The 144,179-nt window shown below is 36.1% G+C and overlaps 2 protein-coding genes, 2 long non-coding RNA genes and 1 pseudogene across 10 annotated transcripts; all 5 read left to right on the forward strand.

Moving 5' to 3' along the window:
- Positions 1-2,226: 2,226 nt before the first annotated feature.
- LOC148779490 (protein MEI2-like 3) lies at positions 2,227-16,141 on the forward strand. 6 transcript variants are annotated; one of them, XM_088853589.1, is made up of 6 exons: positions 2,228-2,462; positions 2,563-2,671; positions 13,771-13,853; positions 13,989-14,096; positions 14,201-14,670; positions 15,923-16,141. In XM_088853589.1, the coding sequence occupies exons 3-6, from the start codon at positions 13,802-13,804 to the stop codon at positions 15,935-15,937; spliced, it is 645 nt and encodes a 214-aa protein (XP_088709715.1). In that variant the 5' UTR covers positions 2,228-2,462; positions 2,563-2,671; positions 13,771-13,801; the 3' UTR covers positions 15,938-16,141. The 6 variants fall into 6 exon arrangements, with proteins under 6 accessions (XP_088709714.1, XP_088709720.1, XP_088709715.1 ...); XM_088853592.1 differs by having other exon boundaries at positions 2,603-2,671; XM_088853588.1 differs by having other exon boundaries at positions 2,227-2,671.
- Positions 16,142-34,966: 18,825 nt separating this feature from the next.
- Positions 34,967-72,466, forward strand: ML5 (MEI2-like protein 5). Its single transcript, XM_011622332.3, has 10 exons — positions 34,967-35,199; positions 43,097-43,255; positions 61,400-61,516; positions 61,598-61,749; positions 64,815-64,906; positions 65,037-66,063; positions 66,176-66,260; positions 66,379-66,447; positions 71,346-71,525; positions 71,650-72,466. Exons 2-10 carry the CDS (start codon positions 43,151-43,153, stop codon positions 71,755-71,757), a joined length of 1,935 nt encoding a protein of 644 aa, XP_011620634.2. The 5' UTR covers positions 34,967-35,199; positions 43,097-43,150; the 3' UTR covers positions 71,758-72,466.
- A 30,769-nt stretch (positions 72,467-103,235) lies between these two features.
- LOC18426823 (S-adenosyl-L-methionine-dependent uroporphyrinogen III methyltransferase, chloroplastic-like) lies at positions 103,236-109,607 on the forward strand (annotated as a pseudogene). The gene is made up of 6 exons (XR_016045737.1): positions 103,236-103,900; positions 104,492-104,569; positions 105,074-105,143; positions 105,280-105,349; positions 107,931-108,141; positions 108,663-109,607. The product of XR_016045737.1 is annotated as an S-adenosyl-L-methionine-dependent uroporphyrinogen III methyltransferase, chloroplastic-like (transcript).
- A 1,354-nt stretch (positions 109,608-110,961) lies between these two features.
- LOC148779491 (uncharacterized) lies at positions 110,962-115,399 on the forward strand. Its single transcript, XR_016045739.1, has 2 exons — positions 110,962-114,093; positions 114,978-115,399. It is a non-coding gene; the product is annotated as an uncharacterized LOC148779491 (long non-coding RNA).
- A 17,210-nt stretch (positions 115,400-132,609) lies between these two features.
- Positions 132,610-133,333, forward strand: LOC148779492 (uncharacterized). The gene is made up of 2 exons (XR_016046408.1): positions 132,610-132,765; positions 132,943-133,333. It is a non-coding gene; the product is annotated as an uncharacterized LOC148779492 (long non-coding RNA).
- The last annotated feature ends 10,846 nt before the right edge of the window (positions 133,334-144,179 follow it).

Here is a 144,179-nt window from a genome sequence, read left to right on the forward strand (position 1 = left end):
TGTAAAAGGAGCCCAAGACCCGAGACCAGGTCTGGATTTAAGGGGATATGAGCATAGACATCCCCTCTCTCTCTAAAACCGGTTTACAAGGGTCGCTAGCGAATGAGAAGTGAGAGAAGCGCAGGGTTAGAGAGAGAAAGATGGAGAGAGAGGTGAATGGTAAGAGAGAGAAAGACAGATACAGTCAATCATTCACGGAGCCCAATAATTTCGCCTTCAAACTGATGATTTTATCCATTCTTATTTAATGGGTGCCCCTTTTCCCAATTGACCCCACTTTTTCCCTGAATTTTGTGGATTATCCTTGCGCTAAACGCAATTCGACTTTCCTTGTGTCAATGTGACGAAAAGTAAATTTTTTTTTTTTTTTTATAACTATCGAAAAGTAAAATGTTTTTATTACAACTCTATCAAAATAATTAAACTCGGACTTCAAAACTCACTCAGTGAAAAACCTTCAAAAGGATTTCTCCGCCTTTACCATGCAGTTATATATAAAAAAAAAAGATTCCAAACCCTAACAAAATTTTATATTGCATCATTGCAACTTTAAAATGGAGAATTAAATATGCACTTGAAAATTTTATCATAAAAATTTGTTTTAATGTTGAAAACCCCTCTAATTGATCATCTTGATTTATGAATATGAAAAAAAAATTATTTGAGTCCTAAAAATAGTGCAACATATTATCTAGACCACCCATTTTCAAGATTTTCATATGTTCATAGATCTACTTGATTTTAACCATTTTTGAAGTTTAAAATTTTATAATTAGAGATGAAAATAGATTTTCAGATAATCCTAAAAATATTTTATACCAAAATTATAGATAAAATTTGGATATGCACCTTAATTGGATTATTTAACGTTGCAACCTTAGACAAACCACCCCCCTTTCTGAAGGGAAAAGTTTATATAGAGCCGAGGCTCTAAACAATCAAATTAGAGCCTATATCAAAAATTTCACTAAAAGAGGTTGTTTTGATGCTCGAATATCCTCAAATTGGTCATCTCGATATCAAGATGCATGGACATGAGAAAAAAAATGGATTTCAAGTTTTGGAATAGGGTATTTTACAACGTATTTTTGGACGGTCAATTTTCAAGATTTTTAAGTTTTTAAAGATATGTCAATCTATACTATTTTTGAAGCTTTAAACTTTATAAATAAAGATGAAATATATTTTAAGACTATCATAAAGATTTTCAACATTGAAACCACATTTCTCGACACTATTTGAAGGTAGGCTCTAATTTGATTGTTTAGAGCTAGGCTCTATACAAACCACATCCTTTTCTAAATCATCTATTTTCCTTTAAAAATAAATGTTCACGGATCTGCATACCATTTTTTGAGCTTCAAATTTCATAATCAGTATGCGAAGTTGATTTTAGATGTATTATGAAGATTTTCAATGCCCAAAGTGCTTCTTAGACAAGAATTTAAGGCCAGGATTGACTTTATTCTTATAAAGCCTAGGCCTTGTAGAATTGTATCCTAACGAAAATTTATGGATCCATTCCTTTCATGCTCCCACCACAAAAACATGCAATCAATGTATTTTTTGGTTATTATGGGAGTTAAGGTAAATGACAGGAAAAAAAGTTTATATAAGGTACCAATCTTTGTTATATTGAAGTAAGGCGCACATCAAAATCTTGGATATGAAGAAAAAAATAATTTGTCTTAAAAATAGCCTATCTTATAACTTATATGCACCAATGTTGTTAGATTCGCTTCAGAGTATTTGATTTAGTGAGAAAAATGAAGTAATGTTGGTGCTTCGACTGATTCGGAAAAAGATTTCATATTTTTTAAAAAAAATTTAATATAAAAAAATTAGATATTTATATTTAATATATTTAAAAAAATTTAAAATAAATTCTTTTAAAAATACTTTATATAGATATTTATTTGTTTAGATCGAAGAGGCCGAAGCTTCAAATGAATTGGCACGAAAGAAACCCGAATCCAACCAAAGTTACATCGTCAGGCTATGCTTCGCTTCAGCCTAAGCCTAAAATCCATCCAAAAGTAGTGAAGCAAATTCGAGACCTTTCTATTTTTAAGATTATAAAGTATTTATAGATTTACCATTTTAAACAAAACTAAGGAATGCATCTTACTAGAAGGAAACCTCTCCCAACGATAAACACGAAAAGGGTGTTTCGGATATCACGGAAGGATAGGTGGTATATTTAGGGAATTGACGCGTCTATTTAAATGGGATGGGGTTGTGTCAACGGACGCCAAAATAGATTCCAATTCGGCTCTCTGGATTGTCTCTCTCTCTGACACTCGTCTTCTCCTTCAGGGCTACTTTGAGAAGACTGCAGATACGAGTTTAAGGCCCTTGGACTTGAGGGCCTGCTTCTGCTTCTCTCACAAACCTTCATGATCACTTCTTATCTGAAGAAACCCTAGACCATGGATTGATCCTGCAGCTTCATCTTCTGCAATGTTAGGATTTTCCTTTTCTTCATCATCTGCAATTTTAGGATTTTCCTTTTCTCAGTCTCATCCATTGAGCTTGTGTCCTGTTTTGGGCTTCCAAAATTAGGTTTTGATCAGCTTGAGTGCGGCTCGTTATTTGTTTTCAGTCATGAAGTAATGCGAGTCTTGGGCTTCCAAAATTAGGGTTTTGATCAGCTTCAGTGCGGCTTTTAAAGGTAATGGAATTTTGCAATCGATTTAGGCATTGGAACTCTCTATTGCATATAAGGAACAGGTCTGATCCTTGAACGTGAATATCCAAATCAAAATTAGTGAACTGAGATCCTTACATGCCTTCTGTTTTATGTTTCTCTCCCATCTTCTTTTTCTAGGTAATTCTCTCAATTAATTACTGCAGTTCCCCCTTTTAGTTATTCTTCTCCTTTATGCTTGAATTTTGGGTTTCGAGTTTGGGTATGACTGGGTTGAGATTATACTTCAAAGCAAACTCATAGGGTTCATGGATTTCTCCTGTGAACGTTGCTTTTTCATCACGTTTTCCACCTCTTTTTGTTACATCATGGATTTTATGTGGGTTTGAACTGAATGGAATTGGTATTTGAGTTGTATTTTAAATTATCTTAATTCTAGCTATTATTAACTGTGGTGCTTTGTGTGCCGAATTACCTGCACTAATCAAGTTAATAGGGGGATATCTTATGTTGGAATGGATTGAAGTCATTGGGAGCATTTCTTTCAAAAAAAAAAAAAAAGCAAAAAAGAAAACAGCGGAAGCAGATATATGCTTATAAACAACAAGAAACTCCGTAAGTGAAGATCTACAAGGAAATTCTTGCTTATTACAGCTCTTAGCTTAGCTTTTTAAATGGAAGAAATTAAATAAATTTTTGAATGGAAAATTAAATGACATTGAATCCTTACAATATCAAGAGGAAATGTAGTAAATTGGCAGATCAACATGTCATTTTCAGCTGCATCTTTGTTATTTGAGATTTTGCATGTGGTTATGAGTAATTCAATTTTATCTCCATGATTTCAAGCAGAGTTCTAAAATACAATCCTGATTGAGTTCACCCATAGAGTCAACTCGATTTGTACACGAATCGGTTTATTACAAAAACCTCAGTGTTAGGTTGACATTTCTGTTTTGAAACTAAATGTATTTTTGTGGTGGATTGTGTTTCCTTTTTTATATGCGTGGGCTCAAGTGTGAATCTTATTGTTGGCTCAGAACCTTTTTCTTCTAAAAACTAATTCACCTAGTTTTACTCCAAAATTGAGAAACTCTGTTTAGTTGGCTCAGTTGGGAATCTATTTCGATTTTTTAACCACCGGGTCCAGTATGAACGAGGCATGAGGTTTACTGTAGAGGAGGTTTACTTGCGTGGCTAAAACTTTGAAAATTAACTTCCATAGGAACCGAGTTCTACACTGAAAGGGATGATTTTAGGCACTGTTGGTTTCTTTCTCTTTCCATTATTTACTTTCATTTCTGAATAAAGAAGTAGTCAAATGGTTTATAAAGTGGGCTATGTTAAGTGCATTCAGTTGTGTCCTTAACTAAGTTTCCAACAGGATATGATGATGCATTTGGTTTACACATTTTGCCCATTGGATTCTCTCTCTGTGTCTCTCCATATATAATATATATATATATGTATACTGTATATTCTAGACCTAGGGGCTTGAGGTTGAGTTCACATTTATCCTTTTCACGTTTTTTGAAAAGATGAAACATGCTTATCCCTTTTCGAGGGCAATGATGATCCGTCCTTGAGAACTGTATCATGTATCTTCTTCAGGTGTGATTTAGAGGTAGCTCCCTAGTATTCGAGTTTCTATGGGCATTCCGATTGGAAACATGCTTTTGAGTTTATTTATATCTTTTGGCATGCTATTGATTTATCGTTTTACTTGATTAGTGATTGTCATAATCTTAGGGATTGGAACTTAAGACATAAGCTGACTGGGCTCTGCATATGGTCTATAGACATTCAAGTTGGCAGGCCATTGACATATAATTGTTAAACATGCTGGTCATTCTTTGTTGGCACATCAATTTCATACATATATGCTCCGCCCATACATAATTTCATATGTTTTCAGTCTAATACTGATGAATGTTCAAAAAGGCGGAATTTTCCTCTTAGGCGGGTTGTTGTCCTGGCCACTTAGGCAGGTTCTAGATATCTAGTGGCCTAGACAGTAAAGGGGGGGGGGGTTTCCATGCACCATAGAATGATACTTACAGGGTTGGTTGGATACCAATAAATGAAGTAATAAAACATTTGTTTTACACAAACTATCTTATTACAATTTTTGTATTTGTTATTTAGACCCTTGTACTATTTCAAACTCATATATGTATGAGTTTGAAACTTGAAATTGAAGTACCAAAACTAATAGTGAAAGCTGCCCAAAATTCATCCATTATGCCACAACAAAGAGTCACAAAAACGATTACATAATGGCAATGATGTTATCCCAACACATAAAAGTCATAAGATTCCTAACTTAGAACTTGTAGAAAGTCCTAACTCTAAAGGACTTATAATAGCATGACTTGAAACTAGTGTCTCGGAAAACACTAGGCGGCCGGGGGGTTTCAGACCACACAGCGCCTAGGCCGGCGCCCAAAACTTGGGCAGCCCAGTAGAAAAAAAATGTCTCTAGTCTAACAATATAAGTATAACTGTATAATATATAAGAGTTAGGGACTTAGGCACATCAAATGTATAGTACACAAGTCCACATAGCACACACTCCTTCACACTCCATAAGTCCACATCCAATTATCCATAGTCTGATAGTCCACACTCCAGACATAGTTAAAACTAGTTTGTTTTTTGGGTTTTTCTCTCTCTAAAATAGTCTCTAATGGGGATTAGGTTTCAAATGAACCTAAAACCCATGATTTTAACCCTCTTATATTAGAGAAAGACCAAAAAATGTCCTCAACAAGGGGCATTTGCGCCCCTATGCGGGGCACAAGCCTTGGGCAGCCTCCCAGGGACAGCCCGCTGAATTTAGCTTTTGGACCGCTTAGGCGCTTGGTAGTCCACTTTTTAAAACAATGCTTGAAACAAGAGAGAACAAAATTTGATGAACTCCCATTCAAAAAGAAAATCTAATGACTTTAAATTTCAGCTTGAGTTTCATATCATTATTAGCAACAATGTGTCTATCTTTGCAACCACCAAATGGACCTGAATCTAATGATGATATTGAGCCATCATCATCCGGGTCATTCCCCGCTGCATATTGAGTTTGCATCTCATTAATAATCCTCTTTTCTTACTCTGTTTAGCCTTTTGGCCCTCTTCCGTTTCCTCGGTCTTTCGTCAATGGTCACCTTTGAGTTTGCGTCTCCACATAATCCTTTTCTATTACTCTTTATTGCTTCTTGACCCTCTTCCCTTTCCATTTAGCTTGACATCAAGTGCCCTACATATGGCTCGAAGTTGTTCTAGGTGCCTCACAAATTTGACTCATGTCAAGATCTCCCTTGCAAAAACTGGTTCATCCCCAACATCATCCTTGACCAACCATTCACATGCCTCATCCAAATCTTTTTTGAGAAATGGTTAGCTATACCGCATCCAAATCTTTCACAACAATTGGGTCATTTTCATTGCGGGTTGGATAATGGTTCATCTTTTGATTATACTGAACAATCACAAGGTTTTTTAGTCTGTTTTGCTCAAGCCTATTTCTCTTCCCTGTATGTTACTGTTGCATGGTATGTATAGACCTATCCTTCCATTTTAAGAGTTAAATTTGTTGTAGAAGGGGATTTTCTCATTGTCATAAGATAGGCCCATAAGAATCCTCTATTTGATACTAACAATGTGAGTTTTGTGCACATTCCTAGGCACCCTTGTCCATGAAAGGGTTCTTCGAGAATCATTCTATATCAACACAAATTCAGTGTTGTAATTCCAAAATGTTGTCTCAACATCTCCCGGTCTTTGTTTCTTGTTTTTGTACTTATAATTTAGCAATGAAATTTGTTGTTAATGATTAAAAAACTGTTGGATAATGCATGAATGCAATGTTAGATATTTATAACTTGACAAATATAATGGAAGTTAGGGGTAGTGGTCAGTAGCATAGTCAGTTGGAGACGATGACAAATGGTGAATGGATAATGAGTCTGTTAAGAGATTACCATATCAAATGTGCTAAAGTTGCTCTCACAACGAGATGAGTTACAAGTTCAAAGTTCGTTGGGCCATCCTTTGTAAGTGATTGGTGCTCCCTCAATGATTGGCCCACCATGAAGCTACATTACATAAAATAAAAGGGAGTCTACTCTTTATGAGTATATTTAGAAGTCAAATTGAAAATTACAAATACACCATTAAAGGAAAATTTAAACTTAGATGAGAAGATTTTTGTCCTGTGCTGTATTGCTATCTTTTGTCGTAGTGTTGTCATTGAGTACTTACATTTTTTATATTCATTGACACTTGGTCTTGGTTTTTAAGATTGGGATTCACTTCACTTTCACATTCCACCCATTAATTGCTTTTATGAAACAATTCATAGATTTTATATCAGGTTCAATATGGAAATTAAGCAAGATTGAGAAAATACCCAACTAGGTGTAGCGGCGTCTCCAATTTCTGAATCCCACTTCTCTTCCACAATTTTTAGATTAGGAGCTTGTCCTTTTTTTTTTTTCATTCTTAAAGTTAGTCTTGTTCTTTTCCTTTCTGACCTCAATGTTTCAAAAAGTGCTAGGCGGGTCTTAGGTGGATTGGGGGGTCCAGGCCGCTCAGCGCCTAGGCGGGCCCCCAGAACCTGGGCGGCCTAGTTGAGGATTCCGCAGTCCAGTTGAATCCAAATAAGGATTCTGCAGTTATTTGAGTATCAGACTATCTGTTATATTCAAATTATACTACATATTAGCATTTAGCACACATTTCATAAGCATAACCATAATCCATAAGTCGGTTCATACTCCATAATCCATATCTAATTAAAACTTAAAATATGCCAACCAACCAAATTATAAAACTATGAAAGTGATACTGGAAGACTCAAAAGAATCTTCCATAGTTCAAATGTTCAATACACAATACTGCAATCAAAGTTCAAACTTCAAAGTAACAAAGTTTAATACGTATTCAATAATCAACATTCATTCATCATAAAAAGATCTCGGGTCAGCTGCATTGGCATTATATTCATCGAAATCGATGAAGTCGTCACCCTCCTCGACATATTGCGATTCGTCTTCCTCCGTCTCTTGTGAATCTGCCTCTTCTTCCTCCTCTTCCTCCACCCTTGTTCTCTGTGCAGAAGCTCTAGTGGCCCTAGGAGGGTCAGCTAATGTCCCTGAAGCATCCATGACCATGTCTCATGTCGATCCTTCATGCCCCTCGACCTCATCATCATCAACTAACCACTTTATAACATTGTACATATTTTTTGATCTGATGGGGTTTCTATTATCTTTCTTCGCAAATCTGTCCTTCAAGAATCGATTGTACTTGACATAGACAAGGTCATTGAGCTTCTTTGATTCAAGCCTGTTCCTTTACTTTGTATGAACCTAACAAAATAAAATGAACGCGAACTAATTAAAATCTAATATCTATGGTTCATGTATTATTTATAAAATTATACAAATTACCCTTATGGCCTTACCCCTTCAAAAGTACTCCAATTATGCTCAAACCGGATGAAGAAGTGGTTAGCTTTAAGATCTGAATGGCCAACTTTTGTAAATTTGGAGAACTACGCCCATGTTGGCTCCACCAATGGGCTACAAAGAAATAAAAAAAATCATAAATAAATAATAGAAATACTTGATTACTTGAACAGTTGAACTTGATGAAGATGAACTTAAGAATATTATTAATATAATAATATTTAATACTTAGATTAATTTTGGTCCTTTGCCTCATTGCCATTGGACTCCCAAAAGACTTTAATGAGCACTTGTAATTTATTAGCTCATCAGTGCATATAATATTCTGCATTTCAAGATCAGGGACTAGCACCTCTATGCACTTATTAAATCCATCCATAATTGTGTCATTTGTTTGTATATCGTTGTCAATATAAACAAAGCTGGGTTCAAAAAATAACCAGCTGCATGCAATGACCGATGTAGCTGCTTATCCCACTTCTCATCAATAATCTCTCAAACAGGCTTGTAGCGGGTTTCTTCATTATTGAAATTTTGAGCTATCTCTCTTTTGCATTTCTCCATAGCATCATATATATAACCCATAAAAGGCTTGGCACTATCAACCATGCGAAGGACTTTGATAAGAGGGAAAAATACCTTAAGAGCGTCCTTCACTCCTCGTCAAAAAGCCTTAGAAAGTATAATATCTCTTACCTTCTTCCCAACCTGAGCCTTAGACCACTTGCATGCTCTCCCACTCATCCGAGGTAAACATTTGCTTCAACTGCACTCTCCTCGAATGTATGCTATCTAGGCATGAGTACCAGGTCGCAAATCTCGTGACCCCAGGCCTCACAATCTCTTTCTTCTTTGTAAAGGTACGCATCATGCTGAGGGTGATATGGTGGCTATAAATGAAATTCGTAACATAGTTGGCCTTCTTCACTACACCTGATATCTTGGTTAAACCGCCAAGAGCCTCAAGCATGAGGTCTATATAATGTGCTGCACATGGTGTCCAAACGATTCTAGGATAAGCTATGCGTAACAAATTAGATGCAGCAACATTAGGAGCAGCATTGTCTGTGACAACCTATACAACAGGATGCTCCTCAACCTCTTTGATTCCCTTCTCTATCGCTTGAAATATTTAATGGGCATCGTGGATATGATTAGAGGCATCAATCAATAGACCTCAAAAAAACAGCCCCTACTGGACAATTCACAAGCAAATTCATTTGACTTCTTCTCTTCCTATCACTCCAAGCATCAGTCATAAGAGAAACCCCATACTGAGCCCATGCATCTTTCTTAAGTTCTATAGCTTCCTTCGTGGCATTCAATGCCTTTTTAAATTGGCCAGGGCCAAATTGGCCAATTGCCTCTACTGCAGCATAAAAGCTGCTCAAGCGAGCAATATTGAAAGGAATGCTCGCCTCATAAAACCATGCAGCCAAATAATACGTAGCTCTATCTCTCTCTTCTTTCGTGATAACCATACTTCCAACCCGGATCACCACTTATAGAGGAGGCAGAAGAAACCTTATCCAAATGATAAGGCTCCTTTTGTTCCTTTTTATGTTTTACTGAACTCACGTATTACTTAATTTCCTCCCTGATAGCTTCATGAGCATTTTTATAAGGGGCAACATCCCCCTAATACCGACAAGGTTTTTTTGAACCGGTTGTACCCTTATTAGTATCGTTTTTGCAATAATTACATCTTATACAAATTTCTTTGGCAATAATTACATCTTATACAATTTTTGTTATTTGGATTTGTGTTATAACCATACTTTCAACCCGGATCACCAAAGAAGACATTGTAAAAATAAAATAAAATCTCATATATGAAGATTCTTAACTAACCTTTTTGCTCAATCTTCAATATTTACTGTTTGAGACGTTTCCCAATTTCAAATACTTCCTAAAAACCTTCTAATAAGCTTAAAAAATCAAAATCAAATCCAAACGAAAAGGATGATGTTTGGAACGATTTTTTAAAATTTTGAAATACTCGATCGATCTCACCAAAATGTAAAAAAAATGTTTTGTTTCAATTTTTTTTTTTCACTTCAAAAGGTACTCGAAAATGCCAATTCACAAGGGCCATTTTCGCCCTTGCGCGGGCCTAGTCTTTGGGTGCCTACCTAGGGCTAAGCGCCTAGGTGCTTGCCAAGGCAGGCGGCCGCCTAGGTCCAGGCTCCCCCGGCCCGCCTGGGCGTCAGGCGGACCACTCTTTAAATTGCTAGTATTATTAATAAGTAATAGGCCAGGCTGGAAAACTTCTAATAACCATAATGAAAGGGGTACAAAAAGTTTGCGATGAAAACCCAAATACCCAAATTTTGAAAAAAAGACTCTAAACACAAATAAATATAGTAGTCTATCAGGGCCTACTTATTTGTTTATAAATATCAAGTATTGATGCAACAACTCAAGCTTTTACTATTTAGTTATTTAGTGATTTGCAAAAATCAAGTTTGTGCTGCAAGATGCAACAAATCAAAATCAAGTATGAAAACAATAAGGTAAGAAATTAAATTCAATTGTCAAATTTGTAGTGTCAGATGCATCTAATCCACCTGAAGTCTTAAAACAACAAAATAACAATTCAAACTCAACGCTCAAGTATGTAGTTACTAGTGTAAGATGGAACAAATCTACCTGAGTCTCGAAACAATAAAGTGAATTGAAAATATTAATAACCTACAAAAAAAAAAGAAAAAAAATTACCCAAAGCTGTAAAAAGTTTGTAATAAAGTAAAATAAATTGCTATTAACCAAATCTTTATAAATTGTCAATAGACTCATACTAGAATCACATAACCCAATTGAAACCAAACTCCTCCCCCCCTTATAAAAAAAAAGAAAACCACCCCAGATAAAAACATAAAAAAAATCCACAAAAATATTATCCAAAATCCAAAAAGATCACTTACCAACATTCACAAATATCAATAAACTTTAACACAAGAAATGAAATACGATAACCTTTTACACACCATCAAACATGACACAAATCAGTGATCATTAGTTGTTGAAAGTCCTCTTTTGCAGCCTCTTCGATTGTCAAAAACTATCGGATTTATTGCTTTTGAATTTCGCAAGAAATCGAAAAGTTGGAAGAGTCTTTCAGTATTCAAAAATATTTCAAAATCTTGCTTTTTATGGTGTCAAATTCTCTAACAATGAACTTGGAATTGTTTTGGAGGGTGAAAATGCCCACCTAAAATTCTTTTTTTGCTTTTTTTTTTTGTTTGGGTTGGGTGGTTGGGGGGGGGGGTGGAGGCTTTTTTACCCTTGGCTGAGGGCCTTTCTCTGCCCTTGGCCAAGGGTAATTCAAGGTCTGTGTTGGTGTGGTCCAAGTGCCTAGGCAGGCACCTAGAAGCAAGCTGCCTAGGACCTCGCCCAGTGCCCATTCGACGTGCCAGGCTGCCTAGTTTGCCTAGTCATCTGGGCGGCCGAATTTGTTTTTTTTTTTCTTGAAGTTGTCGACTATATTGTTAATATGAATAATTTGTAGATTCCTCATGAGAAGTATCCCGCAGTCCATAATCGTTTGCACTGTATAAAAGTCACTGGTATTAACAGAAAATTTTTTACCAAAAAAATGAGTAGATGGCAGCCTGCATGTTGGGTTCTCAACAACTCATGCGAGTGAGAGAAAGATGGGAGATGATGAAAAAATAAGTAGATGCCGGCCCTCACATCGGGTGCTCAAGTACTCGTATAAGTGATAAAAGGTGGAGAGAGATAATTGTTATTACTTTTTTTTTGGGGGAGGGGATGTAAGAGGAGAAAGGAGATGAGGTTAAAGAAAAAGGCTAAAATAGTGTGAAACTGAAGGGGAGAGAAGGTTGAGAAGAAAGAGAAGAGGGTTGAGTTGAAATAGCGAGAGGAAGGGAGGAGAAATCTGGTGCTTGTAGGAAAAAAATCCTGGTAACATATGTGGAACAACCGGGTTATGGCTGAGTTATAGGAAAAAAACAGCAAGTTATAGGAAAAAACAGATTGTGCTAAACAAAAAAAAACTTGTGTAGATAAGATAGCAGAGTGAGAAGTAGGAGCTAGGAGAGAAGAGGGGAGGAAAGAGATGTCGGGAGAATGTATATAGAAAGGTGAAGGGTAGACTTTTGGGAGATTTGGACTTACGGCCAGTCATATCTAAGAGGAGAGCCCTGCTCCTTCCCCCTGGAGAAAGGAGGAAGAGGAGGAGGGGGAGAGGTTTGAGGCACCCAGAAAAGTGAGGAGAGAGATTATACATTTGAACTAGGTTACACAGATTACAGAGAGTTTAGAGTGGAAGATTCAGGTTGTTGGTTAGGCTTGCAATTCAGCATTCTTAGGAGCATTCCATACCGAAAATTTATTCTTTTACGGTATTTCTAACTTCACTTTTTTTTTTTTTAAGAAATATGTGTCTTATGATATGACGTTAAATTGTTGCAATCCTCAAATGTCTTGGGTGGCCGAATTTGCTTTCAATGAATATAGATGAGAATGATTCCGAACAAGTTTAGTAGCAATGGTCAATGGAGTTGTTGGTTAGATTGGATTGATGATGCTGTTCTTTCACAATGAGCTCTGATTCGAGAATGAAAATAGATAGTAACGATGCCTTTATATTACCTTTATTTTGAGTCATTGTTCCTTTGTTGGGTTTTATAACCCAATAGGCACATGGGTTCTTTGTGTTAATGTTACCTATCATTCTAGGCCTTCTCAAGTTTGAGATATCTTAGGCACTGTTTGATGGCAAAATTTTGTCAATATATACATATTAATTTTCAATTGACCAAATGGCAATTTGATCAATTGTCATTTGCGCTCTATGTGTGATTGGTTGTGACAAATTTTATAGATTATGTGGTGTGATGGTCCCAAATAGTTGGGATAAGACTTGGATGATGATAATGATGATGTGACGATGATGATGTGGTCTGATGGCATCATGGCGGTGGTGACGAAATGTGGGTAGGCTGTGGTTTAGTGGTAATGGTGGTTTTGTGGCGGTGGCAGCAGGTAGGCAGTGGTGGTGGTGTTAGCTAGGTGGTGGCCGTGTAATGTTGGTCCGATGGTGGTAGTGGTGGTGACTAGTGGCAATGATGTGGTGCTTGTGCAGTCCACGGTAGTGGTGAACTGGGTTGTGGAATAGTGGTGGCCAGGTGGTGGTGAAGGTAGTGGTGTTGGTGGTGTGGTTGTGGCAATGGAGGTCATGGTGGTTTTGTTGTTGGTGGGGGGTGGGGAGGGGAGGGAGAGAAAGAGAGAGAGAGAGTTTTGCAAAACATCTTGGAATAGTTTTGCAAAGAATTAAATTTGAGAGTTTAACTGCAGTTGGAAATGAAATTCAATTTTTTGAATCAAACATCTCTTTGGAGAGAAATTTTCATTGTTGGCCCAAATTGCAATTTGGCTTGGAAGTCAAACGGTGCCTTGGTTTTCTGTTGGAATAACGTGTTTTCAGAACTAATCATTGATGAGGTAAGCAGTAAAACTTGTATAAAGAAGTAATGTAACAAGTGGTTAACAAGGCTCTTCTAAATGTTGTGGTTAACATTGTTCTCCTTTACTGGGACCCTTAAAACTCTTGCATTTTAACTTATTATGATCTCTATTTTACGGGCTTACATTTTTTATCAAATGCTGATCTATGTGTTTTGGTTCCACGCACAGAGAAGCTTTGAAGTTTCTTCTTGTTTCCAATATGAAGGGCAACGAAATGGAGCAATCTATAGTTTCTTCTCCACCCTCTCAAGGTAAAGATATTACTCATTTTTATATTTAATGAAAATGCTTGCTTGAATGTTTCATGTGTTAGTTATCTTGGAATATTGTCCTATTCTCTCTCTCTCTCTCTCTCTCTCTATCGCTATCTTGTATCTGTGGTACAGATTCCAGGCCTATGCATTCAATAGAAATTACACATAAAGTAGGTGTTGCGAGTGGGATGCAACCAAGATCAGGTCCCACCATCTTTTCGAGTTCGTTACCAGTGAAGTGTATGTTATTGTCCATCTTCTCATTTTTTTGGAAAGAATGTTCATGATAAGAAATCACAAGAATGCTTTTTGTAACTTACCTACATTTGGTTTGTACTTTGTAGTGAATTTTACCAACTCAGAACCTGGTATTTCATCCACGGGTACTACATCTTCAAGTTCAAATCAAATGCATCAAGATGGGGACATGAAAGACTCCCTTGAAGATGTAGATTCTCATGCAATTGATAACCTTCTTCCCGATGATGAGTATGAGCTTTTGGCTGGAATTATAGATGATTTTGATTTGAGTGATCTGCCTAATGAAGTTGAGGATCTTGAAGAGTATGACCTTTTTGGTAGTGGAGGGGGTCTGGAATTGGATTTTGAGTCTCCAGACAGTCTCAGTGTTGGTTTAGCCAAGGCTAGTATTCTTGACAATTATTCTGGAAATGGGAATTCTCAATTTGGCCTTCAAAATGGCCTGGGTGCTGTTGCGGGAGAACATCCATTCGGTGAACATCCTTCTAGGACACTATTTGTTCGAAATATCAACAGTAATGTTGAGGATTCAGAGTTGCGAAACCTATTTGAGGTGAAGTTCACCATTTTGGTTCATCTCCTCTGTAGTCTTTTGTTTTTGGTTGCTACTTTCTAATCCTGGTAGGAAAATGTGCTACTGTGATACTGAAAATATGATATCGTGATACTGAAAAATATGATATCGTGATACTAGAAATATGATATTGTGATACGGTGTCACTAATTAATATTATGATTTTGTTATATTGAAATTGTTATAAATGTCATGACCGTTATGCAATGGGTCGTCCGTTGGTAGTGGATACTGTGATTCTGTTATATTGAAACTGTTATATAATGACTGCTAAGTAATGGGTCGTCCATTAGTAGTGGATACTGTGATTCTATTATATTGAAACTATTATATATGTCATGACCGTTATGCAATGGGTCCTCCATTGGTAGTGGATACTGTGATTTTGTTATATTGAAACTGTTATATATGTCATGATCGCTACGCAATGGGTCCTTCATTGGTAGTGGATACTGTAATTCTGTTATATTGAAACTGTTATATGTGCCATGACAGCTACGCAATGGGTCCTCCATTGGTAGTGGATACTGTGATTATGTTATATTGAAACTGTTATATGTACTATGACCACTACGCAATGGGTCTTTCATTGGTAGTTGGGTATATTGTACCTCGACTTCAATGATAGGAGTGGAGTCGAGAAGTGACTATGAATGATAAGGAGAGTCGTGCCCCCAAATTGTTATGACCACTACGCATTGATGCCTCCCATGGTAGTGTAACACGCCCTCTCGCCTGAAGGCATAAGGAGAGAGTCGTGTCTTGCAAGGCCACAGCCTATCGAAAACTCCAAAACGAGTTGGAGATTGTGTACGTGAGTGAGGACATTACAAAATGAGACATCCATGTTTTATTGTCCTCCTTCTTGAATGAGGCTAGAAGTTCCAAGTTATAGAATTGACTTAGCCTGATCGATGTGGCTTCTACTTCGAGAATAAATGGATCTATTCTGCCTATCTGAATTAGGTATTCTGTGTGAACATCTGACTGTAACTGTGATAAGAATAGATGTATTTATCATCTCAAGAGAAATTGATACTCTGATATCTGAATGTTACTCTCTTTATAGGGCAAATATATATTCTGATGCACGATCCTACTCTGTGATGCTAATATGATTTCTGATGAACCGTAGACCATGTTATTATGTATATGTATGTAGGTGGGAATACAAGGGTAGTGATCTACTTACTGGGCTTATAGCTCACTCCGCTTATTTTCATATGTGTAGAGTGATAGTACCTAACTGTGGGAATCGAGCAACAATGTGGTAGTGGCAGACATTTGAAGCTTCAGTCCTGTCAGGGATTCCTTTTGCATAATAGGTGTCTGGTGGCGATGCCACCGTGTTGTTTTGATTGATGTATTGTAAAGTCAGGCTTGTAAGCCTTGAACAATATTGTAAAGATCTTGGAATATGAATGAATACTTAATGGTTTTAATTTATTCAGTTTCTGGTGCATGATATATAAGTTTTATTTAATTTTCGTGGTTTGCTTTGATTCCGCACTTCTAACACACGTTGAGCCACTCCCACCTGAGTGACGTTCGCGATATCCGGTCGCGATCCTGCACCCTGTCACCCTCCGATAAGGTATGGTAAGCGTCAGGGGTTGGGGTCGTGACAATCTCCCTCTTAAAGTCATTCCATATTTTAACGGTACAACTCCCTCGCTTGATGTTGGCATGCCTTTTTCGTCACCAGAGTTTAGTTGTATGTGAGGTATGTATGCACCTTGTTTTTCTCATCTCTGATAGAGATAGCCTTGAAATACCTCTTCATTTGCCACAAAAAGTTGTCTAGTTCTTTAGCGTATCTTGACCCATTGAAGGTTTTGGAGTCAGGAGTACATGCCTTAGGCGTCTCTTGGGGGCCACCAAGCACCCATTGCTCACAACCCTTTTGCACAATGGCTAGTCAATTCTTAATAAGAGTGCCATCAACTTTCTCTTAAAGGATTCCCTCTCCTTTTGTTGAGTCTCAATCATCTCATTCAAGGCATATGACATGTCATTTTTTAGGTTCTTGACCCCAGCCTCGAGGCCTTCTATGCTTTGACCTATTCTCTAAATCGGTCTTACACATCACCCACAGCTAGCTCCAATCACACGACCTGTTTCTCCGTGGCAACCAAGGGTTCTTGAGACTTGTCCCTTTTCCCCTCCTCCATGCTCCCATGAGCTTGATCATTGGTCACCCCAAAATATATGTTCGCTCCCTTAACCCACAACGTGCTAGCTATAACAAACCAAATCTAGTGGCTCCCTCGAAACTTTGCTTTGATACCGTTTGATACGGCCCTAGTGAAAACCCATGCTTCGACCATGCAACACTTGTACATCAGTCCATAGAGGACAAGTCAACCTTCTTAACCACAAACATAAAATACACCAACTAAGATTAGGTAGCCAACATTAGTGTGCACCATCCACAGACTAGCGCAACCAACACGGACACACAATTGGCATAGCACAAGAGAGAGGGCCACACACGAATTAAATAGGAAGCTCTTGTATTCCACTAGAACTCAATAGCTTATTGGTTTCTGAAATATTTATGAGGTGCTTTACAAATGAGGGCTCCTCCCTCATACATAAGCACCATGTCTTAAAACCAACAGTCCAGATTAATACAAACGACATACATCCAACGACTAGGAACCTTTTAGCCCTTATAACATTCTAGAATTCCTTCCAGCCATGCCCTTAAGATAGATATATAAACCCTCTAGACCCTTCATGAACCTATTAAAGTTCTCTACAACCTTCTGGGCCAAGTGATAAAGAAAATGATGTGTTTTGTATAGAGTCGAGGCTCTAAACAATCAAAGTAAAGTGCACTTTCAAGTAGTGTCGAGAAATGTGGTTTCAATACTAAAAATCTTTGTGAGAGCGTTAAAATATATTTTCATATTTAATTATAAAATTTAAATATTCAAAAATAGTGTAGATCGAGCAGATCTATGAAGCTTGAAAATCTTGAAAATTGACAGTCCAAAAATGTGTTACAAGATGCAATATTTCCAAAACTTGAAATCCATTTTTCTCATGTCCATGCATCTTAGGTCGAGATGATCAATTTGAGGCTAAAACAACGTCTTGTAGTAAAATTTTTGAAGTGGGCTTTACTTTTAATTATTTAGAACCTTGACTCTGTTTTCCTAAAAAAAATGAACTACTGAAGATTTAAAGCAAGGCATCATAAGGATAATCCATATGAACATTTGGAGCATGACAACATGCTTCACATGAATCCACCACTTTTTTTCCCATCCAAGATTAAGCCATCTAAATAGTGATCGAAAGTAGAATCCAAACATATGCCCTAGATTCGTGATATTTCAATTCCTTAAGACTTGCAATTCCTTGCTCAGGTTCCAAAGGGATGTAAAATGAAGTCCTAACGCAGGTTGACGTCAGTCATATTGAAGTAAGTTGGTTTAACTAACTTCAAGGATGAAATACACCACGTACTAAAGACCCAATATCACTTGGTGGTGTATACCCTTAAAATCCTCAGCATTTTTGGACCCTTTAACTTTTTGTCTAGAGGCAAGAGTAAAGTAGAAATTTCTAATAGAAACAAAAACATTTATTAACAATAGTTGACAATGATATCACTTACAAGATGCAGTAATTATTTTTTAACTACCAATAGAATGCCAATATTTTTTTATCGAAATATCCAGTCTACCGTTTTAAATGACCAAAAATGCCCCTACATGAAAAATTTTGTTTATAATTCAAGGGTATTTAAATGTCCAAAAATGTTGAGGACTTTAAGGGCATACACCACAAGTAGTGTAGCCTAACAAAACCCATATCATTTATTAGAAATTTGATAAGCCCCCTACTCTTTTTAAATATTTTTTTTCAAGGACGTAATCATGTCGTTTTTAATTATAAAATATTATAGACAAATAGAGACAAAGAAACAATCAAGATCCTAAACACAAACAAGTAATCCATAATTAAGAGAGCACGCATGCAATGTTCAAAAACAAAATGAGGGCAAGTACACTAGGCTCCCCAAGACCATACAACGTTCAAAAACAAAATGAGGGCAAGTATACAAGGCTCCCTGAGACCATACTGTAATCACCTCCCTAGATCAAGAGACCTCCTAAGTATTTTATTTTCTAGTATGAAATTTTGAAAACCAAAGAATCACAACAATACCTATTTAAAATCAAAATTTGAATGTTGAGTTTTCTAACACTTAGATCTCATCCTCAAAGAATTGGAGGGTCTATGTTCAATTTCAGATACTTCATTTCTTTCAAGTGCATAGAGAATGAAATTGGTTTTTTTTTTTTTTTTAAGACTAGTTTATGAATTAAAGATATTAAATTTTTAAAATTTAATGTTCTAAGGTTACTCCTATATTGGGTTTTATCCAAAAGAGTAAGCAGACAATATATCCTGTGCAAGAGTTTTTTTAAAAACGGAAGGAAAATGTTTATATAAAGTTGCATCTCAAAAATCCATCAAAGAATGCTATTTTGATGTTGGAAAGCTATCTAATTAATCATTCTCAACATCAACATGTAAAGATATAAAATAAAAGATTTCAAGTCCTAAAAATAGTACATTTCAAAAAATATTATCTGGATTGTCAATTTTCAAGTTTTTCATACTTTTATAGATCTACTTGAGTTGAGCCATTTTTAGAGCTTAGACTTTTATAATTAGAGAGATTTTTAGTATTCCATCTTATAATAAAATTTAGAAACACATTTTATTTGAGGGTGAGGTTTGTATAGGGTGTCAACCTTATACTATTGAAGTAAGGAGTACCTCAAAACTAAGTTGAAAATGGAGTTTTGGTGCCGCAAAACCTTACAATGATATGAAAAACTATTGTTTTTCCCAATTATGAAATTTAAAATTCCATAAATAGTGACAATCAAGCAGACCTATAAACACTTGAAAATGGTAAGTCCATATAATATGTTAGAAGACGAGTTATTTTTATGATTATAAATCCCATTTTTTTCAAGTCTATAAAACTTGAGGTCGAGATGACCGATTTGAGAGTTTTCCAGTATAAGAACAACCTTTTCTAGTGGATTTTTTAGGTATACTTTATTTGTACAATATAAGTACAAGGTTGACACTTTATATACACTTTTGCCTTTATTTTAACTCTATAAAGTTAAAGGTAAACCTCACCCTTGTCTAAACAAAAATAAAAAAAAGCTATTCGCAGGTTTGTATAAAGACGAGGCTCTAAACAATCAAAATAAAGCGCACCTCCAAATAGTGTCAAGAAATGTAGTTTCAATACTGGAAATCTTTGTGATAGCCTTAAAATATATTTTCATATTTAATTATAAAATTTAGAGCTTAAAAAATAGAGTAGATTGAGCAGATTTAGAACTTAAAAATCTTGAATATTGACAGTCCAAAATTGCATTAAAAGATGCACTATTTCCAAAATTTGAAATCTATTTTTTTTTCTCATGTCCATACATCTTGATGTCTAGATGATAAATTTGAGGATATTTGAACATCAAAACAACTTCTTCTACTAAAAATTTTGATATAAGCTCTAATTTGATAGTTCAGATCCTTGGTTTTATATATATTTTTTCTCAAAAAAAAAAAAAAAGCAAAAAAAAAAAACTTATGGCTAGATAAAAAACTAATGTATGCAGTCAAAAAGCAAGGGGAGGTAAAGCCAACCATCGGAGGGAGTGCAATGAAGTGACGAAACCAAACACCGTGCAACCCTCTGTACGCGTGACGACGCTTTTCACAAGGAATTCGCATACGCCACGCGTGGGCCCTCGTATAGAGACACTGTATCGTATCGCACTATACGAAAGGGCATTACTGTAAAAGGAGCCCAAGACCCGAGACCAGGTCTGGATTTAAGGGGATATGAGCATAGACATCCCCTCTCTCTCTAAAACCGGTTTACAAGGGTCGCTAGCGAATGAGAAGTGAGAGAAGCGCAGGGTTAGAGAGAGAAAGATGGAGAGAGAGGTGAATGGTAAGAGAGAGAAAGACAGATACAGTCAATCATTCACGGAGCCCAATAATTTCGCCTTCAAACTGATGATTTTATCCATTCTTATTTAATGGGTGCCCCTTTTCCCAATTGACCCCACTTTTTCCCTGAATTTTGTGGATTATCCTTGCGCTAAACGCAATTCGACTTTCCTTGTGTCAATGTGACGAAAAGTAAATTTTTTTTTTTTTTTATAACTATCGAAAAGTAAAATGCTTTTATTACAACTCTATCAAAATAATTAAACTCGGACTTCAAAACTCACTCAGTGAAAAACCTTCAAAAGGATTTCTCCGCCTTTACCATGTAGTTATATATAAAAAAAAAAGATTCCAAACCCTAACAAAATTTTATATTGCATCATTGCAACTTTAAAATGGAGAATTAAATATGCACTTGAAAATTTTATCATAAAAATTTGTTTTAATGTTGAAAACCCCTCTAATTGATCTTCTTGATTTATGAATATGAAAAAAAAATTATTTGAGTCCTAAAAATAGTGCAACATATTATCTAGACCATCCATTTTCAAGATTTTCATATGTTCATAGATCTACTTGATTTTAACCATTTTTGAAGTTTAAAATTTTATAATTAGAGATGAAAATAGATTTTCAGATAATCCTAAAAATATTTTATACCAAAATTATAGATAAAATTTGGATATGCACCTTAATTGGATTATTTAACGTTGCAACCTTAGACAAACCACCCCCCTTTCTGAAGGGAAAAGTTTATATAGAGCCGAGGCTCTAAACAATCAAATTAGAGCCTATATCAAAAATTTCACTAAAAGAGGTTGTTTTGATGCCCGAATATCCTCAAATTGGTCATCTCGATATCAAGATGCATGGACATGAGAAAAAAAATGGATTTCAAGTTTTGGAATAGGGTATTTTACAACGTATTTTTGGACGGTCAATTTTCAAGATTTTTAAGTTTTTAAAGATATGTCAATCTATACTATTTTTGAAGCTTTAAACTTTATAAATAAAGATGAAATATATTTTAAGACTATCATAAAGATTTTCAACATTGAAACCACATTTCTCGACACTATTTGAAGGTAGGCTCTAATTTGATTGTTTAGAGCTAGGCTCTATACAAACCACATCCTTTTCTAAATCATCTATTTTCCTTTAAAAATAAATGTTCACGGATCTGCATACCATTTTTTGAGCTTCAAATTTCATAATCAGTATGCGAAGTTGATTTTAGATGTATTATGAAGATTTTCAATGCCCAAAGTGCTTCTTAGACAAGAATTTAAGGCCAGGATTGACTTTATTCTTATAAAGCCTAGGCCTTGTAGAATTGTATCCTAACGAAAATTTATGGATCCATTCCTTTCATGCTCCCACCACAAAAACATGCAATCAATGTATTTTTTGGTTATTATGGGAGTTAAGGTAAATGACAGGAAAAAAAGTTTATATAAGGTACCAATCTTTGTTATATTGAAGTAAGGCGCACATCAAAATCTTGGATATGAAGAAAAAAATAATTTGTCTTAAAAATAGCCTATCTTATAACTTATATGCACCAATGTTGTTAGATTCGCTTCAGAGTATTTGATTTAGTGAGAAAAATGAAGTAATGTTGGTGCTTCGACTGATTCGGAAAAAGATTTCATATTTTTTTAAAAAAATTTAATATAAAAAAATTAGATATTTATATTTAATATATTTAAAAAAATTTAAAATAAATTCTTTTAAAAATACTTTATATAGATATTTATTTGTTTAGATCGAAGAGGCCGAAGCTTCAAATGAATTGGCACGAAAGAAACCCGAATCCAACCAAAGTTACATCGTCAGGCTATGCTTCGCTTCAGCCTAAGCCTAAAATCCATCCAAAAGTAGTGAAGCAAATTCGAGACCTTTCTATTTTTAAGATTATAAAGTATTTATAGATTTACCATTTTAAACAAAACTAAGGAATGCATCTTACTAGAAGGAAACCTCTCCCAACGATAAACACGAAAAGGGTGTTTCGGATATCACGGAAGGATAGGTGGTATATTTAGGGAATTGACGCGTCTATTTAAATGGGATGGGGTTGTGTCAACGGACGCCAAAATAGATTCCAATTCGGCTCTCTGGATTGTCTTCTCTCTCTGACACTCGTCTTCTCCTTCAGGGCTACTTTGAGAAGACTGCAGATACGAGTTTAAGGCCCTTGGACTTGAGGGCCTGCTTCTGCTTCTCTCACAAACCTTCATGATCACTTCTTATCTGAAGAAACCCTAGACCATGGATTGATCCTGCAGCTTCATCTTCTGCAATGTTAGGATTTTCCTTTTCTTCATCATCTGCAATGTTAGGATTTTCCTTTTCTCAGTCTCATCCATTGAGCTTGTGTCCTGTTTTGGGCTTCCAAAATTAGGTTTTGATCAGCTTGAGTGCGGCTCGTTATTTGTTTTCAGTCATGAAGTAATGCGAGTCTTGGGCTTCCAAAATTAGGGTTTTGATCAGCTTCAGTGCGGCTTTTAAAGGTAATGGAATTTTGCAATCGATTTAGGCATTGGAACTCTCTATTGCATATAAGGAACAGGTCTGATCCTTGAACGTGAATATCCAAATCAAAATTAGTGAACTGAGATCCTTACATGCCTTCTGTTTTATGTTTCTCTCCCATCTTCTTTTTCTAGGTAATTCTCTCAATTAATTACTGCAGTTCCCCCTTTTAGTTATTCTTCTCCTTTATGCTTGAATTTTGGGTTTCGAGTTTGCGTATGACTGGGTTGAGATTATACTTCAAAGCAAACTCATAGGGTTCATGGATTTCTCCTGTGAACGTTGCTTTTTCATCACGTTTTCCACCTCTTTTTGTTACATCATGGATTTTATGTGGGTTTGAACTGAATGGAATTGGTATTTGAGTTGTATTTTAAATTATCTTAATTCTAGCTATTATTAACTGTGGTGCTTTGTGTGCCGAATTACCTGCACTAATCAAGTTAATAGGGGGATATCTTATGTTGGAATGGATTGAAGTCATTGGGAGCATTTCTTTCAAAAAAAAAAGAAAGCAAAAAAGAAAACAGCGGAAGCAGATATATGCTTATAAACAACAAGAAACTCCGTAAGTGAAGATCTACAAGGAAATTCTTGCTTATTACAGCTCTTAGCTTAGCTTTTTAAATGGAAGAAATTAAATAAATTTTTGAATGGAAAATTAAATGACATTGAATCCTTACAATATCAAGAGGAAATGTAGTAAATTGGCAGATCAACATGTCATTTTCAGCTGCATCTTTGTTATTTGAGATTTTGCATGTGGTTATGAGTAATTCAATTTTATCTCCATGATTTCAAGCAGAGTTCTAAAATACAATCCTGATTGAGTTCACCCATAGAGTCAACTCGATTTGTACACGAATCGGTTTATTACAAAAACCTCAGTGTTAGGTTGACATTTCTGTTTTGAAACTAAATGTATTTTTGTGGTGGATTGTGTTTCCTTTTTTATATGCGTGGGCTCAAGTGTGAATCTTATTGTTGGCTCAGAACCTTTTTCTTCTAAAAACTAATTCACCTAGTTTTACTCCAAAATTGAGAAACTCTGTTTAGTTGGCTCAGTTGGGAATCTATTTCGATTTTTTAACCACCGGGTCCAGTATGAACGAGGCATGAGGTTTACTGTAGAGGAGGTTTACTTGCGTGGCTAAAACTTTGAAAATTAACTTCCATAGGAACCGAGTTCTACACTGAAAGGGATGATTTTAGGCACTGTTGGTTTCTTTCTCTTTCCATTATTTACTTTCATTTCTGAATAAAGAAGTAGTCAAATGGTTTATAAAGTGGGCTATGTTAAGTGCATTCAGTTGTGTCCTTAACTAAGTTTCCAACAGGATATGATGATGCATTTGGTTTACACATTTTGCCCATTGGATTCTCTCTCTGTGTCTCTCCATATATAATATATATATATATGTATACTGTATATTCTAGACCTAGGGGCTTGAGGTTGAGTTCACATTTATCCTTTTCACGTTTTTTGAAAAGATGAAACATGCTTATCCCTTTTCGAGGGCAATGATGATCCGTCCTTGAGAACTGTATCATGTATCTTCTTCAGGTGTGATTTAGAGGTAGCTCCCTAGTATTCGAGTTTCTATGGGCATTCCGATTGGAAACATGCTTTTGAGTTTATTTATATCTTTTGGCATGCTATTGATTTATCGTTTTACTTGATTAGTGATTGTCATAATCTTAGGGATTGGAACTTAAGACATAAGCTGACTGGGCTCTGCATATGGTCTATAGACATTCAAGTTGGCAGGCCATTGACATATAATTGTTAAACATGCTGGTCATTCTTTGTTGGCACATCAATTTCATACATATATGCTCCGCCCATACATAATTTCATATGTTTTCAGTCTAATACTGATGAATGTTCAAAAAGGCGGAATTTTCCTCTTAGGCGGGTTGTTGTCCTGGCCACTTAGGCAGGTTCTAGATATCTAGTGGCCTAGACAGTAAAGGGGGGGGGGGGTTTCCATGCACCATAGAATGATACTTACAGGGTTGGTTGGATACCAATAAATGAAGTAATAAAACATTTGTTTTACACAAACTATCTTATTACAATTTTTGTATTTGTTATTTAGACCCTTGTACTATTTCAAACTCATATATGTATGAGTTTGAAACTTGAAATTGAAGTACCAAAACTAATAGTGAAAGCTGCCCAAAATTCATCCATTATGCCACAACAAAGAGTCACAAAAACGATTACATAATGGCAATGATGTTATCCCAACACATAAAAGTCATAAGATTCCTAACTTAGAACTTGTAGAAAGTCCTAACTCTAAAGGACTTATAATAGCATGACTTGAAACTAGTGTCTCGGAAAACACTAGGCGGCCGGGGGGTTTCAGACCACACAGCGCCTAGGCCGGCGCCCAAAACTTGGGCAGCCCAGTAGAAAAAAAATGTCTCTAGTCTAACAATATAAGTATAACTGTATAATATATAAGAGTTAGGGACTTAGGCACATCAAATGTATAGTACACAAGTCCACATAGCACACACTCCTTCACACTCCATAAGTCCACATCCAATTATCCATAGTCTGATAGTCCACACTCCAGACATAGTTAAAACTAGTTTGTTTTTTGGGTTTTTCTCTCTCTAAAATAGTCTCTAATGGGGATTAGGTTTCAAATGAACCTAAAACCCATGATTTTAACCCTCTTATATTAGAGAAAGACCAAAAAATGTCCTCAACAAGGGGCATTTGCGCCCCTATGCGGGGCACAAGCCTTGGGCAGCCTCCCAGGGACAGCCCGCTGAATTTAGCTTTTGGACCGCTTAGGCGCTTGGTAGTCCACTTTTTAAAACAATGCTTGAAACAAGAGAGAACAAAATTTGATGAACTCCCATTCAAAAAGAAAATCTAATGACTTTAAATTTCAGCTTGAGTTTCATATCATTATTAGCAACAATGTGTCTATCTTTGCAACCACCAAATGGACCTGAATCTAATGATGATATTGAGCCATCATCATCCGGGTCATTCCCCGCTGCATATTGAGTTTGCATCTCATTAATAATCCTCTTTTCTTACTCTGTTTAGCCTTTTGGCCCTCTTCCGTTTCCTCGGTCTTTCGTCAATGGTCACCTTTGAGTTTGCGTCTCCACATAATCCTTTTCTATTACTCTTTATTGCTTCTTGACCCTCTTCCCTTTCCATTTAGCTTGACATCAAGTGCCCTACATATGGCTCGAAGTTGTTCTAGGTGCCTCACAAATTTGACTCATGTCAAGATCTCCCTTGCAAAAACTGGTTCATCCCCAACATCATCCTTGACCAACCATTCACATGCCTCATCCAAATCTTTTTTGAGAAATGGTTAGCTATACCGCATCCAAATCTTTCACAACAATTGGGTCATTTTCATTGCGGGTTGGATAATGGTTCATCTTTTGATTATACTGAACAATCACAAGGTTTTTTAGTCTGTTTTGCTCAAGCCTATTTCTCTTCCCTGTATGTTACTGTTGCATGGTATGTATAGACCTATCCTTCCATTTTAAGAGTTAAATTTGTTGTAGAAGGGGATTTTCTCATTGTCATAAGATAGGCCCATAAGAATCCTCTATTTGATACTAACAATGTGAGTTTTGTGCACATTCCTAGGCACCCTTGTCCATGAAAGGGTTCTTCGAGAATCATTCTATATCAACACAAATTCAGTGTCGTAATTCCAAAATGTTGTCTCAACATCTCCCGGTCTTTGTTTCTTGTTTTTGTACTTATAATTTAGCAATGAAATTTGTTGTTAATGATTAAAAAACTGTTGGATAATGCATGAATGCAATGTTAGATATTTATAACTTGACAAATATAATGGAAGTTAGGGGTAGTGGTCAGTAGCATAGTCAGTTGGAGACGATGACAAATGGTGAATGGATAATGAGTCTGTTAAGAGATTACCATATCAAATGTGCTAAAGTTGCTCTCACAACGAGATGAGTTACAAGTTCAAAGTTCATTGGGCCATCCTTTGTAAGTGATTGGTGCTCCCTCAATGATTGGCCCACCATGAAGCTACATTACATAAAATAAAAGGGAGTCTACTCTTTATGAGTATATTTAGAAGTCAAATTGAAAATTACAAATACACCATTAAAGGAAAATTTAAACTTAGATGAGAAGATTTTTGTCCTGTGCTGTATTGCTATCTTTTGTCGTAGTGTTGTCATTGAGTACTTACATTTTTTATATTCATTGACACTTGGTCTTGGTTTTTAAGATTGGGATTCACTTCACTTTCACATTCCACCCATTAATTGCTTTTATGAAACAATTCATAGATTTTATATCAGGTTCAATATGGAAATTAAGCAAGATTGAGAAAATACCCAACTAGGTGTAGCGGCGTCTCCAATTTCTGAATCCCACTTCTCTTCCACAATTTTTAGATTAGGAGCTTGTCCTTTTTTTTTTTTCATTCTTAAAGTTAGTCTTGTTCTTTTCCTTTCTGACCTCAATGTTTCAAAAAGTGCTAGGCGGGTCTTAGGTGGATTGGGGGGTCCAGGCCGCTCAGCGCCTAGGCGGGCCCCCAGAACCTGGGCGGCCTAGTTGAGGATTCCGCAGTCCAGTTGAATCCAAATAAGGATTCTGCAGTTATTTGAGTATCAGACTATCTGTTATATTCAAATTATACTACATATTAGCATTTAGCACACATTTCATAAGCATAACCATAATCCATAAGTCGGTTCATACTCCATAATCCATATCTAATTAAAACTTAAAATATGCCAACCAACCAAATTATAAAACTATGAAAGTGATACTGGAAGACTCAAAAGAATCTTCCATAGTTCAAATGTTCAATACACAATACTGCAATCAAAGTTCAAACTTCAAAGTAACAAAGTTTAATACGTATTCAATAATCAACATTCATTCATCATAAAAAGATCTCGGGTCAGCTGCATTGGCATTATATTCATCGAAATCGATGAAGTCGTCACCCTCCTCGACATATTGCGATTCGTCTTCCTCCGTCTCTTGTGAATCTGCCTCTTCTTCCTCCTCTTCCTCCACCCTTGTTCTCTGTGCAGAAGCTCTAGTGGCCCTAGGAGGGTCAGCTAATGTCCCTGAAGCATCCATGACCATGTCTCATGTCGATCCTTCATGCCCCTCGACCTCATCATCATCAACTAACCACTTTATAACATTGTACATATTTTTTGATCTGATGGGGTTTCTATTATCTTTCTTCGCAAATCTGTCCTTCAAGAATCGATTGTACTTGACATAGACAAGGTCATTGAGCTTCTTTGATTCAAGCCTGTTCCTTTACTTTGTATGAACCTAACAAAATAAAATGAACGCGAACTAATTAAAATCTAATATCTATGGTTCATGTATTATTTATAAAATTATACAAATTACCCTTATGGCCTTACCCCTTCAAAAGTACTCCAATTATGCTCAAACCGGATGAAGAAGTGGTTAGCTTTAAGATCTGAATGGCCAACTTTTGTAAATTTGGAGAACTACGCCCATGTTGGCTCCACCAATGGGCTACAAAGAAATAAAAAAAATCATAAATAAATAATAGAAATACTTGATTACTTGAACAGTTGAACTTGATGAAGATGAACTTAAGAATATTATTAATATAATAATATTTAATACTTAGATTAATTTTGGTCCTTTGCCTCATTGCCATTGGACTCCCAAAAGACTTTAATGAGCACTTGTAATTTATTAGCTCATCAGTGCATATAATATTCTGCATTTCAAGATCAGGGACTAGCACCTCTATGCACTTATTAAATCCATCCATAATTGTGTCATTTGTTTGTATATCGTTGTCAATATAAACAAAGCTGGGTTCAAAAAATAACCAGCTGCATGCAATGACCGATGTAGCTGCTTATCCCACTTCTCATCAATAATCTCTCAAACAGGCTTGTAGCGGGTTTCTTCATTATTGAAATTTTGAGCTATCTCTCTTTTGCATTTCTCCATAGCATCATATATATAACCCATAAAAGGCTTGGCACTATCAACCATGCGAAGGACTTTGATAAGAGGGAAAAATACCTTAAGAGCGTCCTTCACTCCTCGTCAAAAAGCCTTAGAAAGTATAATATCTCTTACCTTCTTCCCAACCTGAGCCTTAGACCACTTGCATGCTCTCCCACTCATCCGAGGTAAACATTTGCCTCAACTGCACTCTCCTCGAATGTATGCTATCTAGGCATGAGTACCAGGTCGCAAATCTCGTGACCCCAGGCCTCACAATCTCTTTCTTCTTTGTAAAGGTACGCATCATGCTGAGGGTGATATGGTGGCTATAAATGAAATTCGTAACATAGTTGGCCTTCTTCACTACACCTGATATCTTGGTTAAACCGCCAAGAGCCTCAAGCATGAGGTCTATATAATGTGCTGCACATGGTGTCCAAACGATTCTAGGATAAGCTATGCGTAACAAATTAGATGCAGCAACATTAGGAGCAGCATTGTCTGTGACAACCTATACAACAAGATGCTCCTCAACCTCTTTGATTCCCTTCTCTATCGCTTGAAATATTTAATGGGCATCGTGGATATGATTAGAGGCATCAATCAATAGACCTCAAAAAAACAGCCCCTACTGGACAATTCACAAGCAAATTCATTTGACTTCTTCTCTTCCTATCACTCCAAGCATCAGTCATAAGAGAAACCCCATACTGAGCCCATGCATCTTTCTTAAGTTCTATAGCTTCCTTCGTGGCATTCAATGCCTTTTTAAATTGGCCAGGGCCAAATTGGCCAATTGCCTCTACTGCAGCATAAAAGCTGCTCAAGCGAGCAATATTGAAAGGAATGCTCGCCTCATAAAACCATGCAGCCAAATAATACATAGCTCTATCTCTCTCTTCTTTCGTGATAACCATACTTCCAACCCGGATCACCACTTATAGAGGAGGCAGAAGAAACCTTATCCAAATGATAAGGCTCCTTTTGTTCCTTTTTATGTTTTACTGAACTCACGTATTACTTAATTTCCTCCCTGATAGCTTCATGAGCATTTTTATAAGGGGCAACATCCCCCTAATACCGACAAGGTTTTTTTGAACCGGTTGTACCCTTATTAGTATCGTTTTTGCAATAATTACATCTTATACAAATTTCTTTGGCAATAATTACATCTTATACAATTTTTGTTATTTGGATTTGTGTTATAACCATACTTTCAACCCGGATCACCAAAGAAGACATTGTAAAAATAAAATAAAATCTCATATATGAAGATTCTTAACTAACCTTTTTGCTCAATCTTCAATATTTACTGTTTGAGACGTTTCCCAATTTCAAATACTTCCTAAAAACCTTCTAATAAGCTTAAAAAATCAAAATCAAATCCAAACGAAAAGGATGATGTTTGGAACGATTTTTTAAAATTTTGAAATACTCGATCGATCTCACCAAAATGTAAAAAAAATGTTTTGTTTCAATTTTTTTTTTTCACTTCAAAAGGTACTCGAAAATGCCAATTCACAAGGGCCATTTTCGCCCTTGCGCGGGCCTAGTCTTTGGGTGCCTACCTAGGGCTAAGCGCCTAGGTGCTTGCCAAGGCAGGCGGCCGCCTAGGTCCAGGCTCCCCCGGCCCGCCTGGGCGTCAGGCGGACCACTCTTTAAATTGCTAGTATTATTAATAAGTAATAGGCCAGGCTGGAAAACTTCTAATAACCATAATGAAAGGGGTACAAAAAGTTTGCGATGAAAACCCAAATACCCAAATTTTGAAAAAAAGACTCTAAACACAAATAAATATAGTAGTCTATCAGGGCCTACTTATTTGTTTATAAATATCAAGTATTGATGCAACAACTCAAGCTTTTACTATTTAGTTATTTAGTGATTTGCAAAAATCAAGTTTGTGCTGCAAGATGCAACAAATCAAAATCAAGTATGAAAACAATAAGGTAAGAAATTAAATTCAATTGTCAAATTTGTAGTGTCAGATGCATCTAATCCACCTGAAGTCTTAAAACAACAAAATAACAATTCAAACTCAACGCTCAAGTATGTAGTTACTAGTGTAAGATGGAACAAATCTACCTGAGTCTCGAAACAATAAAGTGAATTGAAAATATTAATAACCTACAAAAAAAAAAAGAAAAAAAATTACCCAAAGCTGTAAAAAGTTTGTAATAAAGTAAAATAAATTGCTATTAACCAAATCTTTATAAATTGTCAATAGACTCATACTAGAATCACATAACCCAATTGAAACCAAACTCCTCCCCCCCTTATAAAAAAAAAGAAAACCACCCCAGATAAAAACATAAAAAAAATCCACAAAAATATTATCCAAAATCCAAAAAGATCACTTACCAACATTCACAAATATCAATAAACTTTAACACAAGAAATGAAATACGATAACCTTTTACACACCATCAAACATGACACAAATCAGTGATCATTAGTTGTTGAAAGTCCTCTTTTGCAGCCTCTTCGATTGTCAAAAACTATCGGATTTATTGCTTTTGAATTTCGCAAGAAATCGAAAAGTTGGAAGAGTCTTTCAGTATTCAAAAATATTTCAAAATCTTGCTTTTTATGGTGTCAAATTCTCTAACAATGAACTTGGAATTGTTTTGGAGGGTGAAAATGCCCACCTAAAATTCTTTTTTTGCTTTTTTTTTTTGTTTGGGTTGGGTGGTTGGGGGGGGGGGGTGGAGGCTTTTTTACCCTTGGCTGAGGGCCTTTCTCTGCCCTTGGCCAAGGGTAATTCAAGGTCTGTGTTGGTGTGGTCCAAGTGCCTAGGCAGGCACCTAGAAGCAAGCTGCCTAGGACCTCGCCCAGTGCCCATTCGACGTGCCAGGCTGCCTAGTTTGCCTAGTCATCTGGGCGGCCGAATTTGTTTTTTTTTTTCTTGAAGTTGTCGACTATATTGTTAATATGAATAATTTGTAGATTCCTCATGAGAAGTATCCCGCAGTCCATAATCGTTTGCACTGTATAAAAGTCACTGGTATTAACAGAAAATTTTTTACCAAAAAAATGAGTAGATGGCAGCCTGCATGTTGGGTTCTCAACAACTCATGCGAGTGAGAGAAAGATGGGAGATGATGAAAAAATAAGTAGATGCCGGCCCTCACATCGGGTGCTCAAGTACTCGTATAAGTGATAAAAGGTGGAGAGAGATAATTGTTATTACTTTTTTTTTGGGGGAGGGGATGTAAGAGGAGAAAGGAGATGAGGTTAAAGAAAAAGGCTAAAATAGTGTGAAACTGAAGGGGAGAGAAGGTTGAGAAGAAAGAGAAGAGGGTTGAGTTGAAATAGCGAGAGGAAGGGAGGAGAAATCTGGTGCTTGTAGGAAAAAAATCCTGGTAACATATGTGGAACAACCGGGTTATGGCTGAGTTATAGGAAAAAAACAGCAAGTTATAGGAAAAAACAGATTGTGCTAAACAAAAAAAAACTTGTGTAGATAAGATAGCAGAGTGAGAAGTAGGAGCTAGGAGAGAAGAGGGGAGGAAAGAGATGTCGGGAGAATGTATATAGAAAGGTGAAGGGTAGACTTTTGGGAGATTTGGACTTACGGCCAGTCATATCTAAGAGGAGAGCCCTGCTCCTTCCCCCTGGAGAAAGGAGGAAGAGGAGGAGGGGGAGAGGTTTGAGGCACCCAGAAAAGTGAGGAGAGAGATTATACATTTGAACTAGGTTACACAGATTACAGAGAGTTTAGAGTGGAAGATTCAGGTTGTTGGTTAGGCTTGCAATTCAGCATTCTTAGGAGCATTCCATACCGAAAATTTATTCTTTTACGGTATTTCTAACTTCACTTTTTTTTTTTTTAAGAAATATGTGTCTTATGATATGACGTTAAATTGTTGCAATCCTCAAATGTCTTGGGTGGCCGAATTTGCTTTCAATGAATATAGATGAGAATGATTCCGAACAAGTTTAGTAGCAATGGTCAATGGAGTTGTTGGTTAGATTGGATTGATGATGCTGTTCTTTCACAATGAGCTCTGATTCGAGAATGAAAATAGATAGTAACGATGCCTTTATATTACCTTTATTTTGAGTCATTGTTCCTTTGTTGGGTTTTATAACCCAATAGGCACATGGGTTCTTTGTGTTAATGTTACCTATCATTCTAGGCCTTCTCAAGTTTGAGATATCTTAGGCACTGTTTGATGGCAAAATTTTGTCAATATATACATATTAATTTTCAATTGACCAAATGGCAATTTGATCAATTGTCATTTGCGCTCTATGTGTGATTGGTTGTGACAAATTTTATAGATTATGTGGTGTGATGGTCCCAAATAGTTGGGATAAGACTTGGATGATGATAATGATGATGTGACGATGATGATGTGGTCTGATGGCATCATGGCGGTGGTGACGAAATGTGGGTAGGCTGTGGTTTAGTGGTAATGGTGGTTTTGTGGCGGTGGCAGCAGGTAGGCAGTGGTGGTGGTGTTAGCTAGGTGGTGGCCGTGTAATGTTGGTCCGATGGTGGTAGTGGTGGTGACTAGTGGCAATGATGTGGTGCTTGTGCAGTCCACGGTAGTGGTGAACTGGGTTGTGGAATAGTGGTGGCCAGGTGGTGGTGAAGGTAGTGGTGTTGGTGGTGTGGTTGTGGCAATGGAGGTCATGGTGGTTTTGTTGTTGGTGGGGGGTGGGGAGGGGAGGGAGAGAAAGAGAGAGAGAGAGTTTTGCAAAACATCTTGGAATAGTTTTGCAAAGAATTAAATTTGAGAGTTTAACTGCAGTTGGAAATGAAATTCAATTTTTTGAATCAAACATCTCTTTGGAGAGAAATTTTCATTGTTGGCCCAAATTGCAATTTGGCTTGGAAGTCAAACGGTGCCTTGGTTTTCTGTTGGAATAACGTGTTTTCAGAACTAATCATTGATGAGGTAAGCAGTAAAACTTGTATAAAGAAGTAATGTAACAAGTGGTTAACAAGGCTCTTCTAAATGTTGTGGTTAACATTGTTCTCCTTTACTGGGACCCTTAAAACTCTTGCATTTTAACTTATTATGATCTCTATTTTACGGGCTTACATTTTTTATCAAATGCTGATCTATGTGTTTTGGTTCCACGCACAGAGAAGCTTTGAAGTTTCTTCTTGTTTCCAATATGAAGGGCAACGAAATGGAGCAATCTATAGTTTCTTCTCCACCCTCTCAAGGTAAAGATATTACTCATTTTTATATTTAATGAAAATGCTTGCTTGAATGTTTCATGTGTTAGTTATCTTGGAATATTGTCCTATTCTCTCTCTCTCTCTCTCTCTCTCTATCGCTATCTTGTATCTGTGGTACAGATTCCAGGCCTATGCATTCGATAGAAATTACACATAAAGTAGGTGTTGCGAGTGGGATGCAACCAAGATCAGGTCCCACCATCTTTTCGAGTTCGTTACCAGTGAAGTGTATGTTATTGTCCATCTTCTCATTTTTTTGGAAAGAATGTTCATGATAAGAAATCACAAGAATGCTTTTTGTAACTTACCTACATTTGGTTTGTACTTTGTAGTGAATTTTACCAACTCAGAACCTGGTATTTCATCCACGGGTACTACATCTTCAAGTTCAAATCAAATGCATCAAGATGGGGACATGAAAGACTCCCTTGAAGATGTAGATTCTCATGCAATTGATAACCTTCTTCCCGATGATGAGGATGAGCTTTTGGCTGGAATTATAGATGATTTTGATTTGAGTGGTCTGCCTAATCAAGTTGAGGATCTTGAAGAGTATGACCTTTTTGGTAGTGGAGGGGGTCTGGAATTGGATTTTGAGTCTCCAGACAGTCTCAGTGTTGGTTTAGCCAAGGCTAGTATTCTTGACAATTATTCTGGAAATGGGAATTCTCAATTTGGCCTTCAAAATGGCCTGGGTGCTGTTGCGGGAGAACATCCATTCGGTGAACATCCTTCTAGGACACTATTTGTTCGAAATATCAACAGTAATGTTGAGGATTCAGAGTTGCGAAACCTATTTGAGGTGAAGTTCACCATTTTGGTTCATCTCCTCTGTAGTCTTTTGTTTTTGGTTGCTACTTTCTAATCCTGGTAGTGACGTGTGTCCTCGTGTCGCACATAGCTTCTCCTACTGTTGTTTAGATATCACTTCATATGAGCCATTGAATCTCTCTCTCTCTTTTTCTCTCTCTCTTTCTCAGCATAAATATTCTCCTCTCTATAATTTACCTTATTTTTCTTTCTCCAAATTAGAAAGATTTAGTAACGATAACCTCTGAATTTAATCAGAAAAATAAATTTAAAGGCTTGGTCTCCTAGATTCTCTTGTTCCTATCTTTATATTCTACTACTTTGATGCAATCTTGTATGAGGCGACAAAACTCTCTCTCTCTTTCTGGACTTACTCAAACCTGTGCAGTGCATGGGCTGTGGACTGGCATTTCTTATAGAGGATTTGTGACTTAACCACTCGGGTGTTAAATATTTGAGAAGACTTGACATCTCAATTCCCTTCCAATTTTTGATACTAAATGTTTTTGTGTTCATTATAGATATGACTGACAGGAAGTTCTTTTGATAATTACATATCCGAAGTTAGATAACAAATTTTGTAGGTACTCATTCATCCATCATGTCTACCATTTGAATAATAGGCTAGTGAACACAGTTCTTGATATAATTCACTTGTGCCCACACGAAAGGTTGTATTGCTGACATGACTTGATTGGCTGGAAAACTAGAGAGGTCTGAGACATTGTGTATGTCTATATTTGCGTTATTCATGGTTTCCTACATGCATAGGCACAACTTCATGAACAGACTTCTATCACATGTATACAGGATATGCCCACCTGTTAATTCACATGTACTTATATATATATATATATATATATATATATATATATATATATATATATATATATATATATATATAATATGCAACTTCGAATTCAGACAAGCAAGTTCCTGCGCTTAACTTTAGCAATATATTCTTCAGGTGGAAAAAGTGGTTCCAAAATCAATTAGGAAAGTACCTAGAGATGCTTCTTATAGCCTACGGAGTGGATATTTGTAATTCATGAAGCGTAAAACTAAGAGAAACTGCGGGGACAAAGGATCTTGATTAACCCATTGGTTGGTTCCTTTCTTGTCTCCCCTCGTGTACTGGGGATCATTTCCTGTTTCTAAACTTAGTGGATGCTTTTTTGAAGCAAGTAGTCTGTTGTCAACTTAATACATTTCAAGGTGCGAGGTTATGATTTTCTTTGGCTATTATCTAAGCTGATGTGGGAAGGTGTATAGAATGCCTCCATTAAGTAGAGTGGGTGGTGTGGGTTATGTATTTAGTGCTATGTTGGTTGTGGTGGTTGATCTGGAGGGGTATATGAGTGATGAGAGTCGTGAGTAAGACTGAATCAAAGTTTGTACAGAATGGGAGAAATGCTCAGTATGTGACCGGGAGGTGTTCAGCGACACATCTCTTTCATGATTTGTCAGAGGCTCATGGTCTTGAATGGGTGTGTTAGGTCAATGGAAGTTACACGGATCTCTTAACGTGAGTGATGATCTTGCTCAGGGAATGCAACTCCATCCTCTTATCATGGTGTTGCCTCCATCTAATACTGGAGGGAGTGTGATGCCAATCCAACAAGGGTCAGTCAACAAGCAAACACGCCCATATTCTTTATATTTTATAGGAAAAGAAGCAATAAATGAATGTCAATTGTAAAAAAAGAGAGCAATAAATGCATAGTTGTCAAATAGAGGAACTCAATAAATGCATCCCTCAAATAATTAATAAAAGTCATGTTCTTCTTAACTTTGCATCAATTAAAGAGGGAGTTCTAAATTCAATGCTCCTAATGCTCTATATAGTGAATAATGGGCCTAACTCTTGTCACAAATGGTATGAAATTTTGACCTATCATATTTTAAAAAAATAAAAAACATTGTGAGAGAGAGAGAGAGAGAGAGAGAGATTCTATCCGTCTCTCACTCAATATTTCTAAATTTATGTATTTGTACTTCATTGTTTTTTTGTTACATTGAAATGAAGGGTGATATGTGAAGAAAATGGCTGGACATATATATGGTTTGCCACTTTGCCCGATATAATATTCTTTATTATCATTTGCAATATAATTAAATAAAAGTGTTTTTTTATTCAATGTTAGTTGGCCAAGGGGTCTCATAGTCTATGCATGATGCGAGCGCCTAAATGGATACCTTGGTTTTGAGGCAACCAAAACACATAGATGTGCACATTTATGCGCTTCAAAAGCACATATATGCATACATATGTATAATCATGCATATGTGTATTTCATACATGTTTGCTATTAATGTATTGGGCAGCCAGGGAGCTCTCATAGCCTAGGCTTGATGTGGGCGCCTAAGTGGGCACCTAAGTGGGCACCTTGGTTTTGAGGCACCCCAAACACATATCTTTGGACATATATGCGCTCCAAATGCACATATATGAATACGTGTGTAATATATGCGTATATATGTATCCGAAACATGTGTGTGTGTGTGGGCTTGTGTTTGTGTGTGCATGTATGTGCATGCCTGTGTGTGTTATTAAGACCAGACTGGAGGTTAAACTGGTGGGTCACTTGGTTTAGTCGAACCGGATTTGTCCGCCAGACAAACTGGTCAAAATTAAAAAAACTAGAAAATTCTCAGGAAAAATTGAAACATGTTGAAAAATAAACAGAAACAAGGAACAGCCTGAAAATCTAGGAAACTTAGAAATAAGTCAGACAATGATTAGGAACAATAAGAAAATTACACATTCATAAAGCCATGAGATTAGAGGCAAATATGTAAATATCACACTAAGTCGCAAGATGCACACTCCAATATATTACTAATTCATCAAACAATAACAATGAAAATAGGATTGATGATGAGCAACAAATGCGAATCATGTGTGATTATAATCATACTCACATTTATTATCCATTTTCCATAGTGCCATTCATGGCTCCATAGTCCTAGTTGGTAGTTGGCATGCTCCCATTGACTCACTGTCATGAAGTTATATAGTAATAGAATTATAAAGTAAAAGACAACAAAGTCATAAAGTGATAATCCATGCATAACTGCACAAGTCCACATTCCATTGTTAGGTTGTTGCATAACACAAATGATAACCTAGTATATACGCACAAATGCCAAAGCTAAAAATAAACAATCTTTGTTATCTTCATCTTCATTTTCATCTCCTTCATCATATCCACCTTCCTTGTCATCATTGAAAGCCTCTTTTTGTTTTGTTTTGTTTTGTTTTTGTTTTTGTGGTAGAGGACTGTAATAAAAGCAACAAAGGTTGAGTCTATTAAAAGCCTATAATCATCATCTCCACCAGCTATGGGGAAGATCATATATTACTTAGTTATAATATGCAATGTCATAAGCTAATTATTTTCTGACAAATCATATATCATAGGAGCCTATGAGTCTTACTTTGTAAGCCATCAACATTTGCTAACAGCCCAAATAAAGTGCTTAAAGTTAGGGCATCATATTAGTCTTAAATTTACCACCTTGTGGTGCTTCCATCTCCATGAAGTTATCCATTTTCTTTTCAATGCCCTCTAGAGCTGAGAACTCACAAAATTTATCTCCTTGTGGATAGAGACAATGAACTCCTGAAGTTTGGGAGCATCTCACGAAATTGCTCCCATCATTCAACGGACATTGAGTAATAGAGAAAATTAGAATGCAACATGATGAGATGAAAAATGTTTGTTGGACTTTAAGATGAGAAAATTAGAATGCAACATGATGAGATATTATAATGTTTGTTAGAATGCAACATGATGAGATATTATAATTTGTGATCACATTTCATTATTGAATCACATCAGGATTGTAAATCAGTAAATTTAAGATTAAGCTAGCAAGAAGTAATAGTAAAAGATTGTAGCAGTAACATAGCCAAAATCTATATATCACTACCATACAGCTGAATATGTTAGCCCATGGCTCTGTGCCCAATACCATGAAGTCTTAAAAGTACTCAAATATTGAAATACATTAGCAGTTAAGGACAAGACCATAGGTCCATGCACATTCCAATCTACAATATTGAGAAAAATAAAATAATACAAAAGAGGCAATTTGGTCTTCAATCTTCATCGTCTTTGTCATCATTTGCTTCAACCTTGACACCTCCATCTTATGCCAGGCCATCATCATTAGAAATTTCAGTCACTTCAACATAAGAACCCTCCTCAATGTCTTTTGAATCGACATCCTCCTCTATATCCGTCCTCCTATATGAACTAGGAGTATCTGTCAATCTAGATGTTCAAGGGTTGGAAAATTGCCCGAAGCGTCCTCAACCATATCCTAGGTCAAACCCTCTCCAGGGAAGATCTCTCTTGGGAAGATCTCCTTTGATCCAGGATTAACCAACAACTCCCATCATCCATGTCTTTTGTTGCAATTAGATCCCTCTCGTCATAATTATTAAGACACTCTTTTAGGAGAGTTTAAAAACATTAAATGCATGGAGCCAGCTTTTTAACGGGAGAATTTTGTTACATCAAAAAAGGAGAAAAAAAAAGAGAAGAACGTAACAAGAAAACCAGGTCTAGTCTGCCTGCCAAATTGTTTCCACCGTTGATCTTGCCGTATGTTTGGCAAGTGTATTGGCCACTTGATTTACCTCTCGGTAAACATGTCTGATAGACCACTGTATGCCATAAAGCTTCCATCGACAATTTAGGAGAGTTTCTAAACACCGAGGAGAAAACCTAGTTGCCATAAATTCTACCAAAAGCATATAACCCCTTTCTATGACTTAGTTGGTACAATTGAGTTGCATAGCCAAATCTGCAACTTTCTTCAAAGCATTGAATTTGGCTGCATTGTTTGAATCATAACTACCGGAATCTCTCACCTAAGGTGGCGATTCCCGTTTGGAATCCGGATTTGGCTAGTCCTTCCCAGGAATCTTTATGGAACCCATTTCCATGAAGTTAGGAATCTTGGTTCCACATTTATTGATGCTCGATTTAATTTTTTTGGAATCCAAATTCCCCAACGTCAAATACCGCGGTTCATAGGTGCATGCATGAAAGCGCGATTCGATCAGCATGGGATCTCGCTTCCACCTTTATAGAATCTTGATCCATTTTTGTTTTTTGGTCTTTTTTTGGAAATCCAGATTTGGCAGCATCAAATACTACAGTTTACTAGTCGTAGAACTTGGTTGTTACTAGTTAAAGATAATTGGGAAATAGAGGGTTCGATTTGGATTACAACATAGAGCGTCACAAAGACAAAAATTAAGTCTTATTTTCAACTATATACATCAAAACCAAAATCTCATTTCAAAGATATACATAAGATAATATTTGTTATGCCCAGATTCCTTAGTGGACTAGTAAAACATTGTGTTATTTCAAATTTATTATTATTTAATGTACAATCGTTGTCTAAGAACTCTGAATGTCTGCTAACAGTACTTCCATTCCTAATTTCTGATAACCGAAAACAAATATCTTTTTTTTCTAAATTTTATTACTAACAAATCAAGTATTTTTAATTTCTTTATTCTATACAGAACCACAGTGACCCTCAAATCTAGTATTAAGGCCACTCAACCTTGATTCCAGTACATGTGGATGTGTAATTAATGCCATTCAATACATCGATTTCAATACTAGGTTAGGTCTTTAGGACCGTTGAGAACATCGATCCTATTACTAGGGGAACCATGGGTAAGCTTATTCAATATACCAACTCCAATACCAAGAGATTCTCTCTTAAGTTTCGTCTAGAAACTTGAACCTTTTGCCCTATGAAACGTGTTCCTGTTAATTTCTGTTGCTGTCGTAAGTTTTTGGGTGTGTGGTCTCGATTCGGATTGGGTGAAGCTAGGTTCCAAAAAGGTATGAATTTCGATTCCAAATGGGTTGCGATTCTGAAGAGGTAGGAATCTTGTTTCCATTTAGGTTGGAACATGATTCTGATAGATTGGGAATCTCAATGCTTCCAATTCGCATTGTATGGGCAATGATTCCAACAATTGGAATCTTCTACCCGCCCGCGATTCCATCCTTCCATTTTCTAAATTGTTTCTGAATCTCAGGCATTTCCAACAACTATGGTTTGAATCTAAAATCAGTTGGCACTGTAAAGCCAATCAAATACTGGCTGGTGTGCTCATGAATGAGGACACCACTATCGACAGTTCCTGGATTTCCAAAAGAAGCACCATCGATTTTCAATTTGAGAAAAACCTAGAAGTGGACCGGCCATTGCATTAGGTGGAGTGGATTGCAGCCGATTGTAATTGATATTGCTGATGATAACTCTTCTACATGATGAAACCTCTATTTTCTGATGAAAGGAACAGGTGCCTTCTAAAATGCGCCTGTTTCTTTTGTTTCAATGGCACCAAATGGTAGCCAGGAAGATATAGATCTTCAAATATACAGTGTTCTTTTTTATCTGAATTATACTTCCTCTATTCTAAGAATGTCTGAAGAAGGTCATGTTCCCACACATGGTTATGAAGTATCACAATAATAACTTGGTCACTTACCGTCAAGCACAAGCACTAAGTGATTGGCTGATTGCTCATAGTAGCGGCATCAAGAGGCTAGATTAAGCATGAGAGATCGTAATCATTTAGTGGTGATTAGTCTACCATGTAGAGCAGGTCAAGTGAACTGTTTGGCCCTCGGATGAGTGGTTGTCTTTCTAACATCCTTTAAGTCAAGTCATGTAGGACCTCTTCGCTGAATCTGGACCCAAACTAATTTAATTGAGAACCGCCCTCAGGAGCATGAAACCTTTTGAGTGAATTGAAGCGAAATTAATGCCTGGACTGTTTTTTTCCATGGGAAGAAATTATTAGGGACTAATGGAAATTGGTCATCAGGTCATGTCTCATGAAGGTTGTTAGGCTGTAATTGTCATTTATGGATTTCAAGAGAAAGGATGCCTAGCATCTAAACAGTCCTTTGGGTTGTGTTGCTTGTAGTGTGGACTGAAACTTAAAAGGGTGATACATTCTAGAGTTATGGGAAGGAGCTGAGTGTGACTTAGGTATGTTGTTCTCCTTTCCTTTGGGTGAAAATGGGAAACATGTCTTGATTAATACTGCTTTGGGTACGTTATCTTGGTGCGCTATCCTCAGTATGTATAATTTAATGTTTGCAAGATTTATACTTTCGTTATCTTCATTTGCAACATTAGGAAGTTTGGTCCATCCTTAAGCAATGAGGCTGTTTTTTTAACCAGTGAGATCAGGATGTCTTGCTTAATCAGTGTGCAAAGTTGGGTATCTGAGTTTGAGTTCAGGTAAGTCGGCATGTTAAGGTTCCTAGTTGTTTGATGTGGCAACTTGTGTTAGGGAGGAATTTATGGACTTAGATGAGCAGTTTTTACTGATGCAAACTGTGGCATTGTGCCAGCTCTGACTGGTGTGGTTGCAAGGGTTTCTGGTGAGTATGTGAACAGAAATTGTTGTACCGAATTCTGCGCCCTTGCATTTTGCTTAAGTTATATGCTACTAACCTAGTATAAAAATTTAACTTCATTATTTTGACAGTTATTCTTTTGTACATGAATCCTCTTACAAGAGTCCAAACTAGATGTTTGGGGACTATGGATGTTGTAATTCTTATATTTTTCAGAAATTGTAATTGGTCCTTCTTATAATGAAGAGATTTGTGCTTCCTTCTTTGCTTCACAGTGTCTTTGTTACCTGAAGAATACATGTTCAGGCTAATGCTCTCTTTTGTCTGCAACTTTCTCTTATATGCAACTTAATTTTTAGGAGCTACAATATTCCTGATAAGCTTACAACATTTGTTGTTTTTGTATGTTTCTTACACATGCTTTCTTTCCTTTACTTTTTGCATCCAGTCATTATTGATAGAGTTTTATCCTTTTTGTAGGCATATGGTGCCATCAGGACCCTTTATACTGCATGCAAACATAGGGGATTTGTGATGATTTCCTACTATGACATCCGCTCTGCTCGGACGGCTATGCGTGCACTCCAAAATAAGCCATTACGGAGGAGGAAACTTGACATTCATTTCTCGATTCCAAAGGTTTGGACTATGTATTTGTTCCTTGTGCTTGTAATTTTTGTTGTTTTTTATTCGAGCATTGCATTTTCTATTTCATGCCTTGGTCATAATTATTTATTTAGAAAATTATATCGCAGATTAGGAATGCCGATAAAGAAATTATTCTAATGAGTACGTCTTATTTGCTTAAAAAAAGGTTGAATTAGAGTTTAACAAGATTTTAGAACTACAAATATTTTTGAACATCATACAACTAAGTCAAACTTGTTATAGAAAAGCATTATGGAATGTGAAATACTCATGTGTTATGGCCCTTGGATATATGTCTCAATTTGTCCGTTCTCCTTGGTTTGCATCTTGAAGTGTAGTCCATTTGAATTTATGTTTTTGGGTAATATGAGAGTTACTTTAAAGTAGAAAGATCACTTGTTTACAGTTTTTAAATAAAAGTTAGATTTTCCTTCTATTTTTTGAATTATAAATTTTTTAAATATAATAATTTGAAATGAAATTGAAGCTTGAAAAACTCTATAGCGAGTTTTTTTCTGGTAGTAACTTGGTAAACTCTTAAAATAAATTTTTAATCAATTTGAACGTGGTTTCGTCCATGAATTCCACAAAACTATTATTGGCATTCATATAATCATAGTAAAAGTCAGCAAGCCTAAAATAACCCTATATCATTCAGTTCTGAGAATTTTTATCAAGACCAGAACAACCATCGAATTGGTGGAGGCACTAGTTCAGATGGGCTAGTCGAACCATACTGGTTCACCAGTCATATTGGTCGAATTTTAAATATCATTAAAAAATTCAGAAAATACAAAGTAAATTGAGAAAATGGAGAAAAAAGAAAACAACCTGAACTTTTTAAAATTGCAAAATAGAAAATTCATATGAACAATATGGAAATTATAAGTTAGCTAAATTTACAAAATAACAATACGTCATGTGAAGCATTCGATTAAGAGACTAACTCTTTGAGCAATAAACAATTAAACATGGAATTAAGGGGAATTAAGCTAGTAAATTAGTAAAGTGAATCCAATATCCATACGTAAGCCCATAACATAATTGTCTCACATGCTCATTCCACAAAGACACAAAACCATAAAGAAATTCAAAGTTACAAAAACATGGCCTTCAAAAGGATCACATAATGCATGATCTTCATGTTATTTTTTTCTTCTCCATCATCTACTTAATTACGATCTTCCTCATTATAATCATTGGTTTTGTCTCCATTGAAACCCATTAGATCCTCATCCCCACCAGCGAAGAGAAAGATTTGATATTATTGATAAACCGTAGCGTATTCATAATTGTATAAGAGTCTAGTTTTTTTGAATAAGTAAAAAATGATTTAAGAAATCCAAATCAAGCACTAAAAAGTTACCCTCTTGTGGTGGCTCTATTTCCGGTGGCTCTATTTCCATCGAGTATTCTCAAATATGTTCCATGCCTTCAATGACATCAATCTTGTCTCAATCATAGGAGTCCCGGCATGCAGGCCTTTAAATGGTCCTCCAGTTCACAATATTTCACTAGGTTATTCATACACTGATACCATAAAAATGCTATAACAGCCCTTCACTGGAATTTGTTGTCAACTTATCAGTACCTTTGCCTCAACCTCAGGTTATTTTGCACGAGGCTAAGTCATTAAGTTTGGATCCTAGGGTATCCAAAACCATGTTTTGTATACTCAGGGTATCTACTATAAAAACATTTTTGGCAACTTTTTTGGATACATAACCATGTTTTCTATAACCAAGAAAGGGGGTCAAAACATGGGTACACAAAATCAACAAAAAAATTGGGTTGTCCAAAACATGGTTTGTGTAGGCGTGAAAGGGGGAATACAATATAATACAACTGATGATAATACTATTTTCACGCACCGGAGCTGCCCACTTTATTAAATATAATTAATTATGCCAAAATATCCACACACATTAGAGAGAGAAACCACCTCAAATTTTAAGTTTTAGAGAGAAAATCTCTTAAAATTTTGAAAAGAGAAAACTATATCAAATTTTAGAGAGAAACTACTGAAACTTTTTAGATAGAGAAACTATCTCAAATTTTTTAGAGAGAGAAACTCTATCGGATTTCAAGTTTTAGAGAAAGTATCTTAAAATTTTAGTGAGACTATATCACATTTTAGAGAGAATTACCTAAAAAAATTTAGAAAGAACCCTTCTCAAAATTTTTAGAGGCAGATTATATCAAATTATAAATTTTAGATGGATAAAGTATCTTAAAATTTTGGAGAGAGAAACTACATTATATTGTAGAGAGAGAAACTACTTGAATTTTTCCAGAGAGAAACTAGTTCAAGAATTTTAGACAGTGGAACTATATCAAATTTGAATTTTTAGAGAGAGAAAGTATCATAAAACTTTAGAGAGAACACCTAATCAAATTTTAGAGAGAGAAATTGCTTGAAAGTTTTAGAGAGATAAACTATCTCAAAAGCTTTAGAGAAAAAAAGTATCTCAAATTTTAAGTCTTAGATGGAGAAAGTATCTTAAAATTTAGAAAGAGAAACTATATCAAATTTTAGAGAGAGAAACTAATTGAAATTTTTAGAGAGAAACTAATTGAAATTTTTTGCGAGAGAAGCTATCTTAAAATTTTAGAGAGAGAAACTATCTCAAATTTTGAGTTTTAGAGAGAAAACGTATCTTAAAATTTTAGAGATAAACTATATCAAATTTTAGATAGAGAAATTATGTGAAATTTTTTAGAGAGACTATTTAAAATTTCAAGTTTAGAGAAAAGGTATCATAAAATTTTAAAGAGTTAAACTATATCAAATTTTAGAGAGAGAAACTACCTAAACTTTTAAGAAAGCAATATTAGAAAATTTTTAGTGAGAGAAACTATCTCAAAATTTCAAGCTTTAGAGAGAGAAAGTATCTTAAAATTTTAGAGATAGAAACTATATCAAATTTTAGAGGGCGATTATCTAAAAAATTTCAGGGAAAGAAACTATCTCAAAATTATCGTAAATTTCAAGTTTTAGAAAGAATCTTAAAATTTTAGAGAGAGAAAATACCTAAATTTTTAGAGAAAGAAGCCGTTGACAAATTTTAAAGGAAAATTATCTCAAATTTTAAGCTTTTGATAGATAGAGCATCTTAAAATTTTAGAAAGAAAAATTATATCAAATTTTAGAGAGAGAAACTACCTAAATTTTTTAGAGAGAAACTACTTAATTTTTTAGAGAGAAACTACTTAATTTTTTAGAGAGAGACTATCTCAAATTTTAAGTTTTAGAGAGAGAACAACCAGAAACTTTTTTGAGAGAGAACTATCTCAAAAATTTTAGAGAGAAATTATTAAATTTCAAGTTTTAGAGAGAGTATCTTGAAACTTTAGATAGTGAAACTATATCAATTTTTAGAGAAGAAATTACCTAAATTATTTTTTGTCAAATTCGAAGTTTTAGATAGGTTTTCTCTTTAAAAATGTTGAGATAGTTTCTCTCTCTAAATTTTTCAGGTAGTGTCTCTCTCTAAAATTTGGTGGAGTTTCTCTCTCTAAAATTTTAGTTAAATTTTTTACAATGGGAAAATTTTTTATCTGTATTTGTTTTTTTTTTTGGGTAATTAGAAGTTGTAAGGTAGTGGGGATTTGGGCCCCTACCCTTTCGTGAGAATGGTGTCAGAGACGTCACCATGATACTCTCGGGAATACTACCACCAAGGCCCCAAGCCATTCTCTTAAATGAGATGTAGGAGGGGTGCATCATGGTTTTATTGAGACTCGAACTCAAGACCTCCTGCTTACTAAACGGGTGCTCTAACCAACTAAGCTATGAAAACATTTTATATGTATTAGTTACATACCAAATATGTGTAACGTAATTTTTACATGAAAATATTTTGCAAGAAAATGTTTTCATACCTACCCAGGTTATGCAGATAGATAATCCAAACGAGGGATTTGCATAACTTGGGTATTATCTACGGGCTATCCAAACTGTCGTTTTTCAATAACCAGGGTTTGCATAACCATATTATGATCCAAAACATGGTTTTGTTTGCCCTAGGATCCAAACGAGCCCTAAGCCTCTTATGCTCCAACTTGTTTCACTTATCCATATGGATGTGTGGTAATACACTTCAATTCCTCTCTCAAACACTTGTACTTGAAGTTTGGTTGAGGATACAAATGGCTGACTTTTGAAGGACACAGATGGCTAACTTTTGAAGGTTACAAATGACATCTCCTAATGCTAAAAAAGATGGTATCCAGATCCCATGCTTCGCTTCGGAGTTTCTTTTTGGCCGTGCAATCTCCTGGTATAAGAAAGAAAGTAGAGCTAGGCAAGACTTTGACTCCAGCAAGCGTAGGGTCGAAAGCCAAGAAGCAAGGGCGTGTTAAAAATTCATATCCTTAAAGTGGTAATAGAAGTAGTACTCCTTTTGCAATTGTCCATTCGGATGTTTGGGGACCGGCTACTTCCAAACCCAATTGAAGTTGACTTCAATCGTTTACTTTGGGATGCCAAAACCTCTCTTTTGCAAACCTCTTTGGTCTCCAAAAAGATTCGTATCGAATGCCTATTTTCCCCCTTTTCAACAGGGGAAATTACTAAAAATCCCTTTTGGGTGTGTAGCTATTTTTCGTCTCCCTAAAAGGGCCTTGAGTGGGCGCTCGGGTGGTAGGAGCTAGGCGTCTGGCACCTACTGCTATGCCTAGGTCCATATAACCCAAAGGCGGGATAGTGAGGCCTCCTGGACACCGAGGCGGACGATTTTTTGGACATAGACATCACCAAATCTATCCCAACATTCAGCTGAAATTGAGTAATAGAGAAAATAATATGAGAGATTATATGTGCCTATTCTTTTCTTTTCCAAGAAACAATATGGGAGATTATAATTTGTATTAAATTTTACGATACTGATGCTATAAAATCAATCTATAAATTAAATAAATGGTGCAATGAAGTTTTTTTTTTTTTTTTTTTGGAAATTGTTTACTAGATGGTGCAAGGAAGCTTTGAACTCATTGCTTTAAAATGCGGCCGCATATGCGGTATGCGCTAGGAGGCTCATAGCAAAACAGCGCATATGCGCTTTGGGTGAGATGCGCCTCATCACATTGCATATGCGGCCACATACCCCGCATAGCGCATCGCACTGCATATGCGCCTAAACAGTGTGATGAAGAAAAACCCATCGAAAAGGCATCTTTATGTATTTTTGCCCCCATAAAGGGGGGGAAAGGGTTTTTTTTTTTTTTTTGGTGGGGGGGGGGGAACAACTTTTGTGCTTTTTCCCATTTCCCATCTAATCGATCAAAAAAGCAAAGTTTTTTGATAAAATCTTTCGATTTTGTCTTGGTGAATCTTTGGGTATTTCAGGAATTTTGAGCGAAAATTTGACAACATATTGAGGATTTCAAGGGCCTAGAAGATATCGATACTGCCTTCTAACTTCTATGATCTTCTATAAAGTTAGTCTCAAATTTCTAGTTTCTACTTTCTAATATCTTCTATGGTCTATCTGCAGATAGTTGATACAAAATCTCCGATAGCTGATACTTTTGGAATTAATGAGTAAAAATTAAATACCTACTATCACATAAATTACCATCATACTTTTTTTATACATTAACCTATTTTTTGATATTTCTTAGAAATGTTTTGTATATATTGATCGCGTTGGGCTGATTCACACATTCAGACCGCATCGAGCCACAATGCCGCATCGGCCCTGCCAGCGTATGGGGACCGTATCCCTCATTTTAAAACACTGTTTGAACTTAGAAGTGGATAAACTTCCTGGGCTAATACTATCACCACTGTTAGCTGGAATGTTATCATGAGTGTTTATTGCCATCTTTCGTACACAATCTCCTTGAGCCTTTTTATAGAAGCTCATTTACTTGCCAATTCTAACGTGCATATACTAATCAGGATACGGCATCTCAATCATCATATGCAAGCCTTTAAAGGGCTCTCTACATGCGTTGAAAATTGAGTTTTTTGTAGAAAAGCTTTTCTTCAAGTCATTGTGTAGTTGCTTGTTCAGGGTGATGTGACTACTTATACCATACCCTATCAATAATATCCCAAATTCTTTTACGTTGACTTTGTGTATGTAAAAGTTAGACCAATGACTTTCTTTGCTCTATCTATTACCTCACAAATATATCCCATGGCAAGCCTAGTATCACGATTTGCAATTGCCACGAAGGCACTATGACTCCAAACGGCATTGACAATGATGAACGAAAATTACTTACTCAAGATCATCGCTGCCATGGTCTTTCCACTTCTCTTTCTTTCCCCCATGGAATCTTACCAAGCAATTAAGGTGATTGTGGCTCTCAAGTCATCCTTTTACATGTGAGGAAATTAGTTCCCAACTTTACAATTGTAGGCCTCACTGATTCTCCCATTTGTGTCCTTCCTCATTAGACAGAGGATAAATGAAAGACCGTAGATGAAATTTCCAATCGTTTTAACAACATTTAAACCTTCTGCTAGTGATTTAAAAAGCAAATCGCTTGGGCGGCTGTTGAGGCGGTCCAGAAGGCTTGGGCGCATCGCCCAGGCCTAGGCGGCCAAATTAGGCGGGATATCCCTAGGCGCCAAGGAACCCACCTAGGCGGGCGCCCAGCCCTGGGCGGTTGCCCTAGGCCTGCCCCCCGCCCAGGGGTGGAAATGCCCCTCATTGAGGGCATTTTTTGGTAAATTTTTTAATACTAAAGGGGAAAAATTGTGGGTTCTAAAACCCATTAGAGCCTATTTTAGAGAGAAAACCCCCCCAAAAACTAGTTTTTGGTGATTTCCATAAGATTGAAGGTTTCTCAAATTTATGAGAAATTGATCTAAGCGTCACCCATTGATATTAGATTTAGGTTTGGATGTTTTATCAATCTGTCAGAGGGTTTTTTGGAAGATTTTGAGTCCTTGGAAACGTCTTAGAGGTGGAAGTCTGAAGATCGAGCAATCAAAGTTAGTGAGTGGAGTGTGTAGTGTGGACTATCAGACTATGGATAATTGGATATGGATTTATGGTTATAGAGTATGGATGAGTGTGTGCTATGTAGACTTGTGTAGTATACGTTTGATGTGCCCTAAATCCCTAATTCTTATGTGTTATACAATTATATTTATATTGTTAGACAATGGCGACATTTTTTTTCTTGTATTGGGCCGCCTAGGTTCTGGGCACCCGCCTAGGCACTAGGCGGCCTGGACCCCTCCGGCTGCCGTGGCACCGCCTAACGCTTTTTGAAACATTGCCTTCTGCGACGAACTCCATTTTCTCATAGTTCTCATGTGTTAGATTTATGTGATGACTGACACACAATGTCCATAATATGATGGGTAATGATCTTGCAGCAATTGATTCCTAAGGGAGTACCAGGCTGCATTGTCTGTTATGAATTGGGCCACATTGCGTGGCCCCACATCATCAAGAGCCTCCTTAAATAATTGAAATAATGCCTCCCCTCTCTTCTCATTATCCGAGGCATTGACTGACTTTAAGAATATGATACGTTTGTGACAATACGCCAAAAAGTTGATCAGTTTCGATCTCTTCTCTTAGTCCACCCATTATCCTTGATTGAGCATCCATAATTGGCCTTGATCTGCATGTAGTATGACCTTCGATCTGTTCCACATTTGTCTTCAACATAAACTTTTAGCATCATGGAAACTAGGGGCATTGTACCCTGTGCCTATAGATGTCACTGCATCCAAAATGGGCTGAAAGTAATAGGAATTGCTGCATAAAAAGGTTTGGCAGCATCTTACATTGATTGGGCCGTGACCTTCCTACTGCTTCCTCTCTAGGCAAAATACTTTTAATTATCGGCTGCTGGACACTTGGTATTGTTGTGGATGGGAAATAATCTCTTAATGCACCTGGTATCTAGGTCTGTCATAGGTCTCATAATAGGTGCTTGGTTCTTTCCCTTTTTATTTTTTTGATAGTGTTAACATTGTATTACTTGAAAAGAGGAAGGAATACAATAGATTGAGGGAGGAGAGGACCGAGAATACCCACGAGACAGGTATCTCAGTCAAAAAATCGGTTCACTGACCCTATACAAAATATATTGTTTTGAAGTGGCGGTATACAAAAGATTGAGGTCTCAAAAAAATGGGCTTGTAAGCATGCCCTTTTACAAGAAGCAGCAAAAAATATCTAGTGTCCTAGAAAACCTTTGTGGTCTAGAGCAAAAAAGGAGATGGACCAGTCATTATCTTCCATGTGTGGTTGTTGCCGTGCTCCGTCTTTAGCCAGAAGGTCAGCGAACTCGTTTGACGTCCGCCATATATGCCTCCAACAGACGTTGGTATCCCTGCTTAAGTGGAAAATTTCGTCAAATATCCTAGATAGGTACCAAGGGGGGGTAGTGGTGCCTGCTGCCCATGATAAAATGTTTTGAGCGTCGCCTTCCACCACCAAGGATTAGCCCCAAGATGAATTAAAAATTTTTAGGCCCATTAGGAGTGCCAAGGCTTCAGCAAACTGTGAGTCTCCATGTCCGACATATTCTGAGTATGTCATGAGAACTTTGCGATTGTGATCATGGAAAACCCCCCTACTCCCAAAGAATAGCCATCGAAGGTATGCTTTATGGTATTTTCTGGAGGAGGCAACCAGTTGTGAGGTCTTTGTACCTTGAAGGGCTGGAATTGGATAATGTTCTCCCATTGCCTGAGGAAAGAACTCATAGGAATCCCACCAAAGATGCTGTGGGTGGAAGGCCAAAAAGTTACAAGGGATGTAACCTTCTGAAATAGCGCTGAAACATCATGTTTGTGTCCTTGAAAGACCTTCTCATTTCTTTCTAGCCATAAAACCCATACGGTAGCAGCGATTGCTGCCCACCACAAGGTTCTACCTGCTTTGGTTCAATGACCACCTGAGTAATAAATGAATAGATCTTTAACCGAAGGTGGGAGGACCCAATGGGGACTAAACAAGTGGAGAATTAGTGTCCAAAGCTCAAAGGCCACACTGCAATGTAGAAAGAGGTGGGGATTTGACTCCTCTATCGGGCACATTACACATCTGTTTGGGAGCGGCAGACCTCTTTTTTGAAGCTGGTCGAGTGTGAGAGCCCGTTGACAGCCTGCTATCCAATTGAAGGTCTGGACTTTTGGAGGAGCTATTGTGTTCCAAACTTTGGATAGAGGAGAGGTGGGATTTAACGGAAATGTAGGAGGTTGGATAAGTTTCTTATAGAAAGAGGCTACTGAAAACTTACCAGATGGGGATATAGTCCATACCAAAGAATCATTCCCTGATGAAGGTAAGAACACCGGGTAAAGAGCAGCCGAAAGGTTGAAAAGGCCATTTCATCTAAAGTTTCCTCCTCGGAGAGATTTCTTTTAAAAGAAGGATTCCAAGTTCTATGCCCCCATGCCAAGACCATTTCATCTGCTATAGTGGACTCTTTGTTGGAAGAAAGTTGAAAAAGGGTGGGAAATAGGTCCTTGAGGGGAGCATGTCCAATCCAAAGGTCAGACTAGAAGCGCACTCTATTGCCTTGTTTTGGATGGAAGCGAAGTGCTTGCTTGAATTGAGCAAGAGAGGAGGCGAAGGATTTCCAACCTCCTGAAGCCCTGCTGCGGGAGACCCTTTCAGGCACTCATTTGTGATCCAGAATGTTGTATTTATTTCGAATAACCTGTGCCCAGAAAGGGTTTGGTTGGGGGCCAATCTCCACCACTACTTCCCCAGCCTGAGAATAATTCCCTGGCCGAGATTGACTCCAAGTTTTCAAGGACTTTTTGAGAAGCTGGATTTTGGTTTGTAACTTGAATCCCACTCTACCCGAGATTTGAGAAGCGAAGGAATTCCACCAACTGGGGATGAGACTCAGAAAGCAATGCTCTTCTAATCATGTCAGTTCAAAGCGAAAAGGTTTTGGTCCCCCCTACAAATCGCCTGGGTATCAAGGAGAATGGGACAGTGATCTGAGGTGGGTTTAGGCAAAGTGAGTGCGTGTGAATCAAGAAAAGCATCTTACCAATTCAGGGAAAGAAGGAAGCGGTCCAAGTTTAGCCAGGGAAGACTGAGCGGAATGGTTGGACCAGGTAAAGGCCTTCCCTTGAATAGGAATGTTTAAAAATTCTTGTCTAGAAATGAAGTCGGAGAAATCCAACATTTCCTAGGAGATATTGGTGTTGAGGTTTCTCTCATGGGATCATCGGGTGATGTAGAAATCACCGCCCATGCACCACACAAGGTGGGGTAAGGCTGCTACGAAGTCCAATTCAAACCAGAGATGGGGGCGAAGGGAAGCTGAATTAAGCCCATAAATGGCGGAGAATTTAAGCAGCGAACCATTTGTTGCCCTGGAGAGGACGGTGACCGAGAATCTTGTATGTGAGACTAGAGGAGATTAAACTCAGTTGGCTTCCAAACTACCCAAATACCGCCAGAAGCCCCTGTTGCCGGTAGTGATTCCCATTGACACGGCCTTTTGCCCCACACGTCTTGAATGGATTACAGGGTAGGCTCCAGCTATTTCGTCTCTGTCAGGGCACGCATCGATGCGAAGAATTTTACTGAAAAGTCTCTCACCGAGCCCCTTTTGGACTTCTGTCCCAACCCTCTAATGTTCCAAGAGAGTATCTTCATTGGTTAAGGGGAGAAGCAAGGGTGGAGGCAGTCCTGGGCGACCGCCTTAGAGTGGGGGAGGTGTGGTGGTGGAAAGAGGGTTGACTGTAGTTGCTTGTTTGTCGTAATTAATAGAAGAAAGGAGGTTCAACAATTCTCGTTGTCCTTTGAAATTCACCTTGAACTTGCTTTGGGCGTCCACTAGCAAGAATCGATGTGCCTGGCGTTCAGGTCCATGGTGTTCAAATCCCATTACCCTGTAGATCTCCTTCATTCTGTCAGCTTCTCGGGTGTTATCTTCCGCACCAACTCTCTCTGGATTGCCATCTGCCGCATGGGAGGAGGAGGGTGTAGGGGGGAGTGGCTCAAGAGCTACCGAAGAAGGTTCTGTGAAGTGGGAGGATAAGGCAGGGGGAACAGGGGGATAAAGGTCAGACGGCTGGGACACTGGTTCACCATTGCTATGGTCAGATGACTGGGCAGCGGGATACTTAGAGATTGGGGTACCCTGGGGGGATGCAAAAGTAGGTGGTGAAACAAAAGGGGGCTCAGGGGAGACGTCAGGCGGTATGGGGGTCAAGTGTGTAAAGGGGGAAGGAGCCCAAACGGAAAATGGGGTTGGGGCAGGGGTTGATCAGCAGTTATACAGGGGGGGTGTAGAAGGATAAGTAGTGATGAGGGTACGGTTGGGGACCAAGGTCGAAAGGCGAAGTAGGAGAGGTTTGGTAGGGGAAGAGTACAATCATTATCCTGCCAAGAGGAATAAGGAGAGAGGGCTGAGGAAAAAAGGGGCCGAGAAGATCAGAGAGAAAAGCTGGGTCAGAGGTAGATGGGTGGAGGGAGTGCACGGTGATGATTCCAAAATGGAAGAAGGGAAGTGTCCAGTTCCATCAGCAGCAAAGAGGCAAACAACGAACGGTCACTGTAGGAGTGGAAGAAGAGGGGCACGAATGTCAAGGATAGAATAGAGGGGAACCCAGGGTGGAGAGAAAGGGCGGGCCTGGCTCTCTCGTCTTTGGTGAAGACTATCTCTGGATGGCAAGAAGAGAACCAGCAGGGAGGAGAGGTCAGGATGGAGGCTTGAGGGGCCTAGCTAGTGGATGAAGGTGAGCTCTGAGAGAGGGTGGGGTTGCTAAGAGGGCAAAGTGGACCTTCACGAGGGGGAAGGACAGATGGAGGGATGGCGGTAGGTGTAGCGACAGGAGGTGACTGAGCGAGAGGCCAGGTGGCAAAGAAAGGGGTGGGAGGGCACCTTGGGAAGAGTGAGGAGCGTCATCCGAGGGGACTTGGGCTGCTGTCGAAGCGATGGAAGACGGTGAAGGGGTGGCAGCTGTCTCCTCATGAAGGCTTAGGACACGTGGGCAGCTGTCTCCGCATAGCCAGAGAATCGGGTTCAGGACGTCAGGTGTAAAGTCGTCCGTTAAGGTCTTCGACGTGGGCGTCGGGTCAGCTACCGTGGCCGGATCCAAAAGCCCGACCGAGGAAGACTGGTCCTTTAATAAGGTCGACGGCCCGGGAGAGGATTGGTAATCTATGTTCACTACAACCTCCTTATCGGGTCGATGGGTCGAGGAAGCTGGGAGGCCCGAGGGTAAGTGACAGATGTCTCCAACCACACCGCAATCGGGGATTGGTCCTGTGAGGGTGGACCCCAAGCAGGCCGGCGGCGACTTACTAACTCCACCGTCTCCAGAGAGCGTTGGGAGAATGCCACGTGGTATCCAGTGGGGAGTCTGGTGACGAGCTGGAATGCATGGCCGACTGTCTCCCGGGCCAAGAGGTTGGCCATGATGGTTCTGGCGGTGGCGCAGGTTGGCTCTGTCGGATTTCCTGGAAACGTAGAACCAAGAATGGGGAGAGGAAGCCTCCGACAATGAGTGCAGACGACTATCAATCAGGTTATCCGAGGCGGGGGAAGCCTCAGACCAAGACAAAGAAATCGGATAGAACAGGTTTTGCACTTCTATCCACACGCATGGTGGAATACTTTTAGGGTCCAGGACCTCCACAAAGAGTAAAATGGAGCCAAGCGGAAGTGTTTCCAAAGCTTTCCAGCGAATCAAAATCAGACTGCCACAAGCCTCTGCTATTCTCCCAAAAGTTGCAGGAGACCAGGCATGGAGTGGCAAATGATGAAGCGTAAGCCAGACTTTTTGCTTTCTAAAAGATCCTTGCTGGGGAGACCAAGCACGAAGGCGCATAGTTGCCCCTTTGAAAACCGCAGAGTTGGAATCCTACAACACCTGGCAGGCATGAGCTTGTGATGAAAAAGTGAAAAGGTAGTCTTCGCTTAAGAGGCGCCTAGCTGAAATATTGGTGTCCTTCCAAATATTTTGTGCCCATTTTTCTATTCCTTTGAAATCATCACGAGCAGGGCGGAACGTGCCTACCAATGCTTACTGGAACTTAGCTTTAAGCAAAGAGGACACTTCAAGAGGGATGGACACGAAGAAGGGACATAACGAGGGATGGCTTTTGGGAGGAGAGAGAGTCTCCTCAGGACAAACCGAAGGGCCGGCAGGAGGAAGGGAAGGCGAAAAGCGGGTAACAACTTGCCAAAAAGATGCATGAGGCCCAGGTTCTGTGGTTGGTGACACTCTTTGTGGGTTGCTGGAAGTTAGTGTCTGCACATCTTTAGGAGATGCTTTGTATGAATGGCAGTGTGATTTAGGGTATAGGTCGTAAATGCGATTCCAGTTAAAAGGAGTAGCCGGAAACCGAGAAGGGGGGTGCCTGGAGAGAAAAGGTGTTGGAGGAGAAGGACGAGCAGGGGCAGAATGTGGAAGAGGGTGCCTAGAGAGAAAAGGAGCTTGAGGTGAAGGACGAGCAGGGGCAGGATGTGGAGGTGGAGGAAGACGACGTCTCCTCCTCATTGGATTTCAACAAATTTTTCTACTAGGTTCTTTCCCTTTCCTCCAAGGTTGGTCTACAGTGGTTGTGAACTGGGGCTCATCTTCTTCATTAAAATCAAATGTGTCCATTAGGGCATGGTATGGAGTCCTAACCTCATGAGTAATTTCTTGCCACCTTTTCTTTTCATTGTTGAATGCTCTTTTGCATTTCACATATGACATGGGCATGCACTTTTAAGGCACATTGCCACACTTGTGACCTGAATGCATTTTAACCCAGTGTATGCCCTATATATATATAAACATTCTCATTTGTTTTCCCCATTCAAAATTCTATTTTCCTATCCTCATTTTGGGTTTGATTTCAGATTGTTAGGCCTAGATGAAGGCATTTTTTAACCACTAGTTCGCCACCCAAACACATCATCAGAAGCACCACCAATTACACCCGCATAAACCGCCAATCACCATATTCTCAAATCAGCAAAAATTCTTCAACCAAGAATTCACGACCATGTGCAAGTGCGACATTCCTACATAAAAAGAACATGTGAACCAATTACAAACCTCTAATTTGTAATACGTAATAAAACTTTGAATAAATGATGAACTCATTGGATAAATGGATAATAAAAGCATTAAATGTAAGGGCCTTATTGTTTACAAAACCTGCACAAGAGCCCCTTACTTTTCATTTTTGAAAGGCTAGAACTCACCCGAAAACTCCAAATATTCAACCAAAAGTTCCCAAATAAACATTAAAATAAACCTATTGCTGGAAGGAGTGGCTATGTGGAACTCAAAGTATTAAATTCAAAGAAACTTTCTTTTCTTTTATTTTATGTATCTGAATTCTACTTACATGGGCCACTATACACTGCTGTAAATTAAATTTAAAGCCCTAAATATAACCTAGCATCTTTACTTCTACTGCCAAAGCAAATGAAAGCCATCCATGAGCAATAAACAATCATCTACTATAGTTTTGAGTACAATATATATTCCTGGAAATTCACAGAAAATGTGAAATAAAACTGAAAAATAATTAAATTTACTGGGAAGACTTTGACAATATCTCTTACTCTAGGGTTTTAGAGAGCATGAAAACCCAACTAGGGTTTGGAGGAACCCCTTAGGAACAAATTAGGGCGGGGCTTGAAGGCATAGAATCCTGATATGGCTAGGCATACCCCTTTTTCTCCACCAAATAGCAAAACTCTAATTAGGGTTTCAATGTGCCACCCTTGTCTTATCAAATTTTGGTGGCATGATCCTCTTTGGAAAGGGGGAGAGAGAACAATGAATTTTTAATGAAAAAGAGAGAAACTTGGTGCTTGGAGGCGAGAGAAATATGTGCCTTGAGAGAGAGGGGGCCTCAATGGTGTTTAAATAGAAAGAGTTTCTTCTCCTATTTGAATTAGAATTCATTCCTTAGGTATTGCCTATCCAATGTTACAGCTTGACCAAAGAAAACTTAGGCAATTTGTGGGATGAGAGAGAATAAATCTAGGCCATTCATTTTGGGAGCATTTTTAGGGACCTTATCCCCTAATAATTTGACTTAAGTCGAAATTCTATTTAAATTAAAGTTATAACCAATCCAAAACTTCTTAATATCTTTCCAAAATCTGTAGGAAGTCAAAAGAATTGGAGTTTTGGTCAAATCGAACGCTTAATTAAAACGATCGTTTAATATTTAAAAGATTCCCTTAAAATAACCTTTTAACAAAACAAGAATGTAACATAAATAAAAGAAAGAGGTGTGCCACCCAAGAGACATTAAGTGGCCCCCACAATGGCCCATGTCCCACCATGGGTGGCACACATGTGGGATTGGATCATGGGCCCCACATATGGCCTTCCAAATTTTAGAAATTGCAAATATGCCCTTTTGAAGGATTTCACAACAGAAATAAATTTTAATATTCTGAAAAATTGTAAAACAATCATAAAAACATTTGAAATACGGAAAATAAAGTATTTTAGAAGTAGAGTGGTACCAATGGGTCAAAATAAGTAACAATAAGGGCACTCCACTTTACCCAATAGCCATAATCTACTATTGCTTTCTTGTCCAACCCAACAAAGACTCATGATCCACTGTCTCGATGCAGAGGCTCATGATTGGCTTGTCAAAGTTGGACAATAAACAATGGAACCATGATCATGGAATGTGGATTTCAATCACCTTTTTAAGAGCAAATCCAACACTTGCCACCACAGAGGGGGCTCTCTTTATGCACATGTATGTGTCCCTCTTTAGGACCGTTTCCTAGTAATGCGGTTGTCTTGTGTACATTTCATGCGGAAGGTTGTTGAGGCTTTGACCTTTGCTCTAACAGGCCTATAACCACACACAAGAGGCCACATAGTTCTCCTGGCCTATAAATATCATTCTTTCTGACCTCAACAAGGGATGACCTACTGTAAACCCTTTTCGGTAGTGCCACATACTCAAGGGAAGGGGTTTTAGACATAACCATGGCCATAAACTGCCCAACCCATGATTAATCAACACACATGCTCCCACAAAAGTGCATATTTTATTATAAATTATCATTTTTACAAGCTTTCTAGGTCTTTAAAAGCCACAAAACCCAACAATTGCATCATACATTATTCTTTGGAGATATTGGAAATAAAATGTAGATAAGCATGAACTCAAAAAAATTATTTATTGTTCGTATCGAAATAAGAACTTCGGAAACACACGAAAATCAAACTATGGACAACTTCTTTATTTCCATTGAACTGAACAACCAAAAAGAAAAATATACGATTATCAGCTTCACAACCAAAAGGTACTTATTCACCCAACATAATAACTACAATAAACCTACATTTCAAAAATAAAATAAAATAACTACATTAAACCTGCTATCTTATCTGTAAAAATAACCATTACAATGTTTTAAAACGACCTTCCTTTTTGCCCAAATCCTTTGAAGTCCCTTTTGTTTTGAAACTTCTCCTTGTCTAAATCAAAGCAAGAAATAAATGCAGTATACTTACTTGGACTTTGATGGCTGATGGAGTCTTGAATATGTTACCCAAAATGTCCCAAAGCTTGCTAGAAAATGGCTTGAGATTTAGGGGTTTTTAGTAAAAAGAAGGGTAGAGAGAGAGAGAGAGAGAGAGAGAGAGAGAGAGAGAGAAGTAAAAAGGTCAATTTTGGTCATAGATGTGAGAAGCTTGGTTGGTGTTCGAGATCCCCAATTGAAATTTCGCTCAATGATCATGGAGCCGTAGCCAAAGCTGGCTTCCTCCTATCAAGGGATCTCATTCCCTATCTTATGGGAATCTCGATCCCTAGCTGAAAGGGATCTTGATCTCTGTGGTTTGGGGATTACAGCCCCACAAAAAATTGGGTGAGATCGTGGTTAGAAGGGATTTCAATCCCATGGGGAGTTTCAAAAGGTTTTGATTTTTGAACCTGATAATTTTATTTTATTTTGTATTGAATTTTGTGCCTTCTGATGATTTCTGGCTAACAACGCGTTAATTTTGTGTTCCGTTTATATGATCATGGTTTACATCAATGGTTAAAAAATGCCAGCTTGACTGGGAATCGCTTGAGTCGACTCAAGACCTAAGGGGGTCCTGATTCTTGGATGATCCCGAGCTGGGGAATTACTTGGATTGTCTAGAGCATGGTGGTTCTCATTGTAGCAAATCACCTTGTCTTGCCCAGTTCACTGCTGGGACTTGGGCGCTTGCGTTCTTATCATGGGCCTGCAATCTCATTTTTCTCTTTTTATGCGACTTTTATGCTATAGGGTTTTCATTGTGTGTGTGTGAATAATGTTAAGAAGTGGATTGCACATTTTCCAATTGTTTAAAGTGCCTTGAGAAATCAATGAAATGAAATAAAATAATACATGCATATATTAATCATATACATACATATACATATATACATGTATACATACATATATTAAGTATATAGGGCACTCTGTGAGTGCTCTTATACATATGGTACATATGTCAAGCCTTTCCTAGGCCGCTCCCTTAACATCTTACCAGTTGCTCCTAAGGTAGGGAGCTTCAGCCATTGGTTGATCCCAGGGACCCATCCCCAGTCCAATTCCCACTCCAGCTCCCAACAACTATGATTTTAGTCTCTCTCTCTCTATCTCTCTCTCTCTCTCTCTCTCTCTCTCTCTCTCTCAGAGAAAAGTTGTCATGGTCAATTTTTCTCTCGCATTATTTAGCTTAAAACCAAGGGAAATGTTGGTTTGTACTAAAATGCTATTTGGAATGGGTGAAATTACCAAAAACATTGCCTAAACTAAGTAAAAGATAGGCTGGAAATATGAAAAAAAAAATTGTTTATGGAATTATTGGAACGTCAGGTCCTTGCCAGTTTGGTCTGAACAGTTGACATGGCCAGTACAGGTCTTGAACTAGAAATTCTCTAGTTCGATGGCCCCACCAATTTGGGACCCTCGTTTTGACTGGTGGGGTCCTTGGCTCCTAGCCTAGTTGGTCGAGACTGGTGGGGCCTCTGATACCTTGTCTAGCTGGTCTTGTCTGGTCTCAATATCCCTGTATAAGGGTAATAAGGGACGATAGCTCCAATTCAAGTTACCAAGATAAAGTAGCAATTGAGAGAGAAAATTAAGGATAATTATTAACTGTTAACCTTTTCAAAAAAAACAGGGAAAAAAAGAAAGAGGATAATTGTTGCTAAACTTCTGATGCCTTGGCAGGATAATCCATCAGACAAGGATATTAATCAAGGAACTCTTGTAGTTTTCAACCTTGATCCATCAGTGTCAAATGATGATCTCCGTCAAATATTTGGTGCCTATGGAGAAGTCAAGGAGGTAGCACTTGTATTTTATTTGCTTTTCATTTTTTGTGTCAATCTTGATGGTTCCTTACTTTGCTGTATAAATCTTAAGCAGATTAGAGAGACTCCTCACAAGCGTCATCACAAATTTATCGAGTTTTATGATGTGAGAGCAGCTGAGGCAGCACTTCGATCCTTGAATAGGAGTGACATAGCTGGAAAACGCATCAAGCTTGAACCAAGCCGTCCTGGTGGAGCTCGACGAAAGTATGCTTTTAAAATATTTATATTTTCCTGTGAATTATCTTACATATTTCTTTGAGTTTTGACTTTTGTACTTTCATAGATGTCCTTAGTTCTAGTAAATTTCATGAATTTCTGTCAGACTCTGGCAATCATTAGGGTAGTCCTGTTGCAAAAAGTTTAATTGTGGTGGGACTATATATAGAAAAGAATTTACTGCCTAGAATGAGCCATGATTGACGCCTTCACAAGTATTATTCAGAATTTTCCTCAATTAGATTGTCATTAGTCATCAATAGATGAGCCGTGATTGATGCCTTCACAAGTATTTTTCGGAATTTTCCTCAATTAGATTCTCATTAGTCATCAATAGAATGGCGGCTCATTTATTCTGCTGTTAAACTTGAGCTATAAAAAAGAAGTGTGTTCATATTTTGACGTGGTGTCATGCGACTTCAGTAAGTGGAAATAGTGATACTGTGAGAGGAAGCTGAATTTTCTCACTTTGAATTGGAAAGAACAATAATTGTGACTCAACACTGTTAAAAATGTTTTCCGATATTTATTTTTTTTTAAATTATTACTTTTTTAAATTATTATGTTTTCCGATTTTTTTTTTTTTTGAAACTATTACTTTTTAAAATTATTACTATTTTTTATAGTTCAATGGACCTAATATTATGAATTCCTATCAGCTAGCCATCTTGAACTTTCCATGCTGATGAGTTTGCAATGATCAATGCTGAACCCGATGTGCTTTTCTTGCAGTTTGGGACCTATAGTCTATTGATACTTTGGAGTAGATTGTTGTATGTTATTAGTTTAGTGCTTTTCTATGTGGGCTCACTTTTGTACATGTGCAATGTTTATCCACATTTAATATTATTTGATCAGACAGAGGCCGATTACCTTAGGCCACTCTATGTGAGAGGCAGATCCTTTGAAGTGATCTTTGATCCGAAATCATCTCGAATGGGTTGTACGAACTTTGGAATAATGCATTCAGCATTTTGTTTGGAGAACAGAGACCAAAGCACCTTCAGATGAATCCCTTTGACTCTTTTCCAAGTAATTCAAGCCAATCCCCTTTCCTAGTAGATTGTCATGCATATTCTCCACTTCTTGCTCTGCGTGGACCCGCCTAGGCGCTCACCTGAACCCACCTAGGCGCTCGCCTGAACCCACCTAGGCACCGCCCAGGGCCTACGCCCCGCCTAGGGGCGGAAATGCCGCTCGTTGAGGCCATTTTTGGGTCATTTTGGTCATTTTTTTTAATATTAAAGGTGCAAAATTGTGGGTTTTAGGTTTCAAATGAACCTAAAACCCATTAGAGGCTATTTTAGAGAGAGAAACCGAAAAACAAATATTTTTTTTACTAGGCCGTAGTGGTTTTGGGCTCCCGCCTAGGCGTTGGGCGGCCTGGACCCCCCCCGACCGCCTAGGTGCCACCTTGCGCTTTTTGAAACACTACTCATCAGTAATACAATGTTAACCTTCTCTCAAAAAAAATAAGGAACGAAGTATGATAACCTTAGAAGCCTGTGAAGGCCTATAAATGTTTCTTGACATGGCCCTTGTTACCACTACAATTCAATTGCCTGCATTGGTCTTGGGAACCCCTTGGTTGCAGAATTAGGAATCCTAAGTACCGAGATCCCACCCACTATCATGTACATAGTCAGCTAGATGTGGGTTAGGCGAATGCACCGACAAAAAACAAGTGTGAGAAATGAAGCAAAACTAAGATTACACTGAAAGAATACTGAATTGGCATGATTCTCCCAAAGAGGCTAGTTCTATGTCCTCGGCAACTTGAAATCCACTATTGCAATAAAAGATGTAGGTTTGAATTGCAAAGGGCCAACTTTCTTGAACTATTGGCAAAACCTGTCATTATCCCTTTCTAATCCTCTTCCAATGGGCCTACATTCACCGCTCAGCAATTCAAAATATATTATCCCAATGAAAGACATTGTTTTGGTTTACAAAGAACATACATTTATTCTACCATCAGCGAACCTGCCATTCTCCCATTATTAATTTGTTCCCTTGACCAAATGACACCGTAGATTATCTCCCTTTTTCCCACCACTATACCGCTACCAGAAAGTGAACAACTGAAGCAACTGGGAGATTGTCTTTTTAGAAGTAGAGTAAACCAACCCAAAACTGCATGGAGACCAGCTTTCTTTAGGAGTCCATGCCTCTCTTTTGGAAGCCCAGATCCCTCATGGAGACCCCCTTGACCATGGTCCAGAGGTGGGTGAGGATTACCCCAACCTAAAGGGTGACTCAAAAGATACTTATTATTCTCTCTTTGGTTCCTCTATTATAGAAGTCTTTCTTTTCCTTGCTTTTTTTCTCCAGATCTAAGACTGCACTGCAACCCCAGAGAGATCGGGGTTCCATCATGTACCTATGCAGGTCAACTAGATCTTGGAGTAGTTCTTAATCCAAAAAGAGGGAGGGGGGGGGAAGAAAAGGAAAGAATACTATTGGGGTTTTGGAAGTCCCTACTTCTCAGCAGTTAGACCCACTTACATATTAAAAATTCATGAATAAAAAAGACTTTTTAGATAAGGGTTTGTAAAGTTTGATTTGTGTCCACTTAATGAGTGAGCTGTTTTTTATGTGCTCTCCGTTCTTCCAGTCTCTACTTTTTGGTATATCCATGTATCACAGCAGTGCTTACAATAATAAATGTTGGAAAGAACTGTTGATGAGACTTTACTTTGATCATACATCAATCATGTCTTCCTTTGCATCCTGGTCGTTCATGGTAAAGAGTTTTAATAATGCTTGCTTAGCCTTTACCTGCACTGATATGAACAAGATAGAATTTATGAAGAAAAGGGAATGCTGTGTTCTTTGAAAGTATGATAGAACGTGTTACCTTCTTGTGGTTCCAAAGTTTAAAAATTTCCCTCAGATTTTCTGAAATGGGAACTTCTTTAGCAGCTATTAAGTGACTAGTCTGATCCCCGTAACCAGAATCGATTCTGCCTAGGTGGATGATAGATGATGTTATGCTTATCAATTGTTTCAACTTCAATGATTCTCAATCACGGCCATCAATTTTTTTTGTTCAGCTTGATGCAGCAAATGAGTCAAGATTTGGAAGCAGATGATACCCGAAGTTATCGCCATCCAATGGGTTCTCCAATAACTAATTCACCTCCTGGTTGGTAAAATTTTCTTGCAGTGTTTGATTAATGTACAATAGCTCATTCTTCCAGGTTTATGTTGACCCCCTCTGCTTATTTTTCATGCCTGTAAATGAGTTGATCCTATCTGAAATATATTTTTGATAGGTAGTTGGGCCCAATTCAGCAGTCCAATTGATAATGCCCCCCTGCATTCACTTAGCCAGCCCCCAAGCTTAGGGACCTTCAGTCCCATGACCAGTAACCATATGCCTGGGCTAGCTTCGCCCCCAAGCTTAGGGACCTTCAGTCCCATGACCAGTAACCATATGCCTGGGCTAGCTTCGATACTGGCGCCTCTGGTGTCAGCATCTTCTTCAAAGATTGCACCAATTGGGAAGGAGCAGGTTAAGGTGAGCCATACAGACCAGGCTTTCTCTAGCAGCAGTTCAGCTCATGGAACACCTCTCCATTCTCACTCATTTCCAGAGCACAGCAGTGGAATGATGCCTATGGGCCACAGTCCTGGTGGTGTTGCTTCTTTTGGTCCTTCAAATTCAAGTGCATCTGGTATTGGGACATTAACAGGGCCTCAGTTTCTCTGGGGTAGCCCCACCCCTTATTCAGAGCATACCCAATCTTCTGCATGGCCCTCTTCATCTCTTGGCCACTCATTCCCATCCAATGGACAACAAAGCTATTCTTACAGTAGACCACAATCTTTCCTCAGTTCATCATCACGCCCCCACCAGTTCCATGTTGGTTCTGCCCCATCTGGTGTGCATTTGGAGAGGCATTTTGGCTATTTCCCTGAATCTCCTGAAACTTCATATATGAGCCATTTAGGTTTTGGAGGTGTGGGTCTAAGCCGCAATGAAGGTAGCATGCTGATGGGCATTGGTGGTCGGGTGCCTCTGAATTCTGGAGTTTCTGGATTGTCCGAAAATGGATCCCCTAGTTTCAGGCTGATGCCATCGCAGAGGCTTGGGCAACATATGTTCATTGGTGGTGGTGGTTTGTATACTGGCCAGCTCATGGGTGGTGGAGATGCAATGGTTGAAAGGGGAAGAACTCGCCGAGCTGATACCAGTGCAAATCAGATTGACAGCAAGAAACAGTATCAACTTGACCTGGATAAAATTATCAATGGGGAAGATATCAGGACGACTCTCATGATAAAAAACATCCCAAACAAGTATGGCACTACCTCAAAAGCAACTTAAAATCCTTTATTAGATGTTTTATAGAGGATTCATGGGAATCTTTTGGTCAAAATTAACTGTTGGACTGTTTCTGTTCTATTTCAGGTACACCTCTAAAATGCTACTGGCAGCCATTGATGAGAATCACCGTGGAACCTATGATTTTCTTTACTTACCAATTGATTTTAAGGTAATTGGGCTTTGAAGTGTTTGATTAAAGAATTTCTCAAAAAAAAAACAAACAAGTGTTTGGTTAAAGAAAGATATTTTATTTGGGAACTCATGAGTGGGGTTCTTGCTGTATACAGAACAAATGCAATGTGGGTTATGCCTTTATAAACATGATGTCTCCCAATCACATCATCCCATTTTATCAGGTATTTTATCAGCCTTGCTTTGTCTTTGATATGCCTTCTTAGATGACTGGCTTCTCTAGGAAGTGTTAATTATGCCAGTCATGATAGTTCACATTCTTAGACTGCCACCTGTATGATAGTACTATTAAGGTCATCATAAAAGTGAATGATAAAATGCTTACAATTGTAAATTTTAATACCTACCTTTGGAGTTAGATTACTTTATTCCAATGCTCAAAAATTAAATGCTGGATTGGAAGTGAGAAATATAAGGGAAATTTCTTTATGAAACCCAAAGCCGCTTGTGAACCAAGTCCTCAAGATATGGTTGCCTTCTTAGATGACTGGCTTCTCTAGGAAGTGTTAATTATGCCAGTCATGATAGTTCACATTCTTAGACTGCCACCTGTATGATAGTACTATTAAGGTCATCATAAAAATGAATGATAAAATGCTTACAATTGTAAATTTTAATACCTACCTTTGGAGTTAGATTACTTTATTCCAATGCTCAAAAATTAAATGCTGGATTGGAAGTGAGAAATATAAGGGAAATTTCTTTATGAAACCCAAAGCCGCTTGTGAACCAAGTCCTCAAGATATGGTTGTACATTGTAAAGATCCGTATTTGTCATCAGAGTCGATATTTTGGCCCAAATGGAAAGACCTGAGCTGGTTTAAAAATACAGAACCAGACTTGAATGAGTCTGAGTCAGCTTGTTCGGTCAGGAGTCTGACCGGTTAAGACTCTGGTGGGAATCACATGCACTTTAAAGACCTGGACAGACTTGGTCAAGACTTCATGAGGATTTGGGTTATCAGAGTTGAGATCATTGGGAACCAGGGGGTGCCAGGTCCGAGTGTCGGGCAAGTCCAAGGGACTCGCTGAGTTTTTAAATGGCAGAACTGACCATCTTCATATGTGTATGTTCACTGTATGCTGACTATCTTGACTTTTGACGAAGGTTATATTGATTTGTGAGCCTTCTATTCCGAAACCAAAATCTGTGTTCATTATTTTGGCATCCAATTAAATTTGATCAGCACTTTCTTTTGGATATTAGAATATTGAAAACTTGAACGCTTGTCTGTCTTGTATCTATTATTATATATTTAGTGACAAAAGGAATACTCAGCTTGTTCGGTCACGAGTCTGACTGGTTAAGACTCTGGTGGGAATCACATGCACTTTTAAAGACCTGGACAGACTTGGTCAAGACTTGATGAGGACTTGTGTTATCAGAGTTGAGATCATGGGAACCAGGGGGTTCCAGTTCCGAGTGTGTTGGGCCAGTCCAAGGGGCTCGCCGAGTTTTTAGATAGCTGAACTGACCATCTTCATATGTGTATGTTCATTGTATAATGACTATCTTGACTTTGACAAAGACTATATTGATTTGTGAGCCATCTATTCTGAAACCAAAATCTGTGTTCATTATTTTGGCATCCAATTAAAGTTGATCAGCACTTTCTTTTGGATATTAGAAAACTTGAAAGCTTGTCTATCTATCTATTATATATTTAGCGAGAAAAGGACTATTTTATTCTTGTGGCAAGTGTCATTTTTACTTCAAGTTTACCTTCTTAATTATTAATTTATTCTAATTTTTGTCCTTCTGGATTCGTAATTTATTTCAGCTTTTATCCTTTTATTTATAAATCTTTCTTTTAAATCTACTTATTCTATCCTATATAATAATAATATAATATGTTATCAATAAATTAATTTTTGACAAGTATCTTTTTAACTTTCAAGTTTGGCCTCTTGATTATCAATTTATTTTAAATTTGTCCTTCTAGATTATTAGGAATCTGTCTCACTCGCACATACTCATACTCAACCCCCCTTCCCCAACAAAAGGAAAAAAACAAAAGACAGAAAGAACAAGAAACTAACACACCCCAACCCCAAAACCCTATCAAGACCATCCTCTTCTCTTTCTTCATCACCTATTCATTCTCTCCTTCCACCCATTCCATAAAATTGTTACCCACCTCTTTCATCTGAAAATGTTGGCTAAGAGACAAAGGAAGAAGATGCACATAATCTCCCTTGATTTTAGTTCTTAGATAGTGCTTTCCTTAAAATCTCAATGGAAGAATATGCAATCAAATCTTCAAGTTACCAAGTGAATTTGTTTTATTTGTCTAGGAAATAAGTGGGTTGTTCTCTCTTGCTCTCTATCTGTCTTTGATATGCTCTGTGAAAACTCTGCTAGATTGAAATGAAAATAATACAAAATGGATGCTAGAGAGAACAGAAAAATTTGTTGATTTTTTTTTAGTTTTAGAGTGTGGCTTATTTTTCATGTTAATTGTTAAAAAATATATTTGTTTAGTTTTTTTAGATCTTCTAAAAAATTACATATTTTGATTACTAACTCTTAATATTTTAAAATTTGTTTATGACTGTTTCAGAGGTTTTGTAGACATGGATTTATTATATTTTACAAAAACATATGGTTTAGTATACTAGCTTTAATTCTTTTTTCGAGATTAATATCTTTTTGTTGCGAATTTTGATGAATTAAAAATTATGTTAATGTATTTGTTAACTCTAGCTTTCTCTTTCTATTTTCCGTTTTGAAGTAATGCTTTTATTTATGTACAAATATATGTGATATGGTATACTTGCTTCGATTTTTTTGCAATTCTTGAGTAAATTCTATTTAGTTATAAAATTTGACATTAAAGTTAGGGTGCGGTTTGTATAGAGCCACGGTTCTAAACAATCAAAGTAAAGCACACCTTCAAATACTGTTGAGAAATGTGGTTTTAATACTGGCAATCTTTGTTATAGCCTTAAAATATATATTATCTTTAATTATAAAATTTAAAGCTTCAAAAATATTGTAGATCAGGCAGATCTATGAAAACTTGAAAATCTTGAAAATTGATGGTCCAAAAATGCGTTACAAGATGCACTATTTCCGAAACTTGAAATCCATTTTTTTTCTCATTTCCATGCATCTTGATGTCGAGATGATCAATTTGAGGATATTTTGGCATCAAAACAACCTCTTCTAGTGAAATTTTTGAGGTAGGCTCTAATTTGATTGTTTAGAGCCTCGACTCTATATAAACTTTTTCCTTGAGATTATTGATAACTAATTTTTTCCCGTACCCTCTAGCTTTCTCTTGCTATTTTCCTTTGTTAAATGATACTTCCCCTTTTGTTTTGTAATTCTTTTTTGGCTTTTTAAATACGGAGACACATGTATTATTGGATGCTAGTGAGAATGAAGAACATAATGTTTTTAACAAAGTACTCCATTTCTCTCACAGCATTGTTGTCTCTCTCTAGATAAAAAGAGCATTGAAGGATTAGTGTATCCCTTCCTATTTTGCAATCTTTTTGTGTTAAATATTTAGGTTTTTTTTTTATATGGTGCTTTTTGGTTTTTCGTATTTCAATTTTACATTTTTGGCAAGTAGGGGAAACGAGAAAATAGTATTATAATCATGAAGATTTGTCATGCACTTATCTTTGGAAGTTTTTCTTTCGGTAAAATATTACTGAGGGCTTTGTTTTTATAATAATAATTACTAAGAACGATAATGATGATGATGATGATGAAAATTAAATCATGAATGACATATATGGTTAGTATGTAACATTGAACTTTATGACTTTTTAAAATCGTAAATAAAGGAGAAATAATCAGAACTGCAATTTAAAAGCCATAAAAATTTTGTAATTAAAAATAAAAGTAAACATAAATGCTATTTAAAATCATAAAAAACCACTATTTAAAAATATAGACGATTTTAAAATTGGTATTTACCTTATGTAGTAAAGACAATATCCTATGTTTTTTAGCTTGCCTCGGGCCTCGAACTCTGTCCTTGGCCCAAGATGAGTAAACTTGACTGAGTTGCTAAAAGGCCCTAAAAAGTAAAGAATTCAAAAAAGTTGTTTAAAAAAAAAAATAAAATAAAATAAAAATTGTAATATTGAAACAAAACTCAGGGCATCATAAAATGTCCAAAAAAGCAAAAGCTAAATAAAATAAATAAAGCATGAATCTAAACTTTTTTAGAAAAATACAAAAATAGAGGAAATAAGGGAAATATATAAGTAGGGCATATGACAAGGAAATCTCACAATTCATCGTAAGAAAGTCCAAGTTACATGCATATTTTTTATACATTAATTCCATATTATATATTTTTATATATTTTTTATTTTTTTAAGTGCCACCCTAGTACTTGGCTCGGCAAGGAACTGAGTCTGAGTAAAAATTCGGCTCAGTCCGAATGGAATTGGCCGCATTTTCAATCATTAATGGTATCAATTATTTTAATTTTTAGAATTTCGTGAATAAAAATACTTAATATATAGAATTATGATATCATTTATTATTAAATTTTAGAATAAGTTATGTAATCGAAGAACCTAATAAACTACAAACATTTATTATCGAATATTGTAGGAAAAATTCATGTGAAGCATTTGAGATTTCATTTTAAGAGATTGGGCTATTGGGCAACTATCTTTAAAGCATAGAATTTTTGTTGAAAAACAGAATTTTAGTTTTTATGTTTTAATTAGTGAGTCGTCAATGAAATTTATGAGTATTAAAAGCCATAAATTAAAATAAAAAAAACTCTTAGAACCAAATTTCTATCTTAAACATTTAATTAAAGAAGTTTTAAAATGTTGGAAAAGGAAGAAATAATGGTCGTAATTTTATAAGATATTTAAAAACTTGTAATTAAAATTTCATATTTTTATTTAGAAATTTCTTTTAAATTAACATTCCTATCTTTTTGTCTTGATTTTTAATTTGTGAATTTTTGTGCTCTCAAAAGTCTGACTATTTTTTCAATTACAAATTTTAAATGTTTGGAAATAGTTATCTCGGCATGACCGTAGAAGGGGAAACCATCTGCTTACTAGTTATTTTGTTTGTATACAGGCATTTAACGGGAAGAAGTGGGAGAAGTTCAATAGCGAGAAAGTAGCTTCTTTGGCATATGCCCGGATTCAAGGCAAGGCAGCTCTTGTTACCCACTTCCAAAACTCAAGTTTAATGAATGAAGACAAACGTTGCCGCCCCATTCTCTTCCACTCAGAAGGGCCAGAGGCTGGTGACCAGGTATAATGAGTAATCTTTCGATCATCTTGCTGCCATTATCTTTCACTATAAGCATGTATTAAGTTGCCTACATATGCTAGTATAAGTACCTTAAAGCACACTAACACGTGGACCAATGGTTCAGGAACCATTCCCATTAAACAGTTTGAATGTCCGTCTACGTTCTTCTCAAGATGAGGATTCAGTAGACAGCCCCACTAAAGCCAACAACTCTGTTGAGAAAAAGAGTTAATAGTTGAAGATGGGAAAACTAGGGGTGGAGGTGAGGGATTTTTGGGGGCTCACTTATTTTGAAGTGGTACAACAGTTACATAAAAAATGGACTCGCTCTTTTTGTGAAAGTGTATAAAAGAAAAGAGTGAGAAGAAATAGGTCTGTATTATAAAACAATAGGGCTGTGTCCACTTTTGAGTTGCTGGATACGCCACTTTTGTCGTTCTGTGATTGAAAGAACCATGAGTGAAGTAGAGAATGTGAAGTGGGAGGTAGGGTGGTTTTGGTTTTTGGTGTAGAAAAAGAATTCAAGAGTGATTTGGACTTCGAGAGGGAGGGAATAAGTTAGGCAAGTGTACAGAAGTAAGGATTTGGGTCTATCGATGCTGGTGTTGGTGCATTTGCTCGCCAGTATGTGTATTCCGTGAATTGGATTGTAAGTTGCACTACACTCACACGTACCTGCATATATATCATGTGTGTGTATATGTACATGTGGAGTTGTATTCGGGTGCTTCTTGGAAATTTGGGGAGCTTGGTTTTATTTGTGTACAGAGCAAAAGAACAGGTCTGATTACTCTGCTTCTATGGGGTGGACTTGGGAGGAAAAGTAAATATATTTATATATGGAAATGTATCAAAGAGGACTGTACAGCTTAAAAAGTTGGTCATTTATGTGGTTCCCAAATTTCATGTTCGTATGGAAAGTGGAGTTCTGAAGTTACTTAGATGCTTCAAGGTGTAAATTTCGTTACTAATTTATCATGAAAACTAGGGGAATTGGGTTTATTGTTTCATGGATTCTTTGAATTTTTCTCTGTGAAAATCCCGATCTAATACAAATGGTGCAATGGTTATGTCAACCACAACACTGTAGAAAGGAAGTTTACCCAATTGTTTGAAGGGTTGGTGTACAGTAGGACCATTCTGTTTTGGTACAAGGCAGAATACCTTCCATTCGATGTGAAACCCGAGATGTGAAATCCCAAAGGTTGGAGTGCGACAACAATGGATAAATTTTATTTTAGATTTTGTGCCCATTCAGTATCGCATCTCCAACAATTGAATTTCACATCTAAGGTTCAATTATGATTGTGACTTCCTTAGCAAAACACTATTTACTTTTGTAAAATTTGTGGTTTTCTTCAAATCTTGCAAAGAATTCCTCAGGATTCTTTCCTCTTAAAATTTTTCATTCTAAGCGTTTTTAATGAATTCTTTCAAGAAGTAATTTATTAGGAGGCTTGTGTAGAAAAAAGAGGTTGCTTTTTGGGGACAAGTTTCAAATGGTCTCTAATCTTCGACTTCCCTGACATATCTAATTACAAAGGGCGGAAGGGACACAAGTACAAAACTTCCTAGATACTTATTGTTGGAAAAGATCCGTTACTACATTCTACTGGTCTGAGTATTACAGCGCCGGTACATATTTTGAACGGATATAAATAGCTAGGTCGGGCAAATGCCCTTGGTCACCCCTGTTTCGGGCCGGGTCCGTGCTACAAAATAATGCTCGCAGGCCTCTGTGTATTATTTTCGACTGGGCCCGGTCCAACTCTAGCCCACTGCATGCATGTGGGCATGCACATGTACTGTGCCCAACCATGGCCCTTTTTCTTTAGGCTGTGCTGAGTTTGGGCAGCATTTTTATACATTCAAACCTGGCTAGAAATTTGGGTCTGGGCTAGCCCGAACCAATTTCAGGTGGATCTTAGCCCAGGTCTGGTGGAAAGCGTCATAAGAGGTCACCCCATTTAGTGCTATCAAGTTGACATGTTTATAGCCCTTCATATCGGAGGAACTTGTTTTTAAATCAAACTGTCCCAAAATCGAACTGGAACGGTTAATTGGATTTGGGGTCAATAACGGTTAGCATCAGATTAGCCGGACTAACCGGTCCAGGAGATTTTTTTTTTTTTAAATGGGTCAAAAGCCCCCAAAAAAATAAAAAAATAAAAGAAAAACTTATATTAAGTGTGAACTATCTTATTATTTACATTTATCTTACTTAAAAAAATTTGAAACAAATTTTAATATAAATTAATATATGAGTACTATGGAGATATGCAAGACAATTTATAATTTGATATTAATTCAATTGATGGAGTTACAAAGTTCAACTAACAATGGCTAATAGTAATGAGAGTGGCAAAGGGGTCAAGGTATTGTTGGGTCTCACTATCAAGGTCACTGGACAAAAAATTTGAGTAAGGCCTGGTGGAGTCTGTGGTGCTGCAGCTGTGCCCCTTGTCGGTTAGGAACATTTCCCTTGGTAACCCCTAAGCTAAAGTCTCTTAGAATCATCCAGCCCTCGTGGTGTCCCTCATCCTGTTCTATGTTATGGCCCTCAACAGCTTCAACATTGTCGTCTTTAGAATTAATCAGGTAGGTTACGGTGCCAGCTACGGCTTCGTCTCTCCCTCGTCGAGTAGTTGCTACGCCTCAATGTCTAGACTTCCTCTCTAGCCAATCTTAGTGGATCATCTCTCTGTGCATTGGGCATCGTATTATGTTGCGCTCCTTCACATTCCTAGACGATTGGACTTGCCAATCATTTTCTATTATCCCATCTGTCTCCTCGTCATCCTGCTTCTCATCTTCATACTCGTAGTCGGTATCCATATCCACTACCATGTCTCCTTCATTGGGTGCTACAACGACCTCATCATCATCTATATCGGCAACTGTCCCTCTAAGGAAATCCTGGTTTAGTACTGGGGCTTTTTGTGATACCCACTCATTGACGACTTCCCTCCAGAAGATATAATCAAGGTTAATCAAAGTGTAGTCTATGGGGTTCTTCCTTATTGACCTCTCTCTCAATTTCAAGTTGTAGTGGACGTAAACCAGGTTGTGTAGCGTCATAGTCTTTAAGCTATTTTCTCATATCTCGATGAAGCACATGTTTGACTCAAAACTCTGATTGCAATCTTTTGTAATTGCTTTGTTCCAATTCCGTGTATCGTTCACCATTGCGATGAGATAGAGAAACATAGAAATACTTAACAATAGAGAAATAATTAAGTTTAAAGCCACAAATAATATTGTGCTAAACTATTATAAGTTATAACTAATCTTGGTATAATTTTATAACTGCTTTTTTGACATTGTTGTATGTAAATTCCCATTTTTTCCATGTACATGATAAACTATGAAGAAGATGATGCGTATACAAGAAATTAGTACAACATATAAATACAATTTGTTATGGGGTGCGGTTTCTATTTGGTTGAGGCCCTAAATAATCAACGCAAGGCGCACCTTCAAATAGTATCAAAAGACGTTTCATACTAGAAATCTTGGTGACGTCCTTAAAATTCATTCTTATCTCTAAATATATAATTTAAAGCTTCAAAATTAAGTACTTGAAGTAGGTCAATAAACACTTGAAAATCTTGAAAATTGATACCTCAAAAAATGCATTACAAGATGCACTATTTTCAATATTTGAAATCTATTTTTTCTCATGTCCATACATTTTGAGGTCGAGATGACCAATTTGATGATTTTTAGGCATCGATACAACCTCTCGCCTTAATTTGATTGTTTATGGCCTCACTCTTATATATACTTTTTTCATATGTATCTATGTATAAATATATGTAACTGTATGTATATGTATATACATACGCACAGGTAAAGTACGGCTCGGGTCGACCTGGACCCAACCCAGATCCAACTCAGTTCCAGGGTTTTGGACCATGAACCAAGCCAGTTTTGGACCTGGAACGGGAGCAGTTGACCTGCCAGGTCATCGGGTCAACTTGCCTCGAGCCAACTCCTATTGGAGACATGGATTTTGAGTGAACAAAAAGTGCTGAATGAAATTTGAGAAAACCTGGGTTAAAAAAAAAAAAATCTAGGATCTAAACATGCCTTTTAGGAATTTGTTTGTCGTTATTTTTAAGATACTAATTTTTTTTAGGTGCGGTTTGTGTAAGGTATCGATCTTAAACAAAGTAGTGTGCACCTCTAAATCTTGCTAAATAATACAATTCTAAAGTTGGCATAAAATTTGTTTGCACCCCTATTATAAAATTTAAAGTTCCAAAAAAATGGCGTAGATCGGTAAACATTTCATCCCGTTTTTTTTTTCGTATCCAGGCCAAAAAGGTCAATTGTAGGGTTTTCACCATAAGAAACCCTTAGGACTGAATTTATGAGAAGTACCTTCTACAATATTATATGAATTTTCCCTTCTTTTTTTTTTTTTTTTTAAATATCAAAGAGTATTTTATTAAACATGCAAAATTATTTTATATGTTTGTATCACTATACAAAATTGTCAGAAAGGACTAGAAGTTGATCACTAACAGTTCTATATCTAAGATAACCATCTTTATCCATCTTTGCTAGATCATAGTTATGGTGTTTCGTTCCCAATAAATGTGGTTAAAAGAATCTTGTTGGCCCCTAAGAATATCTAATTTTGTCTAAGATGGGCTGCAATTGCACGGGATTGCTGCTGCTTTTTAATTCCTTGGATGGCTTCTATTCCACAGTTAGCAACCTAGTCCTGTTGGCCGTTTCTTAGTCCTCTTCCACCATTAGCAATTTACTCATGCTTGGCTTTCACTTCAATACTTGCAGTATGGCTTTGCAGTCTTCCTTAGTGTCTTGAGAAGGTGCAGATATAATTTCACTTGTAGTTCATTAACATCCAACCTATTCTTGTTGGGTCAGGTTTTTTTAGTTGCTCCTATCAAAATTCATGTGGTGAAAGACAGATGCCACAATACTGGAATAATTCGTTTCATGTCATACTAGCGCAAGACTCAACCAAATAGAAAGAAGAAGAACAACCAAAATGAGGTGGAAGAATAATATTCAATAAAGAAAAAAGATGAGTTATACAAAGGCATTATTAATATGGTTTCTAAAAAATACACTTTAACAATTCAGCTTTAACACCCCTTTTGAAGATACGTTGGACCTATTTGACCTCCTCCGCATTGGTATGGAGGATTTAGTTTAGGAAAAAGTTTACATATGGTTGCAAATTTATATTGTAGAAGTAAAGTGCACTCAAAAAATGTAGTGAAGTATAGCTTTATGAAGCTGGAATACCTTTCAATTGATCATCTTGACCTTGAGATGTGTGGATATGAAAAATAATATTTTCAAATTCTCAAAATAGTGCAAGTTAAAACAAGTTATATGGACCGTCCATTTTCAAGATTTTTGAGTGTTTGTAGATTTGCTTGATTTGCATCAGTTTTAGAATTTTAAATTTCATAATTACAGTTGAACTTGGGTTTTTAATCCATCATAAGGTTTTTGATACTGAAACTACGTCTTCCAGCAAAATCTAGAGGTACACCTTACTTGTATAGTATAACATGACACTTTTTACATACCCCACCCTTCAACAATATCTGTGAAGTGGGTGGTGAAGTCCCAGTTGCTATATCCCCAATGCTCCATTTGAACCTTAGCTCAAGTCGTGATTGTTGTGAGAATTTTGCTTTGAGTACATGGATTGAACTTATAAATCTTAAGAAGGCTCTCTTATTTCTCTCCAACCACAATGCCCAAGATGCTACTATTGTATCTTCCATAGGACATATGTTGCTCCTAGAATGATGGGGATAACTTTGCAAATAACTACAAATGAATTTTGCATATCACATCGTATTTCAAATGAATCCTATCCTAGTACTAGATACGCACAGAATGTGATACATACATTGGGATCAATGGATATGATTTTATGAAAATGGATAGATTTGTGAAAAGATTGACAAAGATGTTACATATTTTGATGAAATTATCACAAGAGTATAAATATCGAGAATTTGATTCCTATCTCAATGTCACATAGCCATTTCACATTTTAAAATGTAATAAAACTCAATATTCTATATTTTTGGCAAAAAAAATAAACAACATTTTAATTATTAATAACCAAAAATTGAAAAACATTTTAATTATTGATAACCACTCAAAAACGTTATTGAATGATTTTTTGAAGAATCAAGCTTTTTTAAAAGAAAAACTGCCAACTTTATTAGAAATCAGGGTAAAACCAACAAAAATTATCTAACAAACTATATTCACAACAAATTAATTTTCTTAAAAATCTTAGGCATACTTTCAAGAAAATTAGATAACCAAGCAAGCAAGTATCGATTTCTTTAGAAACCAAGAGGACAATGTAAAAAAGCTTATCTAAATCAATCCTAACACCATCTAGTTTAGAAACACTAACACAATTGAACATTATTAGTAAACTAAAATTTATTCTTATGACTGGGAAATTAAACACTATATTGACAACAAATAAAATTTCATAAAAATCTTAGGCACATTTTCAAGAAAATTAGATAAATAGAGTGCAAATTAAATTACTATTTTTTAGATTGATTATTGAGATGACGAGAGTGTGTGTGCAAAATTTTCGATCATACAAATATTACAAATATAGTTTTCTAGAAGTGTGGTTTAATATAATGGCATAGTGACATGATATCATTTCCTATATATATATTTGCATACACGCATATGTATGGACGGAGGGATGTATGCATACCATCAGACTTGTCAAAGAAATGGAAGGCTCTTGCCAATATGGGGCTAAATGTATGACTTGAACAAAAATGATTTGCATGCATTCCCAAAACCATGATTATATATATATATATATATATATATATATATATATATATATATATATATATATATATATATATATCCATGCATGCATGTAGATATGAATTTGTCTATTGAAATAGTTTGAAAGATAAGACTCCTAACCTTCATCCTCATTGTGGAAACTAGAGTAATATACATACCAAAACTTGATCAAAACATATGAATGTATTTGTGTAGGCATACATGCTTAGAGATGATGTGGACCTCAAAACATATGGATGTATTTGTGTAGGCATACATGCCTAAAGATGATGTCAACCTCTATGTATACTGAAAATTAGATGAAAATTTGCCGTTTTAATTCATTACCTGGGTGAGTACCACAAGTTGTCACTCTCGTCAGCAACCGCTTGTTTCTGTTTGGAAGACTTTCCCAAATTTCATAATCCCTTTTATGACTTCCGAGCACCATTGCCAGTATAGCTGCTCGGGTATGATGGATTGTGCATCAATTGGCTTCTTCACCATCAATGCAGTCTGAGTTGTGACTTGTAAAAAATAATGGTGATTATTTACGAGAATGAAATTAAGCGAAGACCCAGAAATAGAATGCCATTAATGAATATCATAATCATCATGGTAACCCTTCCTTCTTCATTATTATCATTATAGGGTTGGGGACTATGCTGTGATTTCAGAAATTACGAGGAACACACAAAGAGCGGCTAAAAAAAATTCAATTTCGGTATATTTTTATTCTCAAATAGAATGTTTTGTAAAATAACATCAAATCCATTCAATTATTGTTTGAAAAACCCTAAAAAACAAAAATTGAACGAGAAAAAAATAAAAACCAATGCCAAGATTCTTAGATTGGCAGATTCTACCCAAAGTTATGAACACACAAATCACGGCCATGAAAAATTCAATTTTTGTCTATTTTTGTTCTCAAATCGACTGTTTCATAAAATAAAATCAATAATTTCGTTTAATTACTGTCTAAAAAATCCTGAAAAATTAGAAATTGTTTTTTTTTAAATAACTATAATTTGGCTTGGAGTTTACGCAGTTATTTTTCAACTCAAATGAATCCGTAATCTATCAAAATCGAGATCGAAATATCTAGATTTCGATGAAATCAGGAGTGTAGTAGCTTGCATATATCTGCCATCTACAAAAGCTCCCACTAAAAAAAATAAAAAACAATGTCAAGATCTATATATTGGCGGATTTTCCCAAAATTACGAAGAACACACAAAGCATGATATAAAGAAATTCAATTTTGATGTGTTTTTGTTCTAAAATCGAATGTTATATAGAATAAAAATAATAAATTTGTCCGATTATTGTAAAAAAAATTTGAAAAACTTGAAAAAAAAAAAATTTAATAGCTATAATTCGGGTTGGGGCTTACATGTTTTCTTCTGACTCAAATGAAGTCGTAATCTATCAAATCGATCTCGAGATCTATAGAAAATGACACCAAGATCTGTAGAATGACACCAAGATCTGTAGAATTGATCCCTATCATCTACAAAAATCCCCCATATTGATCATGAAAAAATACAAAACGACTTCAAGATCTGTAGAATGGCGGATTTTTTCCTAAAATTATGAAGAACACACAAATAATGGCAAAGAAAAATTCACTTTTTGTGTGTTTTTGTTCTCAATTCGAATATTTTACAGAATAAAATCAATAATTTCATTCAATTATTATCTGAAAAACCTTAAAATTAAAAATACTTTTTAAAAAAATAATTATAATCGGGTTGGAGCTTACCTTGTTTTCTTCTAACTCAAATGAAGCCGTATTCTATCAAAATCAAGTCTGAAATCTCTATATTTCGATGAAATTAGAAGTGTAGTACTCTGAATATCTCTGTCATTTATAAGAATCCCCTATTTTGATCGAGAAAAAATAAAAAACAATGCCAAGATCTGTAGATTTGCAGATATTTTTCATAGTTAGGAGGAACACACAAATAACTGCCAAAAAAGCTTCAATTTCGATGTTTTTTTATTTTCAATTTGAATGTTTTATAGTATAAAATCAACAATTTCATTCAATTATTGTCTGAAAAACCTGAAAAACTTGGATTTTTTTATATATAAAAAAAGTAACTATAATTCGGGTTAAAGCTTACCCTTTTTTGTCCAACTCAAATGAAACCATAATCTATGAAAATCGAGCCTGAATTCTTTGGATTTTGATGTAACCAGAAGTGTAGCAGTCTGATTATCTCTGTGATCAACAAAAGTCCCCCTATTTTGATTGAGAAAAAAAATCGAAAATGATGCAGAGAAATGTAAATTGGCTGTTTTTTCCCAAAATTATGAAGAGCACACAAATAATGGCCAAGAAAAATTTAATTTTGGTGTGCTTTTGTTTTCAAATCGAATGTTTTATAAAATAAAATCAATAATTTTATTCAATTACTGCCTTAAAAAATTGAAAAAATCAGAAAAGTTTTTTATTTTTTTTAAAATAAATATAATTCAAATTAGAGCATACCATATTGTCTTCTAACTCAAATGAAGTCGTAATCTATCAAAATTGAGCTCGAAATATCTAGTTATCGATGAAATATGTAGTGTAGTAGTCCTAATATTTCTATCAACTACAAATTCCCTCCATTTTGATCAAGAAAAACTAAAAGAAGACGTCAAGATCTGTAGATTGGCGGATTTTCCCCAAATTATGAAGAACACCCAAATAATGGCAAAAAAAAAAAAAATCAATTTCGATATGTTTTTATTCTCAAATAAAAAGTTTTATAGAATAAAATCAATAATTTCGTTCAATTATTGTCTGAGAAAGCCTGAAAAACTAGGATTGTTTTTTAAAAAATAACTATAATTCGGGTTGGAACTTACACTATTTCTTCTAATTGAAATAGAGCTTTAATTTATCAAAATCGAGCCCGAAATCTCAGGAGTTTGATGGAATCAAAAGTATAGTAGTCTGAATATCTTGGTAATCTACAAAAGCCCTCTCATTTTGATAGACAAAAATTAAAAATGATGCCAAGATCTATAGATTGACGGATTATTACCAAAATTTTAATGATCACATAAATTGCGGCAAAAAAAAACTCAATTTCGGTATGTTTTTTGTTATACAATTGAATGTTTTATAGAATAAAATCAATAATTTTGTTTTGTTATTGTCTGAAAAAGCATGAAAAATAGGAATTGTTTTTTAAAAAATAACTATAATTAGGGTTGGAGCTTACCATTCTTTCTTTCAATTGAAATGATGCCGTAATCTATCAAAATCTAACCCAAAATATCTGGATTTCAGTGGAATCAGGAGTGTGGTAGTCTGAATTTCACTGTCATCTACAAAAACCCCCTATTTTGCTTGAGAAAAAATAAAAAACGATACCAAGATCTGTAGATTAGTGGATTTTTTTCAAAATTATGAAGAACACACAAATAACAGCCAAGAAAAACTCAATTTTAGCGTTTTTTTTTTTTCTTCAATTCAAATGTTTTATATAATAAAAGTAATAATTTCATTCAATTACTATCTAAAAGATCTTGAAAAACTAAGAAAAGTTTTTCTAACAAAACTATAATTTGGATTGGAGCTTACGTTGTTTTCTTTTGACTCAAATAAAATCGTAATCTATCAAAATTGAACTCAAAATATCTAGTTATCCATGAAATCTGAAGTGTAGTAATCCGGATATTTCTGTCATCTACAAAAGCTCCCAATTTTGATCGAAAAAAAAAAAAAAAAAAATGATCAACAAATTTGTAGATCGGCAGATTTTCCCCAAATTACAAAGAACATACAAACAACAACATGGAAAAATTGAATTCAGTGTATTTTTATAGAATAAAATCAATAATTTGGTTCAATTATTGTCTTAAAAAACCTAAAAAACTAGAAATTTTTTTTAAAAAGATAATTTTATTTCAGGTTGGAGCTTACTATATTTTCTTCCAACTCAAATGAAGTCGTAATATAACATCGAGGCCGAACTCTCAGGATTTTGATGGAATTAGGAGTGTAGTAGTATGAGTATCTCTGTCATCTACAAAAGCCCATCATTTTGATCAACAAAAAAAAAAAAATGACACCAAGATCTACGGATTGGCGGATTATTCCCTAAATTTTAAAGATCACATAAATTGCGGCCAAGAAAAAATCAATTTCGATGTGTTTTTGTTATACAATTGAATGTTTTATAGAATTAAATCAATAATTTTGTTTTGTTATTATCTGAAAAAACTTGAAAACCTAGAAATTAATTTTAAAAAAATAACTATAATTCGGGTTGGAGCTTACCATTTTTTCTTCCAACTTAAATGAAGTCGTAATCTATCAAAATCCAGCCCGAAATATTTGGATTTCATTGAAATCAAAAGTATTGTAGTCTAAATATCTCTGTTATCTAGAAAAGCCCCCCATTTCGATTAAGAAAAAATAAAAACTGACACCAAGATCTGTTGATTGACGGATTTTTTTCCAAAAATGTGAACATACAAATAACGGCAAAAAAAAAAACTTAATTTCAATGTGTTTTTGTTATCAAATCGAATATTTTATATAATAAAATCAATAATATCGTTCAATTATTGTCTTAAAAAGCATGAAAAACTAAAATTGTTTTTCAAAAAAATACTATAATTCGGGTTGGAGATTACCATGTTTATTTTCAACTTAAATAAAGTCGTAATCCATTAAAATTGATCCCGAAATCTCTAGATTTCAATGAAATCAGGAGTGTAGTACTGTCTTCTACAAAAAAAAACCCATTTTGATCAAGAAAAAAAATAAAAAACGTCGCTTAGATCTTTAGATTGGCAGATTTTCCCTAAAATTAAGAAAACTCAAATAACGACCAAGAAAAATTTAATTTCGGTGTGTTTTTGTTCTCGAATCTAATGTTTTATAGAATAAAATCAATAATTTTATTCAATTATTGTCTGAAAAAGTTAGAACAAATGAGAATTTTTTTTTAAAAATAACCATAATTGTTGTTGGAGCTTACCGTGTTTTCTTCCAACTCAAATGAGACTGTAAGTTATCAAAATTGAGTCTAAAATCTTTAGATTTAGATGAAATCAGGAGTATAGTAGTATGAAGATCTCTTTCATCTACAAAAGCCCCCCTTTTTAATTAAAAAAGGAAACAAAACGATGTCAAGATCTGTAGATTGATGGATTTTTCTTAAATTTATGAAAAACACAAAAATAATGACAAACAAAAATTCAATTTTGGCTTGTTTTTGTTCTCAAATTGAATGTTTTATAGAATAATATCAATAATTTCATTCAAATACAGTCTGAAAAAGCTTGAAAAATGAAGGAAAAATTAGTAAAAAAAACTATAAATCGGGTTGGAGATTACCCCTTTTTCTTTCAACTCAAATGAGCCGTAATCTATCAAAATCGAACCCGAAATCTTTGGATTTTGATGAAATCAGGAGTGTAGTAGTCTGAAAATCTCTATCATCTACAAAATCACCTAATTTTGATCGAGAAAAAAATATAAAAACGATGCTATTTTATGTAGATTAGCGGATTTTTCTCGAACGTATGGAGAACACAAAAATAACATCAAAAAAAAATTTCAATTTTGGTGTGTTTTTGTTCTCAAAACAAATGTTTTATGAAATAAAATAAATAATTTGTTCAATTATTGTCTGAAAAAGCCTGAAAAACGAGGAAAAGATTTAGTAAAAAACAACTATAATTTGGGTTGGAGCTTATCCAATTTTCTTCCAACTCAATTGATGTCGTAATCTATCAAAATTGAATATAAAATTATGTGCCCAAGTTTTGTAGATTGACAGATTTTTTCCAAAATTATGACGAACACATAAATAGCGGCCATGAAAAATCCAATTTCTATGTGTTTTTCTTCTCAATTCAAATGTTTTATAAAATAAAATTAATAATTTCATTCAATTATTATATGAATAAAGCCTAAAAAACACATAAATTTTTTTAAAAAAGAAATGTAATTCGAGTTAGAGCTTGCCCTGTTTTCTTCCAACTCAAATGAAGTCGTAATATCAAAATTCAGCTCGAAATCTCAAGATTTCGATAAAATCAGGAGTGTAGTATTCTGAATATCTCTGTCATCTACAAAAATCCCCCATGGTGATGAGTAATAAATAAAAAACAATGCCAAGATCTGTAGATTGATTAATTTTTCCCAAAATTTTGAAGTAAACACAAATAACGGCCAAGAAAAATTCAATTTCTGTGTGTTTTAGTTCTCAAATCAAATATTTGATAGAAAATCAATAATTTCGTTCAATAATTGTTTGAAAAAGCCTGAAAAACTAGGATTTTTTTGTTTCAAAGATAATTATAATTCGGGTTGGAGCTTACCATGTTTTTTCTAACTCAGATGAAGTCATAATCTATCAAAATCGAGCTCGAAATCTTTTGATTGCGATGAAATCAGGAGTGTACTAATATGAATATCTCTGTCATAAACAAAAGCCCCCTAGTTTGATCACGAAAAACTAAAAAGTGACGCCTAGATCTTTAGATTGCCAGATTTTTTCCAAAATTATGAAGAGCAAAAATTCAATTTTGATGTGTGTTTGTTCTTAAATTGAATGTTTTATAGAATAAAATCAATAATTTCTTTCATTTGTTTACTAAAAAGGATTGAAAAACTAGGAAATTCATTTTAGAAAATAACTACAATTTGAGTTCGAGCTCGTCTTATTTTCTTCCAACTCAAATGAATTTGTAATATGTTAAAATCGAGCCCAAAAACTTTGGATTTCGATGAAATCAGGAGTGTCGTAGTCTGAACATCTCTGTCTTCTACAAAAGCCCCCCATTTTGATTGAGAAAAAAAATAATGAAGCCAAGATCTGTAGATTGGCAGATTTTTCTTAAAATTACGAAGAATATACAAATAATAGCCAAGAAAATTCAATTTCGGTATGTTTTTGTTCTCGAATGCATTGTTTATAGAATAAAATAAATAAATTCGTTCAACTATTATCTGAAAAAACATGAAAAACTAGGAAGGCTTTTTTAAAAAATAACTATAATTCGGGTTGGAGCTTACCTTGTTTTTTTACAACTCAAATGCCGCTTTAATTTGTTTAAATCGAGCTTGAAATCTCTAGATTTCAATGAAATCAAGAGTGTAGTAATTTGACTATCTCTGTCATCTACAAAAGCCTCCTATTTTCATTAAGAAAAAAAATAAAAAACAATAATAAGACCTGTAGATTTGCAGATATTTTACATAATTATGAGCAACACACAAATAACAACAATTTTTTTTTTAATTTCGAAGTGATTTTGTTCTCAAAGAGAATGTTTTATAGCATAAAATCAATAATTTATTTCAATTATTGTATGAAAAAACCTAAAAAATAGGAGCTTTTTTTTAAAAAAAATTACTATAATTCAAGTTGTAGCTTAACTAAGTTTCTTCCAAGTCAAATGAAACCGTAATATATCAAAATCCAGCCTGAAATCTCTGGATTTTGATGAAATCAGAAATGTAGTAGTTTGAATATCTCTATCATCTACAAAAGTCTCCATCAAGAAAAAATACAAAATGATGCCAAGATCTATAGATTTATAGATATTTCTCATAATTATGAGGAACACACAAATAACGGCCAAGAAAAATTCAATTTCGGTGTGTTTTTGTTCTCAAATCGAATGTTTTATAGAATAAAATAAATAATTTCTTTCAATCATTGTCTGAGAATGCCTGAAAAACCAGTAATTTTTTTTTAAAAAAAATAACTATAATTTGGGTTGGAGCTTATCCTGTTTTCTTCCAACTCAATGAAGCCATAATCTATTAAAATCAAGCCCAAAATCTCTAGATTTTGATGAAATCAAGAGTCCAATAGCTAGAATATCTTTGTCATCAACAAAAGCTTCCATTTTGGTCGAGAAAAAATAAAAACAATACCAAGATTTGCAGATTTGCCGATATTTTTCATAATTATGAGGAACACACATATAACGGCAAATAAAATTCAATTTCAGTGTGTTTTTGTTCTCAAATCGAATGTTGTATAGAATAAAATCAATAATTTATTTCAATTATTATCTGAAAAAGCTTGAAAAACTAGGAATTTTTTAACTACAATTCGGGTTGAAGTTTACCTTATCTTCTTCGAACTTTAAAGATGTCGTAATCTGTCAAAATTGAGCTTGAAATCTCTAGATTTCGATAAAATCAAGAGTGCTGTAGTCTGAATATCTCTGTCATCTACAAAAGCTCCCCATTTTATTTGAGAAAAAAAAAAAAACGACATAAAAAAATAGAGATTTGTAGATTTTTCTCAAAATTATGAGGAGCACCCAAATAATGGTAAAGAAAAATTCAATTTCGGTGTGTTTTTATTGTCAAATTGAATATTTTATAGAATAAAATTTATAATTTCTTTCCATTATTGTTTGAAAAAAGCTTGAAAAACTAGAAATTTGGGTTGGAGCTTACCCTGTTTTCTTCCAACTCAAATGAAGTCGTAATCAATCAAAATCGAGCCAGAAATATCTGGATTTTGATGAAATCAGGAGTGTAGTAGTCTGAATATCTCTGTCATCTACAAAAGCCCTACATTTTGATCAAGAAAAAATAAAAACGATGAATGATCCGTAGATTTGAGTATTTTTCTCAAAATTATGAGGAACGCCCAAATAACGGCCAAAAAAAATTCAATTTTCATGTGATTTCATTCTCAAAATGAAGATTTTATAGAAAAATCAATAATTTCGTTAAGTTATTATTTGAAAAAGTCAGAAAAGTAGGATTTTTAACTATAAATCGGGTTGGAGCTTACCATGTTTTCTTCTAATTTAAATGAGACTATAATCTATTAAAATTGAGCTCAAAATCTATGGATTTCGATGAAATCAAGAGTGTAGTTGTCTGAATATCTATGTCATATATAAAAGCCTCCTATTTTGATCGAGAAAAATACAAAAACAGTACCCGGATATGTAGATTAGCAGATTTTTTCTAAAAATTATAAGGAACACACAACTATTCAGTGTGCTTTTGTTATTAAATCAAAAGTTTCATCGAAAAAAATCAATACTTTTTTAATTATCTTTTGAAAAAGCCTAAAAAACGGGAATTTTTTTAACTATTATTCAAGATGTAGCTTACCCATGTTTTCTCCAAACTCGAAAGAAGTCGTAATCTATCAAAATCGATCTCGAAATCTCTGGATTTTGAAGAAATTAGGAGTGTAGTTTGCATATCTCTGTCAACTATAAAAGCCCACCATTTTGATTGCAAAAAATTTAAAAATGAAACCACGAACTGTAGATTGCGGAATTTTCTCAAATTTGTGAGGAACATTGAAATAATGGCCAAGAAAATTTCAATTTTGGTGTATTTTTGCTCTCAAATCAAATATTTAATAGAATAAAATCAATAATTTCTTTCTATTATTGTCTGAAAAGCCTAAAATACTAAGAATTTTTTAACTATAATTCGGGTTGGAGCTTACTCTTTTTTCTTCCTACTCAAATGAAGTTGTAATCTATAAAAAAACGAGTCCGAAATCTCTAAATTTTGATGAAATCAGAAGTGTAGTAGTTTGAATATCATTTTCATCTACATAGCCCGACATTTTGATCAAGAAAAACAAAAAACGACACCAAGATCTGTAGATTTGCAGATTTTTCTCAAAATTACGAGGAACACCTAAATAACGGCAAAGAAAAAATAAATTTCGATGTGGTTTTTTATCTCAAATCAAATATTTTATATAAAAAGTCAATAATTTCTTTAAATTATTGTTTGAAAAAATGTGAAAAACTATTTTTTTTTTTTAAAATAACGATAATTCGGGTTGGAGCTTACCTTGTTTTCTTCCAACTCTATCAAAATCGAGCCCAAAATCTCTGGATTTTGATGAAATAAGGAATGTAGTAGTCTAAAAACCTCAGTCAACTACAAAAGCCTTCCATTTTGATCGAGAAAAAATAGAAAAACAACACCAACATTTGTAGATTTGCGGACTTGTCTAAAAAATATGAGGAGCACATAAATAACGGCCAAGAAAAATTCATTTTCGGTGTGTTTTTGTTCTCAATAATTTTTTTCAATTATTGTCTGAAAAATCCTAAAAAACTAGAAATTTTTTAACTATAATTTAGGATGGAGGTTAACCTGTTCTCTTCCAACTCAAAAGAAGCCGTAATCTATCAAAATCGATCCCGAAATATCTGGATTTCGATGAAATCAAGAGTGTTGTAGGAATATATATGTCATCTACAAAAGCCCCCCATTTTTATTGCTAAAAAATAAAATACAACGCCAAGAGGTATAGATTTACGGATTTTTCTCAAAATTATGAGGAACACCGAAATAACTGCTAAGAAAAATTTAATTTCGATGTATTTTTGTTCTCAATTCGAATATTTTATAGAATAAAATCAATAATTTCTTTCTACTATTGTCTGAAAAAGCCTGAAACACTAAGAGTTTTTTTAACTATAATTCGGGTAGGAGCTTGCCCTTTTTTCTTCCAACTCAAATGAAACCGTAATCTATAAAAAATGAGGTTGAAATCTCTAGACTTTGATGAAATCAGGAGTGTAGTAGTCTAAATATCTTTTTCATCTACAAAACCCCACATTTTGATCAAGAAACAATAAAAAACGACATCAAGATCAGTAAATTAGCGGATTTTTCTTAAAATTATGAGGAAAACCCAAATAACGGTAAAGAAAAATTCAAAGTTGGTGTGGTTTTTTTATCTCAAATCAAATATTTTATATAAAATCAATAATTTTGTTAAATTATTGTTTGAAAAGTCTTAAAAATTACTTTTTAAATATATATATATATAATTCGAGTTGGAGTTCACTTTGTTTTCTTACAACTCAAATGAGGTCGTAATCTATCAAAATCAAGTCTGAAATATCTGAATTTCGATGAAATCAGGAATATTGTAGTTTGAATATCTCTATCATCTACAAAAGCCCCCCATTTAGATTGAGAAAATAGAAACACAACACCAAAATATGTAGTTTTGCGAAATTTTTTAAAAATTATGTGGAACACACAAATAACAAATAAAAATTGTTTTTGTTCTCAAATAGAATATTTTATGGAATAAAGTCAATATTTTCTTTTAATTATTGTTTAAAAATGCCTGAAAAACTATGAAATTTTAACTATAATTCAAGTTGAAACTTACCCTATTTTCTTCCAACTTAAAAGTAGTCGTAATTTATCAAAATCGGGCCCAAAATCTCTATATTTCAATGGAATCAGGAGTGATGTAGTTTTAATATCTCTATCATCTACAAAAGTTGCCCATTTTGATGGAGAGAAAAAAAAATAAAAATGACTTAAGAACTATAGATTTGTGGATTTTTCTCAAAATTAAGAGGAACACCGAAATAATGACAAAGAAAAAATTCAATTTCGATGTGTTTATGTTGTCAAATCGAATATTTTATAGAATAAAATCAATAATTTATTTTTATTATTATCTGAAAAAGCCTAAAAAACTAGGAAATTTTTAACAATAATTTGGGTTGGAGCTTACCCCATTTTCTTCCAACTCAAATGTGTTGGGATATAGATATCTTGAGTTCATATTGATATACATCATTATGGATGTATATGTATATATTTCGTGATAAGGTTAGGTATCTAGAAGATAGAGACCAAGTTACTTGGTCATCAAGTTATCATACCATAATTATCATAATTATCTATTCTAATTGTGTGATTGTCTTCTATATATAGACGTACTTCTTGATGTAAAGATTCATCCAAAATAGTGAAGATGTAGCCATTAGGCTTTGGATCCGTGGACTTAAGGCTTCGGTCTGAACCGCGTAAGTTATCTCTGTTCTCTCTTCTTCTCTCTCCATTCTATGCTCCCACAAATTCTAACGTGGTATCAAAGTAAGGTTAAAAAGTAAGCGGTCCGGCGGAGCAATGGAAGAGGAAACAATCGCAACAGCTGTGGAGCAAGGGACGAGGCTGGTTTCAAAGAGGCATGTTGCTTTCACCGGCTCCTCTTCTTTGCAGGTCAAGTACTTTGGTGGCCAAGACTGGCAAGTGCTTCGCTTTGAACGGATTGATTTTCTTAGGAAGCATATGGCTTGTTCTTTCTCTTGTAACACAAATATTGTTGTGGATCTTGCTTTATCAATGGCAACTTGATGATTTTGAAGTAGGAAAAGATATTTACAAATATTACTCTTTCCGTTAGTCGTGGGTCACGACGATGCGACCGCATGAGGTCATGACGATGCGGCCACATGAGGTGCTGTCGATTTCCCCTGGTTTTTACAATTTGGAGGACACAATTTCTCTTGAAATAGGTCTCTCAAAAGGATTTGAGAAGGAAACTATTATTGGATCGTGAGGCACCAATTTTGTTGTGAGGCACCGAACAATCAACGTGCCACTAGCGCGTGATGCGAGGGTTCGAATAAGAGGATCGAAACTATGTAGAGAGAGAGAGACTTAAGATGATCGAATTATCGAAACTACGAAGAGAGATATTCATTCTTTATGTCATGATTCATGAACTTATCCGTTTCCGCTTGTGGTGATTTTTAGAGAGAGAGAGATTGATTTGGGAGTTTATGGTTAAAAGAAAAGAAAATAAAAATGAAAAAGTAAAAAAAAAAATGAAAAATTTAAAAAAAAAAATGAAAATTTTTTTTTTTAAAAAAAAAGGTGGTATTTTTTAAAGATTTGGGCTATTGTCTAGAAGCCCAATTTCATTGGCATTTTTTTTTATATGATTGTACTCAAAAGAGAAAGAAAAAAAAATTGTATTTTGCAAGTTGGGTATTTCTTTGCATCCACACCCAACTTGAGGGGGAATAGTATAAAGAGATGGAGATGAGATGAAGTCAACATCTCTCATGTAACAGCTAAAGAAATCCAGATTCTGGCTCAGTCCAACTACTATGCAAAGGGAAGTTATAGTCATATTGATTCCAGAGTTCCAGTCTCCAGATGAGGAGATGAAGATGATCGAATTTCTCGATCGAAGTCGATAATCAAGAGTTCCGTCTCCAGATGAGGAGATGAAGATGATCGAATTTCTCGATCCTGGTTGATGAACAAGTTTTCCGTTTTTTGATCTTGTTTAATGATGGAGTTTTCCGTTGCTCCATCATGTATGATGATCGTCGAGTTTTATGTTACTCGATCTCCGATATTCCGAAGAGAGAGAAAGAAAAATTATTTTCTTTTAGAGAGAAAAAGCCTTTAGAAAGAAAAGAAGTCTCTGAGGAGAGAGATCTTCAAAGAAGCCTCTGAAGAGAGAGATATTCAGAGAAGCAAGTAGAGAGAAGATCTTCAGAGAAGAAAGTAGAGAGCCCAAGAAAGGTTGTTTCTTGGAAGACCCTAGAGAGAGAAAGTCTCTAAAAGAAAGTAGAGAGCCCAAGAAAGGTTGTTTCTTGTAACATGTGATTTTTTTATGGTAACTTAGTATTGTTCAAACTCGAGCTGCTTTGTGTCAAAGCATCTTGAGTTTGAGGGGGAGTGTTGGGATATAGATATCTTGGGTTCATATTGATAGACATCATTATGGATGTATATATATATATCTCTTGATAAGATTAGGTATCTAGAAGATAGAGACCAAGTTACTTGGTCATCAAGTTATCATACCATAATTACCATAATTATCTATTCTAATTGTGTGATTGTCCTCTATATATAGACGTATTTCTTGATGTAAAGATTCATCCAAAATAGTGAAGATGTAGTCATTAGGCTTTGGATCCATGGACGTAAGGCTTCGGCTTGAACTACGTAAATCTTGTGTTATCTATGTTCTCTCTTCTTCTCTCTTCATTCTATGCTCCCACGAATTCTAACAAAATGAAGTTGAAATATATCAAAATCTAGCTTGAAATGTCTTGATTTCAATGTAATCAGGAGTGTAATAGTTTTAAAATATACCTGTCATCTATATAAGCTCCACATTTTGATAAAGAAAAAATAAAAGCTGATGCTAAGATCTACTGATGCTAAGATTTGTAGATTTATGGATTTTTCTCAAAATTATGAGGAACACCAAAATAACAGCTAAGAAAAGTTCAATTTCGGTCTGTTTTTGTTCTCAAATCATATATTTTATAGAAAAAATCAATAATTCCATTAAATTATTGTTTGGAAAAGCCTAGAAAACTTGGAAATTTTTTTTAAAAAATAACTAGAATTTAGGTTGGAGCTTACTCTGTTTTCTTTCAACTTAAATGAAGCCATAATATATCAAAATCGAGCTCGAAATATCTGGATTTTGATGAAATCAATAATGTAGTAGTTTGAATATCTCTGTCATCTACAAAAGCCCCCCATTTTGATCGAGAAAAAAAAAACAACAACACCAAGATCTGTAGATTTGTAGATTTTTCTCAAAATTATGAGGAACACACAAATAATGGCCACGAAAAATTAAATTTCGGTGTATTTTTTTCTCAAATCAAATTTTTTATGGAATAAAATCAAGAATTTCCTTCAATTATTGTCTGAAAAATATTGAAAAGCAAGGAATTTTTTTTTAACTATAATTTGGGTTGGAGCTTACCTAGTTTTCTTTCAACTCAATAGAAATCCTAATATATCAAAATCGAGCCTGAAATCTATGGATTTTGATGAAATCAAGAGCGTTGTGTTATGAATATCTTTGTCATCTACAAAAGCCCCTTATTTTAATTGTGAAAAAATAAAAAATGACACCGAGAGTTGTAGATTTTCGAATTTTTCTCAAAATTATAATGAACACCCAAATAACTGCTAAGAAAAATTCAGTTTTAGTGTGTTTTTGTTCTCAAATCGAATATTTTATATAATAAAATCAATAATTTATTTGTATTATTGTCTGAAAAAGCCTGAAAAACTAAAAAATTTTGAACTATAATTCGGGTTGGAGCTTACCCTATTTTCTTCCAACTCAAATAAAATTGTAATCTATCAAATTCGAGATGGAAATCTTTGGATTTCAATGAAATCAGGAGTGTAGTTGTCTGAATATATTTTTCATCTACAAAAGCCCCATATTTTTATAAAGAAAAAATAAAAAATGATGCCAAGATATGTAGATTTGTGGATTTTTCTCAAAATTATGAGGAACTTCTAACTGGCTAAGAAAAATTCTATTTCGGAGTGTTTTTTTTTCTCAAATCAAATATTTTATAGAAAAAATCAATAATTTCGTTCAACTCTTATTTGAAAAAGCCTGGATAACTAGGATTTTTTTTTAAAAAAAATATAATTCGGGTTGGAACTTACCCTGGTTTCTTTCAACTTAAACGAAGCTGCAATCTATAAAAATCGAGCCCGAAATCTCTGGATTTCGATGAAATTAGGAATGAAGTAGTGTGAATATCTCTGTCATCTACAAATGCCCCCCATTTTGTTTGAAAAAAAATAAAAAGGAACACCAAGATCTGTAGATTTACTAATTTTTCTCAACCTTATGAGGAACACACAAATAACAGCCAAGAAAAATTCAATTTCAGCATGTTTTTGTTATCAAATCGAATGTTTTATAGAATAAAATCAATATTTTCTTTCAATTATTGTCTGAAAAAACCTGAAAAACTAGTAATTTTTTAACTATAATTCAGGTTGGAGCTTACACAGTTTTCTTTCAGCTCAAAAGAAGTCGTAATCTATCAAAATTGAGCGTAAAATCTCTGGATTTCGATGAAATCAGCGGAGCTATATTTGGAATATCTCTGTCATCTACAAAAGCCCCCCATTTTGATAGAGAAAAAAAAAATTATGACACCAAGAACTGTAGATTTGAGGATTTTTTTCAAATTTATGATGAATACCCAAATAACAACAAAGAAAAATTCAATTTCGGTATATCTTTGTTCCCAAATTGAATATTTTATAGAATAAAATAAATGATTTCTTTCTATTATTGTCGAAAAAAGTCTGAAAATCTATGAATTTTTTAACTATAATTCCAGTTGGAGCTTATCCTGTTTTCTTTTAACTCAAATGAAGTCGTAATCTATCAATATCGAGCTTGAAATTTCTAGATTTCGATGAAATCAGGAGTGTAGTAGTTTGAATATCTCTATCGTTGACAAAAGCCCCACATTTTGATAGAGAAAAAATAAAAAATGATGCCAAAATCTGTAGATTTGTAGATATTTCTCAAAATTATTAGAAACACCCAAATAACGGCTAAGAAAATTCAATTTCGGTGTGTTTTAAAAAAATAACTATAATTTGGTTTGGAGCTTACCTTATTTTCTTCCCACTTAAATGAAACCGCAATCTATCAAAATCGAGCCAAAAATATATGGATTTCTATGAAATCAGGAATGTAGTTGTCACACCCCAAGAATTTACAATACTGTTATTCCTGAGATATGACAGACAAAACATATATACATCTATTGATAGGACAAATTTACAGTGGCGAGGTCTTACAAAGTAAATAAAGAAAGCTAGCACAACGACAGTATCTTCCAAGGTTGATCTTGACTAGCACTCAAAATGAATCCGCAGTTATCCTGAAAAAATGTTTACCATAGTTTGATGAGTTTGGCTACTCAGTAAGTGATCATCATAATCCTAAAAATAATCATGATTGAAAGATATCAATATTTTCCAAATGAGATTTATTAACAGAAATGCATCAACAGTTTCACTTTCAATAAATGCATAATTAAGTATTATCCAAGTAATTGAAATGCTTATAACACTTTTAACGGCAGTGCATAATTCAAAGGATTTCACTAAATACCCTACTGGCGTTCCAAGTAGGTCACCTATATACCCCATCAGCGTCCTAATGGGTCCACTTAATCCCAATCGGCGTCTCAGATAGGTCCACTTAATCCCTGCAGGTCCACTTATACCTCACCGGCGTACCGGATGAGTCCACTTAATCCCTACCGGCGTCCCAGATAGGTCCACTTATACCTCACCGGCGAACCGGATGAGTCCACTTGCATACTTAAATTATTTCTAAATCTCTTTAAATAATCGAAAGCAGCAATATCATGTACTCAACATATTACTGAAATCATTAATATGAATTTCACTTAAACCATTAATAACAGTCACTCTCTATAACATTTCAAAAATAGCCAATCAAATATTTTGGGCTCAAATTTAGAAAGGTAGCAGTTTGTAAAGGCATTCTAGCATAATTGCCAATTTAATATGTATATAAAAACTCTTATAGAAATTCAAGAATACGGAATTATCACAATTTATGGGATATCAATCCACAAATAAACATTTCACAACAATACTATAATCAATTGCAAAAATGTCAATTTTTAAATAATAAGGCAGTCATTTGCACATGAATTTTACAATGTCTAAATATTCAAAACAGTAGAAAGAAATATCACAATTTTACTAAAAGCAGAAATATCACATTTATTTCTAACAATAGACAAGAAAAATAAATAAATTTATTTTTCTAATTTACAGCAGTCAAAATTTCTAACATAGATAAAATATCTCAATTTTTATTAAAAAGATTATTCTTCAAGATAATGAGGTCACGTGCGCATAAAATTTATCGCGTCTAAAATTCATGATAATAAGTAGAAATAATTATTTCATTTCATTTTTTAAAAAAATAGATTATTTTTCGAGACAATGGGGTCACTTACATACAAAACTTATAAAATAAAGATCCTGGACGGAAATATCACTATTTACTAAAAACAGACTATTTTTCAGGAAGACGATGTCACTTACCTAAAATATTTGAGAAGGAGCTTCCAATAAGAATTCGGCTAGAGAGAGAGAGATAAGGGGCCTTAGACCAGTACACAAGAAAAGTATTGTATTGTGCACATATACCCCTTTAATGAAGAAAGCAAAGGTTATTTGAAAAAAAACGAACAAGAGTTGGTTCCCTCTTACTCGGAAAGAAGTTGCAGAAACCATAATAGGGGCTAGGGTTTTAAATGTTTAGAGAGAGAGAAAGTCCTCGTACACAGAAAGAAGTTACAGAAACCATAATAGGGGCTAGGGTTTTAAATGTTTTAGAGAGAGAGAAGGACGAATAAAAAGAAAACACCTTAATGCAAGGTGTTGATTAAAGGAGTGTTGTTGTAAAACTTTAAGGTGGTGGACCTAAAGTCCACTCAAGTAAAATTGAACCATCAAATATATTAACAATAATATCTTTTATTTATTGTTAATTTAAAAGCAACAATATCCTAACGGTATATTAGTATTATTATTATTATTATCATTACTAATATATACTTATTATTTTATTTATTTATTTATTTTATTTATTTATTTTTTATTTTTTTTTGTATTTAGTTCTGTTAACAACATTAATATTATTATTATTATTATATATATATATTTTTGAAAGTTTAGGATTGTTACATTCTTCCCCCCTTAAAGAAATTTAGTCCTCTAAATTTGTGTACCTGATTACTGAAAAAGATAGGGGTATTTTTATCTGATTTCGTCTTCTCGTTCCCAAGTCGACTCTTCTCTTGAATGGTACTGCCATAATACATGGACCAAAGGAATCTCCTTGTTACGCAACACTTGCACCCTTCTATCCAGTATCAAAATTGGCTGCTCAATGAAGGATAGGTCCTTCCTGATCGGTAAAGGTTCATATTTTAAGATATGGGATGGGTCGGGCTGATATTTTCGTAGTGAAGATACATGAAAGATATTATGAACGTTTGCCAATTCGGGTGGTAAGGCAAGTCTCTAAGCAACACCTCCGATTCTTTCCAGGATTTCAAATGGTCCGATGTAACGTGGGCTCAACTTTCCTTTCTTGCCGAATCTCATAATGCCCTTTATTGGTGAGATTTTTAGGAAAACTTGATCACCTTCCTCAAATTCAAGATCTCTCCTTCGGTTATCGGCATAACTCTTTTGCCTACACTGAGCTGTCCTGAGCCTTTCACGAATTAATGCTATTTTATCTGTGGTTATCTGGACAATTTTTGGCCCCAAAAGCTTTCTTTCACCAACCTCGTCCCAACATATGGGTGACCTGTATTTCCTTCCATACAGGGCTACATATGGTGCCATCTGAATACTGGCTTGGAAGCTATTATTGTAAGCAAACTCAATCAAGGGTAAATGGTCATCCCAGCTTCCTGTAAGGTCAATAACACAGGCCCTTAGCATATCTTCCAAGGTTTGGATGGTCCTCTCCGATTGTCCATCAGTTTGGGGGTGAAAGGTAGTATTAATGGTGAGTCTCGTCCCCATGGCTGACTGTAGTTTAGCCCAAAATTTAAAAGTAAACCGAGTATCCCTGTCCGATACAATACTGACAGGAACTCCATGCAACCGCACTATTTCCTTAATGTACAACTGAGCCAGTCGATCCAAAGTGTACGTCGTGCGAATCGGTAGAAAGTGGGCAGCTTTGGTCAACCGGTCCACAATGACCCAAATGCTATCATGTCCTAAATTTGTTCTAGGCAAGCCAGAGACAAAATCCATAGAGATGTGCTCCCACTTCCATTCTGGCACGGGTAAAGGCTGCAACAACCCAGCGGGCTTTTGATGTTCAGCTTTTACTTGCTGGCATGTTAGGCATTTAGACACAAATAGTGCTACCTCTTTTTTCATATTATTCCACCAAAAGGTTTTCTTCAGGTTCTGATACATTTTAATACTTCCGGGATGTATTGTATAACGAGAATGATGTGCTTCTTCTAAGATAGCTTTCTTTACACTCTTATCATTCGGGACACAAACCCAACCTTTAAATCTTAGCAAATCCTCACTACATATAGAGAATTCATCTCTCTTTCCTTGCTTCACCTCTTCTATAATTGTTATAAGCTGAGTGTCTTTCTTTTGTGCCAATCGAATCTGTTGGATTAATTGGGGTTCCGCCTTAATGTTGGCAGTCATACTTACCACACCATTAATGGACAGAGTTGGATGCCAATCCACTATTTCCTCTAACAATCGCATTTCTTGGATCATTAGATGAGCTAAGACTCCCGTAGATTTTCTACTTAGAGCGTCGGCCACAATGTTAGCTTTTCCTGAATGATAATAGATTGTACAATCATAATCTTTTAAGAAATCCATCCATCTTATCTGCCGCATATTTAAATCCTTCTGAGAGACAAGGTATTTCAAACTCTTATGATCCGTGTATATTACGAATTGCTCACCATATAGATAATGCCTCCATATTTTGAAAGCGAATACTATTGCAGCTAGCTCCAAATCATGAATTGGATATTTTTTCTCATATTCTTTCAACTGTCTGGATGCATATGCCACTACTTTCCCATATTGCATTAATACACAGCCCAAACCTTTATGTGAAGCATCACTATAAATCACAAATCCCCCACTCCCCTCAGGAATAGTTAAAATAGGTGCTGAAGTTAATCGAACTTTTAGTTCTTGAAAACTCTCCTCACATTCACTTGTCCACTCAAATTTGACATTTTTCTGTGTCAATCGAGTCAATGGGGTTGCGATTCGAGAAAATCCTTCTACAAATTTTCTGTAATATCCTGCCAATCCCAAAAAGCTTCGAACTTCAGTCACATTACTTGGTTGTTTCCAATTAACAACGGCTTCAACCTTTGAAGAATCAACCGATAGACCTTCCTTTGATATGACATGTCCTAAAAATGTCACTTGTTCAAGCCAAAATTCACATTTACTAAGTTTGGCATACAATTTCTTTTCTCTTAATATTTGCAATACCATTGTTACATGCTGCTCATGTTCCTTCTGATTCTTGGAATAAATTAAAATATCATCGATGAATATCACAATAAATTTATCCAAAAAGGGCTTAAAGATCCGATTCATCAAATCCATAAATGCAGCCGGTGCATTGGTTAATCCAAAAGGCATAACTAAAAATTCATAATGGCCATACCTTGTTCTGAAAGCTGTCTTGAGTACATCTTCACTTTTCATCTTAAGCTGATGGTATCCAGATCTAAGATCAATTTTTGAAAACACTTGTGATCCTTGTAATTGATCAAATAAATCATCAATTCTAGGTAATGGATACTTATTTTTCACTGTCACTTGGTTCAACTGTCTATAATCAATACACAATCTCATAGTCTCATCTCTCTTTTTGACAAACAGTACTGGAGCACCCTTAAAAGAAGGTGGGTTTAATTTCTTAAATTGTTCGATATTACTCCCACCATTTCCTGTAACTGACTGCCTGGGTGGATTGTTATTTTACATCTGATGTTGCATTAGAGCAACCATATTTTCCAAGGCTTTGTGAATTCCTTCCATATTGGCTTCAGCTATTCTAGATCTTGACTTTATCCTGGTCTATACACACAATAAATGTGATTTTAAGTACATTTTTTTTAAATTTCCTAAGAATCTTAAACATATTGCTCTAATACCATAATTATCACACCCCAAGAATTTACATTACTGTTATTCCTGAGATGTGACAAACAAAACATATATACATCTATTGATAGGACAAATTTACAGTGGCGAGGTCTTACAAAGTAAATAAAGAAAGCTAGCACAACAACAGTATCTTCCAAGGTTGATCTTGACTAGCACTCAAAATGAATCCGCAGTTATCCTGAAAAAATGTTTACCATAGTTTGATGAGTTTGGCTACTCAGTAAGTGATTATCATAATCCTAAAAATAATCATGATTGAAAGATATCAATATTTTCCAAATGAGATCTATTAACAGAAATGCATCTACAATTCCACTTTCAATAAATGCATAATTAAGTATTATCTGAGTAATTGAAATGCTTATAACACTTTTAACGGCAGTGTATAATTCAAAGGATTTCACAAAATACACTACTGGCGTCCCAAGTAGGTCACCTATATACCCCATCAGCGTCCTGATGGGTCCACTTAATCCCTATCGGCGTCTCAGATAGGTCCACTTAATCCCTGCAGGTCCACTTATACCTCACCGGCGTACCGGATGAGTCCACTTAATCCCTACCGGCGTCCCAGATAGGTCCACTTATACCTCACCGGCGAACCGGATGAGTCCACTTGCATACTTAAATTATTTCTAAATCTCTTTAAACATACGAAAGCAGCAATATCATGTACTCAACATATCACTGAAATCATTAATATGAATTTCACTTAAACCATTAATAACAGCCACTCTCTATAACATTTCAAAAATAACCAATCAAATATTTTGGGCTCAAATTTAGAAAGGTAGCAGTTTGTAAAGGCATTCTAGCATAATTGCCAATTTAATATGTATAGAAAAACTCTTATAGAAATTCAAGAATACGAAATTATCACAATTTATGGGATATCAATTGACAAATAAACATTTCACAACAATACTATAATCAATTGCAAAAATGTCAATTTTTAAATAATAAGGCAGTCATTTGCACATGAATTTTACAATGTCTAAATATTCAAAACAGTAGAAAGAAATATCACAATTTTACTAAAAGCAGAAATATCACATTTATTTCTAACAATAGACAAGAAAAATAAATAAATTTATTTTTCTAATTTACAGCATTCAAAATTTCTAACATAGATAAAATATCTCAATTTTTATTAAGAAGATTATTCTTCAAGATAATGAGGTCACATGCACATAAAATTTATCGCGCGTAAAATTCATGATAATAAGTAAAAATAATTATTTCATTTCATTTTTAAAAAAAATGGATTATTTTTCGAGACAATGGGGTCACTTACATACAAAACTTTTAAAATAAAGATCCTGGACGGAAATATCACTATTTATTAAAAACAGACTATTTTTCAGGAAGACGATGTCACTTACCTAAAATATTTGAGAAGGAGCTTCCGATAAGAATTCGGCTAGAGAGAGAGAGATAAGAGGCCTTAGACCAGTACACAAGAAAAGTATTGTATTGTGCACATATACCCCTTTAATGAAGAAAGCAAAGGTTATTTGAAAAAAAACGAACAAGAGTTGGTTCCCTCTTACTCAGAAAGAAGTTGCAGAAACCATAATAGGGGCTGGGGTTTTAAATGTTTAGAGAGAGAAAAAGTCCTCGTACACAGAAAGAAGTTACATAAACCATAATAGGGGCTAGGGTTTTAAATGTTTTATTGAGAGGGAAGGACGAATAAAAAGAAAACACCTTAATGCAAGGTGTTGATTAAAAAGAGTGTTGTTGTAAAACTTTAAGGTGGTGGACCTAAAGTCCACTCAAGTAAAATTGAACCCTCAAATATATTAACAATAATATCTTTTATTTATTGTTAATTTAAAAGCAACAATATCCTAACGGTATATTAGTATTATTATTATTATTATCATTACTAATATATACTTATTATTTTATTTATTTATTTATTTTATTTTATTTTATTTTATTATTATTTTTTTTGTATTTATTTCTGTTAACAACATTAATATTATTATTGTTATTATATATATATATATATTTTTGAAAGTTTAGGATTGTTACAGTAGTAGTCTGAATATATCTGTCATCTACGAAAGCCCTCTTTTTTGATCGAGAAAAAATACAAAAACAACACCAAGATCTGTAGATTTGCGGATTTTTCGCAAAATTATGAGGAACACACAAATAACGGCGAAAAAAAATGCAATTTCGGTGTATTTTTGTTCTCAAATAGAATGTTTTATAAAATAAAATCAATAATTTCTTTTAATTGTTGTCAAAAAAAGCTAATGAAGTAAGCAAAATCGAATCGAATATTAAATCAAACAAAAGCCTTTGACTTCAGTTAACAATAACAGCCCCTGTAATAAATAACGACACATTGTTATTACCCCTATTATAATAATAATAAATGATTTTTTAAAATCCTGTCTGGTTACGTACAAAACGATCGGTTAGCAAGAAAATTGAGCGGTTTGGTCCAAATGTTTTTGTGGTGTTATATATATATATATACACACACACATTAGAAACCCAAAACCGGTTAACCTTAGGGGTTTTGATCTAACTATCTGGTTCCGGTTCTAAACGGTTGGTTTTTTTTAACATTGGCTGAGACACGTGGTGTGTGATTGGTGTTTTCACTACTTCCAAAAAAAAAGGTGGGGTGGACCACCTCTATTTAACCACCTCTATTTAATCAACTTCGAAAAAAAAAAAAAAGAGGTGATTGTTTAGACCTGTACTGTCAGACCAGGTTTTGTTCTGATAGAACTGGTTGATTCTTGGCCGGCCCAGCCAGTTCAAGGAAGAGTTGTCCAGATCCCAATACATTCAGAGATCCACAACGATGTGAATGATTCCCAATCCGGATTAAATGATTGCGATTCGAATCGCCAAACTTTAATTGAAAATTGTTTCATGCGGGCTAGACAGCATTACTGCATATGTGGTCCAAAAAGTATAAAGCACCCATCTTAAAGATGGATTAAAATAGGTGTTTCATCTAAAAACAATAGAAACTAACGGTCCAAATGTTTTTTTACTAGGATTATTATTTTTAGTTTTTAAAATTTATTTATTTATTCATATTCATGATCTCCATATTAGAGATTTCATGTCGTTAAAAACTAAATAAAAAATCCATCTAAAAAATAGATTTATCAATAGGCCCGTATTGCTACATATGTGGGCTTCGCTGCATAGAGTTTGATTGTTTAGAGCCTCGGCTATATAAACTTTGAGATTGTATACAATTAGATCATTAATTTTTGGTACATAGAGGTCAGAACTACTAACAACCAATCATATAATGTGAATTGTCATAACTTGGGTGTGTTACAAAGTTGGGAAAAAACTCTTTTGAACTTAAAGCTTAGTCAATTAAATAAATGTAGCCACTTTATAATAAAGGTAAATGGCCAAATTATATACTTTCCCAATAACTTTTTTCATATTTAAGCCTAGGTGTTCTATATACAAAGGCAGCGGCCGTGCCCCGCGACCCTTCCCACGTCAAAGAGCCGTCTTTTCGGCCCCTCCAAAAACTCTTCTTCGCGTAAAAAAAATTGTCTCTCTCGCTTTCTGTTAGCGTCTGTGGGCTTTTGGTCTGAGTCCACATCAAACATAGAGGCAGGCGGCTTACTCCTCCTTCCATTTCATTTCATATATAGAAGCTTCCCTCTCTTCTCTTCTTCTGCCTCCAAAGCCCCTCCCTCTCTGATTCTGATACATGGCCACCGTTTTCAAGCTCACTCCTCCTCAAATTTCTACTTTCCATCAAAACGCTTCGAAAACTAACATTCTTCATCACCTCGATTCCCCAAACCGCCTCACTGGACTACCCATCTCCATTCCCCGCTCCTCTACACCGAGAACCTCTCCATTCACTGAGAAGCACTCGGTGCAGAGATACGAGAGAGACCAATGGTTGTACCCAGTTCCTAAAAATGTAGTTGCCCCTTGCCTGGTGATTTGGGTTACGGGAGAGATGACGACATTGCTCTTCAATTGCCAGAGCTGAAGAAGGGCGAGGAGAGCCGGTGAAGGTGGAGGAAGGAGAGAACGGCCTGGAAGTGTTTATCTGGTTGGAACTGGACCTGGGGACCCTGAACTTTTGACTGTGAAAGCTTTGAGAGTGAATAAGTCTGCAAATTTAGTGTTGTATGATCGATTGGTTTCAAATGATATCATGGATTGGGTTCAACCTAATGCTAAAATGCTCTATGTTGGGAAAACTGCTGGTTACCACAGTAGAACTCAGGTATAATTTTGCTTCTTCCATTCATGGTGAAAATGTCTGATGCGGAATTCTGTAATTTTATTTTTATCTCTTTTCCAATTTCCTTCGCTGATTACCACTGACTTCTATCAGTTGGCATTGCTCTGTCCCCTATACTTGGGTTTTCAGTTAGGGCGGTGCATGATTGTTTGATTTGGGTTCTGGTTTCGGTCTTTTGGATTGGAAAGTTATGTCCGGTCAGTGGGTTCCACTTTCAAAAACTTTGACATGTGTACTGCTAGCTTGGATTTAGCATAAAAGATTCACCCTTTGATTTATTATGGGTTTGAAGCAGAGTCATACCTTATTGGGTTGCTTCAATTCGGATAATTCATCCAAACAATGGTGAATTTTGATAAATTTCTATGACCTAAAATTGTCTTTATCTTTCAATTTTTTGCTCCTCAAAAATTGAGAGTTTGTTTGGCTCTGTATATTGTACCGAGGCCAATCCATGTCATGGCCTTCAGTTTATCTTGATTTTTCTTTCTCTGGATTTCCTTGTGTTTCTTTTTTGGGTGTTTGAGTTGTAATGAAAGTTTGCTTTAATTGGGTTAATGGAGTTGTTTTTAGGATGAGATCCATGAGCTGCTGCTGAGCTTTGCAGAAGTGGGTGCCACTGTAGTGAGACTGAAAGGCGGCTACCTATTGGTATAGATTTTCCTTTGGAGTGGCCGATTGTGCATTGAGTTGTTATATTATCTATTTCTTGTCATTTTTTTTTTATTGTTATATCATCTATTTGTGGTCAATTTTTTTATTTTTTGGGTAGTTCAGAAGTGCGATGTGAACTTGGGACGTAATGTTGCAACAATCAACACCTTAATGAACTCGATCCTACCTCAAATCCTTATTTGTGGTCTCTTTGGTTGATTGATGTTTTTGCTTGAGATGGAATATGAGTTCTTTAAAGGTTGTTGGATTTGCAACCATGATTGGACCGTGCAAATTCTGTTTGGCAATATCTGATCTACACCCGTTAGAAAACAATACAGGACACAACCATACTAATTTTAGGAAAGGGATTTTTTTTTATATTTGTCACTTCAGGATGTTGAGTTGGTGCTGGTAATACACGAGTGAGTTTTCCCAAACAGTTTTCTTTCTTATGTCCCTACAGCTTATTCAATTGCTATCTATTATTGCCTTTTGCAGATCTTTGGGAGGGGTGGAGAGGAGATGGATTTCCTTCAACAACAAGGAATCCACATAAAGGTTATACCACGTATAAGTCACACAAATGTTCCATAGATTTTGCTGTAGTCTCTTCAATGGGCCATTTTGAGGTTTTGATTCTTATTGAAACGCTTATTAAGAAACAATGTCGGAGTAAAACTTTTGATATTTTATAAATTATGCAGGTATCACAGCTGCTTCAGGAATTGCTGCAGAGTTGGGGATCCCTTTGACACACCATGGTGTTGCAAATAGGTAAGCTCAAAAGTTACATGCCTTGAAAGCACTGTATTGGAATTTTCTTTAATTTATTGGGTAAGAAGTGATATATTGGAATGTAAAATCCAATGTTAGAGGGTTGTTACTAGTAACCTTGGGCTTTCTTCATGTACCCTCTGTACCAATTGATTATTCTTCTCTATTTAGTACGAAGTATTGTTTTCAATCATTAAAAGCATGCTATAAGTTCTAATTTTTAATCCAGTTGTGTATTTATGTCGCATGTGAGAAAACATAACTGGGTAGTACAGGATTGAGGTAATGGAATATTTTGAACCAGAAATTAACATGTGTAGGAGATAACTTCCTAACATTGTTTATGATATCAATGTCACCTATTGGTTTGCTAACAAATCGGAGGCTGGGTGGACAATTGTTTTGCCAGTCCTGATTGCTTTCTCCATCTGTAGCCTGCTTTCTCTGAGCATTCTATGGGAATCTTATATTAGGTATTGACTATGCTTGTAGTGTCCATTGGTCGGTTTAATTCCAGTTTACTGCATAAAGTTCATGCACTATAATATGCTTCTTCAACTGTTTGTTTCTCTAGTGGTATAGTGATAACTGCATTCTTATAATACATTGTTTTTTTTTTTTTTTGAGTAGATCACTAAGTTATCATACATTGTGTTCCTTGGATGGAATTATTACTCCTTGCTATCATACATTGTGTTCCTTGGATGGAATTGTCTACTCCTCGCCTATAAGTTGCATTTATCCTTTCTTGGGTGGAGTTACAAATTTAGAATCAATCGTTTTATGCCTTATTGTCATTTTAAAGCAAGCACTGATATGTAATTAAGACTACTACATTTTCTAAAGTGAAAGTTATAATTAGTCTGAAGTATGAAGGGCATATAGTTTTTGTTATTTTCGCTGCTTTAGATGGGGCTTACGCCTTCAATGAGAGTTGGTTGGCTCTAGTGTATATGATTGCATAATATAGTTGTGGAATAAACAAGATAGAGGAAAACGATCACGTCATCTACATCGAGAGAGTTTTTCTTTTTGGTAGTTTGCTCCACATAAAGAGATAAGCATTACACATGCGCATCTGCATTCATTGGTCATGCTGCAGACAGGAGAAATATCTTTTGGAGCCATTTAATTAAATATTCAATTATTAGATGAAAAACGAATAAAAGTTTATTTGATACAGTAATTTTACAAACTATGAGGGGAAGGCTTCCTGGAACAAAAAATTGAGATACATAGGCTTCTGTTCCACAGATTCTACAGAATTGTTCTTTAGACAGCCCTAAGGAAAATCTCGAAATCTGGAGCACCGTTTCTCTGAAAGTGTGCTTGCTGGAAATGCATGGGCCAGACTAAAAAATGATTTTGAATGTTCTGTTCTTGCTCTTTTGTGGATCAAAGGATCACTCAGAGTTGCAGATGAAAGGGGCGAAGATGAAGACTCAGCGCACTGTACTAGTCACTTAAGATCTATTACCTTTTGCTTTTCTCTAGGAAATCTAGAATTTGGGAAAATGTAAAAGACACAATGTAGTTATGGTCCAACCTAAAGAGAATTAGATGTTTTGCAGTAAGACACCCCGAGTGGTTCCTTATGATCCACGTAAGATGATAAGCAACTGTAACATGTTTGGAAAGGCTAAGATATGGTTTCTTGGGCTTTAAGAACCATGCATTTCTCTCTTTAGTGGAAAGTAGGAAATGTTCCACCATCTATTTTGTGTACATTTGACCACTGGCAGTTGGATTGATATGTGCAATTGCATTTTTATCTGCAATCACAGTAATAATGCTCAGCGAACATTGAGATATTTTATTTGGCTTTTGGAAATTAAGCTAGACATCTCTGGAAAGATTCTCGATCTTCAGTCATGCTTGTGAGTTTTTGGTTCAGTCAAGCCATTTTGGTCTTTACTTTTCCTTTTGTCGGTACACAAGCATGACCCTGATATGGCTGGATGTTCTTTTGGGCTGGCTTCTATGCAGTTAGTAGTGTCTTTTGCCTTTCATGGCATAGAGATTTAGGTGAAGCAAGATTCGTAACTGATACTCTTGTCTCTTGTAAATTTTTTAGCATCCAATAGATATGTTCTCAATGTTATATTTGGCTCTCTTTTACTTACTAGTATTGCCATGCTAGTGTTTTATTTGGAGTTGCTTAGTACTTTTATACCCATCTAAGGTTCACGTATTAGTAATGGTAAAGTTATCTCATCGATTTTATAGTTCCAAATATTATCTACATTTATATAACTACTGGTTTTTTCATACCTCTACCTATTTATTGTGGACACATGGTTTATCAGATTCAAAATTAAAATTCTTATGGTAGATTGACTAAGAAGCTTTATAAGTATATGTAATAATCTCAAACATAAAGAGCATGCAATGATAATTTCATCTGTACTCCCCAAACACAACAAAATGATCACTAACGGCTTCCTTTTTTCGTAAATTCTAGTGATATGTACCTTCTTAGTTTAAAGCAATTGTCAAGCTGCTGCCTTTCCTAGTAACTGCAATTGATGATGTCAGTAGTTTTCGAGTTTTCGGATGTTGATGTTTCTTTTTCTGCAAGCAGCATTAGGTTTCTCACTAGGCATTCCAGGAAAGGAGGGTCTAGCCCTCTTTTCATCGAGGAGAATGCTGCTACTCCTGATACAACATTAATCATGTACATGGGATTGTCCACCCTCCCTTCACTTGCTCTGAACTTGATTCATCGAGATGGTCTCCCACCTGATACTCCATCCGTTGCAGTCGAGAGAGGAACTACACCTCAACAACGGAAGGTAAGTAATTCAACTAATAGATGCTCTCAGATGTTACTTGCATTTCCACCTAATATTTGCTTCTCTCCTCTTCACCAAGTTAATAATACTTGTGACTTCAACTGCCTTTCCGATTGCTTGTTTTCTATCTCTTCTCTTGTAGTTACTCACAAGCACACCTCTTTGTCAATAATAATTGGTAAACTTCAGAGAGTTTGGCACTTGTTTCCACTTGTTCTGTCATCCTTTCTAAGTTGCCTGGTCAATAATTGGTTGAATCTAGGCAGCAATGTGGCTCAGAATCACTTAATCTGGAGGACCGCGTTGGTTGGTTGGTCGATCAGGGCCTATGGCCCCAAGAATTGCCCTACTCCAAACCTTTTTTATTTCTTGTTATCATATTATCTGATTTAGTCAACCTAGATAGTCCGATTTTGCCTGTCAGAATTAGTTCACTGGGAGGCCAATCGAAAGCCTTCCATGTTTAATGCATTGGGTTGAATTATACAAGAGAGTCTCATCTTGGCTCAAATGCTCTTCAGGTATTTGCTGAACTCAAGATCTGGTGGATAAAGTTAAAGCAGCAGAATTGGTTTCACCAACGCTAATTATTATCGGGAAGGTTGTGGCACTATCTCCATTGTGGCTACAATGCATTAGAGATGAAGTCCTTTTGGTAGAAGAAAAGTTAACTTAATAAGCAGTTTATACTCTTCGAAGGTGTCAGAGAAGCAGCAATATGGCATCAATTGCAATGACCCACTGAATGGTTGAGCACCAAAATCTTTATACATCTTGGAAATCTCTGGAAGATGGGTTTCGTGTCTCATTGTGAGGCAAGAGGGGGCAATTCTTTCAAACAGAGGGCCTCTTATGTTGGTGAAACAATGAAGGACCCTTTTCAATACAAATTCAATTCCTAGAAAGCCAGTCAGTTTGTGGAAGTGCAGATTTATTGGCAGAGTAGAAATTCATTTTTTAGAAGGTTGGTCTGGTGCGGGAGAGAGTTTTATTGGCAATGAAGAGGCATCAAATTTTTCATACAGAGGAACTATAGATTATGAGTGCTATGACTCGAGAAGCATTGCAGTTATATGAGGAAGAAGAGGGACATGTGCATAAAAGAGATAAGTCTTATTGTTTGTTGTGTGATCGTGTTAGATGCATTAGGGACGGGGAGAACAGATGTTAGGTTTATGTTCTTAACATTCTATGCAATGCAGGCATACTTTATGGCCTGTATAATAATATCATTTATCTCTGTTGCAAAGAGGTTACAATTACTCATAGCTATTAAATGTCAAATTGGATGGCTTGGGTGAGTCACAAACTTTGAGTTGAATGGCTTGGAGTGTGCCATGAAGCTCGAGAAATTTGTTTTGAACTTTGTGTCTAGTCAATTATACTATTACAACCATCCAATTTGGAATTTGAGGGATAAGAATGATTGTGACCTCCTTGTATCAAAAGTAAATAGTGTTTTTCTATGATTTTCCTATTATTTACCGTACTAACTAGTATTTAGAAACATAGATCGGTGGGGCCAGTGAACCAATGGTCTTGGTCTTGAATCGAATCAGTCCAGTTGTAGAGTCAACTCTATCGCTAACTAGTATTAAGAAACACGGAACGATGGGACCAATGAATCAGTGGTCCTGGTCTTGAGTCAAATCAGTCCAATTACAAAGTCAACTCGATCGACTCAGCTAATATTTTTTAAAAACAAAAAACCCATAAAAAAGGAAATAGAGAAAAAATGCAAAATCTTAAAAATAGATAAAATCAAATATTTGATTTAATATAATAGGAGGTATAGAGCAAAAGAAATTTAAAAAATTGAAATACAATATATTTTGGGAAGAAAGTGGCTAGAAAGTAAACAAAAAATCAAACTAAAAGAGATTTTTTATTTTCTTTCAAATAATTTGTTAGGGCGTTTGAAATTGTAGATCAATAGGAAAGGAACGTTTTGGGATAAATTTGAGGAAAAAGTTTATATAAGGATGCAACCTTATAATGTAGAACTACAGATGCCCCTAAAAAATCCATCGGAAAAGGTAGTTTTAATGTTGTAAAACCGATTGATTGATCATCTCAACATCGATATGTATGACTATGAAAAATAAAAAGATTTTAAGTCTCAGAAATAGTGCATTTTACAACATATTATCTACACCGTCCATTTTCAAGATTTTAAATGTTTAGATCTACTTAATTTTAACCATTTTTTAAATATAAAATTTTATAATTAGATATAAAAATAGATTTTCAGATAATCCTAAGAACATTTTACATCAAAATTATATACCATGATAAAATTTGAAGGTGCACTTTACCTCTATACCTACGAATGCATCCGTATGCCAACTGCACCCTAAATTTAAACAAATATGGTAAAACATTGAGAGAAAATCGAGATTTTCAATTTTGGTTCATTAAACATCTAAAATTTTGAGTCTCAATTTCTTCTATTTCGCTTTTTGATTCAATAATTTGTTGTAACGGTTTATTAGAAGATTGCAAATCAAAATATTTGAAAGAATTTCAAATTAGTTTGCTGAGAAATTAGGGAAAAGGAAACAATTTGTTGTAGGGGTCTATTAGAGGATTGCAAACTATTTGAAAGAATTTCAAATTATTTTGGTGAGAAATGAGAGAAAATGTAAGATCAATTTTAAGGGTTAAAAAATTACAAGATTTTGATGAATACTTATTGCAAAAGGAAAAATGATCCAAATAAACATGTTTTGGATATAATTGGAGTTAATAACGAACAATGAGTGTTAAAATTGATAGAACTGGGGGGAAAGGGGGGGGGATTTAAAATAGATCATCAGTTATTGATCCAAAAAATGCCAAACATGAGGGTGGGGGGTTAGGCTTTTAAAATAGATGATCAATTATTGATCCAAAAAATGCCAAAAATGGCTAAGAAAATGGGGTACGGGGAACTCACCCAAGTTTGGGCCATGTACTATGCTTATTCAGAGCCGACTACAGCAATTCCGATTTAGATAGGCGATTTTTTGAATATTTGCATCAAGTATCGAAAAAGCCGGGAAGGAGTGCAGACTTGCATGGCTACTAAATTATTGCCTAAAGAGCATTAAAAAATATGCAGAAACAGGTTCGATGGATTTTTAAAAATAAAAATAAAAATATTATCTATATTGATAACAAATAGAAAATTTATGGGTAGGATTTTTCAAGATTCTCTTTATAATTTCGGAGGAACTTTTCTAAGATTTTAGGTTATTCTTTATTATGAATGGAGAGAAACTAGAGGTAGTTGTATATAGACCTCTACTTTGGTTCTAGTTCAAGCCAGAATAGGAGTTCTAGATCTATCTTTAGGCATCATGATAGGGTTTGACTGGTCAAAGAATTTAGCCTTCTACTAGGTTCTAGGGCTCTAAAAAATTCCTTCTAGAAACTAAACTGAAGTTGGTCCAATATAGAAATGGATTTATCTAGGCTGATTAGAGTCTCCAAAAAAATCTGGGGCCAAAAGAGTCGAGCGATGCATATCTCACTGCTAGCTCAGGTCCGGCCTAAATTTTTCTGGGTGGTGTAGAAACCTGTTGAGCTTAGAAGTGCCAGTTTGGTAGCAATCAAATGGGTTTTGAGATGTTTGATCTAGGTTTTCTTGGCTCTCTAGGACTCTATTTGTTATTTTGGATAAGTCTAAATCAATAAGAATATCTTCATATAGATTTGGACAAATTTGGGTTGATTTGACTTGTTTAAGAAGATTTTGCAATTTTCTTAGGGATTATGGGCTACTGGTTAGGATGTACTAGCTATTGTGATCCATATAATTCAGGGTCACAAGTTTATAGGAATTTTAAGATTTAAGATTTAAGATTTGTTCTTGGAGGAATAGGTGGGCGGCAAAGAGATGGACACCTACAACAACTTTTAATATTTCCTTCCATAAAATGTTTAGAGGGCATTGGTTTCGCCAGAGTATCCTCGAAATGCCACATCATCCTACTATGTGAGGAAGTTCTTGTTACAAGGAGACAAACTACCCTAGAAATCATAACTTCCCATAAAGCTCTCATCTCAAGAAACAACATATTCGAATTTATTATTGATCCACCATGGCATTTGTGAGAAATCAAAGCGAGAAGTTAGTTGAAAATTGCTCAACCTTGCAAGAAATGTGACCCTCTTCATAATAAAAGAAATTGTATTTCAATAAGAACAATTGTTTCATGCGGGCTGGACCACATTTCTACAATACGTTGTCCAAAGGTATAAAGCATCCATCTTAAAGATGGATGCAAATAGATCGTCCATCTAAAAACAATTGTAACTAACGGTCTAAATGTTTTATTAATATAACTATTATTTTTAGTTTTCTAAATTTATTTATTTTTCATATTCATGGTCACCATGTGAAAAATTATATATACTTTAAAAATTAGGATCAAATTATAATTAAAAAATATTTTTTTTTTCAAGCCCACATTTCTACAATATGCGGGCTAGCCGCACGCTAACCGTGTCCTTTCAATAATATGTTGCATGGGAAAATCTTCAATAAACCCCATTAGACAGTGTCAAAATGGCATGAATTTTGAGGTTAAGGTTCTTCCACTGTACTCTATCTTCTGCATGAGTTTTGAGGCAGGCATTTTTGTAATTTTGATACTTTTCCATGCTCCACAACCCATTGACCACAGTCCAAAACTTATTTTTGTGTTATGTCTTCCATCCGATGTTGTTTTGGGCCAGTACTTTGAGGATATCTTAGGGCATATTGGAAGATTGCACAATTTTTATTTTGTAGAACTCTCTACCTGTTGGAGTATGGCTACTAAGGCCTCATGACCACTATAGTATTCATGGTCCCTCTCTTACCTTATATTTTAATTGCATTTAATTTAATTAAATTATATCATATACTTGCTATAATGGTCTCATTGCATTCAAATCCTTTGACTATCTTTAATGGTAGATTTCATTCTCTTTCTTTCTTTTTCTTAATCACCCATCAATGATATTCTAATGGTCACATTACACCAAACATTTTTTCTTTGGGGTAAGAGAGAGAATGATAAAAAAGAAAAAGGAAGGTTTAACTAATGATATGTGTAGAGAGAAAGAAATTTGGATTATTGGATTCAAAATTTGCCATATGTGGTAAAGGAATAGGCTCCAATGCTTACAACATGGGCTCACTCACCCATTACAGAACACAAAGAAAATTCTCAAAGTCATTGCCCATCTCTCTAATTATCCACAAGCTTTACAGTAAAATTCTGTTATTTATTTGTATTTATCTTTCTCTCTATCATTTTTCAATCGAATTGTTTTTATAATTATTTTTTGACATTGGTATCATAGCGTGGTTCTTTCCTTTTTGGGGCTCTATCAAACTTACAAGATTCACTCATTTCTTTCTCTGCCCAGAGTTCATAAGGGGGCACGCTATTGCCGCCTGCAAGTTTACGTAGGAAATACTGTTTCTCTCTACCCTTGATACCATAGCTTTTATTTTGTCTTCTTGATTTATGTAGACTATTGTTTCTCTCTCTACCCTTCATACCAAAGCTTTTATTTTGTCTTTATATACATTTTTGTCATCTTATTTTCTCTTTATGTGTGCTCTCTCTTCCTTTAAAGAGCAACATTTTTGTCCATTCTCTACACTTCTTCTTTAACTTCTGAGGCCTCCCTCTCTCTCTCTGTTGAGAAGCTTATTGTGTGGGATATCCTTTTGCATTATGAGTCAAACGCTAATCCACTGCCCTCTAGACGTGTGAAGCTCTATTGACCCAAAGTTTTATTTTTAGCTGAGCATTTCTATAGTCAAGCAACATGCTGATTCATTCACACGGCCAATCACATGATATAGGGTTTCGATTATTTGTGCAGCAAAAAGACTTGGACTTGACGCCCTCAATAAAGGAGATCTATGACTCACCATTGACCAAAAGGGCATCGCCATCATCATCCGAGGAATTGGTAAAATTATTTATCGAGAAAGTGGTTAATTGATCTAAACCTTGAATTCGTTGATATTCTTATATTTCTTTGATAGCATGGCTGCTAGATTGGTGATGAGTGAACTATCTAAAACATAAAAACTTAATGGGTCAAATTTCAATATGTGGAAAAGAAAAATGAACTACATATTGATTCAAGATAAGATTGATTACATTTTGACTTCTACTAAACCTTAATTGTGTTTAAACCCCTCTGCCCATAGTAAAAGAGAACTTACGAAATGGGAGGGGGATGACAAATTAGCAAAAACTACATTGCTTACTTTTATGGAGGATGATTTGATAAGAGTTTTTGAATATTATGAAACATTCAAATTAATGATAGAAGCTTTGATTGAAAAATATGGATCTACATTGAAACCCCTATTCAACTTTTTGTTTGAGAAATATAATTCATGTAGGATGAGGGAAAATGAATCTGTAGTAGAGCACGTAACAAAATGCTTATTCTTGCTAAAGACCTTGCTGTGACATGAAACCTCATCCCCGATTGTATGTAAGTGTCAACTCCCATATTCATAAGAACCTGTAGTCAATGCTCTGAATCACTCATCCCAAGGAATTACCATGTTGAACTTACCTATGCACCTGAGTATAGAGAAAAAAAATAAAGAAATAAAAAGGGAAAGACATAACTGCACTTTGCTCAAAATTCCTCTAAACATGACCACCCTATACCCTACAACAATCACAACAAAAAGAATCAATTTAAAAGGAATGGTAAGGTTTTCAAACCAAAGGAGGAAAGCCCTACAACAACCTGCCAAAATATTGCAACTGCAAAGAGACATGGCATATTAAACCTAAATATCCAAATAAAAATATTTCCAATGGCTACCGCAGGAACAATGGATAATGGAGCAACCACAAGAATAACAAGAAATTAGGCTTCGTTTGTGTGGTCTCTGAATCTATTGTGGCTGATCATGATATGAGAGGACGCTGGGTGGACTCTGCATCGACCAGACATGTTTCAAAAAAAAATGATGGTTTTGTCAATTTGAAGGTGTTATAGGTGTTGGCACATACAAGCTGGAGTTACCTAAAAATGTAAATTTCCTCCTCATTAATACTTTGCATGCGCTTAATATGAGGTGCAACCTTATTTCTATCCCTAGGTTAGATGAAAAGGGCAATGACGTCTGTTTCAGGTCTGAGAAGGTGTCTATTCGAAAACATGGTCGAGTTTATGTTTGGGGGGAGATGGTTGAAAATTTGTATCGTCTAAATGTTTTTAATGGAATAAATGATGTTACTTCTTTTGATATCAATATGGCAATGAATATGGCTGAAAATGATGCATATATATGCCACTTGAGATTATAAAATGTTAATAAACATAAAATGAAAAAATTAGTAAAAAAAGGAATAATACCTAATTTTAAAGAAATTGAGTTCCAAACTTGTGAACCTTGTCTATCAGGAAAATTGTCTAGGAAGCCATTCCCTAAAGGATAAAAATCACAAGAATTGTTTAATATAATCCACTCATATATATGTGGTCCATTGAATGTTAAGACACATAGAGGTTGGACTATTTTATAACCTTCATAGATGATTACTCTAGTTATGGATATGTCTACTTTATTAGTAGAAAATCCGATGCATTGAAACATTTTAAAAGTATAAAACATAAGTGGAAAATCAATTAGGAAGACATATAAATATTCCAATGACCGATAGGGGAGAAGAATACACCTCATAATTATTCAACTAATTTTGTAAATATCATGATATAATACATCAAACGACCTTACTATACACCCCACAACAAAATGGAGTAGCAGGGAGGCTCAATAGGACTTTAATGGAAATGGTTAAGTCTATAATGGATCATGCCAGCTAAATTTTTTTGGGGAGAAGCCAATAGTGCAGCTATGTTCATTTGAAATAGAGTACCAACGAAGTCTATAGAATTGAGCCCTTATGAACTTTGGACAGGAAAAAAACCAGACCTACGTATATTAAAACTTTGGGGATCGTCTGCACATGTACTTATCCCACATCACCAAAGAGACAAACTTCATAGTAAAATAATTAAATGTTCATTTATAGGATATTGTGATAATTCTAAGGGATACATGTTCTATGATCATGACAATAAAAACTTAACTGAGAGTAGGGATGCCCATTTTCTAGAAACTTTAGATAAGGAAAAGGTTTTATAATCATGACAATAGAAACTTAATTGAGAGTAGGGATGCCTATTTTCTAGAAACTTTACATAATGAAAAAATAAAAATAAAGAAGTTAACTTATGAAGAAGGGTATAATAAAGATCAAGGCAATTCCATGGATCTTATACCAACAACTAGTGATTTTGACCTTACTAAGTCCCCTAATCTAGATAGAAATCAGAAGGCTAGAGATCTTTCTTTCCATTTAAATAAATATTATGTATTCTTAAATGATGATGAGATATATGAACCATGTACTTATAGTGAAGCAATCAATTCACCTGAATCATCTGAGTGAGTCAATGCTAAGGATGATGAAATTAATTCTATTGAAGGAAATCAAGTATGGGAACTTGTAGACCTTCCTGAAGATATGAAGTTTGTAGGATGTAAATGGAATCTGAAGAAGAAATTTAAAGATGATGGAAGAATTGATAAATATAAGGCTAGATTAGCAGCTAAAGGATTTACTCAAAAAGAATAAATAGATTATGTGGAGACATACTTTCCTGTAGCAAAATTTCATCCATAAGAATAATATTAGCATTAATAGTATTTCAATTAGATATTAAGACAACCTTCTTAAATGGAGGATTAAAAGAAGATATTTATATGAATCAGACAGAGGGATATATAATTACAGGTCAAGAAGAAAAAGTATACAAATTGAAGAAATCATTATATGGTCTAAAATAATTATCTATAAAATTGTATTTAACTTTTCACAAGGCAATTGCCCAAATTGGCTATATAGCTAATAGATTGAATCACTGTGTATATGTTTGGAACTGTGGGAGTAAATTTGTGATTTTATCTCTATATGTGGATGATGTTCTATTAGTTGGAAATGATATGGAAATGATAAATAAAAATCTTGGCTTAATTCACATTTTGAAATGAAGGATATGAGAGAATCGTCATATATTTTGGGAATAAAAATTACAAGGGATAGATATTCTAGGCTTCTCTATTTATCTCAAGAAAAATATTTAGAGAATGTCCTTAAGAGATTTAAGATGCAAAACTGCAAACTAATGAAAACTCCTATTTGCAAAGGTATGAAGCTATCAAATAAAGAATGTCAAATTAATGATGCAGATAAGGCCGAAATGAAACATATTCCATATAAACAAGCCATTGGGTCAATTATGTATATTATACTTTATACAATACCAGACCTTAGTTTTGCAATAGGATATGTCGATAGATTTCAAAGTAATCCAGGTATGACGCACTAGAAAGCAATTAAAAAGATACTCCAATATATCAAAGGAACCAAACATTATAAATTATGCTATCAGGCTTATAACCTACAAATTCAAGGATTCACTGGTGCAGACTTTGCAGGAGATCTTGATGATAAAAAATCCACATCTGGAAATCTTGTTCTCTTTGGAGGAGGTTCTGTTTCTTGGTTTAATAAGAAATAGGAATGTGTTGCCCGGTGCACAATAGAAGCGGAATACATCTCTTGTAGTATAGCTTCTACGTTTACCGTCTTGATAAGCCGTTTCATTAATGATTTAAAGATGGAAATAGCCGATAAGCCAGTTCAGATATTTTGTGATAACCAGGCTGTAATTTCGTTAATTAAAAAAGGAGCAATGAGCTCTAAGGACAGACACATGAAAGTTGAATATCACTATATCCTAGACAGAGCAGGAAAGAAAGAAATTACAGTAAATTATTTGCCTTCCAATGATATGATAGCAGACCCTTTAACAAAGGTATTGACTGCTTAAATGTTATCCAAGCATGTGACCATGATGAGACTTAAAGAAATATAATTTTTTTTTCCCATAGACACATTTTGAATGCTACAGAGAATTAAATCCTGTAGGTGGACAAAACCTTATAGCAAAGCATGTCACATTAGGTAAAACCTTAAATGGGAAAAACCTTTTGGCTTAGCAACGTTAGTGCATTTGACCTTTTGGCTAAGTGAGAGTGTTGGAAAATGACCACTAAGGCCTCATGATCACCATAGTGTTCATGGTTTTAATTGTATTTAATTTAATTTAACTGCATTTAATTTAATTTAATTATATCATATACTTGTTATAATGGTCTCACTGCATGCAAATCCTTTGACTATCTTTTATGATATATTTCATTCTCTTTCTTCTTTTTCTTAACCACCAAACAATGATATTCTAATGGTAACATTAAACAAAATATTTTTTCTTTGGGGTAAGAGAGAGAGAACGACAAAAAAAGGAAAGCTTAGCTATTGATATGGGCAGAGAGAAATTTAGATCATTGGATGCAAAACCTATCATATGTGGTAAGGACGCTCCAATACTTGTGAAAATGACTCACTCACCTATTACATAATATAGAAAAAATTTGAGAGTCATTGCCCATCCTTTTAGTTATCCACAAGCTTTAGAGCAAAATTCTTTTTTCTTTGTCTTCTCCTTTATTGAAGCTGGAAAATATTGTTTCTCTCTCTACCCTTCATACCAAATATTTTATTTTGTTTTTATATACTCTAGAAGGGTAAGGTTTTCAAACCACAGAAGTCATCGTCTCTTTGGTTATTGTTTTTGCATAAGAGTTTGCAGATTCCATATAGTTAGGGTTCGAATCCCAATAGAACATCCATTTTTATACAAAAACGTATTGAAAAATAATTCGATTGAAAAATGATAGAGAGAGAAAAATGGATGAGAAAAGAATTTTGCTGTAAAGCATGTAGATAACTAACGAGATGGGCAACACTTTAAGCTTTTTCTCTATGTTCTTTAATGGGTGAGTGATCCCCCTTTATAAGCATTGGAGCTTATCCCCTTGCCACATATGATAGGTTTTGCATCTAATAGTCTGGATTTCTCGCTGTCCATATCGATAGCTAAGCCTTCATTTTTTTATCATTCTCTCTCTCTTACCCCAAAGAAAATATATTTGGTTTAATGTGACTGTTAGAATATCATTGATGGGTGGTTAAGAAAAAGAAAGAAAGAGAATGAAATCTACCATAAAAGATAGTCAAAGGATTTGAATGCAATGAAACCATTATAACAAGTACATAATATAATTTAATTAAATTAAATAAGTTAAAATAGAAGGTAAGAGATGGACCATGAACACTATGGTTGTCATGAGGCCTTAAGGGCCATACTAAAGCACATCCACGTGGCCAAAAGGCTGAATGCACCAACGTTGCTAAACCACAAGGTTTTGCCCGTTTAAACTTTTAACCAATGTGACATGTTTCGTTACAAGGTTTTGTCTACCTACAGTATTTAATTCTTTGTAGTATTCAAAAGGTGCCTCTTGGGAAGAAAAACAATATTTCTTTAAGTCTCATCATGATCACATGCATGGAGAACATTTCCGCAGTTAATCCCTTTATTAAAGGGTCTGATATAATATAATTGGAAGGAAAATAACTTACTGTAATTTCTTTCTTTTCTACTATATGTAGGATATAGTGATAATCAACTTCTATGTGTCTGCCTTTAGAGTCAACTGCTTCATATTTAATTAACGAAATTACAGTCTGGTTATCACAAAATATCTAAATTGACTCATTTGCTATTTCCAGCTTCAAAGTCCTAATGAAGCAGCTTATCCAGACGGTAAAAGTAGAAGCTATACTACAAGAGATGTATTCCGCTTTCATTGTGCACCGAGTAACACATTTATGTTTCTTACAAAACCAAAAAACCAAAACCTCCTCCAAAGAGGAAAAAAATTCCAGAAGTGGATTTTCTATCATCAGGATCTCTTGCAAAGTCTGCATCAGAGAATCCTTGAATTTACAGGTTATCAGCCTGATAGCATAATTTATAATGTTTGGTTCCATGAATATATCTGATTATCATTTAATTGCTTGCAAGTGAGTCATACTTGGGTTACTTTGAAATTTACTGACATATCCTATTGCAAAACTAAAATCAAGTATTGTACAAAGCGTAAAGTATATATTAAACCAAATGGCTTCTTTATATAGAATATGCTTCATTTCAGCCTTATCTGTGTTATTAATTGGATATTCTTTCTTTGTTAGTTTCATGCTCCTTTGCAAATAGGAGTTGTCACTGGTTTGCAAATTGGATATTCTTTCTTTGTTAGTTTCATTCTCCTTTGCAAAGGATATTCTCTATATATATTTCTTGAGATAAGTAAAGAAGCCTAGAATTTCTATCTCTTGTAAATTTTTTTCCCAAAACAAATGACGCTTCTCCCATATCCCTCATTTCAAAATGTGAATTAAGCTAAGATTTAGTGTTATTTATAATTTCCATATCATTTTCAACTAATATAATATCATCAACATATAAAGATAAAATCACGAATTTACTCCCACTGTTCTAAATATACACAATGATCCAATCTATTAGTTGTCTTGTGAAAATTTAAGTATCATTGCCTAGATGATTATTTTAGACCATATAATGATTTCTTCAAGTTTTATACTTTTTCTTCTTGACTTGTAACTACATATCCCTCTGGCAGATTTATTTAAATATCTTTTTTTAATTCTTTATTTAAGAAGGCTGGCTTAACATCGAATTGAAATAATTCCAAGTCATAATATGCTACTAATGCTAATATTATTCTTATATATGCAAATTTTAGTACAAGAGAGTATGTCTTCATATAATCTATTAATTCTTTTTGAGTAAATCCTTTGGCTACTAATCTAGTCTTATATTTATCAATGGTTCCATCAGCTTTAAATTTCTTCTTCAAAATCCATTTACATCCTACAACTTTCATATCTTCAGGGAGGTCTACAAGTTCCCATACTTGATTTCTTTCAATAGAGTTAATTTCATCATCCATAGTTTATAAGGGGTTAATTTTATTGACTTCATTGCCACTCTATTTAAAATGAACATAGCTGTACTAATCCCCAAAAAATTTTAGCTAGGTTGGCATGACCCATTATAGACCTGACCATTTCCAATAAAGTCCGATTGTGCCTCTCTTCTACTCCATTTTGTTGTGAGGTGTATAGTAAGGTTGTTTGATGTGTTAAACCATGATCTCTACAAAATTAGTTAAATAAATATGAGGTGTATTCTCCTCCCCTATCGGTCATTGGAATTTTTATATGTCTTCCTAATTGATTTTTCACTTCTGTTTTATATGTTTTAAACGTTTCAAGGCATTAGATTTTTTACTAATAAAGTACTCATATCAATACCTAGAGTAATCATCTATGAAGGTCATAAAATACTCCAACCTCTATGTGTCTTAACATTCAATGGTCCACATATATTTGAGTGGATTATATTAAGCGATTCTTGTGATTTTTGTACTTTAGGGTATGGTTTCGTAGACAATTTTCCTGATAGGCAAGGTTCACAAGTTTGGAACTCAATTTCTTTAAGATTAGGTATTATTCCTCTTTCTACTAATTTTTGGAATTTGTTTTTATGAAAATGTCATAATCTCAAGTGGCATATATATGCAAAATTTTCAGCCACATTCATTGCCATATTCATATAATAAGAAGTAACAACATTTAAATATTCATAATCTCAAGTGGCATATATATTCATTCTATTAACAACATTTAGATGATTCAAAATTTCAACTTTCTCCCCCAAAATATAAACTCAACCATGTGATCCGATAGATACATTCCTAGACTTGAAAAAGACGTCATTGTCATTTTCATCTAACTTAAGGACAAAAATAAATTTGTGCCTCATGTTAGGTGCATGCAAAGTATTAGTGAGGAGGAAATTTACTTTCTCAAACAACTCCAGTTTGTATGTACCAACCCCTAGCATATCACAGAAGGTGTTAGTTCCCATGTATATCTGCTGGTCGTTGGTTTTGACTTCCTTCAAATCGACAAAACCATCCTTAGTTTTTGAAACATGCCTGGTCGATGTAGAGTCCACCCACCATCCTCTCATATCATGATCAACCACACAAACTAAGTCGAATTTCTTGATATTCTTATGGTTGCTGCTTTATCCATTATTCCTACGGTAGCCATTGGATATATGTCACGACCTCGGCCCCTGGCCGTTGCCGAAGGGCGACAGAGCGCGAGATCGCGGCCGGAGGTCGCGAACGTTACTCAGGTGGGAGTGGCTCAACGTATAAAATACGGAATCAAGAGCAAACCAAGAAAGAAACCTAGAATAAATCCATTCAACAGACAAAATCAAATCAAAAGCACATCCATCTCATTCATTCAACATCGAATTTTTTTACAATTCCTTCAAGGCACTAGTGGCTCAAAATACACAAAATGAAATGTTCATCATATGCTGAGACCACCAAAAACATACTATGAAAGTCTTCAGAGGACGGCTTTTTAACTCCTCAACTACAAGCTTCAAACCCCCAACGGCTACCCACCTTTAGCCAATACTCTTCACTCTACAATTATGAAATTAAGATAGAATGAGCTGAAAGCTCAATAAGCGGATCTACACCAATGCATCCCAACTAACATAATAGTGATAACAAAATGTAATGTACATAAAATCATCAGGTATCAAGTGAATCCTCCAATATGCTTCTCATCATTCTAACATTAATATGATAAAAGCAATTTAATATACAATGCATAATTCATAATCATCTTACTTAAAGTAGAACAGTAAGGACAAACAAAACTAGCAAGTCCCTACTCCGGAAGGAGAAGTTCTATTGCTCTGGTTAAGCCAATTCTACTGCTTATAACCTCTACCCTCATTCATGAGGGAGGACAATGACAAGTGGGTGCCCCACTTCGTAATGCCCTCACACACACACATATATCCCCCAACACACTTTGAGGTTTTCGATAGATAGTGGCCTTGCAAGACACGACCCTCTTCTTATGCCCTTTTGGAGAGAGAGCGTTACACTACCATTGGGTGACCAATGCGTAGTGCCCATATAAATCTGGGGGGCGCAACCCTCCCAATTATTCACATCCTGACTCTCGTCTTTTCATGGGGAGACAGGGGAAGATCTCAGCTGTCGGTACCATCATTCGCGCAGTAGGTGCCCTTCCCATCAGATAGCTGTCAGCACAATCATTCACACAGTAGGTGCCCATTCACACACCACATAAGCAGCACAATACCATCATTCACACAGTAGGTACTCCTTTCTCATATCACATAAGCAGCATGATACCATCATTTACACAGTGGGTATCTATTCACATATCTCATTGTTTGAGCGCATTTTTCAGCACCTTAGTCCCTGATGTGGAATAAAGAAGGAAGCAGGACAATAAAGCCTACAAAATAAGTGAAAATTTCAATAGTCTCATAATTGCCCCAAAATTGCCCAAGATCTTTATCATCACTCCAGAAGGCCACCTGCCAAGTTTCATTACAATCAAACATGTTTAAAGTAGTAAACACAATGAAACAATTTCGAAAAAATTGGCCTTTAGTACACTGAAGTGGACCCGTAACTAGAACTATACTTTTGGTTTGTCAAATAGCTATGGGACCACTACCATTAGATCAAGTACGATAAAAAACCCCTGTGACTCATGTTTCAGGCGCTCTAGAACAAAGTTATGGGTAAACTACCAAAAAGGGGTAGGCCATGCACTATTCCCATGTGGCCACCCTGCACTAAAACACCATTAGAGATGGTTGTTCTTACAGTCATGGTCAGTGACTTTCGAGACCTATACCTCACTCATTTCAAGTCGGTTCGCGTTCAAATTTGGTGAGCATGTTCGTCTCATCAAGACGAGCGATTCGATATGTGGTATGCCCCATGACAATACCCGAGCAGGGAGAAAAAGTAAAGAAAAGTTGCTGATTCATGAAGACAGTTACAGAAAATTCAGCATCAGCACGCCCCACTCCGGAGGCCAAATCACGATTCTCGAATACCCATCTCTGGTCCAAACATTACATATGATGAATGGTTGGATTTCACACACAGAGGCGTCAAAGATGCTTTAAATTTCAGCTGCAGAATTTCAAGATTCCAGCAAAAAACTCAAGACGACCAAATCTTCGCCCGGACATGAAATCGAGCTACATTTGTTGCAACATGATCAATGCTCAATGTGATTTAGCGAAAAAATCATGAAGAAAAATTAAGGAACAAATACACAATCGATCCAAAGTTTTCAAGATTCAAGAAAATTTCAAGTTTCATGATCATTGCTTAAAAACATGATTCATGGCTCGAAGTTGGCATCAAATCGATCGCCATGCCGTGCCCCATAAGAAAATAATCACCTTTCGATCAAACGGGCATCAGAATAACCCCGGATCAATCATGGAAGATCACGCAAATTCTCGAGCAGCAGTAGGGACTGTTATGGAATTCCACACATTGTTAGGCAGGGGCAAAATAGTCTTTTTGCACCCATCTTTAAAATTTCTTTTAATTCAATTAAATTCTAATTATCATCAATTCTAGGTAGGTTTTAGACGTACACCCATATTTTAGTCTAATTCTATATAAGCATGCAAAGCCAAATTGCAAACGACCTTCAGTTCATTTCACACAACAATTAATAAAAATTTCAATTTCCTCTTGAACTCGTGGGTGCATCTTGTAGAGAGAGAGAGAGACTGTTTTGGAATTCCCCTTCGATAAGGTAAATTTCTCTCTCCTCCCCTCTTTCTCTCTCCTCTCCCTTTCTCTCCTCCCTTTTTTTCTCTCTCGTCCCCTCTTTCTCTCTCTCTACTCCTCTCCTTCTCTCTTTTTTTCTCATATCTATCTTTCTTTCTCTCTCTTCTTCTCATCCCTATCTCTCTTTTTCTCTTCTTCTCATCTCTCTCTCTTTCTCTATTTCTTCTCATCTTTATCTCTCTCTCTCTCTTCTTCTCATCTCTATCTCTCTTTCTGCTCTTCGTCTAACATAGTCGGTGAAGCCTAGTGTTGACTGCATCTTTTCTCTCTTTTCGTCTAACACAGTCTGTAAAGCCTAGCACCGACTGCATCCTCTCTCTCTTCTCGTCTAACACAGTCGACGAAGCCTAGCATCGACTGCCTCCCTCTTCTCGTCTAACACAGTTGGCGAAGCCTAGCGTCGACTGCATCCTCTCTGATCTTAGTCTAACATAGTCGGTGAATCCTAATTCTGACTGCATCTTCTCTCTCTTTTCTGTCTAACACAGTTGACGAAACTCCCACCGACTGCGTCTTCTTTCTCTTCTTGTCTAACATAGTCGGTGAAGCTCAGCGTCGATTGTATCCTCTCTCTCTTCTTGTCTAACACAGTCGACGAAGTCTAGTGCAAACTACATCCTCTCTACTCTTCGTCTAACACAATTGGCGAAGCCTAGCGCCGACTGCATCCTCTCTCTTCGTCTAACACAGTCGGTGAAGCCTAGCGCCGCCTATATCTCCTCTCTCTTCTCTGTCTAGCATAGTTGGCGACGCTCAACGTCGACTGTGTTACCTCTATCTTCTTTGTTTAACCCAACCGGTGATGCTCAGCGCCAACTGAGTCCTCTTCTTTGTCTTTGCCTAATACAGCCAACGACTCCTAACGCCGTCTGTGTTTTTCTCTCTTCCCTCATATTATTCTTTTTCTTTCTTTATCTTCCCACTCCTTTCTTGTCTCTTCTTCTCTTATCTTACTCTTCTTAGGTTTTTTCTTTATGATATCTGTTATTTCTATTATTCTTTCTTTTGATTAAAGAGGGGATGAGATTAGCCTGTCATGGTAGTCCTGTCGTTTAGCTGTAATGTTGTTGTGCCAGAATTACTGTGCCCACTTTATTGCCACGATAGACTAACCATCATGTCTAACTAGTCAGTATAGGTATTGACATCTAATAGTAATCCTATTGAGCCGGTCTGAGTTATCGAGCCCGTTTTACTACCACGTCAGGCCAACTACTCATCTGCTTAATCACTGTGTCGATCTCCCTGCCTGGTCAAATTCTTCCCTCCCCCATCTTTCTTCTCTCATTCTTCTCTTCTTCTTTTGAATGTGCATGCTTGTGTATGTTAACCAAAGAGGCAAGGTGAGGTATGTTGATCCAACTGTCTTATAATATTTGCCATATGTATGTGATTATAGAAAATAAAAGAATAAAAGCCAAGGGAAGCTATTCTGAACCAGTTTTATTACTGGGGGCTTTCTTCGTGATTTAAGAGGGCGCCCATATGAGTCAGCCCGAGTAAGTCTCGAACCCACCTTAAGTTCCTCTCTTATCAATTGGTAATACCTGCCCTTGTTTTCGAACGAGGTTCCCGCCCGATCATCCAGATCTGGAGGGCGAGATCGAGGCACCTAACCACCCATAAGCAGCATGATACCATCATTCACACAGTAGGTATCTATTCATATATCTTATGAGCAGCATGATACCATCATTCACACAGTAGGTATCTATTCACATATCGCATAAGCAGCATGATACCATCATTCACACAGTAGATATCTATTCACATATCGCATAAGCAGCATGATACCATCATTCACACAATAGGTATCTATTCACATATCGCATGAGCAGCATGATACCATCATTAACACAATAGGTATCTATTCACATATCGCATAAGCAACATGATACCGTCATTCACACAGTAGGTATCTATTCACATATCGCATGAGCAGCATGACACCATCATTCACACAGTAGGTATCTATTCATATATCGCATAAGCAGCATGATATCATCATTCACATAGTAGGTACTATTCACATATTGCATAAGCAACATGATACCATCATTCACACAGTAGGTATCTATTCACATATCGTATAAGCAACATGATACCATCATTCCCACAGTAGGTATCTATTCACATATCGTATGAACAACATAGTATCACATTATGACGATATCAATATTTCATCACGATAGCAGCAACATCACATTAGATAGTGGCATATCACATTTAAGCAAATGACATTACCATAGTAATAACGACATTATTCCAGTTAAGCCTTACAGCTCGATTTCTACCATCAAGGGCAATGACATACGCTCACTATTAGGGTCATAACGTTTAGACCGTTTAGAGTTTAAGATAATTCCAAAACCAATTTGTACTAAACACACCTATCCTTCAAATGGGATTGGTTCGAAGACAATTGGACCTCGTTTGGCCTCTTAAAGGTTCAAAGAGGTGAGGGTTTACTAGCTACACCCTGCGGTGCATGGGGGTAGCAACCTACCTTGCTTTATATCACTATAGTTCCCAAACCGTGAAGCAACTTGTGATGGTTTCAAAATCAAAGTCTGGCCAAGACGTATATCTTTCTAACAAAGCTAATTTGAAAGAATTTAGATTTCATTTGGTGGTTCAAAGATTCGTGCCAAGCGAGGTGAGAGTTCTGAAGTTTTATCAACACTGTCCACAGTGACATTCCTTCATAAAACAAACTATAATTTTCAATCTAAGAAGAATTTCAAAATAGTTTCTTCATATAAATTTTAGCCCATTTAAAGGTCTTTCAAATGGCTATTGTTTGGCCGAAAATGAACTTCGTTTGGTTAGTTAAAATCAATAACCATAGTGGTATTAGTGAAAAATCCAGAAAAATAGTCAACTATGATATACCTTCTCATTTTGAAGCATAACTTCATTTTTATGAAGAATTTCAACAGTGAGAAAAAACTAACATTTTGCTGGACTCATACAATCTTTCCAATGGTGGTGATTTGAGGTCAATCGAACCCCATTTGACTGTTCAAAAGCCTCTTCTAAGCACACACATAATTTTGAAATTTCACAGTGGCATATAACACGTCTCAAGAACACATTCCGTGATATTCATTTCATGGTGAGGAACATGATAACAACCATTCTCTCATGATGTACACATACAACATGCATTTCTTACATAATCTAAGAATCATACATTCATTCACAACATCCACCATTATACTTCCATTGCTCATTTCATATGCATAAATCCCCATGTATCCTTATGACTACAATGCACTGGTGATGGATCCACTTACCTAAACAACAATGGTATCCTCTCCCCTTCTCTTCTCACAGCTCTCACCTACCCAACAATGGCTGCCTACCAACAGTCACTTCTTCAAAACTTGCCTTAGAGAGAGAAAGAGTTGAGGGAAAAATGAGTGGCATGGGTTAGAGAAGAGGCTTAAGTACTCTTAAAGGTGGGGTGGTTGTCCAAGTGGGGCCAAAAGGCTTGAAAATGTGGACAAATGGCTATAAGTCAGCATGCACTCTCCAAGTGGCACTCACATCTCATGCATGCCAAAAACATGGGCAGCAGTGACCAGTCGGCGATAGCCCACTCTTCGCACGGTGTTACCACTTGCACGTGTCGTGCGCCCTTCACTTCACCTCACTCTCTCTCTCTCTTCGCCGCATGCTTCTTCCTTTCGCCGCATTGCGCGTCCTTCACTTCGCCACGTGCACTCCCTCTTAACTGCGCGCGCTTCTCCTGTGCCTACCTGCTGTGAACACCATCGCTGCACAACCTATTGTCGTACGACTCACACTGTTGAGCACCCCATTGCCGTGTGACTCTTCTCTCCCTCTATCACCGCACGGTCCACACTCTACTTATTCCGTCGTGCACTCAACCGGCCAGGATAGTCCGGGTCCTTACAATATATGTTTATTTGGACATTTAGGTTTAACATGCCCCATCTCTCGGCAGTTGCAATAGTTTGGTGAGTTGTTGTAGGGCTTTCTTCCTTGTGGTTTAACAACCTTATCCTTCCTTTTAAATCGATTCTTTTTGTTGTGATTGTTTTAGAGTCTAAGGTAGTCATGTTTAGAGAATTTTGGGCAGAGTGCAATTATGCCTTTCCCTTTTTATTTCTTATTTCTTCCTCTATACTCAAGTGCATGGGTAAGTTCAACATGGTAATTCTTTGGGATGAGTAATTAAGCGCATTGACTGCAAGTTCCCATGACTGTGGGAGACTATTCAATACAATTGACACTTGCATACTATCGGGAATGAGGTCTCCTGTCGCAGCAAGGTCTTTAGCAATAACAAGCATTTTGTTAATATGCTCTACCACAAATTCATTTTCTCTCATTCTACATGAATTGTATTTCTCAAACAAAAAGTTGAATATGGGTTTCAGATGTAGATCCATATTTTTCAATTAAAGCATCCATCATTAATTTGGATGTTTCATAATCTTCAAAAACTCTTATAAAATCATCCTCCATAAAAGTAAGCAATATAAGTTTTGCTAATTTATCATCCCCCTCCCATTTCACAAGTTCTCTTCCACCATAGGGAAAAGGGGTTTAAACACAATTAAGGTTTAGTAGAAGTCAAAATGTAGTCAATCTTGTCTTGAGTCAATATGTAGTTCATTTTTCTTTTCCACATAATGAAATTTGACCCATTAAGTTTTTCGGTTTTAGATAGTTCACTCATCACCAATCTAGCAGCCATGCTATCAAAGAAATATATGAATATCAACAAATTCAAGGTTTAGATCAACTAACCACTTTCTTGATAAATAATTTTACCAATTTCTCGAATGATGATGGTGATGCCCTTTTGGTTGATGGTGAGTCACATATTTCTTTTATTGAGGGCCACAAGTCCAAGTCTTTTTGCTGCATAAATAATTGAAGCCCTATATCGTGAGCTTGGTCGTGTGAAAGAATCCGTCTTGAGTCAATATGTAATTCATTTTTCTTTTCCACATAATGAAATTTGACCCATTAAGTTTTTTGGTTTTAGATAGTTCACTGATCACCAATCTAGCAGCCATGCTATCAAAGAAATATATGAATATCAACAAATTCAAGGTTTAGATCAACTAACCACTTTCTTGATAAATAATTTTACCAATTTCTCGAATGATGATGGTGATGCCCTTTTGGTTGATGGTGAGTCACATATTTCTTTTATTGAGGGCCACAAGTCCAAGTCTTTTTGCTGCATAAATAATTGAAGCCCTATATCGTGAGCTTGGTCGTGTGAAAGAATCCGCCTATTGATTTACTACGGAAATGCTCAGCGAAAAATAAAACTTTGGGTCGATAGAGCTTTTACACGTCTAGAGAGCTGTGGATTAGCGTTTGACTCAGGATGCAAACAGATATCCCACACAAGAAGGTTCTCAACAAAGAGAGAGGGGGGCAATATAAGTTAAAAAAAAAGTGTAAAGAATGGACAAAATCGTTGCTCCTTAGGGGAAGCGAGAGCACACATAAAAACAAAATAAGAGGATAAAAAAGTATATAAAGACAAAAGTATAAAAAGACAAAATAAAAGCTTTGGTATGTTGGGTAGAGAGAGAAACAATATTTTTCAGTTTCAATAAAGGAGATGACAAAATTATATAAAGACAAAATAAAAACTTTGGTATGAAGGGTAGAGAAAGAAACATTATTGCCCGCATAAATCAAGAAAACAAAATAAAAACTTTGGTATGAAGGGTAAAGAGAGACATTATTGCATGTGCATGTGCCAATAGCGTTTCCCCTTAAGAACTCCAGTAGAGAGAGAAACGAGTGAATCCTGTAAGTTTGATAGAGCCCTACAAAGAAAAGAACTACACTCTGACACTAGTATTGAAAAACAATTCGATTGAAAAATGATAGAGAAAGATAAAAGGGAAAAAAAATTTGTTGTAAAGCTTGTGGATAACTAGAGAGATAGACAATGGCTCTGTGTTTATAAGCACATGAGCTTATCCCTTTGCCACATATGACAAGTTTTGCATCCAATAATCCAAATTTCTCTACGTCCATATCAATTGCTAAGTAGTTATGTGTGGGCCAAGTTTGGTCTCAAATTACATCAGTTGGGGCATTCTACCATCTCTTGCATTGTTTGCCAACTCATGTTCTAGATAACCTTGCAAATTTACTGCTGTTATTGCCTTGAATAGATGTTTCTTTGCCATATATGGGCATAATGATACAATTTCCAAATGCTTGGCACATCGAACATATCGACCAACAGATTGCCACCTTCCCTCCACCCACCAAAAAGCCAAATATCACACATTTGCATTAAACAAGAAGCGGGACATTTGGAAGCTTCGCATGAAGACTTGTTTATTTTGGGAGCGTCAGATAGGTATAATTTCTAGATTCTCAAAACACCCGGTATTGGACAGATCCTCTTTATCTTCCAGATCCTCTGACTCATCTTGAAAACACCAGCACCAAGGACTTATTAAGGGAATTGGGTATCAGAAGAGCCTATTAAGGGAATGACTCTTGGGCAGGCTCATAAATGAAGTTCGAGGGGGCTTCTAAAACATTTTTTGCTTGATTTTCATAATCATGAGAAGAACATGAGAAAAGAGGGGATTGTAATGAGATTTCTTTCGAGGAAAGAGCATAATCTCCGATGGCTGCAGTAATTGTGCCGCAAAGAGTTCAAAACTGATGCATAAGCAAGAGGACCAATAACTAGGAGACTTGATTGCGAGAAATGGTGCACAATGGGCGAGTAGAAGCACAAAAGTGGAAATGATGGGCGAAATGGGTGACGGGTCAAATGAGGGAAAGAGTGATAATGGAGATGGGTTTGAATTTATGAGGATGGTAGGTGAGAGCTCATGAAAGAGTGAGGGTTCATGAGCAAGTAAGAGTTTTGAAAGAGAGACGGAAGAGCATCGGCACTGGCGGCGTTTACTGCCAGCTGGACAAAGAGAAAGAGAATGAGAGAAGACAGGCCAGGCAAGGTCAGCATTTACCACCAGCCTGAAAGAGGGGGATAAGAGGAGAGGGCCAGGGGCTGGCAGAAATTCTGCCAGCCCAAAATAGAGGGAAAGAGGAGGGCAGGCCACCATTGGCCAGGCCCAAAAGGGAGAGATGGCGCTGGCAGTAATACCACCTGTTTGGAGCAATCGGCAATAGTACCACCGGTCCCCACCCTAGAGAGAGAGACCCGGGCCCCTCATCTGCCAGCACCAGCCAGTTTTGCATGAATGTCATGGCTGGTGCCACAATCACTGGCTCAACCCGGGCTTACAATATTTCTACCATTTATCTTTTGCCAAATCCCTTTCATTCCTAGAGGTGGTGTCTTTGCATGGAAAATTGTTTTATGTAGGCTTAGACTACATTTCTATATATGCAGTTCAGAAAGTGTAAAGCATCCATCTTAAAGATGGATGTAAGTAGGTGTTCAATCCAAACAATGGAGACTAATAGTCCAAATGTTTTTTTATTAGAATTATTTTTTTTAGTTTTTGAAATTTATTTATTTTTTCATATTCATGATCTCTATGTTAGAGATTACATGTCCTTAAAAACTAAGTCTCAAAATCCATTTAAAAAATAGATTTATTAAGAGGCCCTCATTTCTAAATATGCGGGCTTGGCGGCATAGAAACTGGGTCTGTCTTTGCATATTTGGTGGGGGCACTTATAAGTAACGTGATAACTACCTGCATGGGGCCTTTATAAGGAGTTCTTCACCCCTTATTTTCACCTCACTTTCTTCATTTTTTTGGTTTCTAACCTCTCTGTAAGAGTAGGTTTTCGCTTTCTCTCACTAAGTTCTTAAGAGAGGCTTGGGCATCCAAGGGTGGCATGCCCCAGTCCACAAGCTTCTCATGCCGCGTCTTCGCCATTGTCCATACATGGTGGGTTCTTCTAAAATTAAGATCGTCAAAATTTTTCCTTTTTCTTTCATATTTCTTTGCATTTGTCATTATTTATTTTCTTTTGATTTTTTGGGGATTTTGGAGTTTCGTCCCTATGGAACTAAGGTTCTACCTAGATGGTGATTGGTTGGGCTTATCCCTTCATAATCTGTTCAGGGACTCCCTCTAGGACTCCTCGTCTTCATCTCAAGGCCGTGTATCGTTTGCTAGGGCAAGTTTCACTTCATGAGCTTATCATGGCTCCCCATTTACTCAGAGGCCTTATAGCAAAGCCTGCACGATGTGGTGCGGTGGTGGGAACCACGCGGGAGGACTTGGATGCTCTATGTATTGGTGTGCGGAGGATTTTAAGTTTGGAGGAGTCTGTCTTGGGAAGAAATAACTCCTGGTTCCAACAACTGATCAAGGAGTGTTTAGAGGGTGGATCTATGATGGCCAACACGATTGTTGATTTTACAATACCAAGGTACTAGTGACTCAATTTAAAATTTTATTATTGTTTTGAAACCATGAGGTTTTAAAATATACAAATCTTTCATAAAGAAAACAGTAATACTCAAATCTCAGCCACTAAGCTTGACTTACACAAGTACAACTCTAATGGGTCCCTTTGCAAATTCCAAACTTAAAATACAATTACAAGACAATTATCAAAAGGTGCGGTTTGTGTAGAGCCTAGGCTTAAACAATCAAATTGGAGCCTACCTTCAAATATTGTTGAGAAATATGGTTTCAATACTAGAAATCTTTGTGATAACCTTAAAATATATATACATTTTTTTATTAATAAGGTTTAAAGCTTCAAAATAGTGTAGATCGACAGATCTATGAAAATCTTGAAAATTGATAGTCCAAAAAAACGTTACAAAATACACTATTTCCAAAACTTGAAATCCATTTTATCGCATGTTCATGCATCTTGATGTCCAGATGAAATTTTCAAGGTAGGCTCTAATTTGAATGTTTAGAGATTAGGCTCTATAAAAACTTTTCCCATTATCAAATAAGCAAATACTCGTGTTTACAACACAACACAACATAATTTCTCATCATTTAGGAATTACATCATTATTTCATGTCCAATCTTCATCTTTATCAAAACCACAAGATTACATATGTGCTAGACTTGATCATGATGAGCCAAACATGAATTCAATTTACATGGTTTATGGCTACTAATTAATCATGGCATTACATCATAGACTACATGATCATAATAACAACAAAAATGAATTGGCTCTTGGTTTGTTTTGCCATCCCATCCAATGAATCATTAGGATTCGTTTTCAATAGAATCTTATACAGTCCCTGATTCTGTCTTTCCCATAACTTCTCCATTAATGTCTAGGCCTTACCGTGGAGCTTTCAATTTGTTCCCTGCTTGGGCCTCTATCTTGTCGGTTAGTCTGTGAGTGGGGACCCTGATGTGGGTTCCAGCCCGAGATCGCTCACTCGAAAACCGTGGTGTGCGTGGCATGCAAACGGGTAGGTACCAACTAAGGAGAGAGAATTAGGGGTGTGAGGTTGGACCTACCTCAAGGTGGTTTCGTGACTCACTCGGGCATGTGAGACGCCCTCTTAGATCAAGATGGAAATTGCCCTAACATGTGGTTGGTTCGGTTTTGGGTCCTTTGATGCGCTCTGCACCTTGTAAACACACATGCATAAGATGAACAGACAAGTGGGTCGAAAGACCCTGACTTGTCGTTAGAGGGATGATTTATTAAGAGTATGTAGTCGAGGCCTGATTTTTTCTTCACGCAAACGGCGAGAGAAAATCCTCTCTCAAACAACTGCAGAAGGTCAACGAGCACTGCACGTTTGTGAGTGTGCGCACGCCTGCTCTCCTAAGCATGGATAGGAGCCAAAAAAGAGAGAGATTTTACGACGAGGGTATGTCTCGGCGCTTACTTCGTCGTTTGGGGTTCAAGGATATACCTGGGCAATTTGCCCTCTTAGAACAATTACGAAGCCCTCCAGCTATCTGCCAGTGCAGTTTCGACACAAACTCTCCTCAGGCTTTACCACGTCGCTCCATTCTCTTACCCTGGAAACTGCAATGCGGATTCGTCGATACTCCTCTATAAAGGCTCGCTCAAACGAGGGGGCTGACTGGAAAGAAATAGAATGAAGGGATAAATAGTAACAAGAATCCTCCTATCCATACAAACGCTATGCGCTCGAACAATTAGAGTAGCTAAAGAGTTAGAACCCTCTTGACTTTCGACTCAAGAAGACTCCTCTCGAGTGAGTGAGGGGGAGAATGTATGTATTCCCTGCGACTCTACTCTACTGTACGGAGAGGAAGTTAGAGCGATGGTCCAAGGGTTAGAACTCTTGGGCTGACTTTGAAGGGTATTAAGTCGAGCGTCTGTTGAATCGCGAAGGGAAAAGTCGCAAAAGGAGACGGGATCGTGGGTTCTGCGACCCTAAGTCCCTAAGCGCGATGAGAATGAAAGAAAGAAAGGGAAAGAGATGGGATCGCGTGCTTGTCGCGGGTCTAGATTGTTGCATGGGGTAAGCAACGAGTGGAGAGAGAGAATGAGAGAAAAGAGGAAAAAGAAAGGGCTTCAGGCATAGCCTAGCTTAAGACAAGAAGAGAGAGAGAATGGGACTGTGTACTCAAGATGGGTCAGGGGTATTTTTTCTCTCTTAAAGGATTTCTCTCTCCTTCCCACTGGACCCAAGAGTTAGAAGTAAAAGACAACCGAATACAAGCTTAATGCCTCTATTTTGTTAATGAATGATCCTGCCCTTTTACAATTGACCTAAGCTTGTTTATATAGAGGATCCACCGAACATGGGTGGATGCTCAAAATTAAGCCAAATCATAATTAAAAGAAATTACAATAAAATACTGAATTTAGAAATAATGATCAAAATACCCCTTAAACCTTTTGCGCTAATGATGAAACCATCCCTCTCTGAGGGGCCTTTCACCATTGAGCTTTTTCATATGCTTATGGCAGTGATTCAGATGATCCATCATAGTAGTTTTAATGATTGCTTGATTCTGAAGAGTTTGATGTCTTTTGATTGTCTTGGGATGGAATATTTCTTGAGAGGTAGAAATCCGGCTAGATCGTGATCTTAGGCCGTCAATGCAATGTGATCCATGGTGTCCCAAGTCTTTATTTTGATTGCAAATTAAATAGGAGACCATCACAGTCATTTTGCATCAAATTTTGTCCGTTTTGGTTCTTGCTTGAAGTTCTTTTTAAATTCGGGAGATCGTCGAAAAAAGGGATTCCAGCGACTGGGAGATCTTTCTTTTCTACAACCTTGGAATTTGTGATTATTTGACCTTAGATTGAGTGTAAAATTTATATTATCTTGTAGCACTTCACGATACGGTCTCACCGGACCTATCTTTACGATGATCCGATGTAGATCTCGAGTTATTGCTTTATGAAGTTCGAGATGTATTTTCTTCAAAAGCTCTGATTTCCATGGTTTGGGCTCATCTTCTCCCTAGAAAAACTTTTGGTTCTGGGCCACGTCACGACCCGTGCCATATGTCAAAATGACCAGGTCGTCTAGACCTAGATTGTGTCCGAATTTAAGCTTGCTCCGACTCCAAACGAGCAACATGTGGGTGTTTGCAGATGATCTCTAGATGTGAAGAATACAGCCTCCATGATTGGGGACTAGTTCGTTAAGGCCATACTGTAGTAGTGTACGACCTACCCGTTTGAGGTTATTTGGGCTCAGCATGTTCCTGAGAGGCCCGATTGAGCCCAAATTTTGTCCCTGGGGGTTTTTTGACGTTCTGGATGGAATGGAAGTGGTCTTCTATTTCTTTGAAGCCCCTGGCATATGGCTATAGTTATAAGGTATCTTTTTGACATGATAGTACTCTTTCCAAAGTTGCCTAGTTTTTGGCTTATTTTACAGTGTTCCCTTGGTTTGGCGATGTCTTGGGTACTAGCAGGACCAGGTCGTCACTAGCTCTCTCCTTATTTTCACCAGGGGTGTAAGTATGTCAAAAATGACTTATAACAACTTGCCTCGACGGATGCTGCGCTTCGAGAGAAGCGAGTAGTGCAATATTAAGAATAAAATTGATCGTTGAAGTTCATTTAAGATGTCTTTATTGCCTCTTAACAAATATTTTTTTCTCGATCACCAGCATCAGCACAATCCTTGAGGGGGAGATCATGCTAAGCTTCCTTTTGAAAGGGCGACCGAAGTGGACTCTATCGATTGGGGGCCTTGCTTAAGGGCTTCCTTCCCAATGCTACTGGAATCCTTTTCTTTTCTGGGAGAGCGTGTTGATAGGCTGCCTTGCGAAGGGCTTACCATTCCTTGTCAACAATGCCACCTAATGGCCCAGCTAACAAGTTCCCCTGACGGGGTTTGCCTCGACCTAGTTGGTGGTGAATCTTGGCTTTGGGGCCGACTAGTGGGTGCCCTTTGTGGGCGTTTGATCCCATTCTAGTTGTTGGGCAATTTTGGCCCTGGGGCTGACTAATGGGTGGCCTTTGTAGGCGTTTGATTCCATTCTAGTTGTTGACTAGTGGGTTCCCTTTGTGGGCATTTGATCTCATTCTAGTTGTTGGGGAATTTGATTTTGTCTCTGGGGCCGACTAGTGGGTGCCTTTTATGGGCGTTTGATCACATTCTAGTTGTTGGGGAATTTTGATTTTGGCTCTGGGGCCTGACTAGTGGGTGCCCTTGGTGGGCGTTTGGTCTCAATCTAGTTGTCAACAGTCGAGGGTCCTTTGTGGAAGTTGTTCTCACCGTTGTTGGAATTTGATTTTGGCTCTGGGGCCTGACTAGTTGGTGCCCTTGGTGGGCGTTTGGTCCCAATCTAGTCAGTGGTGAAGGGCTAATCTAGATTTTACTTAGCGCCTTGCGATTTTTTTTGTTGTAATTGGCTGAGGTCGTTTTCTTTGGTCAAGAGTTCCATCAACATGTTTATTTCAATCCAAGTGCCCTTTCGGGTTTTCACTTGAACTGAGTAGGAGTGGTGCCACAAGAGTGGTTTTCGCCAACTCCTTTTATTGAGGCATTTTTACTAGTGACTTCGAGGTCACATCTGCCTTTTGATTTCCACTTTTACTCATGGTACCCTTGCGAGTTTTTTCCATGCTCGGTTTCCTTGTTTTCAAGATGCTTTTACTCACGGCTTCATGGCCATGCCCTCCTGTCATTTTTACTCATTGCGCCCTCGTGAATTTTCACCATGCCCAATTTTTTTTTTTTTTATTTTGCAGTTTTTACCTTTAACTTCATGGCTATGTCTGCCTGAAGCTTTTACTTTTTTTACTCATGATGATTCTCATAATGCCCAGATTCTTTTTTTTTAATGGACTCTCTCTTAGAGGGGTGTTGCTTGGACAGGGCTCGCTGGAGCAGTTAACATCGTGGATGAGTTATCAGAAGAAAGAGGTATGACATAGCCGCATGTTTATGCGGGGAGGCACTTAGAACCACTTCATGTGTGGGCGCATGGAGCGTAGGGAAGCTCTTTTCTTCATGAGTCGTTGATTGTCGAAGTGCCATCTGGGAGACTGAACAGATCCAAAAGGAGGTGAAACGTTGCCGGGAAGGCGGGAAGTCTCTGTGATTGGCCCACAAATAGGGGAAACATCGTCAGGAAGGCAGAATGTTTTGATGACGGGAGATTTGACTCACGGTCAAATGAGACGTTGCCAAGGAATAGACACGTCAGCATCTCGAGATGCGAGATGTTTCTGTGACGAGCCTACAATTAGAAGCGGCTTTTTAATAAAAGCAGCGGTAGGTGGGGATTTGGATGGAACTGTGGGCAGATGAGGCGTCGTCAAGAAAGCAAAACGATGTGACATCGTCCTGTGGTCAGACAGAGCATCGTTGGGAGGCGAATGGTGGGAGATTGACCCGTGATCAGAAACAGTGATGCCAGAGACGCGACACATTTTTGTTGCCAGTTCGTGGGTGAAGTGGCCTATAAAAGTAGACTAGAGAAATAGTAGAACATTTTCTACCTTGGAATGCGTTACTTCTTCAGCTTTCTTCCTTTTGTAGAGAGAGAAAAAGTTCTTATGTGTTGCCATGGCCTTAGCTAGCACCGGCGTTAGAGTTTTGAAGGGTTCTCATGATGACCCCATAATTAATGGTGAGCATGTGCCTCTTGACTCGCTTGGAGTTCTGAAAACAGAGTCTAGGGCTATGCATAAAATTTTGCAGGTCATCAAGCCTGAACCCAGTCTCGTCCATCAGAGAATGATGGCGGGTCGAGAAGGTTCTTGCGGGTCCATCATCTTCTTCATGATGGTGGGCCAAATGAATAATTTGTTCTACTTCAATATTCAATGCTTTGGTGGACTACCAACATGCCGAGCAAGAGATTTTCTGCTCAGATTCTTGCTTGTTGCTGCTCCCTTAACCACCTCTTGGTTCTTTGCCTTCACTCGAGGGCGAGAAGGAACATGAGGTTATTTTAATTATTTTTAAGGTCCCTTTGATAAGAATGATATTGCCTCTTAGAAGACACTACCGCTGTAGAAGGCGACGACGCATTTGGAGGCTATATCTCTGGATGGGAGACTCATTTCAGAACATATTTATCTCTTTGTAGCTGTAGATTATTTGTAACCACCGTTTTGTAATCTTTTTTGTTCTTGAAATAAATATTCCTTTAGTTTGAATCCTCCTTCTTGCTTTGTGGCTTGTGTTTTCTTCTCTTCTTGTGGTTTTCTCGCATTTCTTTCTTCATGTGTCCAGGTCTTATCCCTTTTGATGGTGGAGATAAGAAATGGACTAGGAGGCCTATTTTGCCCATGGGGCATGCTGACTGTCTAGCTTGAATGGTTCGAATGCCTTCTCGAATTTTTCATTCAAGCGCTTAAGGTGTGCGCCATTTCTGGTTTTGCAAGGACCCTTTTTTTTTTTTTTTTTTTGGCGACTTGACCGCTGAGGGTCTTGTGTGTGAGCATAGCGCAAGGAACATAGCTCGCTTGTTTACCCAGCATAGTGGTGCACGAGTGTGTGCTAGACCCCTGGGGTAGGCTAGAGGTTTGTGTGGGTCAAGAAGGAGTATTGCATACCTGAGATGAGTGGTGTTTTGCCAAAAAATGCATGCATCGTTTGGGCGAACAGCTGTGTGCGCGGAGCGACAGAACCGCGTGGTCTTTGCGGCAAGCGATGGGTCCGCGCAGTCTTTGTGTTTAGCTACCTCGAGACTGCACAGTGTTTCTCTTGCGTGTCGTTTGCACTTCCATGTGACTTGGCCACGTGTCGTTTCATTGGCTTGCACGATACATTATCCTTCCTCAGTATAAAAAGGTGGGTAGAGGTCCCTTTTCCCCATTTTACCTTAAGATTTTACTCTAGAGAAAAAGCCCTAATTCTTTCTTGTGCCCCCTTTTCATCACCATTCTCGAGCAGAATCTCTCACCATCAAGTGGTATTGACAGCAACGGCGAGTACAAGCTCTGCCCCTCCTCAAGGTAGGGTCTTTCCTTTTTTGATTTGGTCTTTATTTCTTTCTTCTTTTTGTTGCATTTTCTTCCCAGTCGTAAACCTTCATTTTTCCCCAAATTTTTCTATTGGGTTCCGATTGTTTTAATAGACTATGCCATTGCTTCTCTTGGAGTTAATCCTTGACCCTTTTTTTTATCACAAGAGCAAGAAGGCACCTCGTGATTTCCTGATGAGGAAAGATCCACGCAATTAACGGCTTTGGAAGCCAACTATGCTCGTGTGAAGGGCGAAGTGTTTCGACGAAACTCTCACCTGGTGTCTTTTAGTACAGCTCTCGTCTCTGAACTGATGGCCTTAATGTCAGCGATAGATGCCTTATCTCTTGAATAGGGCGAGAAACGCACCAAGTTGGATGAATGGCATCGGGAGTATCTAGCCAACCTTGTAGCTTTGAGAGACCTTGAAGGTCATATGGCTGAAGTGAGAAGACTTTTCGGGTGTAAAGACCCAGTGGTGGTTGTTATCGAAGGTCATGAAAGAACGAATTCTCATCCTTTCCAAGATCTGTGAAACTTTTTTGAAGAATACTTCTACCCCCTTTTGTATCTTTGAGGCGATAAGCTTCGTAACTTGTAACTCCTCTTTTTGTCATGGAATGAGATTGTTCTTTTTCCTTCCCTTCTAGCTTGCGGCGTTCTTTTTTTTTTTTTGAGAGGCATGTTTTAGGTCGTGCCTTTGAGACCGTATGTGGTGTAGTTTAATGTCGTACAGCCAGGACATGCGCTAATAGTTTAGCGATCATGTATAGCTTGGACCTTAGCTTAGGGATAATACCTCTTCGAGTATCTCTTGTTGATTAGGGGCATAGCCTCTTCCCATTCAGAATTGACCAGCATGTAGGCTCCATTAGGAAAGGCCTTCTTTACCACAAATGGGCCTTTCCATGTTGGTTCAAATTTTCCCTTAGTACGGTCATGAGTGACAATAGGTCTCCTTATTGCTAAGACCAGTTCTCCTTTCACGAACGGTCGGACCAGTTGGCCTGGGGACCCGAGGCTTCGAGGTCTCGCCTCGCCCATATTAGGACCGACTGAGTATGTGTCGTGCATCTTCTTTGTCTCTCTCTTCAAGTCTTGACCAAGCATTGGCTTGGTTGAATGGTTATCTTGGTCTAAGGGTAACCTAAAGCTAGGGTTTTCTAGGTCTATGCTTTGCTAGACAAGTTTCTCTCTCTTTCTCTGATTTTCTCCAACACGTACCACCTTCCTCTCCTTTCTAACCTACACGTCCCACCCAAATATTTTCTCCCCCTCAAGTGGTACAATAGTTTATTTTTCTTATAGGCCTAATGGGGATGTAGAATGGAAACTATGGGATTTACTAGGTGTAGAATAGATAATTACTAAAAGCTGGGGATTTGCTAGGTGTGGAATGGATAACTACTAAAAGCTGGGGATTTGCTAGGTGTGGAATGGATAATGTCACACCCCAAGAATTTACAGTACTGTTATTCCTGAGATGTGACAGACAAAACATATATACATCTATTGATAGGACAAATTTACAGTGGCGAGGTCTTACAAAGTAAATAAAGAAAGCTAGTACAACAACAGTATCTTCCAAGGTTGATCTTGACTATCACTCAAAATGAATCCGCAGTTATCCTGAAAAAATGTTTACCATAGTTTGATGAGTTTGGCTACTCAGTAAGTGATCATCATAATCCTAAAAATAATCATGATTGAAAGATATCAATATTTTCCAAAATGAGATCTATTAACAGAAATGCATCAACAGTTTTACTTTTAATAAATGCATAATTAAGTATAATCCGCGTAATTGAAATGCTTATAACACTTTTAACGGCATTACATAATTCAAAGGATTTCACAAAATACCCTACTGGCGTCCCAAGTAGGTCACCTATATACCCCATCAACGTCCTGATGGGTCCACTTAATCCCTATCGGCGTCCCAGATAGGTCCACTTAATCCCTACAGGTCCACTTATACCTCACCGGCGTACCGGATGAGTCCACTTAAACCCTACCGGCGTCCCAGATAGGTCCACTTATACCTCACCAGCGAACCGGATGAGTCCACTTGCATACTTAAATTATTTCTAAATCTCTTTAAACATTCGAAAGCAGCAATATCATGTACTCAACATATCACTGAAACCATTAATATGAATTTCACTTAAACCATTAATAACAGTCACTCTCTATAACATTTCAAAAATAACCAATCAAATATTTTGGGCTCAAATTTAGAAAGGTAGCAGTTTGTAAAGGCATTCTAGCATAATTGCCAATTTAATATGTATAGAAAAACTCTTATAAAAATTCAAGAATACGGAATTATCACAATTTATGGAATATCAATTCACAAATAAACATTTCACAATTATACTATAATCAATTGAAAAAATGTCAATTTTTAAATAATAAGGCAGTCATTTGCACATGAATTTTACAATGTCTAAATATTCAAAACAGTAGAAAGAAATATCACAATTTTACTAAAAGCAGAAATATCACATTTATTTCTAACAATAGACAAGAAAAATAAATAAATTTATTTTTCTAATTTACAGCATTCAAAATTTCTAACATAGATAAAATATCACAATTTTTATTAAAAAGATTATTTTTCAAGATAATGAGGTCACGTGCGCATAAAATTTATCGCGCCTAAAATTCATGATAATAAACAGAAATAATTATTTCATTTTATTTTTAAAAAGAATGGATTATTTTTCGAGACAATAAGGTCACTTACACATAAAACTGATAAAATAAAAATCCTAGACAGAAATATCACTATTTATTAAAAATAGACTATTTTTCAGGAAGACGATGTCACTTACACACAAAACTTATAAAATAAAGATCCTAGACGGAAATATCACTATTTCTTAAAAATATACTATTTTTCAGGAAGACGATATCACTTACACACAAAACTTATAAAATAGAGATCCTAGACGGAAATATCACTATTTATTAAAAATAGACTATTTTTCAGAAAGACGATGTCACTTACACACAAAACTTATAAAATAAAGATCCTAGACGGAAATATCACTATTTATTAAAAATAGACTATTTTTCAGAAAGACGATGTCGCTTACACACAAAACTTATAAAATAAAGATCCTAGACGGAAATATCACTATTTATTAAAAATATACTATTTTTTAGGAAGACGATATCACTTACACACAAAACTTATAAAATAGAGATCCTGGACGGAAATATCACTATTTATTAAAAACATATTATTTTTCAGAAAGACGATGTCACTTACACACAAAACTTATAAAATAAAGATCCTAGACGGAAATATCACTATTTATTAAAAATATACTATTTTTCAGGAAGACAATATCACTTACACACAAAACTTATAAAATAAAGATCCTAGACGGAAATATCACTATTTATTAAAAATATACTATTTTTTAGGAAGACGATATCACTTACTCATAAAACTTATGGTTGTCGATTTGGTGTTTGCTTGATTAAAGCATAGATACTCAGATTCCCAAGCTTCACAAAGAAAACTTGATTCCCATAATCCATGTCAAAGCCATCGATCTTGAGTGTGGTCACCTTAATCTTTACACTTTTTACACATGAAACTTTTAACACATGCTGTTGATAAATGAGGAACTATCAGATGTATGGCCATCAACTGTGACTATAGCCTTAAAACGAGGGGTATGGTCTACAATCTTTCTAACTCAAGAAGAAATAGGCATATCCAAACCTTTCGTTTGCACAAACTCTTGAAGCAGATTCTTGCATAAATATTTTCCACCATTAACGTTTATTGAAATCAAAGTATTATTCGAAGACCCCAAGCTTGAACGTTCTAATGGTTGTGCTTCTCTCAAAGATGACTCTTCAAGCCACTACTATGTTACCATGGTTAATGATCCCTCTTTTCGTTCATCTTCATATTCTGCAATCCATTCAGTAGGG

This window comes from Amborella trichopoda, chromosome 12 (assembly GCF_054954075.1).
Source record: "Amborella trichopoda isolate Santa Cruz 75 chromosome 12, AtrichopodaSantaCruz75HAP2 v2.0, whole genome shotgun sequence".
Lineage (NCBI taxonomy): Eukaryota > Viridiplantae > Streptophyta > Magnoliopsida > Amborellales > Amborellaceae > Amborella > Amborella trichopoda.

What these genes read in the sequence shown, in the direction of transcription:
- LOC148779490 (XM_088853588.1), top strand. Translation starts at nt 13,802, where the DNA reads ATGAAGGGCAACGAAATGGAGCAATCTATAGTTTCTTCTCCACCCTCT. An exon ending in TTCTTCTCCACCCTCTCAAG is followed by an intron (nt 13,854 to 13,988) that starts GTAAAGATATTA and finishes TCTGTGGTACAG; the next exon opens with ATTCCAGGCCTATGCATTCA. An exon ending in GAGTTCGTTACCAGTGAAGT is followed by an intron (nt 14,097 to 14,200) that starts GTATGTTATTGT and finishes TGTACTTTGTAG; the next exon opens with TGAATTTTACCAACTCAGAA.
- ML5 (XM_011622332.3), top strand. Translation starts at nt 43,151, where the DNA reads ATGATTTCCTACTATGACATCCGCTCTGCTCGGACGGCTATGCGTGCA. An exon ending in TTCATTTCTCGATTCCAAAG is followed by an intron (nt 43,256 to 61,399) that starts GTTTGGACTATG and finishes ATGCCTTGGCAG; the next exon opens with GATAATCCATCAGACAAGGA. An exon ending in ACATCATCCCATTTTATCAG is followed by an intron (nt 66,448 to 71,345) that starts GTATTTTATCAG and finishes GTTTGTATACAG; the next exon opens with GCATTTAACGGGAAGAAGTG.